Here is a 130,603-nt window from a genome sequence, read left to right as displayed (position 1 = left end):
TTGTAAATTTTTCATTACTGCAATGACATAATGTTTTTACTCATGTTGAACCCATCAAATAACTGGGTTTGAAAGCCCATATCAAATGCTATCAAAATGTTGTATTTACGAGTGCTGTAGTTAACCTATTTGGGGAAAAAAAAACACAGTCCTAATCTGTTACTAAGGAGAGTTTTTTGTGATTTTCAGTAATCCATGTTTCCTACCCCTTATTTATCTGTAGGACCAATTTTTTTTAAAAAGCTCAGCTTTTGTGATGTGAATGTTTTCCATAGTACATGTATTCTGAAAGAAGAAGATACCATTATTACTTTGATAAGCTGAAACAAACCCTACCTCTATGTGGTCATTGCAAAGATTTTCATTGCCATTGTTCAAGAGGGTGATGCTTCATAGTGAACTGCAAGCTTCTGATCCCAAGGAGACATGGAAGCCTACAGAACTATTTTTAGTTTCCCATTTAATTCAATCTACCTTGTAGATGGAGACAGATACTAGAACCAGCATCATTAAACATCTTGCCATTTCATTTTTGAAGGGTTTAGAGACAGATATTCCAGAAATTTTACCTCAGCATTAGTTCTCCAGGATTGGAAGCAAGTGTGGCAGATGGCAGTCGATGTTGATGTCTAACACCACATTGCCATTGGAAGTGGGGGTATGGTTTAATTTGAAGAGAACAATTTGGAGAGTTCCTTCTATTTCCCTTCAATGATCAAGCCACTTTGGAGTTGATGTCAAGAGATGAGAGTGCTTAATTTCCAAGTGATTTTCAAGAATGTCCATTTGAAGAAAGAAAATCTAGAATGCTGGAAAAAAATGGGTTATTTTTAAATGAGGTAACCTTTAACTCTTTTCCTTATCAATGCCCCACCCCCACCCTCCCTGTGCAAAGCAAATATTTTACTGAGAATATTGATATTGTTACATGAAGGAACCTCATCATTATGCAAGTACAAGTGTGCTTTACCCCATGTCTTATCTCTTTCTCCTTACCTCCCCCCCCCCCCCCCCCCCGAAGAGTTCTAAGATGAGTTTTACAATGAAAGCAGATGTTTCATTTGTGGAAACCTGCAATTCATCATTTCAAAGACAATAATCACCATGGGAATGTGAGACATGGCAAAGATTAGACCATGTCATTGCAAATCTCTGTCACTGACTTGTGTTTGTCATTTTCTGAATCAAGTAAAGAAAGATATATTTGCACCATCTTTTTAAGGGGGTTGGGGAGGAGGGGGTTTAAATAAATGTCATCATGGATCATACTTCTCTGGAGTATGCATGAAGCCATTTTCAATCATTACAATTGATTTCATTAATTGATCCAGTATTGTAACTTTTTAGGACAAATTGACCTTGATTAAGACACCATTGCCAATTATGATCTAATTACTGGCCGATCTGCAGACACAGATGTACTGGGGGAGGGCCTTTTAGCTGTTTAAGGCATGTCAACTTCTCTTGAGAGCTGTCGAGCCAGTCAAATCTCTGATGATTTATGTCTGGGACTATGGATGCCGGAAGTCAGTTATCAGAGGAGAGTGTTCAGATTGGGTTTGATGGAGGGATACAAATTTTTTATGAGCTAAGAAGCTGAGAGAGAACAAGGAACATGATATTGAATACAGGCAGAAATGTGTGCATACTGACTACCAGGTATTTGATTTCTTGGGATACTTGTAAAGTGATTCCTGTGATTATCCATGCCATTTTAATTGTACATGGAACGTTTTCTGGAGTGATGTATTTTCTGTTTAATTTAAGTATGGACTATACATTGTATTATATTTGGGTTTATGGACTGATTGACATTCTATGCATTTTCCCCCCTTTTACTTTAAAAATCCCAGTGTGTACATCAATACCAGCTAACCCAACCATGAGTGTCATAACACCTGCTGTAGCCCAGAAATTTATGCTATCTTTGTAGACAATGTATGTGCAATTTAGAAGCCATTGCAAACCAAATGCACGCCAAGGTGTAATTCATAGAAGATGTGCTTCTAGTAATGACATGGTATTTTTTATATTGTAAGCAAACAGCTATTTAAAGACATGTATTGGCCCAAAGTATTCCCTGATTATCTACTCTGCTTTACCCGTGTGTGAGTGTCAGACGTAGTCAGGATTATTGTATTTGCATAATGCACAAGGCTAACCTGACCTGTGTAATGCTAAAGTATGTCTTGCTTTTCATTTGTTTTGCTTTTTGTACTTCACTTGCCAAACTTATGTGTGTCTTTGTCTTCTTGTTGTCGTCAGTACTCTTTCTCTTGAGTAAATATTTAATGTGGACATTAATTACTGTTTCTTTTGAAAATTAGGATTATGCTTCCGTAGATATTTCTGGAACATTCACCATGTTTACAGCTCTACACATAACTTTTTAATGCCAAATTTGTCATTTTATTCATGCAAATACTTCTTCAAACTTGATTGGGATCTCCTTTGCAATCATGTGATGTGATGTGATGTGATGTGATGAATGTATGCTTGGAAAAAAAAAATGTGTACCCACGTTCCCATTTCATGCACAAATATACTGACGGGTGTAGTGTTGGCCTGTGACCCTCGTACTGTATGACCTCTGAAACACAACACACCTAGAAATGTATCATGTCAAGCACTGCTTTGCAGTTTTCATGTTGAACTCATAAAAGCTGAATGATATTATTATCTGTAGGACATTCTTACGTACTATGACATATGCTAAAGTTATGTATCCACTTTGATATATCATGGCACTAGAGAAGATGGTCTTGTAAGATATATACAACATAGCTTGATGTTATACTATTAATATATCTATTATCAGTGTATGAATCCATCATTTTAAAGACAGCAATACTTCACTACTATTATTTTATCTGTAATATATATGTCCTTTTTCCTGTTGAATTTGATTATTTCAAACTATTTCAAGAAAGAATGAAAAATGTGTGCAGTGGTTCAAATAAAGACAAATGTTACTAGAGAAGAGAAAAAAAAATCCTGAATGTTGTTACAAAGTCTTCATTTGTTACAGGCTGAAATGTGCAACTTTGTGTGTCTGTGTGTGTGTGGGGGGGGGGGGGGAGGGAATGGGGGGATGGGGGTAGGTCCTATGCATGATGTTGGTGAGAATGTATGCATGTCTTTGTGTGGTTTAAACCCATTTCCTGGAAGATTTTGAATCTTCACAGCCTTGCTCAGAACTCACAGGCAATGATCATAGTTTCAGTTGGAAGTGATGATTTTGTATGTAAAGTGTGTTAGCAGCAAATGTGCCTCCCCCAAGCAATAAAAAGAAATGAAAAGTAGAAACAACTAAATGATGTAATATAGCCATATTCACCTGAAGCTACATGACGTATTATGGTGAAGTCACCGATTCTAAAAATCTGATTATCTTGCTGATTTCATATTACTCTAAGAATAGCTAGAAAAGGAATGACAAAATATGACTGAAACTGTGACATTCGAAGACTGGCTACATCACATTGATGTGGTAGTTATGTTTTGATATCAAAATTAAGTAGGGGAAAATGAGCTATAATTCAAGAGCACGGGATAATTAAAAATTGTTAAAATCAGAGTCACATAATACTATTGAGAACAACCGATCCAATTAGCTACAGTAAATGAGAAACCTAAGATTTTCATGGCATCTGAATACAATGGAAGACGTGCCAGAAAATTGCGGGGAGAATCCGGAGGGATATCCTGTGGTAAATTAGCACAGGAGATTTAGGTCAGGATTATATCCAAGATTTACATAAATGGCAAAGTGAAGGTCATTGGAAGGTATTATGTGGGTGTCCCATCATGCGATATTCTTTACCCGAGACAAACACTGCTAGGACCGGTCAACATTGAGAAATATGTTGGGTATCTTTTTTTCTTCTTCTTCTTTTTCTTCTTCTTTTAGCCGTGAACTTTCACATAGATACGAACGTTTGCACACACGCCTACCTGCGTAATACATGTACTAAACATCTTGGCAATGATGTCAATTTTCTCTCCCTCCTTCGCTCTTTCTTTCTCTCTCTCTCACTCTCCTGTCCTCTCTCGCTCTTTCCCTGGCTCCCTTTCTTTTCAATCGGATGGGCTGACCTGTAATAAGTTGTATATGTAGAGAATAATAATATGCCAATCAAATCCGAATCACACAGAATCCATTTGTCGCATGACAAAGCGAAGTATTCACACGAGCAAAAAGAATTTGACAAACAAAGACTCTGCGGCGACTTCAAGGACGTCTCCGAATGAAGACGTGTCCAAAAAAGTGATAATTTCTTCTTCCAGAGTTGCGGAGACATCTCCAGGGGTTGTTTCATCAACGTTTGTCAGCGCTGACAATTTCAGCAAAATCCTTGGTTTTGATTGGCTGAGACTGACTGTTACTATGGTGATTCAAGTTGTCAGCACTGACAAACGTTGATGAAACACTCCCCAGGAGGTCGCCAATGGTCGGGTCTCCGCAAAGTCGCGGAGATGTCTTGGAGACTTCGCGAATAAAATTTGTCTCCGCGACGTAGCCGCGACTAGAAGGAGACGTCGCAGAGACGTCTCCGCGACCAGCCCGAAAAAAAAAACAGCCCGAAAAAACAAAACAAAACAAAACTGAATATGCATCCTCTCCCGACTCCGATGGAGATTCACGGCTACATTCCAGGAGACGTCGCGGAGACATCGCGGAGACGACTCCGTGACTAGGGAGAATCGTGTCGCCACCCCGGTCGCCACCAGGTTGCCAACTCGTCTCCAGCCCAATGAGATACCCACTTTTGTCTGTCTCGTCACTCAAGACTGAAAAGGGAAGGCCAGAAGGGTAAAGCAAGGAAGACCAGCCGAGAGGTGAAAATTGATGGCAAAAATGTAAAGGAGAGGAGAAGCAAGCATAAAAAGAATCAAATGGATCAATAAAATGACTTTACATTACACAGTGACAGAGATTGGAAAAGTTAGAATTGATCAAGCGAATTCAAGGTCATTACGGTTGATGGGGCGTTAAGGCAGCCCATACATGGTAACGTTCGATTTTTGAGAACAGAGGTTTGTGAAGAACATCACCTGTAGCCCCCCCCCCCCCCCCCCCCCCCCCAATCCAGTGGGGATGGGAGAGGAAAAGGGGACGGGTATGAAAGGCAACGTGATGAACGTTATAACTAGCTCTCCCTTATAATACCCCCACCATCATCAGCATCAAAAGCGATGTCTGTATAACTGCGTTATTGGCCGCGTGCACTGCCTCGCTCGGGCAGCCCGACTTGGGATTGTGTGTTTTTTTTTTCTTTTGCTTTGTTTTATGGCATTTTCAGTCATAAGTATACTTACATACCAGCTGCTTACCGGATCAAGCCACTGATTTATATTTAATATTATATTTATATTTAAATTTATGTAGAAATCAGTCATCGAATCAAGCGTACCGTGTCGGCATTTCCTCCGACGTAGGGGGCTCTCGGTAACTCTCGTCTTCTTACTCGGAATTGGCACCACATCCACAGTTTCCAATGTATGTATGATGATAATGACACTACAGCTCAGTCCCGCTGTCACTTCTACTTGTTACAATGTTGCATTTCTCACCGTACCCTGACTATCAGTGATGCATAATCATCATTTTCACAGCAAACATGCAGTTTAGCAGCCTACTACAAACAGTATATTGTAACTTTCCAGTGATAGTGGTGATCTCTCCTGCGAAAGGCTCAAAACGGCGGCACTATACCCAGGCAGGCTTAATGGTCTCACACACCTGTAAATAATCTCCCAAACAGATGTCGTTAGAAATAGATATCGATTTTTTTTCTTAATTTTTTGACACACTCACACACACACACACACTCAATTCTAGCTCTTCCTGGTCGGTTTTCAAGTAAATCAACGTGTTTCAATTCAGTCATCAGATTTCCAAAGGAGGTCTTATAAGGGGTCCTAAAAGCTAGACTATAATTACGTGATGTTTCACTCTTCCTAAGAGGTCTATTTAGTGCACCTAGGACTACGCATAAACAAAATGACTATAGTTTCTCTAACTTTCAAAGAGGGAATTCACCCCAAAAATGAATAAACTTCAAAAGAAAGAGAAAACATTCCCTACAGCACGACAAAATGACAAAAATCGGATAAGAAATAAGAAAGATATGAAATTTTGAAATTTCACATTTTTTTCGGAAAACACTTCTTAAACAGACGTTATAAATATTCAAATAAGCAAGTTGGCGATGTCATGCTCATACATTTTTTTGTTCATTACGTATACAGAAATGACCAAAAATATCATATTTCAGGTGTTTAGATATAAAAATTGCCTTAACCCCCCCCCAAAAAAAAAAAAAAACAAAACAAAACAAAAACAAAACAAAACCAGACGATAACCAGATGATGATAGCTGTAAACAACAATTTTTGCGAATTACATATGTAACTTATACATGAAAAAAAAAATCATCAGCTCACTCATTTGAATATTCCTAAGGACTGGTCAAGAAATGTTTTCCGAAAAAAATGTAAAATTTCAAAATGTCATATTTTCCTTATTTCTTTTCCGATTTTTTGTCATTTTGTATCGTTCTGTAGGAAATATTTTGTCTTTCTGTTGTAGCTTATCTGTTTTGGGGTGAATTTCAGACATTCATATTAGATGCATCCTGTATAGAAAAAAAAAATCTCCCTCATTAACCACAACTCAAAAGTTCATCAATGCAGGGAGATATGTTCGTTGTGTTGTGTTGTGTTGTGTTGTATTGTTTGTATTGTCTTGTCTTGGTTGTGTGTTCATTTATGCTCCATCGAGCATTGTACTTTCACAGGTATGATGTACTTTGTTTCATGGCAAATGTTAATAGTTTTCATATAAAAACAGAAATACCAAAAAAAAAAAAAAGTTCATCAGCCGCTACCCCTAAGTTTGCACATAGCTTATACGCCCCTTTTTTTAGTGAATTCACATCCTTTTACATTTGATCTTTGGTACGAATTTGTCAGAGCACCAGGGCAAGCCCTTTTTGATATTTACAGATGTGAGACCACGAGGACAGGCATACTAATGGTCTCCGCTGGGTTCATGTCTTCATTTCATTTGACAAATTTCTCTCACCTTAATGCCGTTGTTTGTTTGTTTGTTTGTTTGTTTGTTTGTTTGTTTGTTTGTTTTTTGTACCAACTCACAAGCAGGCACGCATTTCATTGCCATGATTATATGGTGTATTGCGTTAGTAAGATTTCTCTTTGATAATTATTTGTTTTCGAATTGACTTGATTTTATATCTGCATTATGCAAACACAATGAAAAAAAGCAATGCTTAGATATAATCCGATAGCAAACATCAATAAATTTGTGAAGCATTATAATTTCATTATCTTGGGAAAATGAGGGATTGGTATTTATGCAACTAAAAAAAAAAATGTAGGAGACCTCCGTCTTTAAGGTATAGTGCTTGATCTTGATGGAGACCTTTATAACATGAATGACACAGGTCACCCCAACGGCTTTACACAAATATTATGCTTTGATAGACAGGAGAAGAGAGGGGGAACACCAGAAAGCGATTCAAGAGGTAGCCTTTTGTCAAGGCCGTCTCGCTGTGTGGTGAAGAGAGCCCAGCCAAGTGGGGTTGCGCTCGGCTGGACTCGCTCACAGAACTCATCTGTGGACTCGCTTCGCCCGTTACAGAGAGAGGGCCTTGACAAAAGGCTACTCAAGAGGGCGAACGTGAGTGCAGTGCATGTTGGTATGTGAATATCGGTGAAACATGTGCAACACATGATGTCAATTGCATGTGAATGTGTGCTTGATTTGATGTGTCTGTGTGTGCGCATAACATTATGCGTGAGTGTACGAGTAGTTTGTGCAAGCATGCATCTGAGTGCTTTGCTTGCGAATGTGTGTATATGCGCTTTTGGAAATTGGTTCATATATGGATACATTTAAGAATCAGAAGGTGGTTTTTTTGTGGGGGGGGGGGGGGAGGGACAGAAGGGGGGGGGGGGGTGGGGGGCAAAGGAGGTGGGATGGCCTCCCCTTACCTCTTTTGAACAAGATTGACAAAATAATGATTTGTCCAGTGTTTGCACAATGGGCTAAGTTCAGTCAGTGAGTCAGCTGAAATCTGATGCCAGATATTTTCGAGCAAACGGCATGCAGGCTTTACATCTCGCTTTCAGGGATTGGCATTCTTTATTTTGTTGTACGAGGAACTTACAAAAGCTGTGACCTTGTCATGCTTTTTATCAGCATTCTTATTCAGATATTTCTTCCCGTTGTTACCCAACCATGCGCCAACTGCAATTTAGTCACATGTGTGACAATGCTCATTTCAACAGGAATCATGCACGCTCGGGGAATTAAGTCAAGCAGTGACAGGGAGAGAGATAGGAGTAAACTAGTTTCTATTCATTGCCAGTTTAAAGGCATATCTAGTCTGTTGCTTGTGTGTGTGTGTGTGTGTGTGTGTGTGTGTGTGTGTGTGTGTGTGTGTGTGTGTGTAGGTATAAGTTGGTAATGGATTTGTCTTTTGAATGGCATTTGTACCGTTTTTATGTTCATGTTACACCCAAAATGGGTTGATTTATGATTGATTTGAATGGAATCAATAAAATATCATTGAAAAAAAAAGTGTGTGTTTTGGCTGCTTCCATGAGGATTCAAATTCTAACTTTTTCTGAGTTTATTAGAATCCTCTTATATGAAATATCAAAGAGCATATAAAAACATTAAAGAGCTTACATCTATAGGAGGCATTATATGTTTACTTGATGAAAATCGGTTTTAGAATGGCTGAGATATCCAAAAACAAAGAGTTCCAAATAAAATGTGGAACCTACCGTTTACTAGGACTATGTACTTTGTTTTGTATTGTTTTTGGATATCTCAGCCATTTCAAAACCAATTTTCATCAAATGAACTTTTAATTCATCTTAGAATCTTATGTTCTTTGATATTTTATATAAGAGGTTTATAATTATCTCTCAAAAATGTAAATCCTGATTTCTCAACTCAACCAAACAATACTATCCCTTTAGCAGTGTCCAGATTTTGTGAAAGCGAAGTATGTACAACGCCGCCGGCCGGCTATGACTGTATGTCCAAACTATGAGCGTGTTATTAAACTTTTGTTATACTTAGTACAGATATACCAATTTAGATTACTGTTCTTACATTGTATTTGAAAGAAAATGAAGAAACAGGCCCTACCATTGAAGAAGAAGAAGAATTGTGTGCGTGTGTGTGTGTGTGTATGTATGTGTGTGCGTGTGTGTGTGTGTGTGTGTGTGTGTGTGTGTGTGTGTGTGTGTGGTTTTTACCACAACCAAAAGAGCAAACAAACTCACAATATGGCAACGAAGATGCTAATTCAACGTGGCCGACAAAACCTAAGCAAAGTAAATAAAATGCAATGTTCCCGGATGTCGTCAAATACTGTGTGAAGCCTTTTATTCCTTATAGAGAGTCAGTACCATTTTCATTTTGGGAGAAATTCAAGCAAAAATCCATTCTTTGCAGATTCTTATCCACCACCATATTATATTCGAGTTTAACACTGAATATATATAAATGTTTATGTATATATATATATATTTTTTTTTTTCCAGACAAGACAAAAATTGATGTCTGTTATTTCCTGACATCCAAACATTTCCAATGATCCCTTCCTTGCCTCCGGTGTCCTTTCTTTTATCGTCACTGCAGAAAGTACTTGATTCTTCAGTAAACTCTTTTCCGATCAGTTACCCCGAGGAAAAAATGATCCCGATATTTGTAATTTTCGTTTGTAATGTGTGCCGAAGTTCATCGGGTTACGTCCGCATGGCAATGAGCAGACCGCAATATAAACCTTCTTTCCCAACTAGCGTTGTTAAGAAAAATAATATTCTCATGGTTTAAAGGGAAACTTTAGATTCCATGTTCAAGTTGCAGCGTGGGGAGACAAAGTTGGCTCTGTTAAATCGATATTTCTTCGCTGCCACCGACGCTACAGGTTCTTTAACAAAAATAGTACTCATATTATCATTATAGTATCATTGGTAAATCTAACATCTATGAGTCTTTCTTTCAACTCACTATCGATTGATTATTACAAATTCACTAAATGTGATGGATACAATTTCTTGTTTTTGAAATCATTTGAAAATTAAAAAGCAAAAGTAGCTGAGATTTCTATGCAAGCTAATTACATTTTCAAAGCTCGAGTTCCGAACACACACTCCTTTAAAAAGATGAGACTTGCTCTTCACTTCCACGATTCCATTGTTCCTTGTTAACAATTAAAACTAGATTTAACCGGTCTTGTCCGTGTCTGAATCACGAGCTTTTTAGTTCCATGCTTTAACGCCCTCACCCTGACAGACCTGTCTGTCTATGTGTTCGATGTGCATGTGTGCCACAGTATATGCACTGTATGTGTGCGTATTGATATTACGATATATAGATAATAATATGTATAGTTTGATAGACAGACCCACTGATACATGTGTAACGAGAGATATAGATATAGATTAGAAAAACAAAACAAAACACGTAGTTCGTGGTTTCGTACGTCGGTTTCGTAAGGCTTATATCTATCGCGTCAGGGGAAGTGATGTATGTCGTGCCAAGTAGAGTATTACAGGTGATGTTTCCCGGAGCGAATGCTTTAACCTGTTTCGGTATTTAGGCATGTATTGTGGTCGACCAGTGATATTGAACGTTTGCAGGCAAGAGTAGCCCTTTTTATTGTGATCATTTCTAGCTTTTAGGTGTCAATTCCTTCTTGAGTAGTCCCTGGACACTTAAAAAAAAGTAGATTTCGGGAATACTTTGAATAAAAACTACAGAAAATACAATCGGGAGGACTTACAGGTATGGTTTATATGATGGCAGGAATCCATAACTAATAAGAAGCAAAGACACTTATTAAAAAGTTTCCAAATTCTTTATTTCCCAATTCTAATTCTGTCCGTTGATGTACAATGAGTTTTTCGACAAAATCACCACTCCATAAGCAAAATTAACTTGATAAAAAGTCAAAATTCATATACAAAAAAAGAATGGAAGAATTATGGACAAATTTGTCAGAGTAGTTGAAATGCACATGGGATTGTTTCACTCAACTTGTCAGTTTAATGCATGTAGTAAGACCACTCAAAAACTCAGTGAAAGTTTCAAGGAAATCATACTATCCGTACAAAAGTCATGCATTTTAAGATTTTTGATATTCAAAGTTCTGCCCTGTCTAGATGGGTATTCCAAAACAATATGTTTGGGATGTCAAAATCAGTAATAGAACAATGATATGAAGATCTAAAAAGAAATCGCAAAATCTTACCTCTCTAAAAAAATCGAGCGAAAATATTCACTCCTAAAAGGATGAATACAAAAAAGAGTGAATTTAGAGTGGAATTGGAGTGAATTTTGAGTGAAAATGTTCATTTTCACTCGTTTTAGAGTGACCTCAGGGATCACTCCAAAATCTTCGAGTGATCCCTGAGGTCACTCCAAAATGAGTGAAAATGAACATTTTCACTCAAAATTCACTCCAATTTCACTCTAAATTCACTCTTTTTTGTATTCACTCTTATAAGAGTGAATATTTTCACTCGACTTTTTTTAGAGAGCCTGAATTTTCATGATAAATACGTATGATACCTATAGTATCTTGGACTTATTACTGAGAGATGGAAGGCAAGCAATTTGCCACGCCTTTTGGGGAAACTATAGCTCCACTGCTCTTCCGAAGCCCAAGGAAAGTGTTTTCTTTTTCTTCTTGTGAAATGATTTCATGCCTAGCCCATGTATTGCTTCCCAGTTTATATTTTGTGTCAAACGTAAACTGTGTATAATTTTGTTATGTATCACTAATGATAATGATAATAATAACAATAATAATAATAATGCCTAAGGGTGAATTACCCCGCAAACGTTACTTCAAGTTATCCTTTACGTAGAGCAGAGAAAATGACCGGTGTGACGAAGTGTACTAATACTGCAAACGTGTGGTTAGACCAGGGAGGTGATCATTTTCACATACCAGTACTACTCAAGAGTATTATTTGTATACTATTTCAGTCAGGGTTGGTAAACGAAGAAGATTAGTGTCTCATGGCACGATTCAATATTTGATTTTGGTGATTGCGTGAATTCAACGCCTTTTGACTGGAGAATTTAGCGCATCACAGACGCAATCGCACCATGTAAATTATCAAGCACTGTACATAATACACCATTGCCATAATACACACATACAAACACAAACACACACAATGTATTTGCGTCAGACAAAAACAGGTGAAAGGTCACACCGAAAACTGTGTCAAAAATCACAAAATGAAATACACGTTTAGCGATTCATTTTCCTGTTCATATAGGTGGGTATGCACGGCTTTGTGGAGATTCGGACAAATATTATAGGGATCATTCATTATGATGAGAAATGATACAATATTTTATGATTATTTCAGGTCAAACATGAATTCATTATCAAAAGCATTCACTTTCTTTAATAACAGATAAGTAACGTTTGAAACGATCACTTTGATACTTGACGAGAGTTAATCTCACTACAAAGCTGATTATCGAGAGGCATATAGATCGGACAATGATAATTAAATAAACGTTTGCATGAGGAGCGCTAACGACTATAGCTTATGATGCCTTCGTGGGAGTATGTCAGCACTTCCATGGCCTAACTAAAGATGGAGAATTTATGCATCATTTGGATAACAAGAATTTGTCTTGACAGCCAGAAAGGTCTATACCCGAGCTAGGGAACAATCTTGTAACAGAAGGCTGCGCACAGAGCATTTTATCTACTTCAGTAAGAACAAATTAATGAGTGGAATAATTCCTTGCGCAACTGGCTACATGGTTGGAGTGGGGGTCATAAAACAAAATCGGCCTTTTGGGCCGTATACTTACTGGCTACCAGCTGGCTACCAGCAAAACTTGACCGACAAGCAGTGACAAGGGTGTCTGTTGCTGGATTATGATGAACGAATGCGTTGACATTTTTATGAAATACTCGTCGAGCCTCACAATATTCATGCTCTCCAGGACATTACATGACATTCTCGTTTTCAGCCCCATGGATCAGATCATAAGCCAATATATATGACAACTCAACATCACACAACTCTATTTTGATTCAAGGGCTGAACTGCAATAAAGAACCAAATTTATGTGGTGTCTAGTTCCCTCTAGAAATGTGGCTAAGATACAAGAATTTGATTTCGTTGTCTGTACCTCTCTTTTTTTTTTTGGTATACATTGCATTCATCTTCAAGTGACATCGATTGAATAGACATAATATGAATTAACCCGTCAAATTGTACTATGAAATTGTGTTGTAAATGATGTACTGTTATTTTATCATCAAAGCAGTAATAAAGATGCGTATAGTAATGATAATGGTGATGATGATAAAAATTGAGTTAGAGTTACTTCTACGACGATGCTCATTTTTCATTGTCGTTATTTCGGTATACTGTTGTCTTTGTCATAATCGTCATAGACATTAGTATCTGTAAGTTTATTTGCATAGAGGAACAGGGTATGGTGTATTTGAGCACCGCTCATCACCGAACCGAGAAATTGACATTGCCACTAGCCTCATTCCATTCAAAGTTCACCACGCACAATGCAGTTGACCTTCAAGGCAAAGCGACTTTGACTGCGCGCTGTGTGCGAAGTCTTTGACAGAGACCTTAGGAGACTGCCTGAACTATTTTTGCTCCAATCAGGGACCTACTCCAATCACAACCGGACATAATTGTCAAGATATTTCCTATCACCTGTTCTAGTCCATGTAACAGGCTGCTGTAGTGCTAGACATCTCCATGGAATGGTCCATCAATGCGCGGACATCCAGCACGTGTTTCTACATTTTTATTAGTCTATATTATTCAAGCAAATGCAGTATTCAAAGTGCATTAATATATCTAGAACACTAAAGTAATGCATATAAATTCAAACAAAAAGTAATATTTATAAACTTATTCATTAACTATTCTTTAGTTTTGTCCGCAGAGGTTTGCTCATCCGTACCCACATAGTGAAAAATCACATAAATGTTAGCAAAATAAGACTAGGCATTTCGGACCTCATGCCGCGCCCACAAAGCGCCATGGAGCTTTCAAGTCAATCAAACCCATCCAACGTGTGAGAGTTGTTAGTCTGATTTCCAGACCACTTGGTTGCACTATTTTGCTTACCAGAATATCAACCTTCCTCTAACTACAAAAGAGGCGGTCATAAGCTAGTTGATCTTTTAGTGGTCCCTTCGTCAAACGCTGCGACTTTGTCTAGAAATGTTTTAGGAGGGAGCTAAATTTGGAAAGGGGTCTGGAACCCAGCCTAGAGGGTTGTTTACATTGCCCATGACGCTACAACCACAGTACATAGGGTATCACTTCAGCATGGACCTGTACTTTTCTAGATCCATGTTTTCAGGCCCTACACATTATTTCTTTCGTTAATTGTTCTCTTTTTCACATTATAATTCAACATTGCAACGTGAGATCATAATCAACAATACGGTTGGTAAAATATGTATCATGATAATCTGTATAGCATTTGTCATGTCTCAGTAGAAATGCATCGAATCTGGCATAGTGAATGTGAGGAAGTTGGATAGAGGCGATCCTCTCCTCCCTGTAAATAAATGAATTAAAAGAAAATCGCTGACGCATCACGGCTTAGACGAACATCAGAGATAGTGCAGGAAATGGATTGAATACGATACATTGTTCACATACAGGTCTACTATATGTACAAGTGCACTGCACACTTCTGAATTCATTCATTAGTATTGCTTGTTCACGTGACAGGTCTAAAGACAGGGCAGGTTATAACTTTGTATGAATTGCCATGTGATATTACATGAATTTCAAAATCATTACAGTATGCAAAGGAAAGTACTGTATAAGATATGAGAATTGAGACTGGGAGATTAATGTTTTCCACTTCCCTGACTTGTGTGAAGGTTTAGAAACTTTGCAGCTGTATTAATTTCTATGAAGGTTATATAAAAAACAACAATACAACTACTAACAACAGTTTCCATCTAAGACGTATCGAATGACAATCAAGTAATATTGTGAATCCAACGTCTATAAATGGTACTAAATACATCGTGGAAGGTTGGGATTGCTTTTATCATTCTTTTATCCGTCGTCAGCAATAGTATTGTTGACCGTCATCAATATAATGGGCGGTGCCCTCGTCGAACAACCAAATAATTATCATCTCTTATTCCTGAGACGGTTTATACAGTAGATTGAGCTATTACGCGTCCAGTAGATAGAAGAAGTATACATCACCTCGAATTTTCAGTCTCATCTCCCTGGTATATCCAAGGAGGTGGAAGATACCGCTTCTCTGGAGGAGACCACCTCCCTGGTAGGCTGCTAGTATATAACTGCAGGTTATCACAATAGCAGTTTCCATAGTGACAGCTGGGGTATCATACTTATTTTTCAGTGGCTGCTGCTCAAGCTGCTAGCACGGAAACTACGTATAATCTTCGTCTGTTGCCTCGATAGTGAGAATAATAATGTTTATGATCGCATACGGTATAACCACTCCCTGGTACAGTATAATTATACCCTCTTCATAGTGTTGTATTTTAAGTGCTTTCATTATACGGACCCGGACATTTATAGTGATATAGTGACTTATGAGGAGGTTATCATAATGATACTGATCTCAACAAGGTATACCTCACTCGTGACGGTATGTGAAACAGACAGACAGTATATTGAGAACTAATTGAGAGGAATAACAAACCCGGCGGGGAAACGCAGGCACCAAACGTGAAAGAATTCGAACGGATTGAGAGTATGAGCAGAGACCAAGGATCTGAGCAAGGAGGTGGGAAGAGACCTCCCTGATGTATGGAGAGACTCTCACCTCCCTGGTATGTTTGGGCAGGGAGGTGGTCTCTTTAGGGAGGTGAGAGGAAACTCTCCCTCCCTGGTTTCTTCCACCTCTCTGGTTCATTGTGGCCCAGACCATCGGTTCCATTGATTCAAGGCTTAGACTTCTGATGGGCCAATTGAAAGTGACCACGGTACCAAGGGACAATCATGTAAAACGAAGTGAACATATACTTGAGGGAAATGAAACAATAAAGCCTATAGTTGTGGACGTGTACAGCGTCTCTAAATGAGAACTGTAGGCCGACAGGTTGTGATGTCATGATTACAGAAAGAGACAAAAAATATGAAAAGAACGGCGAAAAATCTTTATCTTGGACACCAAGAGAGCTCTTGATCTATCCCTTAAATCATCTCCTCCGAAAAGCACGGTGAATATTAGTAATTGTCTATTATAATAATATCCCTCAGCATTAGGCCAAGGTGAGTCTTGTAATAATAATTAAACAGTATTAGTAATTCTCTTTACTGTTCTCTCTTTTTACAAATTGCAGAGAAGGAGGCACATTGTACTATAACCAGGGCTCGATCGACATTAACGGTGCATGACCCGGTGGCCCGGGGCCACCAAAAAAGGTCGGATGTTTGCCTTTGGGCCACCAAAAATAAAAGTTAGTGTGGATCCTTGCTATAACCATAACTTACTTTAAAGTGTGTTTTAAACAAATTATTTGATCTCATCAAACATTTTCTCTGCGTTTCACTAATTTTCTTGCATTTTACTGTATCTACGATACAGTCGTGCAATCGAAACTGGTGTGACTCTTTGGGATACATGTGCATTTGTATTGTTCTGAAATACATTATAGGCCCACTGTGCAGAGAGATGCTGTTACGACACATCCCCACACCCATTATAACTTTGACAATCACACCTAGGAACTAGACTCAAGACAGTATTCAATAGATATTTTATCATAATATATGCTTGCTAAATGGCTATTGTTCAGTAGTCTTATTAATTGTCGGTTGTGATTTCTGACACGTTGCCAATGATACTGCCAACGAGACGTAGTTTGAGTCACTGTTTACCACAATCATTTCCTTTCTCTTCGCCAGTGACAGAAGACGTGCACCGGATAAAACTGGCTCTCAAACCGTCTCCAGCTGGTTCCCGGGAGCAAGTCCCTGGCGCGTGCGCGATGATTGTGACGTATCGCTGTTACTACGCAAGCGGATTCAGCTGATTGGCTGTGGCTGAGTAATTATGCGAGAGCGAGGGGACACTATGGACAATGAACATAAAAATTGTGCAGCAGTCGGGCTTATTAACATATACCGGGTAATTTGCATACCATCAGCTGTTTTGCACATGCATGCCTTACGCTTCTCTCTGCATCGATCCATGGGCCGCGAGTGTAAACAACATACAGCATACAGGAGAGGCCACAACTCTCGCTGGGGATGATAGCGAGTGGCTAGAATCACATCATTCAGTGATTATGATCAATTTGAACCAGGACTGTTCACGATTGAGAACGCATCTACTGAGGTCTTCGGATTTGAAGGCAGTTTAGTGTCTTCGGAAGTCCCATGAGTCGGCGCTCTACGAGTTCATGACATAATACTTCACACTTGCATCTCATCTAGCTTGTAGTGTGGCATACACCAAGGGGGTTCAAGGCAAGCTTGCATACATTACTCCCAAGTAAATACACACGAGGAAACACGAACTGCGTTTTCCTCCACACAGCCAGTGTGTGCTATCGTGACGTACTTGTGTCAGCCCACAATATTTGAGGACTTCTCGTCTGCATCTCTTCCAGTGTTCAAAAGTAAGTCAGTTCTCTGAATTAATAATAGGCATTTATAATAATTATATCGAAAATTAGATACAGTTGCCAATTATTCCCATCCTAGCTATGTCACAACGTTTTCATGTTCGATTGCTGACAGCATGTTTGGGAGAAAAGAAATGAAAAGAAATGAAAAAAAAAGTAGCCAAGTACCGGTACTCCTATAATATGTTAAAATGTCTTTATGTTGCTTTTTTTCAGTTGATTGTATTTGACCTACTCTAAATCAATCATGTGATTTAGATGCCTTTTTTTTTTTCGTCCGAGAGGGAGAGAGTGTAGAGGCGAGTGAGAGATGGAAACAGAAAGACTCAAAGAGAGAGAGAGAGAGGGAGAGACACACAGACAGACACACAGACACACAGAAGGAGACAGGGTATAAAATCATGCACTACGTACGGCCCTATATCAAATGATTGCCGTTCATGTGAATTTCGTGGCCAGAGTCACAAACATGAATCATGATTCAAAACGGCGTTTCAAATCACAGTCTCCGGGGAAGAGCATTCATGCGGGCTTTCGCAACGCTGATACTGGCTCAGCTCATCCTTTGCCATTGCGCAGCGCACTGCGCAGTTTGACCTTGTCTCTCCTGCAACTCGAGCCTGACCATCAACTGATCAGTCAGTTTATTGTATGCCTTTCCGTTTTTATTTCGGTGAATACCTTCTATTAAGGAAGCTGTGGCATTCAGGCTCTGCCCACAGATCGAGGAATGATCTTAATTTTTCGTCTCTCCAATTGTTTTCCTTGGCCACACACAGCTGCAGCCATTATCGACTCAATCGGAGAGTAATTGCATGTATTATTATAATAAACAGCTAGATACTATAGCATAGAATCGGTGTATGGCGTTGATGTAAACAAACTAGTGCAGGTATTGTACCGAAACACACGATTCATAAGACGTACACAAGCGCGCGAACAGAACCAGAAGCTGTATGTGGGATACCCGAGAGACACGCATGCGCACAGCGCACAATGACGTCCAGAATCATGACTGAAATCACGTTTGCGTTCATGCGGTTTCCTGCGATTGTGATTCTGGCAGAATCATGATTCAAAACGCCCCTTTTTCCGCGTTTCAGATCGGCGTTTTGAAAAATCGCATGAGCAAGTATACTATTCGGGTATTCGGGGCTCGTTTTCGAGGGCACGCGAATAGCTTGAATCGAACGATAGGATTTCCTAACACCGGTTCACATAAGAGGGCACTATTCGAAAGTACCGAATAGCAAAGAATATAGCATAGTGGGAATCGAGCTTGTTCGATTTTCTTGCAGCGTACACCGTCTCTCGTTTATGAAATAATGACAATTTTGGTCTGGATTTGCCCTTTAGCAAAAATAAGCATGTAGACTGACATTCTGATGCAGTTTATTAGAAATTGTTAATAAGATTTGCTGGGATGTAGGAGGAAGAAATCCTCACTGCGTGGGATGGTGAGTTGACGGTGCGGGTGATAGTGTACTGCGCGCTCGAACAGCGAATAGCGAATAGCGAATAGCGAATACCATATACTTCTATGTGAACGCAGCCTGAACGCAACGCAACTTATTAACACGTTTAGCGACTACCGGTAAACGCGCGTTTAGAAACGCAGTTCTGGTTCCGCATGAACGCAGCCAGAGGGGTTGGGGATGCGTGAGTATAGGCCACATTTTCAGTATAGGCCCATTGAACACTGAGGAAACGATCGAAGAGCCTTGGGAAGAGACAAAAGTGCGAATGTTTCAGCTCGGTGGATCATGGGACATAATTATAGATTTTGAAAACAAGTTATGTGTGCAATTGGTATGTATATAACTGTATGTATATAGCTGAAGATTCTGTATACCCCCTGTGGGCCACGTTTTATCCATGACTGCAAAACCATTCTTTTACCATAGCATTAGCAACTCTTTTTCCCGTCTTTCCCAATCGGTTGTGAAGTGATTGCTTCCGTGGGTTGTATACAGCTTCTGCGATCAATGCTCTTTATAGCGGGTTTCCAACAACCTTGTCCTGCCCGCCTGTGAAAGCTCACTCCCTGAACTCCATAATCCGACGTCGCATCAGCCCAACCGCGCATGAATTATCATACTGTGTGGGGGTGGGAGAGTTTTCTACCTCCATGGATCCTACCACAATAAGGGGAGAGGGCGTGAGGGAGAGAAATGAAAATAAAACCCAACAACCGCATGCATGCAGATATCAAGTCCAGTACCACTCCATCTTTAATTTGACTAAACTGTAACAAACTTCATTCTAGTCGGATAGACAAGGGCAAAAAAGAACAGTCGGGGTCTTTCACGAAACAAATATTGATATCGCGAACACGTGGACAACACGCTTTTGTTGAAATCCCCCAAGGTCGGATGCCATTTTGAGCGGTTTTCCGGCATTGCAATCTGCTCGAAAGCTTCGAATTATTGTGAAACATTTTATTTAACCGGATAATATCTCTAATGTCATTTCATAGTTTTTTATGTGAGAGTAAGAAAAGTGATCTAACTATACTGTTATATTGGAAAGACATATTTGATTTGAGTACTGATTTTGATTGGAATACTGTTTTGAAACAAACATTTCGGAAACTAAGGAACAACAAAGTTAAGCAATGCTACTTCAAGACATTACATCGTATTCTACCTTATAGATATAATCTTTTCAAATGGAAAATTGTAAGTGATAATTTGTGTATATTTTGCTCTGAAACAGAAACCTTTAGTCATGTTCTTTTGGAGTGTCCTAAAGTGTCTATGTTTTGGAAAAAGATTACTGATTTTATTCAGTTCGCTTTTAGAGAAACAATCTTATTAAACGAGAAATTATTGATTATTGGAGTGGAATCAAAGAGTCCAAATGTAACGAATATAAATAAGATATTGATATATGCGCAGTATGCAATTTATAAACAATACATGATGCATTTATTTCAAGGGCATTTATACAATAGTTTGAAAATATGGATTAGTTTTAGAAATGAAATATTGTTAGATAATGTATCTGAGATTGTTACAAACATGATGAAATCATTTACTTGATAACCAATGAAGAATCTGTACTTTTTGAGTATGTGCTCATTCATTGTTAAAAAAAAAAGAAGAAATCGTTTGATGTAAAGCTTTGGAAATGAATGAATAAAGTACCTCTGTAGAGGTTTAAAAAAAAAATCTCTAATGTCATTTTTAAACGACCTTCTGACCAGGTATAAATTTCCTCTATCCTGTTCGAATTGAGTTTACTCTTTGATATCCATCACAATCATGGCCGATCGGGCAGACTTGATTTTTCAATCATTGTCCGCTGATATTTCATTTCCGCACTACTTTTGTTGTTATGGATTGGTCGTGACGTCACAGTTCTCTTTTGCAGCTATTTTTAGGATGCTGAGACAAGTATTAGACCACGGTGGGACTTGTGCTCCCAAGGAGGTACAGTACCTCCTTGGTTCTCCTTGATACTCGATTACTACATTGTAATATGTCGCGAGTTTCCGGAATTTTTATCTGTAGATGTTAAGTCATACAGTAGAAAAAGGCATATATTCAGTGATTTCTGTCGTCTCACGGTCTGCAAACTAAAATGAGATAAGATGGAAACATTGCGTACTATCAATACTATCATCAATTGTGCGCTTAGTTTAGGAGAGATTGCGGTATATATTGACTTAAGTTTGAACTGAAACCAACTTTTGCCGGTTTGTATCCGGTATTGAGAAATTCTTTCAGGAAATTCGGCTGTACTAGTTATTACGACACACCAGAAAGTAGTGCCGGTACGCAGATGTGTCGCAGGGTGGATTCTCATCAAAGATAAATGAAATGCTAAAAACCAGCGTGCAGATATCAATTGGTTAATCCGATCGAGGAGTTATCCGACGCTTCTAAACTGCGTCGCTGCCAAGTCTCAGTCTGAAGTTCACCTACCGGCGAGGCCCCTCACAAAAATAGAAATTGTTCTTCCACATTCCTTCGAGTGGACATGTGCCCGAATCGGTCATTGGATTCCTGCCCGCCTTCTCCGTGCGTCATCGGGATTCTCACAGACGCCAAGTTTGAAACTCGCTCGTCTTCTCCTGATTGAAATATCATACAAACACATTCCGAGCAACTTGAATCTCCATTGCAGCTCTGACGTCGCGATGCTCTTGCATTCGTCCACAGACCCCACCCCACCCCAACCGCAACCCCCTTATCATATCTGGATTAACAGACACTTCGGCAGTATAATTGATTCTTAAAATGTTTCTCAATCCCTCTCTCATTCTAGTTTATGACTGCTGTCTCTGCTACAGAAAAAAAAAACCCTCTTGTCGCGCACCATTTTGGCGAAATAGTTAATGTGAATGATTTCGAATATTTTTCAAAGAAACATATGTAAGAAGATAATTTCTGTTGTTCCAGAACTAGAGAATTAAGACTGGAATTTCGTTTTAAAAACTATCTATACGCCTGTAGTTTGAGTTCACAGGAAATTTATCGCATCCAGTTATTATAAGCCTATGTGCAGGTGACAGAGTGTAGGCCTACATGTATGTATGTGTATGTGCGTGTGACAGAAAGAGAGGGAGAGAGAGAGAGAGAGAGAGAGAGAGAGTGTGTGTGTGTGTGTGTGTGTATCGATATCTTTGAAGAAGAGTAAAACGTCTTTGAAATAAACTATAGTAAATGTATATGTTACCATAATGTGTGGCTGGTAAATTGCTATATTTCTTCGATGGTTGTCTTTACGTCAGGCTTGTAAAACCTTATGGCGCCCTCTCCCAACGAAAACGCGCTCTATGAGTGCGCCCCCATTAGTGGTCAGCTGGAGTCGTGGAAGGAGGACGCCTCGTCAGCAGTCTTCCAGACTGCCTCAATTGACACACCCATGCCGTCTACCTCTGAAAACTTTCCCTCCAAATTCAACATGAAGGGCGGTCAGGGATCTACGAAAGTGACATCACTCCTGAAGAAATGCTGGAAGAATCCTAAGTACTTCCGGTGGGTCATGACCGTGGTTATCTCGACGCTGTTTGGCATCATCCTTGGCTTCTTCTGCAGCTTCGGGACACTGTACATGTGCCTGAGGAAGGACCTTGAGTCTACAGCTGTTGAAACTGGTATTGCCCTTTCCATAATGTTTTTGGATCTTTTTTATAGTTTGTTTAATCATGTAATATCAGCACAACTTCTCGCCTAGTAGACATTTAATTTTTTTTTTTTTTTTTTTTTTTGGCCAAAAACAGTGAAGATGCGATCTTTGCCTATGATATAAGCATGTCTCGATTGAATGAGTGTTGAATTCATGCGATGTGGACAGTGGTAATAATGATTTGAAGAAAAATATTTTCTTGTAATTTCTTTGTACAGGATGGGTTGCATCCCTTGGATGGGCCTTCGGGATTTGCTCGCCGATATTCAACGCCATATACCTACGCTTTGGTCCTCGCAAAGTAGTCATCGTGTCGTCGATTTTGTGTGCCGTTGGCATTCTGTCTTCGTCTTTCGTCCAGACGATTTGGCCGCTCTACATATCATTCAGTGTCATGTTTGGTATCGGCGCAGGCCTGCTCATAGCTGGTTCTATGAATCTGGTGGCGTCCTACTTTGACAGCGACGACTGTGCACTCCCTACCACCCTCCCTGGAGCTGGGTGTGCCATTGGTAAGTTTGACGTGTGGAAAACTCGACATTTCTTTCTTCGTAGCGTGATACTCGTTCTATAAATGTCTGTCTCAGAAAATTTCTTGTTTTTGCTATTTTTTGGAGATAGTAGTATTTTCCTCCTGTGCGTAGTTTTTGTCAATTTTGAAATGATGGATTTAAATGTTTGTTTCTTGAAACAGGAATGTTGATTTGCAGTCCACTGCTTGAGATGGCTTACGAGAGCTATGGCTGGAGGATGACTCTTCGTTGCTATGCAGCATTTATCCTCGTCTCTGGCCTCCTCTCCTCCATCTGGTTCAAGCTTCCTCCTTCCGCATCCCTAAAATCATCCGTGCCGGAGAGTAAATCCCTCGATGCGAACAGGAAGGAAGGGGAATCAGTGACCAATCCTGGTTGCAGCTCTTCATCTTCGGAGAAAAAGTGGGAGGAGGTTGAGAAGAAACGAGCCAAGGAAGAACTCGTTAGGGATCGACGACGCAAGTCCAAGGAAAACTACATTCGACTCCTGAAAGATCCGGCTCACTTTATGCTCTTCATGGGTACTTTGCTGTCCAACGTTGTCATGGTGTTCAACATCATCAACTTGGTGAGTCGGGTTTCTTGTGGTGATACCATCAAAACTTTGGTAAACAGCATGTTATGTTTCGCGAGAGCCTATAGATAACGCGATACAAATTTCATTTTGTAGTAGATAGAATTCTCGCGCGTTATTGTGAGAATACTTAACTGAAGTAGCATCCTGAGCTGACATAGTGACCCCCCATTCTTTCCCGTTTTCCCATAATAAATTTCTGTTTGAATTTCTTATAATCAGTGATGTACAAGCGTACCATACTAACCTAATTTTCCTCCTCGTAGTTAAGTAGAGGCAGTGAATGAGGACGCTTCGGATGACACCTGAACCTAAAGGGTGAAGGGGTCAGGCAACGTGTGGGCAAGACGTCCAGATAGCTGGTGAGCAAGATGCTACAGAGCATCATGCCGGTGGAAATTGAAATGATTGGTACCACTAGGATACCGCTTAGATATCAGGTATCTTATGTGATCGAATAAAGGAGGGTGTAGAGATATGTAGAAACATTCATAAATGGTAGTACCAAAAGCTTAAGATTCGATGATCTAATGATTATTTCATTTTCCCGAGGGCTGTACACCTGGCAAGCTTCTGAGGGTATCTGGTATACTGAGTAGGTAACGCTTCGCAAGGTACTGTCGGGTTGCACGAGGTAGTTTGCAGTGCGAAAGCACAATGTGCTCACCAAAGTATCTTCTTTGAGAAAGAAATTTGTAAGGGTAAGGTTTCTGCAAGCATGTTTTCCTTCCTTTTATCATTTTAGACAGATTCAAAGCAAGTGTTATCTTTCTCAAAATATGTATTCACTTTAGCCGGAATGAGCTTGCACAGTTGCCTCAGTCCAGCCAGTAGAGGTGAAACGGTGGTGCCCAGTGCTCTTGGATGGAGGACAACGAGAACTAGATGGAGAAGAAGAAAAGTTCCAGAAAAAGGAGTTCCAGAAAAAGAGTTCCAGAAAAAAAAAGTTCCAGAAATCGCCGATCCTGTCAACTCGTGCCGCAGGATGTCCGTGCTGTCAGGCAGATTTCGAGTCTTCTGGTTCTTTCGTCACCACTCCAGGCTTTTCACAGAAATGCGTTCCCTAGGTGCAGTTGCCGAGTTCCCGTAAGGCGATGAGACGCAGGTTCTGGAGGCATCCCCGACGGCAGCAGCGGTGAAGACTACGATGATGGCGAGGGAGGGACAAGGTCACCTTGGGCGATAAAAGGCTCTTCAACCCAAGCCAGAAAGTTTTCCTCAGTCCCACGGGGATAGGGCCAAGAAAAAAAGTTTCTCGGGTCTCCATGAGGGTCAGGTCTAGTCTGATAGAATCAGCTCCCCCTGAAAACGACAATCGAAATCTCTCTGCCCTCCTGGCTATCATGCCAAGAACATTTAGTAAGTTTCTCTTTTTAACTTACACCTCTGACTAGCTCTCTTTCTTTCTCTTTACATCGGACAGACAGGCCAGGATGCTCGATTTGTTTTCTTAATTCAGTAGTTTTTACCGACTGAAAAAAAACCCTCCAGCAATATACATTTACATGTCCAGCAATTGGCATATCACGCAGATGATAAAAATTTTATCATCATTAGAGCATCATACAAATTGTTATCCTTGCTGTGACTGACATTACCACCTCACTTGAAAAGAAAACAAGAAGCAAATTATAAAATGAGATGTCACAAAAAAAAAAATGCGTGAAAATGATATAAGATTTGTCGATAATTCTTGGTTTGTCTGGTCCCACCAAAGTTTTGGCACCAGACCATGCTCTTTTGTCTTGAGGTAAGTAAGGATTTCATCTGACCTATCTTTGCCATGGTTCCCCAAAGTGCTGGACTCCTATACAACAGCAACAAATTCTATCCAAATCAAGAAAAAAAAAAAAAAACCAAAAAAAAAAAAAAAAAAAAAAAACGTGGAATCACAGCACGTCTTATGACCAGGTAGTTGTCCGTCAGGTCATGCACGCAGCAAGAACTAACGCCACTGTCGATCTGAATTCCTCATTAAAATGCCAACAAACGAATCTGGTGTGCGTGTAAACATATCAGTTGCATATTAAACATATGCAGTATAGTTTGTCTTTGAACTAAGGACTGAAACTCGAAGCGGAAACCACAGGATTTCCACAAACATGACCAAATATTTCGGTCTTGCAAAGACAATTCCATCTGAACTCGAAATCCGATTATCTTTGAAGCTTAAAATTTAAATTTTGACATGCCTGTATGGGGATAATGGCGAAGAAGATCAGACTTCCGATAATAGTATTCCCGCTTTAATTTTTTGTATTTATTTTATATATTCAATAATTTATTAATTTATTTGTTTATTTATTTCTTTTATCAAGCAATTCGCAGCAGTCTTAAATTCCTTAAAAATAAAACGATTATTATATACTGCATGCTTTGTTGCGAGGGGCAACGCGAACGGTATTAGACTGATACAGTGAGTCCACTGTTACCGGCTTTCCAAAGATGCCACTGTAGATGCGTGATTGTTTCAGATGCGTTCCATAACTTTCTGTCATAGTCTCACACAAACTCGGAAGCTCAGTCCGTATTCATAATGCCAGCTGTTATTCACGTCCAGTATGGTCCAACACGAAGTTACGATTTGCTCTCCATGTGCATGCATTTCAGTCATGTGCAATCTACACATCAAATTAGTACCATTCGGACCGTACTGGTAGTACCAGTTTCAGAGAATGGGTAATGCACGTACTTTTACAGACTGCATGTGATAAAGTAGTCGATGATATGCTATGCTGGGTTGCAATTTGATGTGAATAACTTTTTCAAGATTCGAGAACGGGAATAAATTAGTGAAATCGGTCACATTCTTTCGATGAGCAACTTGCGTGTGATTATACTCTGGAAAGCAAACAATTTTGACGGCTATCCCCTTCTGCCCTTGCAAAATTACCAGTATGGCGTAGAGCACTTTATTTCTTGCATTGTCCTCACAGAAATATGAAGTGGGATGACATTCATTAACACTTTTCGAATGTAATGTATAGACGACATAATCTACTTCGAATCCCTACCTTGCGCTCAGCCGTGATCAGCACAAAACTATTTTTTTTCCAAGAGTAAGCAGCAAGTCACCATCTAACCAGAGTAAGCTCATAAAAGGGTGTCAAATTGCGTTACATTGTAATAGTTATTTTGCCTGAAAGGGTTGGATGTACAGGATAGAAGAAATATCTGACTAGATAGGGATAGATAATCAATCATTTAGACTGCCTGTGTTCATAATATAAGTAGGAATGCATGACGGCACACCATTCCCTATGATAATTTCCGAATGATAATATTACCCATATGACATGGACTTGTCATGTCTGGTAAACGAGCCAGTTAAACTGTAATTAGCAGTGAAGTTATGCGAACAACTATGCGGGCCGTCGTCGTTAGATGTCGATGTTCACGCTTCTACAAGTAAAGGTCACAATATTAAAGATCAGAGAGACCTCAAAAGACGTGGGCTGTACACTTCGCTTCAGTCTTCCGTTCGTGATGACAAGCGTAACCTTTTTTGCATTTTCTGTAACATTCATTCAGTACTAACTTCGTAAGATTATATTTTCTCCTCTTCTCTCCCGTAAGGTGCTTGATTATTAATTGTAGTCATTTATGACGGAGATGAATTTTATTTTGGAATAAAGAAACTTTTCATGATATCAGGATTGTGTTTCATTCACTTTATTGAACTTTATGACAGTGAAAGTGTGACTAGGACCCCCTTTTGTATTTTTCAGAGTGCATTTATTGATTACCTTGTTATTACCAATGATGTTGTTGTTAGACTGGCTTTAATGTCCAAGCTTGTGTCAAGTCGATTAGACCATAATGATTATTAAGTTTCAGAAGAGTCTTCTTTTTTTCTGGATCAGTTTTGTGGATAATTATATAATACAGCCAATCTAGCAGCTACTAAAAAGCTTGGAAACCTGTTTACATTGATTTGTACATAGCGCTTCACTTGTAAGCATTTTATTTTCGAAGAACCAAACATTATTTCCATCGTTAATCATATTTTACATGTATTTCATTTGCAGGAATTAAAAACAAATCTATTTTTTATTGGACCACCTTGAAAGTCAGCGTCTGTTGAAAGGGCTTCCAACTCACAAGAGAAAATACAATAAATTCACATTTTGATACATTGCATCGTAGTTTTTGTATTCTTGTATAATACTGACAGTAATGATAACAAAGGCAAGACATTTGTTTTTTTCATCCACCGTGTTCATTGAATTTGGCCTACATTTTTGGAGCCCAATAAATGAATGCTATCAAAGACATCAACAGTTTTTGACAGAATATTGCTGACGTCTGTAAAGGGGGAGACTTTTGACATCTTCATTGTTCGAATTAAACTCCCTAGTTTTACGTGACGTACAACAAGGTAGATGTGACGAAAAGTTCTTTATCAAATATATATTTTTAACAAAAATATATAATAATGAGAGCCAAAACGATGGGATTTCACTGAATTCAAGAAGTTAACAGAACTTCAGGAGTGTAAATTGAGCTTCGAGACCTCTGGAAGGGAAAAGATCCTTTTTGAAAAGAATACACTGCCAATTTTTGATGGCTTAAGAATTTCAAAATATATCGAGACCTGTGATAGTAAATTCAAAACCAGGATATCCATGAGAATGCGACAAGAAGTTATGGATGTTTTCTACTACATCCTCTTCTGACAAACTGAAATTTAGATCCTTGGTTAGGAGAGAAAATTGAACTTAATTAACTATGATTTATTAAAAAAAAGAATCTTTCGAGATAATTTACTCCTCCACCCTCGCATGGCGGTCGCGTCTTTTCCTACACCCTTTGTAACCTTTCTATCTTTTCCTCTGGTGTACTCTACCTCATTTTGGTATGTGTCCTACAGGTTGAGCTGATGTCCTCAGCCGGCTACAGCGCGCAGAAGTCGGCCATGTTCATGTCTATCCTAAGCTTCGTGGAGACGGGTTTTCGGTTGCTCACGGGGATCTTTGGAGACCGACTTCCCTGCTCGCGTATCCTCGTGATACCTGTTCTCTGTCTGATTTGTGGGTGTGCCACATTCTCTCTGACCATCAGTACGGCCTCAGCGGTCATCATATGCTACGTTGTTTGTAAGCCTCTTTTGAATATAGTATCAGTTAGTAGTTCATGGGCTATCCATATACTATGTGCATGTAGTGACAACACAGCAGTGTTGTGATACTTGAGTTTACCTATTCCATACATTTTTTTTTTACACAATGCCACAAAATGTACGTAATATGTGTAGTTACGTCGAATAGAACTTCCGAACACCAAGAGTCAACAAATTCCCAGCATAATTCGGTAACTTTGGCTTTCCGTCACAAAAACAGCAACAAGAATGATGAACGTGCAACTGTAAACTACATGTACACCGAAGCTAGCTACGATCGTGAGAAGAAGCGATGAAGAATGCAATGAACGAAGTTTATTCATGGCTGAACTCACATTCTTTGAAATTGAATACGGCTAAATCTGAGTTTTTAATGTTTGGTTCGAAGACACAATTGGGTAAAATTGGCATAAATTCCATCTCTTTTTCCGGCATGTCAATTAATGTGTCCCAAACCTGTCGCATCCTGGGTGTAATGTTACATTGTAATATGACTATGTATCATCAAATTTCTAGCATTTGTAGATCTGTAAGATACCAACTTCGTAATATCGGCTTCATTAGAAAATATTTGAACCGATCTTCTACCGAAAAATTAGTCCATGCTTTGATATCCTCTGGGCTTGATTTTGGAAACTCCGTCTTATTTAACTTACCACAAACTCAGCTCTCCATGCTACAGAGGCTTCAAAATGCGGCAGCACGCATCATTACACTGTCCAAGAAGCACACTCACATCACCCCTATTTTGAGATCACTTCATTGGTTACAAGTCAAAGATCGCATTACAAGGGGTGTATTTTTAGGATTTTGCTTCTGACTTTCCATTGCACTGCTCCTCGGTATACCATTGGCTTACTCCATAATTACATCCCTGTTAGATCTCTACTCTCATCCAACTCCGGTTCTCTTGTAATTCCAAGATTCACTACAATATGGGGCACACATGCCTTTGGCCATGCTGCTCCCACCTTATGGAATAACTTACCTTCAGCCATAAAGAATTGTTCTTCATCAGATTCCTTTAAAAGCAGTCTAAAAACTCACCTGTTTAAGGCCTCCTTTTGATTACTCATTATTTTGAATTTTGTATGTTCTTTCTATACCTCGTTCACTTTCTCTTCCTTCCGCGAGTAGAGCATTCTACAGAGTGGATTTGGCGCTATATGAATCACATCAATTATCATAATTATTAAGAACGCATTGTGCTACATTGTATTTTGTAAAGACCATGGCAGACCGTACATAATCTAGTCGTCCGGCCTATAATTGATTATATTTGTAACAATCAAATGGATGGCCTATATCATTAATTTTGCAAAAACAGAAATGCACTAATCAAAGTCAATATTTAGAATAAAAAGTCATATAGGTATTGGTCAGTTGCCTTTTTATTTGTATTTGTCAGTTGCCGGAATGGGTCGTGCAGTCAACTATTCTATCATATTTGCGGCTACCATCGAGACGTTCGGACATGCTGTTCATCAAGAGTCATTTTCGATCCTCCTCGTCGCCTACGGGATCGGCTGCCTCCTTGCTGCTGTCATTCCAGGTGAGACAAGCTATGTCCAACCTCCGTTAGGTCCAGTTGTGATGTTTGTAGAGTATGTGCCACATACAAGTGGGCATGTTCAGTGGTTGAAGGGTTGTGTTTGTATGCATGTTCAAGGCAATCAAACCGTCCCGATGTTGGCGCTAGCATAGACACCACGGAAGTTCGATATCAGCGATCATTGTTGCTCCATAGAAGACTCCGAAGTATTATCCTTTTTTTTAACAGCGTTAATTTTGAAATCTTTGCTAACTTTTTTGTGTGTATGAATATCACACCTCTGCTGATTGGCTGTTTTGAGCCACTCGTAAATAAGAGTTGTTTCCTCGTGTTTTGTAACACAACGAGGATGAGGGACACACGAATTTGAGACAAGAGTTAGTCACAACTGTGTGGGTGTCCCAAGCAGACTGCGTGATCCTCCCTGAGTGCATCCACAAAGTTGTACAGGTGTAATGGGTCGAGAAGACGACTTTATCTGAAGGCAGACATCCGTGGAGCAAAGTTAAAACATATCCATTCATATCCAAAAGAATTTTTTTATTATTGTATAATTCTCTAATTTTGCCTTATTTGAATTATTGTGTACAAATCTGGGCAAACTGTAGTGAACAAAATATGTCGAGGCTTTTAAAATTACAAGGAGAAAGCAATCAGAATTGTATCTCATAGCGATTACCGTGCTCATACAATGCCATTATTTGATCGCTTGAAAATTCTTAATATTCATAATATGTATATACACATGTATATCAAAGTGCAATATTTATGTTTTCATGTTCTCATAATATGCTTCCTGGAGTATTAACTAATTATTTTAAGCTCAATAGCCAGGTGCATACATGTGTAACAAGAAACTTTTTAAATCATCACTTGCCATTTGTAAGATTAAGCTCTTATCAAAAGTCAATATTTTATAATGGACCGAAAATATGGAATGAATTACCGGAGGAAATAAAGTCAAGTCAGACTTTTACGGTTTTTAAAACCCATCTTAAGCAGTATTTGAGTGACAGACAATCTTTAGAATAAATGTATCATAGAAAATATTCTTTATAAGATTATATACTTTTGTTTAATGTGTTTGTGTGTCTATGTTTTTGTTTGTTTGTTTGTTTGTTTTTTGTGCTGCTGTTTGTAACTTTGTAATTTATATGATATTCGTTTGGTACATGTTAAAGGACTTGGCTTCATATAAGGCACCGCCTTCCTGTCAAGTTCCTAATGCTTCATGATTCCTTATGTTGATGTTTATATTTTGTATCCGTTGCAGTCATATCAGTTACTTTATACACACTTGACGACATGAATTTGAATGTAATGTATTTGTACTTATAAATGTTGTGTATTTTCTCTGTTTGTTTGTATGGTTTTTATGGAGTATTGAATAAATAAATCCAAATCCAAAATCCAAAATAAAAATATCAATGAATCTTAAAGCCACCTTCAGAGCATAATACAGTAATACAATTCCCTTCCTTACGTAAGGATGTAGTAGATCTTCCTTTCACCTTTATCTTACGAAGGTCTCAGCTTTGATTTGACGGGTTCCTACGACTCTGCAAACTACTGCGGTGCGGCCATGTGGCTGATTTCCGCCGCGTTGTACATCGGCGTGTACCTCCTGAAAAATAGACAGAATCGCCTGCGCTACACCGCCATACACCAGGACGAAGAGGCGCGGCAAGCCCCGACAAAAGTCGATACGTGCCAACCAATTACCATTGTGCAGGAGTTGACGGCGAAGGGGGTAGATCTCGAAGGAGCGCTTGAAGCCCTAAATGCCGACGTCAATGATGTCGACAGGATTGCAGTGAAAGATTACTATGTCATTGTAGATAAAGTTTCAACAGTGTGATGGACTTCGTAGCAAACTGCTGGGAACCAGTGTTAACAGTGAGAGAGAGAATAATAACTACTGACGTAAATGAAAATCGTTATGCATATAAACGATTTGACGCACTTGTTCATGTGAAGTGGTGCTGTCTGTCAGGCACTATGTCAAGCTGTGTATTTCCGTAGACGCCAAAGCAAGACTGCACGCGCAATTTGGGTGTACTCGATTTATTCTTTTAGAGCTGATTCAACTCGTGCAGCGCTACACATAAAATTCCGATATACACATTTAGACCATTGTGAGAAAGGAGGGATGAAGTCCTACTGGAATACCTTGAAACAAGCAGCATTTCGTAAATTGGTGTCAGTCTCGCTTGGTGTTGGAAAAAAAAAACATACGCAAGCAAAACAATTGAAAGACATGAGAAACTGCATTATTCATATTTCATGTGAAAACTATATTTACAGTTTTGTGTAAGGAATTTCCACGACAATTGTCCCTTCAAACATCCTTTCAATTGTTGAGTGTGATTTTGGTCTGTAGCTAAGACGCAGCTTTGATGGAAGAATCGTGAATATTGTAATACAGTGCGTATTCGTCCAGAGCAATTCTGAGGGTGTGTTTTTTTTTCAAAGTGCGTCAAATTCAGTTTACTCACAACTGCTGCGCAGTGATGGTACATAGAGGGCTGTTTACACAACAGCCTCAGCTTGTTATGTGTGTGATGTCTGTCTACGATCTTGAAAAACAACATCGTATGTACCAGTGATATTTTAATAATAGTTTTTTTTTCAGTATTTATTCACATGGAGTGTGTACGTAGGTCCTATAAATGTGGATTAAACACGATCGTTTGAGTAAAGCCATCTATGACAGCTCAGATTTTGACTCTGCAGATATTTATTATGGCTTTGAACTCACGCTAAGGAGTGGTTGTGCGATTATAAATACTATTTTTTTTTTTTTTTTTTGTGGTGGTCATTGATTGCAAAAATCGACTTCACGCCTTGCCACTGCCCCACTAATGCTGACGTCTTTGTCTAGTTTTGTGTGATGTTTTCCCACTGCGGAACAATGCAATCATAGTCTTCTTGCTGCGCATACCTTCGGTAAGGAAGGTAATGCCGCAATAACGGAGTAATTCTGTGCTTTCTTGCACCTTGACTGTCTCTGCGTCGTTTATACTGATACGTGTTAGAGATGAGTGTGGAGTACAGACTTGTATGAGCAACCTGTGAGCAGATGTAATCAATCTAGCTTTTTTACATAATGAAACGTGTGTAAAGATGGTCAGTGCAAATGAAACAGTGGTTGTAACATTTCGAAAATTACCATGGTGATTTCACCCGTGTAGCTTTCTTATTCGTGTTTTCCCTGAAAAGAGAAGTGACACTTTCATATACTGTAGAGTACAATGTACACTGTATTCCATATAGTTCGACATGTCATGCAAGAATATGTGTTTGCAATTCTCGACTGTTTCACATGGTCATGTGAATTTTATTCGTATCTTGTCACTATGTGCTTAAGAAAATTTCAGATCCGTGCAGGGGTTATCACTTCGTGTTACCTGTGTTACCTTCGTGTTATCACTTCGTGTTACCTGGAAGGAAAATCCCAATTCAGCTGTGTATAAGGGGTATATGGACGATTCTTGTAAAACACGTTCAACTACCTAACATCATGGGTGTGTGTGTCCTTCTAGAGGGGCATTTTTTTTTTCCTGAACCAAATATCTCCGCATCATGGTCATAATGACATGCCCGTTATGAGGGTATTCTTGCCAGGACACTGATGTGGTGATGTATATCGTGCGTTCACTGTGTAAAACAACTCAAAAGCGCAATGTATAGTCTCGTAGAACAATTGCGTACAGTATTTGTAGGAGATTTTTGAAGAGCTGTTAATACAATGTATCTTATCATTTTTAGTCCGTGGAACTGCTGCAATTTAATGTGAGATCCCTATCCCACAAACTTTAAAGTACTGAGCTAAAGTACTGAATTGAGCTGTTGGATACAAACCGGGTTTTCAAATGATATGGAACATTGATTATTACAAGAATGACGGAATGCAAAACTATATCACAATACACTGTAGTGTAGTGACGTTACTTGAGCAGGCCCGACGTACAAGTCGTGTTTATTATTTCTACATGTATTTGTTGTTTTTTTTTTTAAGGAGCGGCCGTTTCTTTTTGTTTGTTTATTATGAGAAAACAGAGAAAGCAAAAGCCTTTGAGAAATCTTTTTATGACAGATTTCTGCTTTGAGCTTTTTAAGTTTGCGATTGTTCTGTTTGTCTGAATGCTATACATGTATCGACATGTTGTATGATGCTGTACGGTGTGTAGGCGATGTGTGTATTTATCAGTGCGTGATGTAATTATAACGTGCGTGTTGCGTGCTTGTTCTGCCATGAAAAACGGTTATAATGAAATGATCAAAAGAAGTGCTGCAACGCCGGCTTTTATGACGTGTTTTTAGAAATGAAATATTGTATTATTTCCTTACTTGTGCAGATGTAGAGTTCGTAGCGTCGGGTATACGACATCAGTCTCCAAAGATATTCATGTATGAAAGCGATGACGCAGTACCTACAGCTTTTCTTATGTGACGAATATTTCACGATTTCGTTCTGGAAAAAAAAATAAAACAGAACAGTAAAGACATCTGACTTGGTCGACTTGTTTTTGTTTGTTTGTTTGTTTGCTTGTTTGTTTGTTTTTGTGCTCGGGTATCAGTTCGCTGTATTTCGCATGTGAGACGACCACCATGGAGAGCATTAAGAACGCGTTTCACTTTTAATCTACCCTCTTCCAAAACGTTATGTTTTTGGAGGTTTATTGTTTGTGTGTTTGCTGGCAAATAAAGGGAAAAATTGCTGACGAATGTGGCGAATGTATACGGGGAAGATCAGACATGAATGGGCCAAAGAACAAACTTGTACTGTAATATGTTTCTAGTGGTGATTCGGATGACCGACCATCTGGATCAAGGACTTAAGAAAAGAGTGACCATTTTATTTAACCAGCCCCCCCCCCCCCCGGCCTATAATACAATACAATACAATACAATACAATACAATACAATAAGGTACAATACAATACAATACAATGAATGCTTCCCATGAGGCTCAGAGTGCTTTTATACAAAATAACAAATCAAATACATGTATCATCTAGGACAATCTGCCATAAAAATTATGAGTAACAAGCATTCCTGATGTAAGACCTATACATGTACAGTATCTCTTTAATCTGCTATTGTAACATAACTCGCCTCTGCCTCTCATATTCCTTATTTCTTTACTTGTCATGCACTTTATGCACATCGCTGTAAACGTCCTTCACATTTGATCTTTAACCCTATTTTAACTGGGCTATTTGAGACCAAGTTTTTACGGTTTTTACTGGGGGATCAATTTGACCCCCCACCCCCACCCCCACCCCTTTCAGATCTCGGCCGCCGATCGCGCGATCGCCGCAAATTTTTGCCTGAAGATAGAGTCGGATGTCAACTGCAAGATTACATGCTCATACAATAGAAAAATTTTGGCTTTCTATTTTTAATGAATTAATTATGCAAATTTCCATGCATGAAATCATATTTTCACCTATAACTCCATTAAAAAGACATGAAGGATTTTTGTGTCAGAGTTCCTCAAGACACATCAAACAACTTTGTTGTAAAAAACAGCACAATCAAAATCAGTTTCTTTTGTTTTTTATTGTTTTGTTAATTTCTTATGTATTTTACTGTTTTTTCGACCTTTTGTTTTCTATTGTTTTTTTTGCCAAAATTTGTTGCAGGCGCTTTTTCAAGCTCATCTACATTAGAATTAATTAATTTCAATGGCTAAAAGTTGAAATAATCTAATTTATATCAAATTAACCAAAAAACACAATTTGCATTGGATTTGCACACGATATCATGAAAATGAGCTGTTTTCGGGTTGACATGCATATGCAAAATACAAAATAACTTCAGAACGGTGTACCCAGACGTCGCAAATTTGGTCTCAAAATATTCGGGAGATTTCAATGAAAAAAGTCATGAAACGACGCGGCAAAATCTTTGCGCGTTGCGGAATCGTGGCGCGAAATGTCGATGAGGGGGGGGGGTCAATTTGACCCCCACCCCCCAGTTAAAACAGGGTTAACCTTTTACTTTTATTCTCTTGCCCCACTTGTCCATCCTTCCAGTTCCAGTCTTCATTTCACGATTCTGTCCCATGTCTTTGGGTCGATCTTAACCGCTGACATTCAATGTTTTTGCCCCCCGCCTCCCCCCACAACCACCATTTATATGACGAGTAACAAATAAAGTGAAACACGGCCCGTCCTTCATCAAAGAAAGGTACATATTAGTGATAAAGTTAAGGGAGATTTTAAAGATGTTGGATACACGGATGGCTGTGGTATACTATACGCAGAGTCAGAAGTTAAACACAAGTCAGACACATTCCACAGAACGTAACTTAAAAAGTGCTGGGTTTAATTTTGCTTGTGGATGGAAATGCCAGAGCGTATCGTGTCATTGTCATCGACTTCACAAAAGCAAAAAAGAGATGAATATTGCTCATCAAAAAATCTACTTTCTTTCGGACTCAAACAATGTATAAACACTAGTTTACAATGTAACAGTTATTAAACTAAAAAAGCTAAAACATTTGGGCTACTTCAATTATTCTAACGAGGAAGTAAGCAGTGTACATGAAGAAGACATAACTTTGAAAAGTATTTTACAATGTGTACATTCACTTAGAATTAGCTAAGTGGAGAAGGCACCTTAGTTTGCAATACACAGAAAAAATGAAACTAACATTACCAAAAGCAATAAATGATAAAGATAATAACAATTATTGAATATAGGCCCTATTGGTAATAATAATAACACCAGCAACAATAATAATAATAACAATAATAATAATAATAATGATAATAATGACAATAATTATAATAAATAACAATAATAAAGATAATCAGGGAAATAAAGGAAAAAACAAATTCAAATGAAAACACAATAGTGAAAGATATTGATGAGAATTTGATGAGAAACATGAACAAATGAGTTAAAGAAGACCTTTCTTGATAAGTTAATATCACGAAAAAACTTTCAATCTTTTTGTACAAAATACACGTATAAAGATTTAGCTCATAATTTTAGTGTCAAAGTAGGTATAGTTTAGAAAAACACGTATTCACAAAGTCATACTCTCACCTGAATTGCGCTCGTTATCATAATTAATTGGAGTTTTCTTGCTTCGCTTTCAAGCATACAGCGTCATTGAGCAATCTCTGACACGTGTACTAACTATGGATCGTAGAAATTGTACAAACCAGTCTTCTATGCGTGGCTACCCTATTTGGCTGAATCCATGATATACGTGCTATCACTGAGATTTTCCTACATATTGCAACTATCAGCATAGATGTCTTTTATGTGCAGTGACAGCTATTTACGTACAGAGAATTATTCACAGCTGACGAGTTGAAATCTGCGCATTTGCCAAAATCAATTTCCTATAATCCCCCTAGCTGTCGAAGAGTCCAGGAGGCAGTATTCATTCGTTGAAAACATCATCGGTAAGGCTCGGCTACAAAGAAGAATGACCAAGCAGTAGACACCAAGCGTTGTTCTGTCCCTTGTCATCTAGTGAAGTTTTCACAAGACCTTTAGTGCCATGGTTTGGCCTTGCTGTCATTGCTAAAAGTTAAACACCACTGGTTTCATGCGCTGATATTCCGGCAGCTTGTTCGTACATATTTGCTGGATCCCCAAAGATATCGTGGCTCCAGAACATGGTAGATGGTCGTGTTAGTGTCCCCATGATTTCTTCATCGCACAATTTCTTCTAATAAAACACACCACCTCGGAACTGTTTTACTCCTTTTTTATTGTTTATTGTTGTTTTAAATCACGGATCGAGACATTTTGAAAGGAATGCTAATGTGAGAGTTTTCCTCAGTTCGAAGGCGTGTACATTTTTCTCTTTAAAAATTTTTTCGTCAATATAGAAGACACTCTTTATACGAAGGACAAGAGATTTATCAAACAAGAGAAAAGATGTGTCTCTAGGGTACGTGTCGCGAAGGAATTCAGAAGAAATCTTCTTCCTCCTCCTCCTGTAAAATGTTTCCATCGGTCAGCTTGTAGATGGCCAGAAAGCCTTTCTTGTTTATGGTGTCATCCGAGCGAAATATGATCATCAGAGCGTCTCCGACTGAGACTATGTCGTCCGGTGCCTGTTGATATACGGAAATGAAAAAAGTCAGTATCATTTTAATACTACGTCCAATAACCAGGTAATCTCAGAGGACATCCTTCCTGTTCTTTATATCTATATGGCATCGTTAGTATTACATTGTCGACATATTGCCCTTTATCGACGTAAGTAAGAACCGATTATTCAATGTTTTAGTAGTAAATCTGACTGAAAAAGAAAAAGAAAAATCATGGGCATGCATACCCGGGTTAGACTCGACCTAACGATCTCCGATCTCGAGTCCAACGCGAATATGCATGCCAACGATTTTTAGCTCACCTGAGCCAATGGCTCAAGTGAGCTATTGCGATCGCCCTTCGTCCGGCGTCCGTCGTCGTGCGTCGTGCGTCGTCGTCGTCGTCGTGCGTCGTGCGTCGTGCGTTTCGTGCGTAAACTTTTTACATTTTCATCTTCTTCTTGAAAACCCCAAGACCGATTTTCATCAAACTTGGCAGGTAGCATCCCTAGGGAGTTAGGAACTCAATTTGTTAAAATGGGCACCATGCCCCACCCAGGGGGCCCCCAGGGGGGCCCAAACCCCCAAAATTAAGGAATCTGTAAAAATCTTCTTCTCTAGAACCAGAAGTGATAGAGCTAAGTTAATACTATGAGTTAGTACATTGATGACTGTAGTTTCAAGTTTGTTCATGGCAGAATCAGGGGTGCCCCCTTGGGACCCAGGGGAGGGGGTGGGGAGGGATTCTAATGGGGCCTAAATTGTACATTTTCATCTTCTTCTTGAGAACCCCATGACCCATTTTCACCAAACTTGGCAGGTAGCATCCCTAGGGGGTTGGGAACTCAATTTGTTAAAATGGGCACCATGCCCCACCCAGGGGGCCCCCAGGGGGCCCAAACCCCCCAAAATTAAGGAATCTGTAAATCTTCTCTAGAACCAGAAGTCATAGAGGTAAGTTAATACTATGAGTTAGTACATTGATGACTGTAGTTTCAAGTTTGTTCGTTCGTGGCAGAATCAGGGGTGCCCCCTTGGGACCCAGGGGAGGGGGTGGGGAGGGGTTCTAATGGGGTCTAAATTGTACATTTTTATATTCTTCTTGAGAACCCCATGACCCATTTTCACCAAACTTGGCAGGTAGCATCCCTAGGGGGTTAGGATCTCAATTTGTTAAAATGAGCACCATGCCCCACCCAGGGGGCCCCCAGGGGGGCCCAAACCCCCAAAATGAAGGAATCTTTAAACATCTTCTCTAGAATCAGAAGTAATAGAGCTAAGATAATACTATGAATGAGTACATTAATGACTGTAGTTTCAAGTTTGTTCATAGGAGATCCAGGGGTGCCCCTCTTGGGGGCAGGGGGGGGGGGAGGGGATTGGTTGGGAAGGTCCAAATGGGGGCCTTAATTGTACATTTTCATCTTCTTCCTGAAAACCTCATGATGGATTTTCGTCAAACTTGGCAGGTAGCATCCCCAGGGGGGTCAGGATCTCAATTTATCAAAATGGGCACCATGCCCCACCCAGAGGGCCCCATGGGGCCCCAATCCCCCAAAATTAAGGAATCTTCAAAAATTTGGGCCCTTATTGTACATTTTCATCTTCTACTTGAGAATGCGTGATCAAATTTGGGTAGAGCTGTGAATAATTTAGATTAGTGACTGCGTGAAAGGTGAACTTGCGATACTCAGGTGAGCGCTAGACCCGCGGGTCTGTTGTTTTGTTAAATCATGGCTTCTACAATTAAAGGCCTACTCGGCGCTTATTTACCTCGATGAAGAGCAATTGGTCAATCAGTTGGGGAAAAAATCGACGCAAGAATTCTTTCATTTTTGAAAAAAAAAATATGACAATGTCGTTTCTATGTGACGAGTTGGTCGAATTGATTCTTCAACTTCAATTCATAGAGAGAGAAAGAGATTACACCTTACTTTCTCTCCCCCCTCTCCTCCATAGAACAGGCAAGCACACAAATTGATCTCCTGGCAATGCTTCATTCCTTGAGACCACCAATACATATAGGTATGCACAGAGATCATTCTCTAATAATCTTTTTAGCTATCGAACAATCGCAACATGATCTCGTTTGTTAATCAAAATGTCATACAGTATGATTACGAAGGCTACTTGTATATATAAAGAATCCACGCCTTCATCAATGTCGCTGTTTACAAGTACAGCACTAAATGTATGGCACTATAACACATATAGGGCTTATCGTGCAAGTAATATTCTTGCCATCTTCCGTAGCAAGCTTTGCCAAATAGCATACACTTCTTTTCCGAATAGCCTAAAACACCACATAAGAGCTTACCCAAAGATAAACTATAGTAGGCGCCTACAGTGTACTTGTCGATAACTAAAACAACTACTTTTGTTTTTTCCTGCTAACCGCGGCCGCAACATTATACAAGTACCAGTATCGTATATAATTTTATCCTTCATCCGACGCTGAACGGAGTAGGCCTAAGACTATTCTTGCACCGGAAAAACAGCTCGAGATATAACACGTGGCTGCCGTCCATTACTGGTAGAGTTCAAACATGAGACTCAACTTGTACACACACTTTGCATGGGCAATCATTAGATTCTTTCCCCTCAACAGTGAACGGAATTTCAGTCTCGGCTGAATTTCACAGAGTTTTCTCACCTGTTAAAGGAGGAGAGAAGCACATCAAATTTTCATTAATTTCTTTTTCACATTTTGCTTTTAATCTAAACAACATTTGGCCGAGGGGATTCGCATCTTGACGTGTTCTTTGATTATTGTGTTTTTCCTTACCCGTTGCCCACAAAATCGTCCATATGACTCGGCCGCATAATTATCTCCGTCTAAGATTTCGACGTAATCGTAGTCGCATTCGGTTTCGTGCTCGATGTCGAATGATCTGAACCACAGATGGACGAGCTGGTTGTTGGGAGAAAGTATGGTCCACTCACAATCTTCCTGTAGCGGTCAGGAAAGACAAAACCAATTTAAAAATCGCTTTACCATACTAGATTCTTCACACGGGATTATAACAGCTTCAGGCAAATAAATGAATGTATAAATAAATACATTGTATACAAAAACTTAAAAGATCCTCCTTTCACACACTGAAAGAGAAACACCATGTGCCATACTCTCTATGCACACGTGTCAGAAACCTAACACGAGCAGAAATACAGAATAAATGTACAAACAAGACAAGTGATTAAAAAAACATGAACATGTTCATAGTGCCTCTTCAGTATGTGATACTCGATGAATAATCGTGGTTGACCTCACGGTTCATGAGCCATGCGTTTACAACATTCATCACCGAATACCATCAAGGGAACGGGCTTCTGAAAGGTTCAGTTTTAAGTGTAGGAGAGCAGAAGGCATTGTACTCTGTAATTCTTGCGAATATGGTGGTTCCAGCTTACATGGAGGGCCATATGTTTTACACTGTTCCAATTACAATGGCTATTCATAATTGTGTTGAACGCATTTTATCTACAATATACAATGTGTCTGACGTCCGCTTATTTTTTTTTTTGAATATGTAATGCATTTATCAAAATTTATTTATTTATTCATCTATTCATCTATTATACGGTATATATCTATCTATCTATCTATATATATATATATATATATATATATATATATATGTATATATATAAATATGGAGGATGGGCTTTGTTATACCGTTAGGGTATGCCCTAAGGCTATATCCTATAAGGCTATAATTTCTGATTTGTTGCGGTTGATACATAAACCTGAGAAAACTTTCAGTTTATCACTTATACGCACAATTCTGACCGAGAGTTACATCTATCCAATGGCTGCTTTGGCTAATCGATAGCTGACATCTTACCTGATTCCGATAGTTGGTATCGCCGTAGTCTGCATGCGAGTACAGCCGTTGCGAGGTGGTGCTTGCAATGAGACTCCCGCCACACTCTGTATCGAAATTATCATCGACATAGCGGTATTACTGTGTGGTACCCCACAGAGAGAGACTGAAGGACTGATGTCTTCAAGACGTGTTAAACACGTGTTATTTTATATACCCAGGACAAACGACTAGGAAAGTAATTCAAGTGAAAGTAGGAAGAAAATGTCCTCTGATATCAACATAGTGCACATGGGTAGGCTAACTCATGACGAAGTTGAGTTACCATAGCCAAGGGTCTTGAATATACCTGTAAAGAAGACAACACTTCATTTTAAACTCATGCCGTGTACCCAGCAATCGCCTGCTTTCATAATTTGGCTTGGTTTGAGCCATTCTCCCTTAGGCATTCACACTTTTATTATCATAGTCAGAAACAAATAGAGATTTATCATTGAAAGGGATCTAGAAGCAAAAGTTTCAAAAGTACCATTATTCCCTTATAACTCACGTGTGGAGTGAGAGGCGGAGAAACCCTTCCTGGAGACCGAGGCGTCCGAGTAGAAGCTGATAAACATGTGATTGCTGCTTGATATGACAGGGTCAGGAACCACGGCCCCACAGAACCGGCCAAGCACCTGCTCCTCGTCCGTCTCACCATCGTACACAACCAGGCGGTCGTAGGCGCACTCCTGGTGCTGTTCGAGGTCGAACTCAGAGAAGGTCTGCAAGGACACCGAGAAAACAGGGCACATCGGTATGAATCAGAGATTTTTCATTTCATTTCGATTTCATTCGTTGCTATACATTTCACTTGAATGTTCATAAAATTATAATTGTACAAAATACTGAAACAGTCATTTATCTCCTGTCACACAGTACACCTTCTCGTCACAGACAATTTATAAGATACAACTTCTCGTCATTAATTTGCTTCCCATACTGTTGCCTATGGCTACGCGATCTGAAAAAAAAAAAGTGATTTGTGGCCTTACCAGTACTATTTTGTGTCCAGGAGCTGCTGAGATATGCCACGTACATTCCTTCCTCTTGGGGTAATTGTCTGGGTAGTTCGGGCTCGTGATTATCCCACTGGTTGACTGAATTTCCCGTCGACAGCCAGCTAGTGATACAAGACAAAATACGCATTTAGCCACTTCTAACTTTGCTGAAATGGAATAGGAAACAGAATCACAAGTATGTCTGAATGACAAGTGATTGCAAATATTTGACACGTCGGCATTTCCTTTTTATATCTTTAATTGCTGATGAAGGGAAGAGAATTAGTATGAAGTATTACTCTTCTTTTTCTTTTGGTTAAGTCTGCCTCCTTCAATCGACTGAAGATTCTTGCAGACTCCTCCTACTTCAGTAAAACAGTTTGTTGAATGGATCTAACTATGTCTTCTATTGTCATCAGTGTTGTTTGCGCTCACACAACAAATTGAAATACCCTTCTTATAACTCAACGTATCCCCCTTATAAAAACAAAGAAAACCTAAAGAAAACCACCGAAGATGAGTGATTCTTTTGAATCAAGATGCTCCTACCTCATGTGAGCATCACAAATCAAACAAATAAATTGCATTTAGTGTGGCATTGAGAGGAATATACAAAACCAAATCAACTGGCAACCCCCCCCCCCCCAAAAAAAAAAAAAAAAAAAAAAAATCACAAATCACAAATCAAACAAATACATTGCATTTAGTGTGGCATTGAGAGGAATATACAAAACCAAATCAACTGGCAACCCCCCCCCAAAAAAAAAAAAAAAAAACTGAAATAAAAGAAGAACGTATCTCATAGAATCAGCCTCGACAATTCGATAGGCATAGATACACTTACACTCTTTGCAGTCGTGTTGGTTCTCGTGTAGCGTGAAGCCGTTCTGGCACGAACACGTGTAACTCCCTAACGTGTTCGTGCATATGTGCTGACAATTTCCGTTGCTGTCTTCGCATTCGTCTACGTCTGAAGAACACAATAAATGAACAGATAAAGGGATAACTAAACATATCATATATTGTGACTCATGACTCTACACAAGACTCCATTTGCTACTTCAAAAAATATCATCTTAACCCTAATTAGGCCGGGCTATTTAGGTAAATCATAGAGGGGGGGGGGGGGGGGGGCTCCAGATCTCGGCCGTTGACCGCGCGATCGCGATGAAAATTCGCACACACATTGCCTATGACGTAATCTAAAGTACCACGAAGTTAAATTTTTTTTTAAAATTATCATTTACGCTTAATTATGCTAATTTATGCATAATGATGCATGAAATCAAACAATTTGGTATAAATCACTAAATAAAGTTCAAAATGGGCACATTTTCTGTGTTAATATTCTTTTTAGTGTCCTGAGCAAATATACGAGAAAAAAAATTGTGCCATCTGAAAAAAATTTCTTAAGTATTTTATTGTTTTTTTAAATTTCTTTTGTATTTCTTTGCTTTTTTACTTTATGTTTTTCATTGTTTTTTCGATGAAATTTTCCGCGACATTGTTCAGAACAAGAAAATAATTATGTTATTAATTGATTTTAATCAATAAAACCCCCAAATAATCATGCTTTTATAAAATTTGTCTGTAAGCACAGTTTGCCTTGAAATTGTACACAAATTTACGTTTTTGAGCAATTTTTGGTCTGACATGCACGTACATATTTATACGCAACTTCGGAACCGCGTGCCCGGGCATCGCAAATTTGGTGTCAAAAGATGCGGAAGACTTGAAAGAAAAAAGTCGTGAAACGTCGCGGCGATAGCTTTTCGCGTTAGGGATACATCGCGCGAAACGTGGGGGGGGGGGGGGGCATCGGAGGCCCCCCGGCCTAGTTAGGGTTAAAGATGATGAGCCATGATACGCAATAAAAAAGAAACCACCAAATTTCATTTCAGGATGGACCTTGATCGACCTGCATGCAGTTATGATAGGGAGACGCAGTACGTGCCGGTGCCTGTTCACAATGCATAGATAGATAAATGATTTCAGAAGCAGCACTTTAGAATTAATACAGTACAAATACTAGAGAGGGGCCGTCAAAGGCGGCAGACCCACGCCTTGTACAAAGTCGGAGTAAACATAATGTGCATTCGGTCATCTACCAGAATTCGGTCACTTAATTGCCAGTGTGCTTTATCACCAGCCAGTGAGTTCTACCAAAGATCGTACACTGAAGTGTACGATCTTTGGGTCTACAGTCACATCACACGCAAATCACATCATTTCACATACGGTAACACTCATTCAGAACAGGAAAGTCCTTTAGTCTCCTCCAAAAATCCATCGAAAATCCCAAATACCACCGTCAAAAGTGCAGAATCAGAACTTTTCCCAGCGCGCGCGAATTAAGTCCAGTTTTAAGAGTATTGTCTACGCGACGGGTCGCCGAAAAAGCGCTAAAAATCGAGAAATACGCCGTTTTCTTGCGGGATATTTTGCTCATAGCAAGCCGAGAGTGTGATGATATCAAAGGTCGTATGAGTGTACGATCTTTGATGGTATCCACAAAAGTGCAAAAGAAAAACAAAATTTACGTACTCCCTAGGCAATTACCCCTATGATTAGTGTCTACGGAAATTATTCAATGCAAGGGTTGAATGCAAATGTCTACTGCACCAGTATTCGGTCACCAACGAGCGCCGCAACGTCTCCGATGCAATTTTGCACCAACAGTGTAGAGCGCGATGCATTTTCAGCGGCCTTGCACACGCATTGACATTGAGCGCGCATATCGTGCAGTGTGACTGACCGAGCAAATGCTCCTCCAACGAAAAAAACAATCAATGTTAATTTGAAAAATCATCAAAATACGGGCCAGTTTGTGACGACGGAGAACGAACTTTCATAAATCTAGAAGGACATAGTCCCTCAAATAGGCCTAAACGTAAATTTCGGAATTCTTACGAACATTTGAGCAGCGAAGTCGGATCGTTTGGGAGTTTATGTGCTCGTATGGTAGCGGAAAATCGCAAAGTGAGAAACGGGAAATTTTCGGAGTGGTCACTATACCATGGGGTCAAAACTTCAAGGTCACACAGAATTTGCAAGGGTCAACAGAATATCACCAAAATCTAATCGATTCTTTCCTGCCATTATCCAAACATCCCCTGAACATTTCGTGCAAATCCGTTTACCCGTTCTCTTGTTATCTTGTACACAAACAAACAAACAAACAAACAAACAAACAAACAAACAAAAACACAAACAAACAAACAAACATACGGAACCCTTTACATAAACCCCTGCCGATTTTCATCGGCGTGGGTAATAAGAACCAAGAAACAACTGTACCATAATGGCTAAGACAAAGACGTCTTATTGTCGTTGTTACGTGTTTTGACGTTTTTGATACACACATGTACATGTATATCGTTGGGAAATGAAAATAAACAAGGAATGAACGAAAAGAAGAGAGTTACCTGCAAAGAAGTTGGCAAAGAATCCGTCCTTGGCCACCGTATTGTCGGAACGGAACTCGATCCGAAGGTTATTGAAGCGAGACGTGATGGTTTCCGGAATTTCGTTGCCGCAGTACTTTCCATGAAGGAGGCCCTCTTCTGTCAGACTACTCCTAACTTCAACGTAGTCATATTTGCACACCTGTTTGGGGGGGGGGGGGGGGGGGGGAGGGGGGAGGGGGGATAAGCAATACATAAACACAATTTGCATCTCGATTCATTACAGCTGAATGTTTTTCTTTGTCCTTTAAAAAAATCGTAAAAACATTCATCTACATGTAAAGATTAGAATACAGTACAATAATAACAATAAATATCGAGGAGCTAGGGAACTTATCATTAATTTTTTTTTTTTTTTTGGGGGGGGGATGGGGTCAAGGACAGTGCTCGCGATATTTTCCCTCCTTTTGTTTTTGTTTTTGTTGTTGTTTTTTTCACCAAACGTGAGTGTGTGTGTGTGTGTGTGTGTGTGTGTGTGTGTGTGTGTGTGTGTGGGAGAGGGCATCCAGTCTCTAGACCCACTCCCCATTACCAGGCCCTTACATGTCTATGAATGTTTCAGGCATTCAAATACATATAGTCCTTTTTTTTTTCTTTTTCACACTAACCATTTTCTTGCAAAGTTTCATGATGTTTAGCATGTTTGCAAAAGTAAATCTGTTGTACCTCGTTGCCTTCAAGGTGAAAGGAGAAAAATTGCAGTGATATCCTGTAGTTGGATGGAGCCACGATTTGCCATACGCAGTTCTTGTCTTGAGGGTAGGGTTCGGGCCATGACGGGCTGGTTATGTTTCCCTGAAGGCTTGTAAACAAACCTCCGCACGCCACTTATGAAATATAAGAGAAAGAGAGGGAGAGACTTTAACACAAAGAAATAGAAAGAGTCACACAGATATTGGTTCAATACATTTGAATCCAATTAAGTATTACATTTGAGGAAATTACGGATATTATGTTTAAAATAGATTACATACGATTCAAAATTAACTATGAACATTACGATCATGCTAATTAAGTAATTCTCGTCCTGTCCTATTTATTCAGATCATAACATCACAAGACCAAGCCGCGCACACGGGAGACATCTTAACACTTATGATAATGCACAATATCTTCATAGTCCATTCAGCGTCTGTGACATTCAGATGTAGCCGCATAATACTATAATCGATTTTGAAAACAGAATTCGTTAAAGCTAGGCTGACACTTGCACATTCTTTTTCGTATTCTGCCTATACATATTTGTTACCTCTAATTTCTATATTTGATCCTTTTTCCTCTTTTTTAAGCAAACCGTCAGACTTTCTATATTTGCACTACTATTCTATTCATCTATATATCTATTCATCCCTGTAGCTTAATCTCTCTCTCTCTCTCCTTCTCTCTATCTCTCTATCTATCTATCTATATATCTATCTATCTATCTATCTATCTATCTATCTATAACAAGGCCAGTATCTAATAATATATCTGTCTGCCTGTCTGTCTGTCTATTTGTCTTGTCTGTTTGTCTATCTGACTATGAGCCAAAAAGTCCGCTTCTAGATTCCAGCCTCTACCAACCTTCACATCCTAGCCCATCTGAGCTGAGTTCAAAGCCCGGACTACAGTCACATCGGTAGCTGCCGATTGAGTTGATGCAGATATCCGCACAGCCGCCCTGATCTGGCTGGGCGCACTCATCGATCTCTGTTGGACAATGATTGAACAGGAAAGATGTTGGACAGAAATGAGAGGAGGAGGAAGGGGAAAAGGAAGGAAGGTTGCTGGGGTAACGATCGTTACTTGTAAATAACAGCAAAAGAATATCTTTGCTTCATAGTATGGTAATATAATTCTGACAAAATTATGATCATAAGATTTTACAGATAATTATCATTAGTATCACTGTAGACATACACCGTGATTTTTTTAAATATTTAACGGTCAAGTGAAAGACATAGTTGAGGACAATGATGGCTACTTACATTAAGAGTTTCATCATTCTCAGTACAATGAACCAGAGTTTTGCTTGGAAAGCTTTCCACCATGCCTGCATCAGTTTGCCCTTATTTGACTCGATGTGTAGCTACGCTGACAGATCTAATACAATTTCTGGCAACCTACGTTTCACTGTGGCTCTCTCACACAATCTGGTTCAGAGGTTCAGATTTCATTCATCGTACAGTATTCAGTGGCTTTGACATATAATTTCCAAGTGAAACAATAAGGCAATACCTTTGAAGAAGTCGGCAGAGAATCCTCCCTTGTTGACAGAACCGTCAGACACAAACTTTACCATCATCCTGTTACCCGTAGACTTGACGTCGTCTGGTAGGAAATAACCGCAGTATCGACCAATCAGAGGTGAGCTCTCCTCGTGACCATCGCGTACCTCTACATAGTCATAGATACAGGTCTCATGTCGCTCGATCTAGGAGGAACAGGCGTACAGCGATTGACATGAAATTATGCTCAAGAATGCAATGCTTCACCTTGACTGATTATAGTAGTGAAGCGAATGCAATAAATCAAGGACATTTTTCGCACGTAAAAAAAAAAATGATAGCGAGTTATGACTTCTCAAAAGTATTCCTACTAGGCAAGTCATAAAAACAGGGCCCTTCTGAGGCATAAGATATATGGTAGGTTACATAGAGGTTTATGACGTTGGTGGGTAAAAATTAGAACTTGTCCATTTGTGTGTGTCTTTTTTAATGAAACGTCATATATTTAAAATCAATTAAGATGAAACAACATTGAATTCTCCGGTGCAGAAAGATATACATCAAGATACAAAAACAATTATACATTTAATAACATTCTGCGTTTTGTACACAAGACAGGTGGAACTGTACTGAAGTATACTTCTATATGACCAGACCGCCCATACCTAGTATTCACGGGATTGCATATTCGGCTAATTACTATATCAAATCAGGTCAATTTGCCGACGTTTTTCAAAGCTTTAGTGAAGTTTTAATCACCTTCGATTCCATGAAATGAATTTGCTTGAATGAAAAACTTTTTCCTTTGCCAATGCTCTCTGCATAGTTCAAGCAATCCAATACATTAATTTGCGGTTATGTAATGACACTGTCACATGCCATAGATATATGGTAATGCTAACATGATATGATTGTCACATTGATGTGTTTCGTCTCCAGGTTGCTATACGATTCGTGAAAAGGTCAGTGATAAAATCGTTTTATATACCATGTAAGGTGTTCTATTTTCTATTTTCCGTGATAGCTTGATTATTTGGGGACATACTATAAGCCATTCTTAACTTGCAGCAATTTAACAATATCAAAGACTGTCAAAGTCTGTAGCACAAAGCGTAGGGAAAGTCTGAGAATATAAAAATAAGCATGAAATACAGATGTGATTGCCCGAGGTTCTCAGCCACTGGGGAATGACAACAAACAAGGTTGGTGTGACCCCCTCCCCCACCCCCCCCCCCCCTCCCAAAAAAAAAATGAAAAAAAATAAAAAAAATGAAAAAAAATGAAAAAAATGGGGAAAAAAATGAAAAAAAAATGAAAAAAATGAAAAAAAAAATAATAAAATTACAGGTATCGCTTTCGGCTTATGACGTCAATTTTGTTTTGCTACAATATGTTACAATCTTTGTTTGTTTCTTTCATGAGGGGAAAATGGTCTTGATTGGGACTTTGGAATACATGGCGAAACTCGAAAGATGTTGTCGTTGTTTTCCGTCGTTCATTAGGTTTTTGGAATGTTCGTGTTAGTCATCATGGGCAGGAGTCGAATATTGGGCCTGACAGGTCATCACCTCGAATGACTGAAAGCTGAGTCCCACGGTATAATTCTCAGGCATGGTGATATGCCAGATACACTCCTTGTTCGGATGGTAGTCGTCTGGGTAGTTCGAGCTCTGCAGAGTACCCGAAATCCGCTCGATGTGACCGCCACATATGGCTGTAGAGAACAAAATATTGATCTCACCACAGTCAATTTGACCATAGATTTCCTGTTGGTATCCCTGCACGGTAACACAAAGTATCTATGGTACTGACAATTGGCAAAGGAAATAAGTCTTAACTTCTTCCCAGCTTTACACGGACAAGTGTACAAAATATTCTTGTTTTTCCCCTCGACTAAATTTCATTCTAGTGTTTAATGCCTCTGTAAGCCAATTATTGTGACCATGAGGTTCAAATTTTGTAATACATGTATAAGGTGCTTGGTGAGTTGTCACTTTTTGGTTTTAATAGATTTACCAATTTTATTTCACAGGCATTCATCAAATCAATCTAAAACCGTAGACATAGAAATTCGATTTTGGTACTAAAAAAAAAAAAAAAAAAAAAATCACTTACAATTTGAGCAAGGGTGGCAAAATAGATCAATATCCAATCACACATATTGCATAATTCAGTCATATATTAGAGCTTCGGCGTGTTCTCTATTATACTAAGGTGGGGGGGGGGGGAGGAGGGAACAACTTAGAAACATAACCTTTTAGTATTGTCTCATCACAAAATATGTTATTTAAAAAAAATAATCCTGCAAATAGTATGCGATGCTACACAGTCGGTCGGTGATGCATTAACAAACGACATTCATCCCCAGTGACAATATAATTTAAACCGAAACAGCTCACACCATGAACTATAATTATGGGGACGCTTACCTTCGTAATGCGCTGAAAAGCCCCTGCTGTACCTGTGTGCTGAACTCTTCAGTTCGACCCATAATCGGCTATCGGACGAGAGTATCGGATCGGGTAGAGACGCCCCACAGAATCGACCTGGACACAACGTATACGAGTACATGTATATGATTTGAGGAAAGAGTGCTGTTGAATGTAATGTCAGTACACACATTCTGATTAGCAAATTTTCGAATTCCATACGCTTGACTTGCGATGTCAGGATGTTTGTTGAAAAGTGACTAGTGTACAGTTTTGTTACAGGATCCATGAGGCTTCATTAAATAATTATATTGTCGATTCACATTCATAATAACTTCGGTCATAATTTCTTTTCACACTCAGTAGCACTACACAAAAGCAATAATACTGGATTGATGAATACGAATTGTTTATCACAGTGATACTTTCATATCACGGAAACCTTAAAACTTTGACCTTTGAGAAGTGATTACCAAGCAGTGGCGAGTGTCTCCAGTGACCGTCCCGAACCTCTAGGTAATTATACCAACAGCCGTCGCTCCCCACCAGCTCGAAGCCTGTGAACCTAAGGCTGATCGTCTCTCCTGGTGTCACTGAGATCCGCCACACACACGTCTGGTCGCCGGCGTACCGCCCCGGCCACTCGGGAGAGCTGAAGTTACCCGACGACTCCAGCAGAGTACGACCACACTCTACACAGAGTATAAGACACAGGCGAGCCGGAGAAAGAAGTGTCCGGTTATCAAGTTTCTTAAATTGCTAGTGTGCTTGATTCCGTGTATTTTGTTTCTTGTTTACTAGTAGTTATCCTCCAATGTGTTATAAACAGCCTTGCCTTAGAACCAAGACATTGTCATAGTGAAATGCTATCCGTCGAAACATGCATACATGAAATTAAGTGATTTCAAACAATAATCACTTTGATAGAACCCAATAATGTAAGAGTCACATATCTGAATTTTGGAGTAGCCAAAAACAACAAATTAAAACAAATGTATTTAGGGTAGCATGTAAAATGTTCATCTTAATATTCATTAACGTGTACTGAAAAACGTGCATAAACATCGCGGTCACTCGACAAACGTGAGGCAAAAACACAATCATTACGGTCTATTAAACGTCAAACTGTTTTGTATACAGGAATATATAGCGTACACAGGTTTGTGAGCAAACTGCAGGAGACAACACGCTACTGTCTGCTCATGTGCTTTGTTCGTTGCCAGGAATTAGAATGGAGAGCAAACAGGAAGACAGCTACGCGTTTTCTCCGTAACCGACATCCTTGACCTCCTACACACGTAACGTATCAGTGTCATCGTGTCTGGGCGGCACAACGTCGAATGAAGGCGTCTAGTACATCAGTTGGCTACTAAATATCTAACAAGGGTGTACATAAGAACGGACAGGCTCGTAAGCTAGCTCTGCAATGAGTGGGGAACATTGTATTAAGCAATCCATCTTGGCTGATTCATGAAACTTGATGCTTGCGACATGAGCTCGCTTTCTTCTGGTATCGGATGAGTTGTTGTTTAGCCTGTAATTCAACACACACACACATACACACAGCTCATGTAGGAGGTGCGATGCAGTTTGCCAGAGTGCAGGACCAACAAAGTCAAAAGATTTCAGGAACTTATTTAGACTTTGACAAACAATGAGCAATATAAACAAACAAAAGAAAAGGAAACTGTTCTGGCAAAGCCTTTTGCCTTATCCCTACCAGATGTTGAAAATTCCATTAATGATTGCGAACCAACCATGCAAGCTCCCGCATATTTAAAAAAAGTGTACTCACTGGGGCATCTGTAGAGTTTATTGGCCTGAATGATGTCCCCTCTGCTCAGGTGCTTTCGTTGACCAATTTCAGGACGGACTCCGGAATCGGGATCCTTTCTAGGAAGAATAGTGTCCAGCCAAATCCCGCGGGAAAACGTGTTCCGGGCATAGTGCATGATGCTAGCAAAGTCGTAGGTCTCTCCAAGCGAGTTCACTTCGGCTGCGTCTAGCACTCGGAAGTTATATTCCTGACCTGGGTTTAAAAATGTTATGCATTAAAATTAAAAACAGACATGACATTCATTAAAGGTAAAACAACGTTCTCATATGCCTGCAGAGTGCAGAAACTGTCGATTTTTGCTCTGAAATAGACATAGGCATAAATAAAGAACATGTACCATCGCCGTTGCTCTCCGTATGTGGTTTATACTCGATTATTGATAACCGACAAATCGGGCCATTTATAGCAATATCGTCATAGTATAGTCATAGTAGTAGTATAGTATACAGTAGTATAGTTTCTGGAGGGTTTGGAGGGTTTGGGAAAGTTTATGTTCACTCTTGAGGGGAAACGCGCATACAAGAGAGCGTATCATTAGTGACGGGGGGGGGGGAGGGGATATCCCCTCCCACACGAAAGACCTTTGAGTATTTAGAATTGAATTTCAACGATCTATCACACACTTTGGATGGAATATTTCAAAATTTCTCAATTAAAACGTAGCACGATACTTCTTCAATTGTTGCTCGATTTTCTCATTTACTATTCAAATTATTTGAAATGTTTCTTCCCATGGGGCCTATTAGTATTGACGAATTTCCTTTTATCAGCCTGTACATTGCAATGGTCATGCGGTACTTATTCCGCGTGTTTGCACTCGTCGTTGCTATGTCGGGTGGGCCTGGGCGGGCTTTCGGACTGCCAAGAGCTATTTTTGTCTTATTTTCGATATGGAATTGAGTGTATGAATGTGAAGGCGGCCCGGGTCCATGGTTGGTAATTTCGAGTAAAGTGGACAAAGCTTAATACTTTTGTCATTCATTCTTACACTAAAGCAAGATTTCACTTATTGAATAACTATGAATAATTATGTTAATGAAAACATATTTTTGTGTGCACTACGGAGTTGGGCTGGTCATAATCTGCTGCTTTCGTAGGTCCCTGGCAAATCACTTTTGGTTGGGTGCAGCCATTTGTCTGCATTATTGTGTACCCTTGCACGCATGGTAGAAATAAAGATACTGTAGTTTTCGGCATGATATCCATCGGATAACAATATAGCATTTATAATGAGTTTATGTATTGTGCATTGATGGTAGAAAACATTATAATTATAGTATATCCCTTTATTGTATGTTTGCTAGTACGGAATTACTTGAATATTTGAAAAAAAAAACACAGATAAGTGTTTAAATTATCTGTACCAAAGAAATGGCTTTATATGGTGTTGAAGTAATAATTATGTATTTCATCCATCCTGTGTAGAATTATGTTGCTTTGAGAAATCAATGAATTCTATCATTTGAAAAAAAAATAAAATCTAGCATCCGAGTCTTATGAAAAGCCAATTTGGTATGAACATTTCTTGCGCCCCTCCCCTATGGTCATGGGGAGGGATCTAGTGACCTTCCATTGATTCTTTGTTTAATCATTTTTTCTCTCTCTCTCTTAAAAGGGGATTGAAGAGAAATTAGTCATGTTCTGTTTTGTTCTGTTCGCCGTCAATTTTATTGTCTTTCTTGAAGACTTCCTGGTTTGCATACCCTGACACCGATGACAGTGTAATATTCCCGGATGTCCGCAGACATTTTTCCCATCTTCGCGTCCCCGGCGGAACCTGACCAATGACGAAGCCCAGGACTCTCCCCGAGTCTGGAGCTACAAGGCCGATGATCTGATTGTCCAATTACTTCATGGAAAACTTCATAGAAAAACAGTCAACACGTGTTGTATGTTAACTGCAGCTGGTGTACCTGTCTGAGTTCTAGGAATCTAAAATAGCGGGTTCAGTTATCCATTTTCTAGAGATAAATCGCTTTCTTTCCTTCTTCCTCTCTTTTTTCCCCATCCTTTTGAGTATTCCTCGCTTTTTTCTGTATTTCTCTGTGTCCCCTATGTAATCCTGTCCTTTTATGTCTAGTGGAAATAAAACCTATATGACTTATCACCTGCACATCGATTGTCTGCATATAGATTACTTTAACTTCTCTACGTGTAATGAAGAGATGACTGTCAAAGTCATAGATCGGTAAATAAAATTCATCCGATGCACAAACAAAATGTAAATCAAAACAAAACAAAAGAAAACAAAAGAAAACTGATCATACCTGGTACGATGTTCTGATTGATGATGCCGACGAAGTCATTCCTGTCCGGTCTTGTGTGTTCGTGCCAAAATCCTACCACGTGACCAAGCTCGTGTACGACGACGCCAAATTTGTCGCAGTTCTTACCCACAGAGACCGCTTGTGCACCGTCGCCTTTCCGCCCGACAAAAGAACAACAGCTGCAGCACAAGGGAAAAAAAGGGGGGGGGGTGGTGAGCTTCAATCTAAAGCTCCTCATCTGCAGTGATATTCACGTACACATGAACACAGCCGAAACATTGCGACCTTATATCCCCTTTGCAGACTCGTTATAGATTATTTGATGTACAAATCTTTGGTTGACACTTTCAACTAAACTTTGCTCATCGCTACTAAATTGCAAATGTCTGACATATACTACTCAAAAGGAAAACACATAATGGTGCAATACAACAGGGCTTTTTTTTTTTTTTACTGCCTTACCACAATGTTTACTCATCCATGCAGTTCCATGTTTAAAGTTGTAGTAATTGTACATTATCGCAACCAAACAATTTCGGCAGCTAGGTTTTTGTACTACAGACACAAGAAAAGAGGAGAACGCACAGAGAGAATCAGTAAGACGTCTAAAAGGTGAAGGCTTTAACCCGTTAATCGTATACGGTCAGTACCCTCCACTGGGCAGCATGCCTTCAATTTTGTTTTTGCACTTCCGCCCCCTCTCGTCTTCCCTCGTCACTGTTCCGTTCTGTTTACCTACACGAATATTCGCGCTCACCATGTATGACTATACAGTCCTAAATAAGCAATGCTGGCACTAGGCCTAAATCAACGTGAAATCGTCCCCTTTTGCATTAGGTTCCGTAATTTCATATCATTCATTCTGTGCGGGAGGTGACGCTTGTTTAGAAAATGTCTTGGTGTATTAAGCGTTGCTTATGAAGCCTCCGCACGACTCATCGTGAGGTTGCTTATTTATACGCGAAAATAATATACTCACCCGCAGGCCTGGTAAGTGAAGACTATGTAGTTGTCATGGTTACTGTCCAGCGGGTTCCTCTCTACGAAGGTAATGCAGGTATAATTCTCCCAGTGCCTCATTGCTTGTTTAAACATAGCACGCTGAGAACCTGCGTGAGGTGTCGGTGGAGAAAGAGTAGATATGTGGAGAGATAACATAGAGAATATGAAGATGGGCCAGGAGTAGAGAAAAGTCTAACACAAAATATCAGAGGTGGCTTGTCGGTTGGGCAGATAGATGGAAAAGGAATTGGAAGTGCATCTAGAAACAGCTACATAATAATGTATTGTTACCAACAAGACGTCACAACGAGTTCTTTGGTGAATCCTAAAATGAAAAAAAAAAAAAGAGATAGAAAATCTGTCAATTTCACGTGGTCGTAATAGATAAATAAAAGAGAAGGGAGAGTTATGAGGAAAAGTACAAAATCATTCAGTGGTCACAAGATGGGATGTTCTTCACTGTGAGGCAACCTTGTCTGACTGCCAAAGCTTTTGTTATGGAAACTTCAGTTTCACATCGTTTCTACGTGAATTTGGTCGTTGAGAGAGAAAATTATCATGTACACTAATGTGCCTACGGCACATATTGTAGAGCAGGCCTGCCATCATTATTCATCCAAGAATATCTGATAGATTCCATATAGAGCAATCAGATACGGTACGCTATTTAAATGCATCTCGGTGGGCAAAAACAGTTCCCAAATCAGGGAAAAGGTTTATATTCTCTTATAAAGACTTGAAGAGATTATTGGAGTTGTCAGGAAGCCTTCTGTAGAATCAGAGAGACTTAGCAGCTGTGACATAGTGTGGAACTACATTCCATGACATGCTCTATGTCAACAGAACAGTCACGGGTGTGCGTATAGCCTGGGTAACCCCGTGCAACACTCTGGAGATATGCGACGACACCAGCTTGCCCATTTCTCACTTGTAAACTAACAACTGAGGTAGCATGTACTTGCAGGTCCGCCATGGGCATTTGGGAAAGCTTCGCAGAACGATTGAAGTAAAATGCAAGGACAGTGGACGCTTTCCTCTGGTCCGGAAGTAAAGACACAAACGTTCTGATTACGGTCGTATGCATACCCAGAAGACCACTGACGTTGCCGGTTTGTAGTAGCAACAAGCACCCCGAATCTCAGAAAATGCGCAGACTGTAAAGACGAGCGGAGGGTAGCAATCATATCGTCACAATAAACTCATTTGACACGACCGCTCTCCGTCTTTTATTTTCCTATATCTCTTCATGTGTCTTTTTTGTTTTCGTTTTACTTTATGTTTTGTTTTGCCTTGTCTTATTTCATTTTGTTGTTTCTTTGTTTATTTTGTTCTTTAGTTTTATTTTATTTTGTTTTGTTTTTGTTTTTGTTTTTTAGTGTGAAAGGGCTTGGCCGTTTGAGCATCATGCACTGGTCGGAATGTATCCTTGCAATGATGAAAGACACGAAGACGCAGTATAGAGGGTGGAGTGTCTCCCCGGACGAGGGAATAAGGGGAAGAAGGTCAGAGGTTTTCGACACAGCTCTCTACCAAATATCCTTTCATAGTTCACAAAGCCCTTACCAGGCAGAGAAACATTGTCTTCGTTTAACCTCCAGCAAGGGAAATCCAACGGTTGACTCCAAAAGTATCATTAAACATCCGATCACCCCAATGGAGGTGAAAATCTTGACTTAAACAATCTTTTAAAAAGTCTTTAATACTTCATGGCAAATGCCTTATTCGCAACTTGTCCTATATACTCGTTAGCTGACTTCAATTATCACACTGACTTTCAATACTGGTGAATTTATAGACTCAAAAGTGGTATTCAGTACAATTCCCAGGAGAGAGGTAATGTTGCATTACCTTTGCATAAAACGTAAATGGAAACGTATTTCTTTTATTGACATTCCTTGTTATTTTCGTGTTCTTTTTCACTGCAGACATTTGACAAACTAATACTCATCCAAGTGAAGGTGGAAGGCAAAATGACAAATTAGGCAACAGAAAGGTAAGGTTGGAGTAAGCTCATCCATGTCACAGCAGCACATATTTTGCATTATTTGTGCTAACTGAAATGATGATGATAATACTCATTCTTGCATACATTGCTGGTGTTGTTCCTAGAATTTCTTCCAACGTAAATATTAAAGGAAGAAATAGCATCCCAAGATGCTATGTCAGTAAAGATGACGCATCTGAAACTAAAGTTTAGTCTGTGTATCCACAAATCAAAAGGAGCCTTCGAGGAAATAATCATGGTAATGTTATTGCCTGGGTTGCGCCACAAAAAAGAAAAAGAAAAAAAAGAAGTACGAGCAAGGCACATTCGCAGAGCTCTTTGTCATCTATGGAGACACACAGCAAGAAATATTACCATGAAATGACGACTTCGTAAGCAACCCTCACAAAGTGATTGATTTGAATGCCGAGCTCTGTATTTATGCGCAGATAATACTTAGTTTATAGACATAACATTATCTAAAGCGTTTATAATTTTTATCTCTTTTCCACATTACTTTCATTGCACTTTACTAACATCTCATCTCTTCGAATGTACAAATATAACATACAAAATTCAAGAAAACAAATACACACGTAGAGCAGACGTGCATGAATTCCTAAGTTGGTTACTGAAAAAGATGGTGCTATGATGATAGATAGCTTGAGCTTCGTCTGTACGAGTAACCACGAGAAATACCGATTTGATCCAGGAAGTTCTTGGAGTTCCTATGAAATTGTGCCGATGAACTGGAGCCAAGCCCGGGACCAATCTGCTGTTTAGCACGTTTAACGATCCCCTTACTGATGGTGAAATCCTCGGAATATCAAACACACGGTGACTTCAGGGTATAGAATGTCAGTTTGGCATTGAAATCTCGTGGCAGGAACCCATTGTTATTTTCTATACACGAAAACAAGATCGCTGCGTAGATGAAAAATGGGTATTTGCATCTAATAACATCATTTTACAGAGATTGGTTAATGAAGAGCAGCATTTGGGGAGCAAAATTTGTGGAGAGTATAGAAACCATGACGCAGGTGGTACATCCTCTCTATTTCCGGTTCTTCTATATATCAATGTCACCTGTGCAGACAATAAGGATGAATATTTTGTTGTTTCTTTTTTGTTTCAATATTAAGTTGTTGTTGCTGTTGTTGCTGTTTGTCTCTTGCAACGTGAACGGTAATCTTTTTCACTAAATGGCTCAATTGAGGGTTAGCTTATTCGAGGGCATATTTGTTTATGTGTTGATAAACCTTCCACTTAAATGCAACGTTTTCATTCACACTTTGTGTCCACAAGGCAAAGTTTAATTACCGGCGAATTCTTCACTTTTCTTACAAAACTAACGTATGTATTTTTGCATGAATACAACTAAATCATGGACCTGTGTAAGCCTACTTCTGCCTTTATGTACACTGTAAAAAATGCGACATGCGACATGTTTATGAACTAAACACAGTGTTAAAAATCTAAACACTTTGTTTAACATCTAAACACCCGGTGTGTATAGCACGTGTAAAGTATTGAGAGTTAAAGTGTTTAGCTTGGAGTGTTTAGTTGGAGTGTTTATTCTGGCTATGTCCATATATATGAAGAAGTGTTGGAAATGGTGTGTAAATTGCAATTTCTAGTTTCCTTTTATCACGAGAAAGTGGAAACTGTTACGACATCAAGATGCACTATGAAATAATTCATGTTTTAGGCCTTTCATGGAAATGCCTAATCAATAAGGAAAAAGGATAACCTAAAAATATGTAATACAACTGTAATAAATTTATATTTTGGTTTCGCATGTACAGTTCTATATTCTAACTGCTAGAAAAAAATGGGAGTTGCCTTTGTTAATAATTTCGTTCATGGTTTAGGGCATTACCCAAATGTTTGTTGGTTAGGCCTAAACACTTCTACTGTCAGGGTAAACAGACGCGTTTACATTTAGAACGCCTCGTAAACACGTTCTAAACACCGCACATGTTTAACATAAACACTGTGCTACTCAGTACTCTACAAGTCAGCAGCGCATGTGACATGACGGCCGCGGCCACAACGCACGCAGTGGTGCCCTGTGCGTGCGCTTCTAGCGCACACTCGTGCTATGCATAATTATGACCATAATCAATGCACAATTGGCGGGAAAGGAGATGTGCGCGTACGTCCTGTACGGATGGATCTATCTGATTGGCTGGCTGACGCTGCCCTAGCAGCGTGATGTGCGTAGGCCTACAGTACGTGCGCATTCGTTCGAGGCTGGCTTGGTATCGTCCACTACACTGTCCTTACGACTCGATCGACTGCGCTGCTGCAGTGCACTGACTGACTGTACTGCCGTACGTACTAATACTGCACTAGAGTGGATCCAGCTAAGATGGCGTCGAAGCGATAAAGTTCTAGCCTGGTCGGCCTGCATGAAAGCGGTAAGTCTACTAAGTCTACTAAGTCGGTGAATAACAAGATTTATTGCAAAATTGCCCTCATTTAATGTAAAACTGTAGTAGGCGTAGAAATAGGCTACGCCCTGAAAGATTTTGCTCGTTTGTTTTAGTTTTCTATTTCTAAATCTAACGTTAGAACGGGGAACGCTCTAACTGTAACGTGTTAGTATTGTTAACGTTACAATATTCCTACACTCTACAGATTACCGGTACCGTAGTTATGGGTAAACTCGGCCTAGCGGGTAAACTCACTGTATCTTTAATTTTACGAAGTTATGAAGTATCTTTCATGTGAATGACGATGGGTTAGTGACTATATTTTGAGTGAAATTCAGTTTTATTCCCTGTAAATTCTTCATAACTCAACAGGTGGTGAAAATTGAATGTAAAGCCCATTAGGATGTCTTGGAAAGGGATGCCGATGGCACCAAAGTGGGTGACGATGATGTCCTGATGACTGTTTAAATTCTGCAAGACATTACCTCTGCTGGCAGAGAACGAGGAATGGTGCAGTCAGCAGAGTAAATCAACTGGGGATAGTACATCACTGTATACTACCCATGTGGAAAGTGGAAATCAAGTAAGTACATGTACTCAAAATTGCAGAGCCAAATCAATGAATAATATATACAATTGTACTTAAAGGACATGTAAATGAGTTTCTACAAAATGCAGATTTTAGATGCTTTAAGTTCTTCTGTTTGTTTGTTTGTTTGTTTTGCTTTGGTTTTTTTTTTTTTTTTTGGGGGGGGGGGGTGGGATTACCTACTCCAGACTCCCGAATCCAATCCATTAGCTAAAATGAATATGAAAAATTGATTTATTGCAAATATTGTTGAAAGTGTAAATTACAGATGTGAAAATCTTCACCCAAGAGACAAATGATACAGTAATGGTCGTAACTCTGCTTGATAATGATGATGAATAAGAAAGAAGCAACAACAACAGCAACAAAGACTTGAATTATTTCCAGAAAATTCATCAAAGTAAGTAAACACTGACGCGAGACACTATTAAAGTGCTAATGTGATGAAGGGATTCTGTCATTCCTTTTAATTTGAACTTGCTTATGGATTCAGTCAACTTCTTTGCTATCCATTCATTTTCAGAATCTATGGGAGCAGTTAAGTCCATTGTATTGGAAAGCCAACTGATTTGTTTTCCTTGTGTAATCATTTCTTTTTACCAGCACCAGTACGTCATGGAAGAATTGATCAGGGATCACGCCAAACCTGTCTGGATTAGAATGAAAGATGCATGCGCTTACTATACAACCCGTCTAAAAGTGCAAACATCTGAGGATTACAAGGACATCGCAAGATATACTGATATACAGTATATCTATAGGCCTACATGCCATATGAAGGAAATGAACCATGGATAATAATTTTGAATGTTACTAATTTTTTTCCCGCTAGCCATGTGATGTCTCACATCGTCATGATGCACTACAGACCTATTAGGAGGCATCCCACCTGTTAGAGCAACCTTTCTATGGCTTTTTTTTTTTTTTTTTTTTTTTGGTCTTCAATGACAGTGTGCATCTAAACCTGTATACTAGAATAAAGTAAATCATATGGGGGATGATAGGGTTTTGTATGCGATGGGGCTTCAGTTCTCCGTGTGTGTATTACATAATGACGAACCTCTAAAGAAATATGAAGGTAGGGGGCCTGGATATAATTCGAAGAGGAATTCAATGCTTATTTGATGAAAATTGGTTTTGAAATGGCAGGGATATCCAAAACAAAGCGATTCTATTGTCCTCTGTGCTTACGATAATGGTCACCTGCATTCTTATTGCTCATAGATATGTGTAATTGTCTTTTTTAACAGCTGGTACGTAAAATTATAATTTTATCTAACATGTAAAGACACTTGCTCGAAATCGTTTTGCACTATTAAGAAAAACAATTTTATTCACTTCATTTTATTCATCAACCAATGTCCTTGTAATTCACTGTTAAGGTATTACTCAAGAACTTTGTTCGATTGGCTTTCTGTTATATTCTAGTGCAAAAGGAATAAAAATCAAAACAAATCAAATCAAAATATCAGCCATTTCATTTTTTCCCCTCAAGTGCTTCCAATCAATCAGCAGATATTTGACGCAAATAAGAGGCCAGTAGTTACATTTGTTTGGAATTCTTTGCAATTTTCTTGTAGACCTGATAGGAAATGCAGTATTCGGTAGTTAATATTTTCTTTCTGAGATATTCTTGAAATCGGTCACATTGAGAGAGGTATTAGAAATGTATTACAACATGTATGGAGAATAGGGAGGAGTCTTGCAACTGACTGACAAATTGACAAGGGAGGAGTCTTGCTGATCACATCGCGTGTTCATGACAGCCTTGCATACCCTCCCGCCTCCAGTTGCAATGCATTATTTTTTCTTTGTTCATATCCTCTTGTCTTTACAAAAAAACTCTGCTGTGTCGAGATTGAAAGTAGCCCTCCATACCATGATTATGTGGAGTATGATGAGACTGATTAGATTCTAAGAGACTATTCATGTATACCCATTGAGTTTGACTTCTTTCTCCAAGGTTCTAGCAAGGTAGAAGTTTTTTCTCACTCACCCCTTGAAATCCACTAACATTCTGATATTTCTCTCAAAATAGCAAAAGTGAAAAATCCATACAGTACTGTTAGCCTACATGTACTTTCAGTGATCGTCGCAGTGAAAAGAACAATATCATGTATGTATTTAAGTTCCATTATTGGTACTGATCAGGGATTGCAGATGTTCACCACAGGCTAAATACAGTGAAAACATTTATTTATTTATTTATTTATTTATTTATTTATTTATTTATTTTTGGTCTCCTTATGATGGAGTGCATCATCTACACTCCCTGATCAGTACCAATACGACCATAGTGTTTTGCATGGTATAATTTGCCGTGAGTTAATCTGGTTCGGGTACACCCCAAAGCACTTTGCCAATAATTGATGCAATCTTCAAGGTCGGCATGGATTTGTTCACAGACTGCAGTTATGTTCCTGGAGGTGTTACATACATGTCAAGCTTCCGAAGTGTTGAGTTGCAATTCACAATCAACAAGTTTATTAGTTTGTTTTACAATACTATTAAGAATTAGTTCTGAATATAGTAGAAAGACGGCAATTCTTGAAAGTAGGCCAAGAATTACATGTGACTGAAAATCAATTGTTAAATGCAATATTTTTTTCCCTCCAAAATGAGTTGTGTGCCATTTCCTGCATATACAAACTTTACTGTGTGTAGGAGAGAATTTCATTTACGTCTTCGTGTACAGGCCAGTGACTCCCAGGTATCTTGCATTTAACTCAGTATTGTGTCGTATAGCAAAACATGGCAATATTTAAAGGGGAAATCCAGTCCAAATACAAGTTAGTCTGATAAGAAAGAGTAAAATATTAAGAGTTCATTGGTAAAATTTTAATTGAAATCGGATGTAAAATAAGGAAGTTATGACATTTTGAAGTTTCGCTAATTTTTGAAGAAACAGTTCTTGAATGGTTGATATGAATATGCAAATGGCAACGTTGGCATGTCATTCCCTCACAACTTACTTAAATTCAAGTTTTTCATTCAAACGCAATTATTCCCGAGGCTCAAGTCCTGATATATCTAACTGATTACTTTTCTGAAGTTATTCAACCAGCAATACCATAATATTTCACATTTCATTAACATAAACATTGCATTTCATCATTTTTTTGTACACGATCAACGGAAAATTGTGAGGTTATGGCATGGTCAACTCACTCATTTGCATATTCATATCCACTTTTAACTGCTTTGAAGAAATTAGCAAAACTTCAAAATTTTATAACTTCCTTATTTTTCGTCCAATTTCATTAAAATTTTTACTGTTAAACTTGTAAGATTTTGCTCTTTTTTATCAGACTATCTTATTTATTGGACTCGATTTCCCCTTTAAAGGATTTCAACTTATTATTCATCAGATATTGCCCAAGCTTTGACTGATGTTTTGATAACTTGCATTCAGAGGTAAATTCTGGGTAAATTTAATTCTATATAATGTTATGCGTTTATCTCATTCCATGCAAAAAAAAAAGTGGAAACAATCCACTTTACATTAATAAATACATGGGAATTAACATACATGATGATATGTCTCATTTAAACACGTAGAAATTAGCATGTATGAGTGTATGATGTGTAAACATGTCTCATATAAACACGTGGAAATTACCATGTATGATGCGTAAACATGTCTCATATAAACACTCAGCATGTATAAGGTGTAAACATGTCTCATATAAACACTGAGAAATTGCGATGTTTAATATGTAAACATGTCACATGTTTAGTGTATGCAATTTTGTGATCGATCTAAAAATCAGACATGTGTTCTGAGAATAAACACTAAAATGGCAAATAAACATGTCGCAGTGTTTTTAATCTGTCACAGCGAATAAACATGTCGCAGTGTTTACATTGTAAACAGTGCGTCATGTTTATTTTTTGTTTCAGTGTTTAGATCTTAAACATTGTGGGTGATTATGTGACTGTGCGGTGTTTAGTATTTAAACACTGTGAGTGATTATGGTGTAAACGTTTGGTGTTTAGGCTATAAACAGAGCAGGTGTTTAGTTTTTAAACATCAGAACCGTTTAAAACATAAACATGTGTGTGTGATAAACACCTCGGGTGTGCTGAAAATAAACACAGCATGTGTTTAGTTCCTAAACATGTTTAATAAATAAACGCGTCGCAGTGTTTTTAAACTGTCACAGAAAAGTGTTTAGTTAGGTGTTTAGAAACTAAACAAATTTTTTACAGTGTATGAACACATACATGTGCGAAAGTATTTGTATAACATTCTTTTTTTTTATAATCAATAAGTACACTTTCTACCTACGTGATGTTTATAAATCAGACAGAAAGTTCCGCAGGAAAAGGGATATTTACGTATGGTATTTCAAAAGATGATTCAAAGGCAAGAAATTAGTGATCAGTAGCTATAGCGCCTTGTGTAGCAATTCCATTTATGTCACTGAGTGCTGAACAGTGCTTTCTCGGCGCTTGTGGCGGACCAGACGGGAAATTTGCTGAGTGATGTCTTGCGGGTTTGCTGATTTCTGGCGAACACTACTGTGTATTATCAGCACACTCCCCGTTTTGTTTTGTTTTTTGAGATAATAATAATGATGATGATGATGATGATAGTAGTAGTAGTAGTAGTAGTAATAACAATAATAATAATAATAATGATAATAATAATAATAATAATGATAATAATGATAATGATAATAATAATAATGATAATAATAATAATAATAACAATAACAATAATAATAACAATAATGATATACAATTAATAATACAGGGTACTTGTAATACCCCTTACCATTCTGTCTGAGTGCTCAAAATTAACGAGAAATTCCTTACACACATAAACAGGAAAGAGAACATTTATAAAGAACTTATAGTTGGGATTTTTTCTTAAATTATACAACCATGTTGGGCAAAGATCCTGTAATGATAGGAACACTGTGGTAGAGTGGATGATTATCCGGTCTCGTAAACAGGAAATCCTGGGTTCGACTCCTAGCCAGCGCGCTTTTATCTATGGACAGGAAGTTTTGTCTCTTGTGCCACAGACTATAACAGAATACCTAGCAACGCTATAGGATAACGGCATGGTCCTGTATGAAAGAACAGTACGCACACTGAAGAGTCTACTCCGGGCAAATTCAAAGCCGTTTCATTAGTAATCAATCGGCTAATCTGCCAATCTGGTAGACCTAATCAATCTGCTAATAACAATTAATATCATGAGTATTGGATGACTGGTATCGTTATCATCATCATGACAACGATTCGTAGTGCTAGGAGTACAGTCAGACTACACAGTAGCATGCTAGCTCTGAGAGCGGGGTGAAAGAGAAAGGGGCGGGGTCAAAGTATCCGTAAAACACTGTGATTGACAAAGCAGATTCGTTGTTGAGCGTAAACCCACCTGTGAAGTTCCCATCTATCTCGTAAGGTATGACTGCATCTGTCCACTTTCGCTCCGCCCTTGCCGTCACTGCCCTTGTGTGTCGACGGTGAATTTCATCTATCGATCGCCTTTTTACTGGAAAGTAATCATTCGGAATATTGAAAAAAAAAAGAAAGAGAAATTATCAATCCGTCACATCTCAATGAACAGTCGGGATATACATGCAGTCAACTATAAAGCGTATATGACATGATATTAAGTTGTCAATAAAGGTGTCAATACGTGTCAAGTATAGACCTTTAGTCTATCACTTAATGTCAAACGCTATCGGTAGGAAGTTGTTGGAAGTGATGAGAAATGGGAGAATATCTTAAAGTGCAATTCCACTCATCAATACTCCAATTATTCATTTAGAAGGATACAAGCTAATCTCACTTATTTCTGCAAGTTTCGTGCAGGTCAAAGGAAGACTTTTGAGGCCAATGATATAATCATCATCTTCTTTGCAAAAATCGCTGCGACTAATATCCTCGTTGCTTGAAAACATCTCAGACTTTGAACTGCCAACAGCTTTTTTTTTTTAATCGAATGTGCCGATGAAACTTTGACCATTTCATTTGTTTTATTTCACTCTTTTATCAAACTAAAATATACAGTAGTACAAGGCAGTAAGAAACGTGCGTGTATTTCAGCTGACACATTGGCCCTTTCACCCATCGTATGGAGAAATGTCGTTCTGTAGTTCTATTGACGCTTGGAAGAACATTATAGAATAACCTTCTTGCGTTGGGGCTCTCGAAAACCGTATCTTACGGTGAAATGTAATTAGATGTGTAGTTGTTTTCAACAGTATTTATAATTGAAATAATCAATGTCTGGAAGACCTCTAAGTGACTAACATCATGTGATTATTCCTCTAAATATTGTCTAGTGATGTGCTGCTGTCATGGAACCGAGTAAATTTCTTGCAAGATTCTCCTCTAGGCAAATACTCCTTAAATAATATAAAATAAATGGAGTCATCCCACGAGCCCGACACCGACGAGTCATACGGCCCACGATCTCGCCACTAAAAAAAAAAAGGTCCATAAGTCATACAACCCATGAGCTCAACACTGCAGGCAAAAAGGCCCATGAGTCCGACAGTACGCAAACAAGGCACACGAGTCTCACACTAGGCATAAAAAGACACGTGAGTCCGACACTAGGCAGACAAGGCCCACGAGTACGACCCTAGGCACAAAAAAAAGGCCCACGAGACCGACATTGATAATCGAAGAAAAAAATTTACAGCTTGGAAAAAAAAAAACTCATTGAAAAGATGTAAATTCTGCACTATATAGAAAAGAAATGCATGTCTAAGCAAACATAAGAATTATGCAGTCATGCAGTAGGAAATCATTTCACATATTGAAACTATCATCCATAATTCATCAAGTTTGTGGGCAGAATCAGAGCAATTTGCCATTTATTTTTGTTCTCCACTGGCATCTTCTCTCTCCTGAAATTTTCGGGGAAGCGGCAAAAAGCAGCTGAGGGCTCTGCGTTGGTCTGAGTCGCCATGAAGGGTGTGACACATATGTTTAATTCGGCAATTCTCTGTGCGGCTCACCAGACACATGAAGAAATGGAGTGGTTGCTGAAATCACTTAGCTGTTCACCTGTCAAAACCGCCATTATCACCTCATTTTTGTTTTGAAGGGGCCCGCGTGAAAGGGACTCTTGAGTGTATTAACATTGTAGTGAGGACTCTACGAAAAGGCAGTAGTGGTACACAATGCTCCAAATACGAGTTACACGTCTGTTAGTTGCCTTATTATTTTAAAGGCTTTGAACCCTTTTCTCAGGGCATTCCCTAATGACCTAACTACTAATATTATGACGCTGTGACGATTGCAACCTTTGGCATGGAATGTTTTCCATCTCTCCTTTCATTTCAATGTCACGTTTAAAAATCTTGAAGTCAACTCATTCTCATGTCGCATCTCACATAGCTGAAGTTGTAGAAACGAGAGATTTTACCTATATCTCACATCATCACACAGCCACATCAACTATACGATAGCGGAAAAGATCAAGAGAAATCATCTTTCCTCCAGAGGTTGCATCTGGTTCCGATGTTTGGCAGAACGGGACATATCCAGAGTTCTGAAAACACCAGAAGGTTGTGCTTGACGAAAAAAGCCATCCCTACAATCCATATGGTGTAACAGACATTAGTTGACCAAAGTGTTCTGACACAAGTAGTTTTACATGCGCGAAGCGCATTAATTGTACCTGATTTCAATTAAGAAGGCATAAAGTCGAGGCGCTTTATGCCGCTCTAACGATGAGTTCTGCATTTGTCATTCAACGAAATAATTCCTTACTTATGCCGGTTGAATAGGTCTAATGATATGGCAGTAGATTTTCTCTTGCAAACGTCTAAATAATTTTCGAGAAACTGTCCTGCATTGTAAGACATCGTGAAACAATCACTTGGAGAGATGGGTATTCCTCGATTTTAAAGGAGTAGGCCCTATTTATCAATTTCGAAAGAGTAATTTATAGCGTATGCGCATAGCGAAAAAAAAAATGAGATAAAAATTGTGAATGGGGTACACTGTATATAAGAAAGTCGTGGTTATCCAAAACAAACAAACAAGAAAAAAACAAACAGCTGTCCGTAGGTCATTTAACATGTCATGGTCATTCAATGCGTATTCCTATGCTGTTGTCCTGGTCACGTATTGCTGAAGACATGGCACGATATTGCTTATAAAACGTTTGTGGCTGATTTATAATTCACTTCTTTATCTTCTTCTACAAGTATGTTTGTTTGAAGACTCTGCCGTTGTTATACCAGGGAGGTGCTAGAGAAGGAGAGACAACTACTGCTCTCCTTTGAAGTCACCGCCGAGAAGTTATGCGTTCAACTATACAGGTGTTACCCATGTGCTTTGACAAAAGAGAGCATCAATAATCGGGACTAGCGCTCTCACATCTAGAAATACTTGCCCCTACTGCAATTCGCTCTCTCTTTCAATGTGATGGCAACAATGAATTTGTGTGCCTTGAATCGGAGCAGCGAATCAAAATGCAGTGCAAAACGGACAATTTTAACAGCAAATAGTTTAAAAGCACGCTGGAACACGCTTTAGCGGAGTACTTTATTTGAAATATCAAAATATACCAGATTAAAAGATAGAAAACTAACATGCGGAAATGTGCGCATTATAGAAAAATATTAGGTTTTTAAGAGGGCCTAATTTTCATTTCATTTCGATTTGCGCTTTACGAAGAAACTAGAAATACATGTTAATAATATTGAATTCTTTCCTAAACTATTCTAAATCAATTCGAGTATTTCCTTTAAAATTTTACGGTGAAATAAAGCTTGTAATTCAACGAAAGGTGAAATGCGCTCTTCGTCTTCGAACTTCGTCTTGCAACTAGAGCGGTGCCGAGCATGTAAAAAGCGTAGTGGAATGCTAGACATCCCATTGTAACGCCTTGAACCCAAGCATGTGTTTGCATGAATTATAAAGAGTTGCCACTCCATCTCTGTAACACCTCCCTGGTTATACCAACGAAATTTTGTTCTCGGCCTACGTATAGGGGTAAGAGTACACACAGTTGTTAATATAATGTTATATCAATCTGATAATTTTGTGTCAAATATGATGATTTTTGTGCAAACGACGTCTCAATAAGTAACATGGACCTCCCAAGACACTGGCAACCATATACGAGGTTGAATAGGGACCTACTGACGTTCTGACGGTCGTATTATGCGACCTCGGCGTTCATTTTCTGCTCGTAAGCATTACTGTCCAAGATAGCTAACAGAAGTGGGGTCTGTTTCATGAAGTCATCACATAAGAGCCTTTACGTTTACAAATCTCAGAATGGCCAAAGACGCTCACATGTAGCTATGAGAGACTCTCGAATCCATTTCACGAAGTCTCTCATATTAGATTGTCTAATGAGCGTAAAGTCTCTCATAAGACTTTCATGAAACAAACAACTGGCCTGGCGGCTTACTCACTATATAATCGTTGCAGTATCATAAGATCGGTGAACGCACCCCTTGTGTTTCCAGCTATCACATTTTGATCCTGTGAACATACTCCACTTACGTGTCCTTGAGTTGACAGGAATGACAGACGAAAGAAGTATATGGCTCACCATGATGATTTGCTTCTCTATTTCTGTGCCGCTCCTGTAATATCCTCCTCTGTAAGTGTGCCCTCGATGTTCTAGCGTACATCATCTCTCGGGCGTAGTCCTCGTCCGTGAGTGCCGCATCACCGAGGAAACCAGCTGGAAAGGGAAGAAATCAAGGTGGGTCACTTCTCAACATAAAAGATGGTATATCTTTACAGATTTAAGTGAATCGTCGGCTCTAACAATGAAACGCTATCACAGCCTATACTAAGCATCAAGATTTGTAAGAAACTTTGTAAATCAGAAGTATTTGATAATTGTGGTGAGACGTTCTTCTTGGAGAGCAAATAGAAGCATACGTAACATGCATGTGCGCTCATCTCCAACATAGCGTTATACTTACGCAGCTTCCAAACCGTGGACTCACTTCCATTAAAAATCAGGAAATCCCCAACTGTAGCATTCTCTAAACTCACGCAACTGTTCATTACTGTTAATCATTAAATCAGAGGCTCTTGCAGCGCAGAGAACCTTAATCAGGCCTATATAGGTTTTGCGCTTTACAAATTGATAAATAACGGTATCATTATTGTGTTTATTAGCTTTATTATTATCATTGTCATTGAGTGATTGATATAAATTGTGGTCAAATATCTGTCATGGACATGAATTATTTGATTGTGGTCCATGTTCACGGGGTAAGCTTGCTATAAAGCAACTCACAGCCCCTAAATGAAGCCCGCATTCCATCTACGTAAATTTTCTCACAAAAATACCCATCTCATTCAGTGTTTCAAATACTGTATGATTCTGGTACAAAATTCTCATAACCTCTTCATCAGGAATCAGCATGTAGATCAAGTCTAGCAATATTCTTCCCTGCTCACTTCAGGAAAAAGCAATGATGTCACACCAATGTGCCAGAGAGCGACCCAGTCGATTTGTTTATATTCGAGCTGTCATATCCGTTTGATGACTTGCGACTATCAATAGTGAGCAGACGATATCGACATCTTGTTTTCGCACGACGTGTAAATTGGGAATTGAGAGTTCCCTAACTCATCGTATAGAGGGGAACTGCACTTAATAGGATCTTTCACATGTATCAGCAATGGAAGACTCCACATAGTCTACAGTATCAACATGTGCCAATTGAACAGACACGTGTGTGTGTGGGGGGGGGGGGGTAATCATCATGAGGTGCCGTTTTTCAATAACGAATTTCAGATGAGGTATCATTGACCTTGGTCTTCATCAGTCTTTCTGAAAAGTGTGTATTGTTTATTAATGGCTAATAATGGCGCAATGAGTTGTTGTACGCAAAATGTCTAACATTGTTGGAATTACTGAAATGTAATCACCGATTCGAAAGCTCATTTCCAGACTGATTGATTGATTTTTATGTAGCAGTTAGCAAAAAGTGACTCTCAGTGGAGCGTGATTACAGGAATTCGAAGAGATTTAAACCAAATTTTACCCTTAACCCATGACGAACAGATGTTTTAATGTGTTAACGCAGCAATATTCTTTTCTAGAGCAAGATGCAAACTTAAAGCATATTTTGCTCATCAACACGATACCGTGGAAGTTTATGGGATGTTGACATTATGACGGTATTCACTGGACAAGATGGTGAAATTCGATATTAAAGGCGGCTGAATGCAAAATAAGAAGGACTACGCACGTGCAGAGTGTATGCTGCCACAAATTCCAACCGCCGTCTAGGCCGGTGGGGTTCTGGGTCCGGCTCCTTGGCCGGCCCACTTGGGGGAGTACTTAAAGCCACACCAAGAGGTGGCGGCAGGGAAATTAGTCTCCTTTGGTTTGACAAATTGTCTCCATTGGGGCTGCTGGTAAAGCAGTGAAAGAGGTAGGAGGTCCGAGAAGTCCTAGGCGCGCTAGTAGGCCTATACGCTGACACTTCCTTGGTCGAACAGGGTCGTCTACTCAGGGGCGTCACCAGCTTTTTTTCAAGGGGGGTGCGTTTTGACACTAAATGTAGCGCGATTTTTTGGACAGACATTTGGAATATAGGAAGCTCTCAATCCCCAGACTTTTTTTTTTAGGGAAACCAAGCGGGGAAAGGGCACCGGCGTAGCTAGGATTTCATCTTGGGGGGGGGGGGGGGGGGGTGTTAGTATGCGAGGGAGCGAGCAAGGTGGGGGGGGGGGAGGGTGTGGAAGTCCCTGTTGTCTCCACTCCTCCCACGGTGAGAACTTTTTGCATTTTGATGTTGTAAATGGTGCAATTTGATGCAGTTTTTTTACGTGTTTTTATCGACTTGAAACAGTCCCACTTGTTTAAGGTAGCAGTACATTTTGATGGAAATTGTTGTTGAACAATGTGCCCATAAATCATATCATTTCAATAAACTTCTTGTATTGATTCTTACACTGATGTCATGAACGCGACCGAGCCCGAGCAAGCGGAGCGAGCGAGGGGGAAGATGTGGGAGGGATCCAACCCCCCTCCCACGGTTAGAACTGAAATTGCATTGTGATGTTGTAATTATGGTGCAATTTGATGCTTGTTTTTGCTTGTTTTATCGACTTGAACCAATCCCTCATGTTAAGGTAGAAGTATATTTTGATGTAGATTATTATTGAACAATTTGCCTATAGAATAGTATCATCCCAATAAACTTCCTGTTTTAATATTTACACTGAATTTCATGAACGCGGCCAAGCAAGAGCGAGCGGAGTGAGCGAGGGGGAGGATGTGGGAGGGAGTGCCCCCCTCCCACGGTGAGCACTTTTTGCATTTTGCTGTTGTAAAGTGTGCAATTTGATGCAGGTTTTTTTGCGTGTTTTATCGACTCGAAACAGTCCCACTTGTTGAAGGCATCAGTACATTTTGAAGTAAATTGTTATTGAACAATTTGCCTATAAACAGTATCATTTAAGTAAACTTCTAGTATTAATTCTTACACTAATGTCATGAACGCGACCGAGCCCGAGCAAGCGGAGCGAACAAGGGGGGAGGTTGTGGTCCCCCCTATCAATGGATTATGGAATGACGGTGTGAAATGAAAAATTACTGGCAGCAACATCAGGAAAATTGCATAGCAATTTAACGCGAGCGAGCGGAGTGAGCGAGCTTGAAAATTTTGACACTTTACAGTAAAAAAAAAATGCCGTTTGTAGCTATATTTTTTCGCTTTGGAATTTAAGGGGGAGGCGCACCGGGCACAACTGCTGGCAATTACTGGCAGCAACATCAGGTGAATGACATAGCGATTAGATGCGAGCAAGCGAAGAGAGCGAGCTTGAAAATGTTGACATTTTACAGTCCAAAAACTGCCCTATGTAGCTATATTTTCGCTTTGGAAATAAAGGAAGGGGGCGCACCAGACGCAACTGCCGGCAATTACTGGCACCAACATCAGGAGAATGGCATAGCGATTAAATGCGAGGGAGCGAAGAGAGCGAGCTTGAAATGTTTGACATTAACAGTCCAAAAACTGCCATTTGTAGCTATATTTTTTCGCTTTCGAAATAAAGGAGGGGGCGCACCGGGCGCAACTGCCGGCAATTACTGGCAGCAACATCAGGAGAATGGCATGTGACAATCAAATGCGAGCGAGCGGAGCGAGCGAGCTCGAAAATTTTGACACTTTACAGTCCAAAAGCTGCCGTTTGTAGCTATATATTTTTCGCTTTGGAGATTAGAGGAGGGGGGGGGGGGGGCATCGGGCGCACCGGGCGCAACTGCTGACAATTACTGGCAGTAACATCAGGAGAATTGCATAAAGATTAAATGCGAGCGAGCTTGAAAATTTTAACATTTTACAGTCCAAAAACCGCCGTTTGTAGCTATTTTTTTTTTTTTGCTTTCGAAATTAGGGGGGGGGGGGCATCGGGCGTAACTGCTGGCAATTACTGTCAGCTAATGACATAACAATTAAGCTTGAAAGTATTGACATTTTATTTACAGTCCCAAAACTGCCGTTTGTAGCTATATTTTTTCGCTTTGGAAATAAAGGGACGGGGCGCAACGGGCGCAACTGCTGGCAATTACTGGCAGCAACGTCAGGAAAATGGCATTACGACTAAATGCGAGCGAGCGGAGCGAGCGAGCTTGAAAATTTTGACATTTTACAGTCCAAAAACTGCCGTTTGTAACTATAATTTTTCGCATTGGAAATTAAGGGGGGGACGCCCGTTGCGTCCCCCCACTCCTCGATCCGCCACTGGTAGTCCAGGGTGTGGGTTTATGTTCATGACTGGGGGAGGTATGACCAGCGAGGTGGCATCGAAGTGACCAAGCAGGGGAAGGATGTCCAAAATCTGCACTTTAGAGCATCCCCTAAGTGTGAGTGTTTGTTTGTGTGTATGTATTATATACATGGAAAAGTTAGGAATTAGCCCAGGTCAAGTCTTTTTATTGGCAATGCAAGACATTTTTATATAGACTAGTATGTAAAGCAACACTGCAAAATCAATGATCTAGCTTTGATACAACAAAGCGTAAGGTTAAAGGTGTACATTCTACATCACATTGCGCAACATTTAATTGCACCGACTCTGTTTGCCGTTCGGATGTTCTGAGTACACTGCGCACATCCTGCTTTATGCAGAATGTCAACCAGGAATCACGCTGAATCACAATCTTTTGTCGGCTCCGGGCATTTTGAACAATGTTTCACACTATATACCTCTTGAATTATGGTTAAAAGAAATCATAGGAAAATATATTATTTCTTGATCACCATTTCATGTCGATTTCAAAAGCAGTTTACTAACCCTTGAATTACCTTTTTTTCTTCTTTTTTTTAAACCAGCGGATGGGGGAGGGGGGGGGTTCAAACCCCCTCCATAGCTACGCCACTGCTTTTGGGTGAAATAATTGGACATATTTCTAACAAAAAAGCAAGAATTTCTTTTCATCGCGGGAATTATGATTATGTGGGGTGGGGCAAATGGTGCGCTTGCCTTCCAATATTTTTATGGGGGCACCACTTTTTTTTTTCTTTCAAAAGCAAGAAAAATCTTCTCATTTACTAATTTTTAAATATTGATTATGGGGTGCAAAATTATAATATGCTTGCTCCTCCAATATTTTGATGGGGGCATTTTCTGTCCAAAAAAAAAAAAAAAAAAGGTAAGAAGGAATTCTTCTCGTCTCTGGAATTATGGAGGGAGGTGGGCATTTTTTTATTCTTTATTTTTAATGAGGCTAAGGCTCGCACTTGGGCTGGCAATATGGATTGGTCAGAAGTAACGTACATAGACCCTATACTAACTTGTAAGTAGCACACGTAACATGCAAACGTGTACGTGCTCCGTACCGTACGGATGTACAGTACGGTCGATAAATAGTAAACACTGTATAGTAGTAGATATGTATAAAATCAGTGCTGCCAGAGCCAGGGGTGCGAATTGTTTTTGCCCACGAATTTGTTGTCCCTGGTGCAAAAAAAAAAAATAAATAAATAAATAATTATTTAGCGTCCGGCGTTGATGTCGCTCTCAGACTGATTTTTTTTTTTTTTTTTTTTTTTTTAAGGGGCTGAAGGGGGGTGCGTTCGCACCCAACGCACCCCCCCTGGTGACGCCCATGCTACTCCGTACCACTGAGAGCCGTCAAATTCCACCAAATTCAGTGTGGTACACATTTAGTCCGTAATACGTCACATCACGTAAAATCAAGACCACCATTACCATCATCACCACCACCACAAAAGACAAAAACAAACAAGCAAACAAACAAACAACAACATGTTTTTACAGTTGACGTTCTATATATGGACTTACATCAGGTGCCACTGTACGGCTCTTCTAATTTTCCAAACAAAGTATTAATGACATGAATTTAACATGCCGTTTTTCAATAAGAATAATGACGTCAGCCCATATTTGAACTTCTTTTGTGTAGACTTCAACGGCGTTCATACAGTAAAAACATTTTCACACACAGCTATCATCTATAAGGCATCGTAATTTGGACTTTTTTGGACTAATTTTGGACTTACTTGCTAGTGACATAATGTTAAAGGTAATAATATTCTTCCTGTCTTCTGAATGACGTAAGTCAAGTTCTATTCTATTATGTTTAAAAAAAATCACTCGTGTGTTCAACAGCTCTTTCTGCACTCAGAGGATCCATTTATTATGTTCGGGGTAAATTCCACTCTTGAAAGAGTTTGAATAGTTCTCATTCATGTCTGTCTGGTCATGAATGATAACGATGATAAAGGAAGACGTGAATCATCAATCTTGCTTTCTCCTTTGTTCAAAATGCATTTCCAGTTTGAGTATACAAGGTAAAACTCAGAACAGTTCCGATGCTTTACCAGTGACAGTGAAAAATAGCGATTGTTTTCATTTCCTTTCTCCTCTCTGGAAAAGTTGTCGGGTGTGAATGTCAAAAACTTGTAAACCAAGTCGACCGGAAGCTACAGAATGTGGCTATATTCAACTGAATACTGAACCTTGCAGCATTTCTGGTGAGGCAGTATTTAACTTCTTGTCATTCTTTCAATAGGTTTTGGGGTTTGTTCTGTTTTCCATTTTGTCCACTATTATCGATTTTGTGATAATCATCAGAGATATAGCTACAGCATAAACTACCTGTACATTCTAATCAATTGCCTTTCCTGAAAATTCCACGTTTCCACCACCTACTCATCACAATAAAAGCAAACAACGTAAATCCACGACATTTTGACTACCGGTCGAGCAACTTGTTTTGATTAAAAACAACGTCATTGTGAGAAACTATATTTTCACTACACTTTACATTGCCCTTCTTTGCATATCTGCTTAAGCAGACTGACACGACTGTGCGTGACGTAACAGAATGGTTGTACGTCATGTGACTTAGAATAATAAGGTGACGCGCATCTGGTTCAAAAGTTCTATTGTCTCCAGCTCACTGTCAAAAAAGGGTGATAGTGTCCTTATCTACGGGACCATGGTTCAAGTTTTTGGTATACTAGTCATCTTAACAACATCAGGACTTAGCCATAATCCCTTTACTGTGTGTGAATATCCTCATTATTTCACATCAGTATTATCATCATCACATTGAAATATTTTGATGTTAAATTGGAAATCGATAGGCCCTAACTGATTTGTAAAAGAAAAACAAAATCTACGGCCGATTCCCACTTTGGGTGTGCACTAAGATAGTGAATCATGTGACTATCTGGGAATTCCCCTGAGCTAGTAGAAATCATTTGCATGACTATTTTGCTATACTTTTGTTTCTCTGTCAGTGAGTGATATTCTGAGCCCAATGACAGCTGTTTACGGAGGTTACCATAGGCGAAGTCTCTCTTTCCATCTTTCATGACATTAATAACACTTTAAAGAGGACCATCCTCCTATTGCCCTTTATGATAATCAAGTTGGCCAGTGATTGAACAGTACTAAAGTATCCAGCTTACAAAGTTCTGCTCATGATGTGCTCCTTGAAATATAGAGGTCTCCAATCAAAGACTAACGAACCGAGTATGAAAATTGTATCGAAGCTCCATCTGGTTTCTGGCAGTGTTTACGAACTTGACCTTTGACCTCAACATGACACCTGGGGCCATGGTTGCCATTCATGCAGAATCGTTCACTCGTGGGTTTCTATCTGCGTGAAATGAGAGCGGGACGCCGCTGGCTTGCCCGCCCCGTTCACCTGTACAACGGTTACCAGGAACAGCCGGGAGAGAGAGAGCGATGCTCAAGCTCTGAGATCGGGTCATGGCCCGCTGGAAGTCGTATGTCATCTCCAATCTGCCATCACATACTCTTCCTTATTTTCCTTAGCCAGTCGTCGTCCCAGAATGTGCCCGTGCGGAAGTGCAGCCCACCTGTACTTTGATGGCTGACCCCAATCGCTTTACAACATTTTGCTGATTAGACCCCATTTCCTCTGCTGTTGTCGACACCTGAAGTAACTTTCCATCAGCTATCACCCTGGTGTCCCAACGGAGACCCAGCACTCTGCACATGGTTCGTGCTCGTCACGCCGTAATGGCATCTCTAAAAAATTAATTGGGAGTTCATGTTTTCTTTGATCGCGGAAAGAAGCTCAGATAATCCTTTTTTTTTTCTCGAAAAATGATACAATGTATTGTCTTGTCTCGAGCTTCGCCCTCCCGCTTCTGTATTGGTTTGGTTTTGGTTTCCTCATTTCAGTCTATAGTGTACATAACGAGAAGCCGTCACATAACTAGAAGCCGTCAGGTTCAGATACCATAATATTGGCCAATCATAATGTGTGCGCATGTCCGTGCGTAGGATCGAGTGCATGGATATGGATATGGATTATGGATATGGATATGGATATGGATATGGATATGGATATGGATATGGATATGGATATGGATATGAATATGGACATGGATATGGATACGGATATTGACATGGATATTGACATGGATATGTAATGTATATTATGGATATGGATATGGATATGGATACGGATATGGAAATTGGACATGTCAAGAGTTTCATCGTTAGGATAAATATCGACGGGAGGGGGGGGGGGGGGAATAAAAAGTCATCACTGTTCAAATTCACCTCTGACACCACAATACCACTGGTACCAGAGCGGAGTGGCGAAAGGGTTTTAGCTTTCTATTCATCATAGGAACATCCTGTTGATAAAATCTTTCTATTTTAACATTAACTGCAATCAAACCAAACAGATCTGTCATGACAGATGTACCTCCCGATTCTTCCGAGTCAGATCTCCTAACGTTGATAGGAATAAAATCGAATGATACGAGCACGTCAGTTTCGTGGTTTGTCATTGTTCGTGGCTGGCGTTATCGCCGATCAAAAGTGCACAGGTACATTTGTAATCACTTATAGTCCGGGCACCACAGCTACAGGAATCCTTTCCTTTCGCACCTGATGTCATGAACCACAGAGATATAATTCTGAGGACAAATTACTGCACTAATGTTAGAATGAAGGGTTTTGTTTTTTGTTTTTCTTTTTTAATTCTTTTTTATTTATTTATTTATTTATCTTTTTTTTTTGGGGGGGGGTATTTCTAAAGAAACCAATGAAAAGGTAATACGCTGCTTCTCACTAAGTCTACATATAGGGAAACACAAGAGGGACGAAGGCCTCTAGAAAAGAGGAAGAGAGAGGCAATAGGCTAAAAACAAAGACAAAAACAACAATGACAGCCATATTTGAAGAATCAGCACCATCATTACCTCAACCACGCTAATGACTTATACATTTTCGAACCTTCCCACAATGCATTGACATATATAAATACGTATAAGTAAGGAGGAAAGCATGACAGTAAACGAACAAACACAATAAAACAGTAACAACAGGGACAATCACAGACAACAGTTTTAAATTATTGAAAACTGACGCTCTCATAATGTATCACTTTGAGAAAGCCACTAACGTTGTTACCCAGGTTTTTGTTTTCGTATTTTTCCCCTACAGTAAGAGTGCATAGTACATGTAGCTCCGCTACTGATGGAAAGATGACCGTGCTATGACATGTGAATGTTTATAATTCCTCAAAACAAAGTAATTATGTAATCAAATGTGGAAAAAGCCCAAGTTGCGTGTGTAGAAGAAGGTTCGTATGTTTGTTAAAGGTACTGTTTACCATTGGGAGCAATGATTTAAAAATGTTCGAGTTATCACATTAGATGCATATGTGTAGGTCAGTTGTATCACAAAACATTAAAACATATAAAAATTTTGAATTAAAGCCTAAAATATAAAGAGATATCACTATTTATCTCACTAAACCACAACTGTAGACGGTTTAGTCTAGACACAATTTCATTATAACTATTGTTCATAATACGTATTTTGTATATTTAACAATACTTAACATTGATTGTACATACTGATTAATTTTTCACACTGGTTGTTTCTATCCCAGCTCACTTACTAGAACTATTTTGAAGCACTACAGCTGGGTTTGTGTTTCATCTGTAAATGGTACATAAGCAATTCCCTTAAAGGATAGGGTCGGATGTGGGAGTTAGCATAATGTTTGTCTCACTGAATTACGTTCAATTTGTTCTTTACCGAGAAGTTTATTTCACTTCATTTATGCTATACCTTCATTTTCTTCGACTGGTAAGGGAGTAGATTACCATTTGAAACTCAAAAGAGAAATGAAACCCAAATAATATATACATAAATGTGGCGATAATAGTAGGCACACATAGATAAAGTTTGGAGGAAAATCGAACAATCCATTCAGAAGTTATGAATTAAAAAAAAAAGTGTCGGTGCCGTAATCACTGAATGACAACACTTCAACGGTTCGTGACATCATGCGTGTACAACAATTTAAAGAAAATATGCAGAATATTACATAAGATTTTATCTCTCATTGGAAGTGCACATTCCCTCCTCTTGACATACTGACATTTTATATAAAGGGTAATACAATTCCTCCCGTTTTCTGAGAGGTATGTGCTTTTTCATTCTGCTATAAAAATGAAAATAAATATTGAATGCTCTTTGCATTCTCTTTATACCGTTGTCTATGCTTACGAAAGTTTCATTCAATTTAGCGATGTTATTGCAGCACCGAAACTTTAAACGCTCGAAACTTTTGAACAGATGGTCCGATTTTCGTCAAACTTCACTGATGTGTTCTGCTAATAATGCTCTGTATTAATGATCAGTCTACATAATGTATATTTGAGTGTCATTCTCCTTTAAATAGTTTGTATACATACCCGCTTTACATGGATTTGCGATGTCATCTGAAAGAACGCGTGTTGTTTCTCCGATGTAAGTCACAAGACTGAGAATGAAGCCGAGAAGACATAGCGACACCATGGATAAAATATCCATATTAGAGCCTGTCGGGAGGAGTCTAGCTCACGTCCCTTCTCGTCGCTGTACTCGCCTACCTAGAAGATACATCAAGAGGATGAGGTAAGAGAGGAAAATGAAACGTCAAGACATTGTGTGTGTGTGTGACGTGTGTATATATATATATATGTGTGTGTGTGTGTGTGTGTGTGTGGATTCAGCGAATACTCTGCTGCAGAAGCTATTATAGGGCTCACACCCGTAAATACAATGGACTGTCCCAGACCCCTTCACAAATTCGTACCAAAGATACCAAAATAAATGAAGAAAAAAATTAATTAAAAATCAATGATGTAGTTTGGCAAAAAACCGAATAGCTGTAGATATTGAGTATGAATTCCTCTACAAATTGCATTTTGGTTGGAAGATGAAAGCTTTTCTGGTGGAATTTGAGGGGACTATATTTCATTGGGTACGTGTACGGAAAATGGGTGATTTTTTGAGTGACAAGAACTCGTAGTCTGGCTTTGCGGACCCCTGGACAGAATTTGGACTGAAGAATCCACCCTGAAAATTTGATGGATGAAAGGATATATCTCACTTATCCAGGTTAGTGAAGCTGAAACACCTCATTTCTCCCAGCTATTTTACAGAATTTTTTGAAATTTGATTTTTAACACATATCCCTATGGGGAAATATTTATGGGTGTGAGCCCTATAGATGCATTTGACGTGTAGACAACACACGGACATTTCCGGGTTTAGTTATTTTCTAGATTCATTTCTTTTTTCTTGCTGTCAGTATCTATCCATATTCGTCTCTCACTCTGTCTCTGTCTCTTGGCCCAAAACCTTCCTTAGATAATGAATTGCAGTAAAGCGCATATAAACACAAGGTTTAAAGGGATGGTATAGTACTGGTTGAGCTGATAATTCATCAGCTTTTAACTTTTTGAGAGATACTTAAAAATGGCTTCATGAAATATGAAAGAGCATGATGGAAATTCCAAGAGGCATTCAAAGTTTATTTGATGAAAATCGATTTTCAAATGGCTGAGATGTATAAAAAACAAAAACAAAGTCAAACAAGCTATCCTGATAAAAGGTGGGTCCCACTTTTTGTTAGGATCGCTTTGTTTTCGATATCTCGGCCATTTCAAAACCAATTTCCATGCCAAGAGGCATTCAAAGTTTATTTGATGAAAATCGATTTTCAAATGGCTGAGATGTATAAAAAACAAAAACAAAGTCAAACAAGCTATCCTGATAAAAGGTGGGTCCCACTTTTTGTTAGGATCGCTTTGTTTTCGATATCTCGGCCATTTCAAAACTAATTTCCATCAAATAAACTTTGAATTCTTTTAAGAATTATACGCTCTTTCATATTTCATATAAGAGGCTTCTCATTATCTAAAAAATCATTAAAAAAATGTTGGAAACCTGAAGTCCCATCTCATCCGAAACTGTGTACTATCCCTTTAAAGAAAGCATATATTCATTTACTAATTTCAGGCTTTTGATATGATGAAAATAAAGTAACTTCAGCATGAAATAGTGCAATTAATTTTTAGCCTATCAACCTGATTTGTGACCCTCGTACTTAGACATCCTGACCCAAAATTTCCATAGAGAATCAATGTCAGGCAATACAAAGATATGTATGATGTACTAAGTTTCATGAACATACCTCGAGCTATTTCAGAGATATGCCGGGGAAAAGAGAATTTTTAACATTTTTAGTACTTGACCATTGACCTTATAGCCCAAAACTTTCCTATGAGAATCTTAATCTGATATACATGTATACACAAGGTTTCATGGAAATATATTTCAGTATTGCAGATATATGGGGGAAATGATGAAATTTTAGCACTAAGCGTGTGGTCCAAAAATGGCACAGCTTCGTCCACTCATACATTCATTAATGCCAAGTTTCATTTGAATACCTCGAACGGTTAATTTACGTCGTCCACAAAATCGATTACGACAGACGAACAGACCTACGGACAACCTGACAACACTTCGTGGCAGATGTACTAATTTTTTTTTCTCATTTTCCATTATTTAGTGGTTAGATACAGAAAAAAAACGGTTCATTACATTGTATCGAAGAAAATCAAACAACCATTCATTCAAATCAACAATTCTTTAAACTAAATTGCAAGATTTTGAATACTTAATCATACATCTTATAATTCCTTTTCAAAGTACTTTAATGTAAAGTTATCCATCACCTATCCTACTTTCTTTACTGTACTTCTCGCTATCGCTTTATTCTTATATTTTTCCATGCCATTAAATACGATCTTCTTCTTTCGCTATTCCCCTCTCTTCCATATTGCATCCCGTAATCTCCCCACAGCATCACTCAACACTTGATCACCACAATATTGTGACAAAGAAATGCTCCACCGAACAAAAGACCTTTCAAGAGATCTCTCAGAAAAAAATTCAGTATCCACCCCTCAAAGTCCTTTTCAGTCACCAGCAAAAAGACGAGGGTAGTACTACAAAACGACAGATTTGTGGTCAACAATCCGATAACATCATCATCGCCCACTTATTGCAGTTAAGAACAGACGTTGCAGCTGCAAAGATTGGCAACGTTGTCTTCGTTGTATTTTTCCCCTTTCTCGGTTACAGACACTGATTCTGGCTCTGGGGAATATACCCCAAACATGTGGGTAGGTTCAGTGAATTTCGAAGTGAAGTTCGAAGGAACTTCACTTCGAAGAACTTCGAAGAAAATCGGACAGTATGTTCAAAAGTTTTGCATAAATAACCTCAGGATAGGGCTTCAACAATTAGTGATGTCACAGCAGTTGAACAATGCCAAGAAAATATAAAAAGAATTCCACAAATTGTATATTTTGGTGGAAAAGTACCTATTCCCTCGACTTCTTATTGACACTAAGTCAAGGGTAACACTATTCCTCATACCCTCTGAAGGAGGGACGTCAAGTGCTCTTTCATTGTGCTAAAAAATTGCATTTGATCAATTCTATTTTTATGTTCTTCGATTAGTGTGACATTACTGTCGTGAGCTGTAGCCAACTTAAGTCATATAGTGCAATAACCACACTTCATTGACAAAAACGCGCTTTCCGATATTTCTCAAACTTCACTGGTGTGTTCTATTGACAATAATGTGTCTAACTTCACAGACTCCACATGATATATTTGGAGGTTAATGAAATAAATAGAAACAGAGGTTTTCAACGATAAAGGTTCTTTCACTCAAAAGTGGAAAGATATGATCTGTGAGTGACTTTCTACATAGTTTCAAGACAGGCAAACGCTATGTTCCAACAAAGCTCTTCTCTATGCTTTTATTTTGGTTTAGTCTACACATTGGCCCTCTCGACCAGTTTTCAACATCATATCGGCCTTCCAGCTGGCCGGAGATTTTGATCGACACACCAGAACTCTGCCTCGGTGAACAATATGCATCTCTCAGTAATGACAACGGCCTGTGATTGAGATACAAGATGTCTATTTGTTCGACATTCAGGATCGCAAAGACAGCCACGAGTTCTACGTCATCCATCCCGTGCACTTCACTGAAAGCTGCAGAAAAATATCTTGGGGACATCTTCCCACATAACGTAACAGATCGTAGCATGACATCACGCATGCCCTATAACACCACTGCGGTGACCCAATATCTTAGCCTCATTAAACGTGACAATCATGTGACATAACAAACACATGACACTGAAATATGATAGTTGAATAAAATCAAAGTCATTAAAATTAGATTGAAGAAAACCAAAGACATTTCTCCTGAATCTCCAGGTGTATTTATTCAAGTAATGATGATTTTACCTTGGACTTCATTGATTAATTGCTCTACACGCAACGTAATTATGTCCAATCTCGGAATTGCCAAATGCTTCATAAGCAATGGCAGACATGATTATGTGCTTTTTGTCACGGTGATCATTATATCCTTTACGATTGTAACTGCTGAAATTATCTTTGAAGCACGGCTTGTCCATCAATCCTAGCAGATTTCATATGTACGGTGGTACAATACCAGCTCTTCATTGGAGTCGTCTTGGTCCTTAACTTGGGTGATTACAACCTCAGCTGGCAAAACAACATGAAATCTCTAACAAAGTAGAACCCTTCAAAGCCTCTTGTACCGTAGGACCTACTTCTTCGTATGGCCAAGGAGGTACTAGGCGAGCCTGCAGTATAGGCCTACCTCCTTGGTACGGCACAATGCGTTGGTTGATACTGTTTGCTGACTATTACTAAGGAGCTTCATGCTATTACTAGTCACCTGGGGTGAACCACCAGGGGTCGGCATCATTCCCGTTTTCTGGAATGGGTAGGCCTATGTCGGGAAGACAAACTTCACTGGAATTCGCAGGTACCCTGCTCTTTGCGAGCAGGAAGGTGAATACTCACATTCCTGTTGCAAGGAAGTCGGTATAGGACCTTATACACGAGTGAGTTGTGACTCCCTCGCACACCGGACCTTCATTTTGTGTTTTGGCCTCTTTACTACTCGAGGGAACAGTATGATTACACCATGGATCTGTGTTGCAGCTCCATGATTACTCACAACTTTGCTCAGCCGGAGTCAAGGGTACTTGAACCCGAGTCATTTGATTGCAAGGCAGACGCACTATACTAGTACCGACTGAGCCACCTCACTGGCCCAGCCCAAGGAAGTACGTACAGGTGCGAAATACATCCTTGCCAAGTTTAACGTAGAATCACTTGATTCCTTGTCTAGGTGTGAGGTGAGATTTGCCGTGGGATTAATTACTGCTTTAAAAGACGACTGCATGACGCATTGAACATTCTGGAATAAAAAGGTCAAGAATAATAATGGTTTCAAGATATTGTCGATATACGCTGAGACATCCGTTTGTTTGTTTGATCTTTCCATCTGAGAAGCTGATTGGATAGTCCATATTCAGCTGCCCTAGCTGATCTTCAGTGAAATCCCATTGCAGGCGGGATTACTTCACCTGGTTATGCACCCTGCTCTTTGCGATGAATGAATGAAGTGGGATCTTTTTCGAGCATGAGTTGTGACTCTCTCACACACGGGGCCTCCAGTTTATGTCCTATCCGAGGGACACCAAGGGGACGGTATGATAACGCTCAGTTTCAGACATGGGTATTTCGAACCCGGGTTCTTTGGATCTGGAGGCAGACGCGCTACCAACTGAGCCAAATCACCGGTTGTTTGAAGTGCAGTGAAATCTTGATACTAAATTTCATCTGTGTACCATAAATCTGGTAGACTCATGGGGAAGCTAACATATCAAAGGCTTACACATCTTTAACAAGGTGAGTCATATTTTCGTCATGTAACCAACCTCCACAATTTCAGGAGCAAGCTGCAAGCTCGGGCTGCAAGCGAATGACAAGGGCTAAAACACTGAACTAAATGAAACGTGAGACGTAAAGACAAGTAGGAGTGTTACTGTTAGCAGGAGTAAGAACAAGACAAGAGCATCACATAGCGCGTTGCTTGAAGGTTGGCGGAGGTTCATATCACCCGTATCCAATCGTTATGAATCCTGCTTCATGTAGGTACACTATATGGAGAAGGCAACTTGAAATAGCACAATGGTTGTACAACATGCTGCCATTTCGACTGCACTTCAATTTCTCAGCATCGCTATTCGCTACCGAGGCGAGGAATGCAAGAATAAACATGAATTGTTGTTTCGTCTGAGAAGAATAAACTGCCAGAGCAGCTGCCCCCAAAATCCTGCTCTTCAGAGGTCAATGCTGAAAGAATCCCGACTGAACGATCAGACAGTTTCGGGTCGCATGCATCTTCCTTTAAGTTAATATTCCCATGGAATTCAAAAAGGTGGACGTAGTCTGTTCAATCCCCTCCAACCATTGCTTTGATTTCACCGATAATCAACGTCATGCTCTAAAAGGGGAAACAGTGTCGGTCGAAATTCAATGGAAATAGTGAGCATTCGCGTCAAAACAAATAACAAACAAACAAACAAACAAATGTATGATCGTATTTAAGAGAGTGACAGGTGCTAGTCCTATTCAACATTCTATAATGTCCCATTCCGAATGAAAGAGCGTCCCGGAGCTCCAAGCTTTTGAATCAGTCTACTGTCTACTGGAGTAACTGGTCTGAAATTGCAAAACAAAAAAAATCTCAAAAAACTGCGTGACATTTCTGGTGTGGACACGGCGCAACTGGTGTAGGAACTATTTCACCCTCACATCAGCAGGGAGATTCAACGGAGGGCAATGACCAGTGTTTTCAGGTACTGTAACTGTTTTATGAGTGATTTCGAGCTCACGGGAAAGTTGGTGATCAAATCTCACAGCAGACAAAATGCGACAATCTCAAGAATCGCACATATCTAGAACTTTTTGACATGTTTCACTGGCATGACTGGAAACACATAGGGACGAATGAACATCAGCATAATAGGTTTCTCAATAAATCCGGTGTACCACACAAAAAGTATTGTTGCTCATCATACTGTGGACAGGTCAGAATATAAATTGAATATGAATTTTGAATATTAGCACAGTATTACAAAATGAAGAGGGGTTGATGTCACACCTTACTGTTCCCATTAGTTTGTTTAAAATCATATTTTGGTTGTGATAGTTTAGCAACTACACTCCTCCGCCTCAAGCTGGACACTAAAAAGAACTTAACAATTAACAGAATAAGATAATCTATTTTTTTTTTACAGTTCCACTCTTAAAACGACAGATCAGTAAGCTACTTGTGAGGAAAGGGCATTATGATCATGATCTACACTGACCTTTGTAATTTGCGAGTAACCGAAAACTCCATGTTTTTCTTAAACCTTACGTCTGAATTCAAGAAGACTTCATCTCTCTCTCTCCTGGTGATCTGATTTACTCAAATTTAACGAAGTCAAGTTGAGCATGGACTGGCATATCAAATCTATGCGAGCAGAGAGTGAGACTCACCTGGTACTGTACGAGTAAATGCACGACCTCTCTGTGCACGACAAGAGATCACATCGCTGTTCATGGGAGGCAGAATAAGACGAGGTATTCACTGCTTCGTCACTATGTCTCTCCCTTTTCTCTCTCCCTCCACCCTTCTACATGTAGGTGCCTCCTCCAATATCTTCCGATTCTTAGGTGATCAAAAGTTCTGGCTTGAGATCCGTTAATCTTCAACATTAGGTGGGATTATTTAATCTGTTAAAGGCTAGCGAAGTCAAGGTGGGATTATAAGCTTTTGTTTTGCTACGCAAAAGAGAATTAATACAAACTTTATGCAACAAGTTTAATACATTGTATGTTTCCTATTTTTTTTTTTTTTTTAAAGAAGCACATGTTACAAATTTGAATGTCCAATGTTGGTTCTGGCACGTTCGACTCCTTGCTAACTGCAACTAGCTCACACACAGTCATGTTACCCGATGTCTTTTTTCACGATCATGAGTGAAGGGTAGAGTTTCTCCCCCCCCCCCCCCCCTCTCTCTCTCTCTCTCTCTCTCTCTCTCTCTGGTTTCTTTTCGTCTTGATGGGTTCCTAAACTCACATTCGGGCTTTGACCTGGATTTTTATACCCCGGGCTGTTGTTGTTGTGTTTTTTTTTTTCTCTGGAATGCCGCTGGTAATAGTGATGGAGAGAGCTTATGAGAAAACCGCAACAGAAATCGCGATGGCTTTTCTGGTTATAGGGTTAAGTAGCTCATCGGAAGGGGTGTGCCAGGTTCTATCATATCGTACGTGCGATCACACTGTTGAGGTGACACTGGGGTAAGACGGACAAAGACAAGTTTAAGGTGAACAATTTATAAAATGTATTGGACGTTTGAATGCCCATTCACAAATAAAAGAAGAAGAAAAAAGCATCGGAACCATTGAGCTATATTATTGCTATCCTTCCTAAACATCTTCTTTTTTTTCACCTGTGGCGCGGTATCTCTCGATCTGTCTGTGTGTAATTTTTCTCATCTCATTGTACTGTGGAGGTGATGATACACAACTTTGGTCATAAAGTTTTTCTCCTACATGTACTTGTAAAAAAGATTAACTTTTGAAAGTGCTCTCCGTGAGAAGATCTTCATTAGGACATAACACGGTACCATTAACCAGCGAGAAACCCGACAAAAGGCAAGGGTACTACTATACGAAAAAGGTCCTGCGAAAGGAGATGAACAATGTAGGCCTAATATACTCTCACACAGGCTAAATGACTCTGCTAGAACGCTGTGGCATGTTGATCACATTCGTATGGTTTATTTGACCTTTGAATGTGTAATGACTTTGAGATTTACATACCCATTAAACTATCGTGTAGAAATGGTTTAACCTTTGCAAATTAAAGATCATTAAATTGCAAACATACTGAAAACTTTTTTTTTTAAGGTAACATATTTCATCAGTATGGAAGTGCCTACACCGCTCCCCATAACACTCAAATCCGAAAATATTTTGACAATTGCTTTCGATATTGCACTGTGATTTTTCACACACATTAGATCCTATTAGGTGAAAAACACGTTTCTTGCTTTGATCGTATACATTCAAACGTGAAGAGCATACCATCCACAGAGTGTTGTATGGTTTGGACTGCAGAACGAGGAAAAACAGAGCGGTTTATCCTGCCAAACATTTCCGTCTTTTCTATTTCACTCCGCTCCATCTGTGTCTCTTCTTGACTTTGTTGGCAATTAGAGGCCTTCCTGTATTACTTGCGGCTTTTCAGTCATGACCTTTTGTGGATAGGAAACATGGAGGACAGCGAAAGCCCAATAGCGAGGCAAATATTTGGGACAGAGCAAAAGTTGTAAACATTGACGAGGCAGACGTTTATTATTTGAGGAAAGGCTAACTTTTTGTGACATTGTCACTCCAGTCTACAGACTAAGATATTAATGTTCGCATCAAGTCACATAAACAGGATGTTCTTGTGAGTGTTAAAAACTTAGGAGACTACACACATAATTACAGGTGAATTCAACTCGATCATTTATGAATACAAGATAGTCCTGTATAGAGGTCCTATTAAACACGCAGCTTCACCTTTAATGGGAAGCATTACTAAATGACAAATAAGGTTGAAATCACACAAAAATGAATTTTCAGAAGTCGCATGCATTCATATTCAGTCACGGCGGTCAACATGTAGAAAGGCAACGAACTTAAAATGTAATAACACGTATACCACCCCTCACTTTATACCATTTCCAAAGCTATGCAAACAATCTAGAAAAATATGTATTGTTAACAATTCAGCAGATCTATACCACACGTCCTACAAAACAATCATTTTTTTTTTAGTCATTGTGACTCTACATTGTCAAGTTATTCATATCTCGATAATCATGACTTCTTTTCAGATTTGGTTAAATGAAGAGAGGTGGTAAAGATTTGTGCGCAGGTCAAGGAGTGACTAATGACGAAATAACATGATCTCATCATCAAACTGGTGTTGTGAGTATGACCGATATTAATGTTTGGTGGGGATGTTTGCTTTTGACAAATAGGGAAATGTGTTGATGCAACACTCTAATTTTTCTTCTTCCGATTTCATCAAAATTTGATTGTTCTTTTGATTAATTTAATATATCATGACAGTCAAATCAAACATAAATTATAATGGAACTTCCCTTTGAAGAAAAATGTGGATTGAGTTAAAGCAGCAACATTAGTAGAGCACATCAGTGAAAGTTTGAGGAAAATCGGACAATTGATGCAAAAGTTATGAATTTTAGAAGTTTTGGTGTTGGAACCACTAGCTAAGAAAACTACTTGAGTTTATGACATCATGTTGTGTGGACAATATAAAGAAAATATTTAAAAAAAATTCAACATACTTTCACTTTTCTAGCGTAATGAAAGGGCACTTCACTAATCGCTTTCAGAAAGCAGGGGGAATGATTGCTATCCTTAACATATTTTATGTCAATATCAAGTTGATGGAAGGTGTCATTTTCATGAAAAAATGAATTTTTTAAAAATTCTCTTTATATTCTCTTTATATTGTTGTCAAATCATTAACTTTTGCATCCATTGTCCGATTTTCCTCAAACTTTCACTGGTGTGTTCTACTAATGTTGCTGCCTTCATTCAATCCACATTGCTCTTTGGGTTTTGGCTTCCTTTGAAGTCCGCATGATCCGTGGATGCATTTAACACATTTCGATCAGTGAATGCCTTCAAAGTCTGCATGATCGCTGGGTACCTTTAAAGAAGAAATTCACTTCAAAACTTTATCAATTTCATAAGATAGAGAAAACAGTCATTGGAGAACAGTGCAAAAAATGATCGAAATCAGATAATAAATAAGAAAGTTATGGCATTCTGAAATTTCATTTTTTTTTTTTTTAGGGGGGGGGGGAAATGCTTCTTGACCAGTCATGAATATTCAAATCAGCGAGTTGATGATGTAATGCTCTAACAATTTCAAATACAGAAATGGGAAAAATCTCGTATTTCAGCTGTATAAATTTGAAACTTGCCTTCCAACCACCCAAAATACCTAAAACCTAAAATACCTAAAAACAAATTTATCTAGAATTCTATATATAACATACATGAAAAATCGTGAAGGTAGGACATCATTAACTCGTTCATTTGGGTACCTATTCATAAGGACCGGTCAAGAAGTGTTTTCTGAAAAAAATCTGAAATTTCAAAATATCATATCTTCACTATTTCTTATACGATTTTTGTCTTTTTTGTATCGTTCTGTAAGGAATTTTTTTCCTCTTTCTATTGCAGCTCATTATTTTTTGGGTGGATTTCCTCTTTCAGGAATGCATGATTAGTGGATGCTTTTAAAGTCTGCATAATGATCAGTGGATGGAGAAGGCGTAGTCGTGAAACCGGAGACACACCAACACCATGGCGGAAAGGAAAGGCAAGTCCTTGGTAGAAAAGAGGCTTGTCATACCAAGGAGGCCTAGTACCTCCTTGGTCATACTGTATTTATTTCAGTGCAAATTCGCTTACTAAGTACTACATTTACTTCCTTGGTCAGTCTAGAACGTTTCGCTCGTCATCATTTACAGGGCAATAAAACATCTTAAGACTGATCTCCCATATAGAGGCATTGAGCTTAAAGGACAAGTCCACCTTCATATACATAAGGATTTAGAGAATGCAGCAATATTAGTAGAACACATCAGTGAAAGTTTGAGGAAAATTGGACAATCCGTTCAAAAGTTACGAATATCTGCGCAGTCACTGCTGGAAGAGAAGACTACTACAGTGTATGATGTCACATGCGTACAACTATATAAGGAAAATAAAAAGAAAATTTCACAAAACTTGGCTTTTTGAATAAAGTGCACATTTCTTCGACTTGCTGCAGACGTATGTTAAGGGTAATATTATTCCCTCTGCCTTCTTAAAGAGAGAAGTCGAGTGTTCTTTTGTTATGCGAGAAAAATGGAAATATGTTGAATTTTCTTTATTCTTTCTTTATATCGTTGTACTCATGTGACATCACAAGCTATAGTACTCTTTTCATCCAGCCGTGACTGAGCAGAAACTTCAAAAATTCATAACTTTTTAACGGGTTGTCCGATTTTGCTCAAACTCTCACTGATGCGTTCTACTAATATTGCTGCATTCACTCAACCCACATGTCTATGAAGGTGAACTTGTCCTTTAAATCGTAATAAACGCGGTGTCATCAATGGTATTATTTGAGACTTCTATCCCATTTACCTCCCAAGAGATAACTCAGACAACATCAAATATCAATGATATATTGGGCGTAAGATTTAGATGATAAATAAAATGACACTTGGTATATTGCGGTAACATTTCTTTAGTCAATGTATTGGTATTGATTTCATTTCAATTTGTTTTAATTTCACTTCCATACTTGGTAGGGATAAAATCATAGTTCTGTATAGTGAGAGGAAAAAAAAAGAAGTTGATGTAGTTTTCCCTTCCGGTTCGATGACTTGCTCATCGAATGTGGGCTTCGAAAGATTGCATGAGCTGCCAAAACAACTATGGGGTCTTAGACATTATAGAGGGGTCATTGCAACCACGTCATGCAGCTTGTTATGTGGAGAAATCGGGATATCTAATTCATCATAAAAATTATGCGCAACAGCCACAAGCATGTCCTGATAAAGACGTAATATGGTAGTTTCTTTGAACGAATTTACGTCAATCCAAGCATTCGAACAAACAGAAGGATTAGTTTCATTAGACATTTGCTTTCAAGTAATATTGTAAGAAAAAAAAAAACCACACACACACACTTATGTGGGCCTGTCATGAAATTGTCAAGGAAGAGAGGGTGGCCAAGAACGATGTGAATTCATGAGCATTTTCGCACAAGTGGAATATGGACGCAGACTTTTATTTCACTATATTCTGTACGACGAGTATACAGTCCTATACAACGAGGTGGAACCCTCCCCCCCCCCCCCCACCTCCCTATCTGTGGGCGTTCACTGTTCTCCTCGGTGGTAGAGAGGTAAACATTGATCTCTGCATCCTTCAATGTCTGTGGGAAGAAGGGATCCGACATCGCTGTCATTATGATGTCCTGCATTTCCAAATACTTACATTTAGTGGAGCATCCTCCTGGCATGTCCACAGCACTATCAATATCCAACGGTTATTTTCAGAACGCTCACTTCTCTGAAAGCTTTAAAAGATATTGAATCACCGTAAGAGTTTTAGAGCCTAAAGGGATAGGAGAAAATTCTCGCATTTTGTACTCCTGTGTCTTTCCTCTTGTTTCTTTCTTTGATCTGTTTCCTTCCTCTCTCTCTCTCTCTCTCTCTCTCTATGTCTACACATATAGGCCCTCCTGCAACAGTACACTTTTGATAAACATGTAGGCCCTATATGCGCAGCAAAATGGTAGTAAAAAGGGGAATTAAATTCTTTATAGTTAGAGATTTTGCGGTCACAGTCATTGCTATTGTAGGAGGACAGTTAAGTTCTTTGATTAGCAAAAGAAACAGGGAGTCCCATTACCACAAGACAACTTCTCAATAAGCAAATGTTTTCCAATTAAGAGTGGACTTCAGAGCACAAGAACTAAAGATTTTATAACAAGTTGGAGGATGATGTAAAAAGAAGAATAAGAAGTAAAAGAACAAGGCGGTGAAAGGAAAACACATAAAAATAAGTGTTGAGCTATGAAATAACGAGGTCAAAACTCCTGAGATTTGTAATCGTGTATCCACCCGTAACAGCTCTTGCTATTGGTTCATGTTACCACCATCACAATGCAAACTGTGTTTCACACAAACCTGAAAGTGGTCTTGACGTCTTGGCTGCCTCCACAAGTGGATTTATCAAGACGAAAAACTCCAGCTCGTCAAAGGGCTGCGGACCACTGCATCTAACAAGGTCATTCAACGTTTGTTACTGGAATCTGTTAACATCATCAAATATGAGAAGGAAAATAAGTGGAACGAACGTCGACTTCAATGTTATTACTTCCTCGCATAAATCTGTGACTTCTGATCTAAGCAACGACAGACGGCCAGAAAATAACCCCGTAAGTTCCCCGGTGACGGCTGTGTGCAATCCCGCTATGACACACTAACTTCGTTTCTTCTCGTTCCTCTATGCATGCGATCACAAGCTTGGAAAAAGCTGAGCAGACACAAAAAAAGGCGATGGTTAGACCCTATTCCGTACAATCCCAGGAGCTTTGTCACTCGCTCCAAGACACTCAAGATGCAAGTGTATCCAGTCAGCTAGGGCCAATAGTGAGAGAAAGAGCTGCAGAAGAAAGAGGCTTTTCACACCTCCGCGATTGAGTTTCGATCTCTGTAACGAAAAGCCCCTCAATTGTTTCCAATCTCCGCGGCTGGAGGATCATCGGACAAAGGCAGCGGTGTGACGCAGGCACTTTTTTTATCGCGAACTTTGGGAGTGAAGTTATCAAGCCGCTTTTGTTCCTACCCACCCCTCTACAGCGTCAGATGGCTATCGCCCGTAATAACACCAGCACCGTGCGCTACCTTCCTGTGCGTAGCCTTTATTCCAGTCATGGTGTTTAACTTTTATAGAAACCACGGACCTACACAAAATGTTTCAGGAGAAATTATAAAACCATAAGTACAAATTGTAATTAATGATCTCTTCGCATTGCGTCATATTTGTTGTTCCGTGTCTAGATATTAACCTTGATTGTATCTTTCTCATATCTTTGCGGAAAATGGAGAAAATACAACTTGGCTTTGATTATTATCACAAATTTAGAAGCCAAATTGGAACACATACTTGACAGCAGCGACCAGACAACAGACTATTGGAACACCTGCCACGCAGTACAGCTGCATAAAGACATACGGCACCCAAAATTGAATCTCCCATTATAATAAGAAAGAAGAAGAAGAAAAAGAAAAAAAAAAAAGAAAACGTGAGAATATTTTGAACTCTGATTTTTGCCCTGTGTCAGGATGATACCATGTGGTTTCTCTCTCTTTCCTCTTCTCTCTTTCTCTCTCTCTCTCTCCTCTCTCTCTCTCTCCCTCTCTTCCCGATTTGTGTACGCTCCATCCATCGATTCGAGTCATCTATCCATTAATTTGTGATAATAATGACAATGCCGTGGCAACATTTTTCTTCGTTTTCTTCTTCTCCCTATTCTTTCTTTTTCCTTGTATCATTCTTCTCCTCTTCTTTTCCTTATTCGCCTGCCTTTTCTTTTCTAACTCCTCCCTCTTTTCTTCCATTCTCCGCTTTTTATCTCCCCTATACACTGTACATCTCTTCTTCTTCTTCATTTTTTTCATACTTCTTTTTTCTAGTATGTGTGGGATTTTCTCTGTCGTATCAGGGAGGTGGAATCAATTCCTGGTCGTATGACACTATCATTAGTATTAGTATTAGTGGCAGTGTTAAAGAAATGCACTTAAAGAGGAAATCAACACCCCCCCCCCCAAGAAAAAAACAAATGACATCCAAAAGAAAGAGAAAAAAATCCTTACAGAACGTTCCAAATATGACAAAAATTGGATAAGAGATAAGGAAGATAATGAGCAAGTTGATGATGTCATGCTCTCACAATTTTTCATGTATGTTTTATATGAAATTAACAATTATTTATATAGCTAATACAAGTAAAAACATATTCCCATACCAAAATATATCACAAGTAAAATTTTTTTTCTTTGGGTGGTTTTATGGCAAGTTATATATTACTTGTATACAGCTTAATTTTGAGATTTTTGTCCCTTCTGTATGTGAAATTAATAAGAAATTGTTAGAGCACAACATCATCAACTTGCTGACTTGAATATTCATAACGACAGGTCAAGAAGAGTTTTCCAAAAAAAAATTGAAATTTCAGAATGTCATAACTACTTTATTGCTTATCCCATTTTGATAATATTTGCACTGTTCTGCAAGGCATTTATTTCACCTTTCTTGTGAATTGATATGTTTTGGAGCAGTGGCAGTAGTGGTTTGATACCGCGTATTACATAAGTAGCAATGGTAGGTAGGTAGGTAGGTAGGTAGTAGATAGTAGTAGTAGTAGTAGTAGTAGCAGCAGCAGTTGTAGTAGTAGTGATAGTGATGGTGGTAATGGTAGAAGTAGTAGCAATTATACTGAAAGTACCAATAGTACTGTCGTCGTTCTCGTTGAAAGGACTGTTGTATTGCTTGATAGTTGCAGATTTGGCAGAAGTAATACAAATTGTGGTGGAAGTATTTGAAATTGTTTGTGCTCTAATTGCAGTATAGCAGCAGTATTTGTATCATCAGTAATGAGAAAATGATGATACTAAGTTATTAGAAACATGGTAAATAATCAAAATGTAAAAGCCTTTCTAGCTACAAATTATGTCACAATTAATACTGCTACTAATACATCAATGTATAATATCGTATAAATGAGAAACTTTGAGGATTTCATATGACTAAAATTCTTTAGAAAGATTGACCACTGGCTGTAGAAGTGATAAAAAGAAGTTAAAGAGGTAAAGGGTAAGACATTACCGTTTACTAGGGGGTGAGGTATCCTGTCAAAAACCAGTTTTACCATTGACAATATACGATAATGAATGTGGTTTCCACTGTCGCATTTTAGCATACCGGCCTAGCACCAGCTAGTAACTTGTAAATTTCCAAGATACATTGTATTAGTGTGGCTACTTCCATTATCTTATAACTTCCAAAATGTTTGTAAATCTTTTCATGAAATTGGACAGAGACGTGTTGAAATAGGTGCTCCGAGGATGAAGGTTTATTGCCATGGATACTCCCCACCATTAGAGGGCGGTAGAACTAATTTATGCCGGTACTCTGTTGCGAAGGAACAGTGAAAGAACTCGCTTATCTACATAAAGGTCAGTGGAAAAACGGGATCATCCCACGAGACCGACACTCACGAGTCATACGGCCCACGTGTTCGTCATAGTACAGCACACCATTGTTTGTAATAATGGTAATAATAATAATAATAATAATAATAATAATAATAATAATAATAAAATAATAATAATAACAATAATAATGATAATAATAATTGCATTTATATGGTGCTTCATACTGGTGTTTCTAAGCGCACTTGTGATATTCATACAAAAAGACTAGACAACACAATAGCATTAACAAAACCAGCATATGAACAGTAACAAAAGAAGAAGGAAAAAGAAGAAAAATACATATGATACGACAATACAATAATTAGTAACTGACTGTGTGCGCCTCCAGGGGAAAAAAATACAACTAATTAAACAGGTGACTTTTGAGAAGAATTTGAAATGCTTCAACATGCAGATGGGGCATTCTGAATATACAGAGGGAGTTTATTTCAAAGAGTGGGGGCAATGGAAGAGAAGGCTCGGTCACCATAACGGGTTTTTACGTGGGCCATGAAGTAATTGGAGAGAGGAAGATGAACGGAGGGGTCTGGCAGTTGAGGAGGAGCGAAGAGAGACTAGGTTTTGAAGATATGTGGGTGCAAGATTACGTGTGATTTTGTACGTCAGAAGTAGGATCTTGAAAGTAATTCGGGAATGGAATGAGCGGAGAACAGGAGATACATGGTCATGTCGCCTACAAAAGACTAATCTAGCGGCTGATTTTTGGATATGTTGGAGAGGGGATATGTGAGAAAGAGGGAGGCCGGCAAGGAGGGAGTTGCAGTAGTCCAGATAAGAGGAGACGAAGGCATGGACGAGCCGCTCAGCTGATGATTGATCAAGCAGACGCCTGATCTTCCCTATTTTGAAAATACCCCAAGATGCAGACTTACAGATGTTTGTGATATGGTGTTTAAGAGTTAAGTGTTTGTCCAAAGTAAAGCCAAGGCATCTAACACAGTCAGAGACCTTTATAACCCCATCCTGAGTAGTTAGATCTGATAGAGGAACTGTGCTCCTAAACTGTGATGAGAAATGGATGAGTTCAGACTTGTTTTCGTTCAGACGGAGTCTGTTGGCAGTGGACCAGGCTTTGATGTCGTTTAGACATTCTCTCAGTGAGTTAACAGCAGCAATCCTATCGCCAGGTGACATAGTTATGTAAATTTTAGTGTCGTCAGCGTACATACTAATAGCGTAGTTGACTCCATGATGACAATTGATGATTCTGGTGAGCGGACCTGTATAGAGGATAAAGAGAAGGGGGTCGGCAACGGATCCTTGTGGAACTCCGCAGCTGATAGAACTGGGACGTGAACAGGTCCCATTGATTATCACCCTCTGTTTGCGATCTTGAAGATATGACTTGATCCATTGGATGGCAGTGCCTGTAATGGAATAGTCATCGCTAAGTCGTTGCAGTAGCAACGTGTGGTCGAGCGTGTCAAACGCAGCCGAATAGTCAAGAAGAAGAAGAGCAGCCGATGCCCTTGTCGACAGCAAGAAGGAGATCGTCGAGCACTTTCAACAAGGCAGTTTCTGTTGAGTGGAGGTTGCGGTATGCTGACTGGTTTGTAGGAAGCAGATGATTACTGTCAACATAAGACATCAGCTGTGTAGACCCAATCCTTTCAAGGAGCTTACTCACAAATGGCAGATTGGCAATTGGTCGGTAATTGCTCAGGACATCGGGATGTAGGTTCTGTTTCTTCAATAGAGGGGAAACAAGAGATGTCTTGAATGGTATTGGAACTATACCCGATGACAATTATGTGTTAATGATGTTTTTAGAACCGGAAGCAGCTCATCAAGGCACTCTTTGAGCAGCCAAGTTGGAAGAGGGTCCAGACAGCAAGATTTTGGTGGAGATAGCATGATGAGACGTCGAAGCTGAGCATCAGTAACTGGCCTAAACTCGCTCAGTTACAGTTCAAAGAGTTCCCAGGATCCTGGACGGATAACTCCATATGGTTAACGTCAGATGCAAAGGAAGACACAATATCATCGATTTTCTTCATGAAGAATATACTGAACCTGTGCGCCAGTTCAGAATCGGATGAATGCTCAGGATAAATAGAAGACCCAGAAGGGGTGGACACTTTCTTCACGAAGTTGAATAGTCGTTTAGAGTCAGCATTGGCGATCTCTTTTCTCAGGTACTGGGACTTTGCATCAGTGATCAGACTGTAGTACAACTCACATTCTTGACGATACAGGTCCATGTCAATCTGCATGCCGAACTTCAACATGCGACGTTCAGCACGACGCCTACGCCTCCTGGCCTCCCTAATCTCATCAGAGAACCAAGGGACATTGGGTCTGATCGTAACAGTCACGGTTTTAACAGGGGCATGCTTGCCCATCAGATTACTCAGCATGTCATTATACATTGAAATTGCTTCTGTAGGACAAAATGTACACTGGGAAATCAACAAAGCCTGTTTAATATCATGGCGGAAAGAGTTGGTGTCAATATTGCGAAGCTTTCTAAAACTAACTTTCCTTCTAGGATTTGGTGGGCCTTTAAGATTAATGGCGGAAAGAATGGCAAAGTGATCAGATGGCAAAGATGGCAATACAGTAATATGGGAAATAATATCTTCAGATTTCCTACTGAAGACTAAATCAAGTGTGTGGCGTGCTTGGTGAGTGGCACCCTGAACATGTTGATGAAACCTAAAGGCTTCAACGGCATTGAGAAAAGACTGAGCGAAACTATCAGCAGAATCATCTACATGTATATTAAAGTCACCAAGAAGAATGGTTGGATGAACATCAACAGCAGCACTTTCAAGGAGAGTTAAAAACTCATCAAGAAAGCCGTTGCTGGTAAAGGTGTGACGAGAGGAATGGGGTGGGCGATAAATGCAATAAACCCGAAGAGTAGATGAAGAAGTGAGATGGATCGTGAGATCTAACATTTCGAAAGACAAAATTTTGTGAATGTCATTGACAACAGCACAGCAGACCTATACAGGACGCAGATACCACCTCCTTTAGATGTCTTTCTGGGATGATTGATAATATTGAAATTTGGAAGGGATAATTTCAATTCAGCAAGGGTAGGCTCATCCCTCTGGTCACCTGAAAGCCATGACTCAGTGATGACTAACATATCAATATCATTATCTATGATCAGAGTTGACACTGCATCAACTTTATTCGTCAAGGATCTTGCGTTCCATAAACCAAATTGAGACCCACTGGAAGTATCACAGAGGGATTGTGACCTTGGATCCTCCGCCTGCGGCGTCCCCTGTGAGTACGCCGCTGCTGCGCAATCCCAAGATCACATACCCTTCTCCGAACAGTCAAAGGAAGTAGATGACTGGGCTTCCCATTTGGAGGGCATGTACATCATATGTAATACGATTCGGTTGAAAACTACTGCAGTACTCATTAGCATGTTGCGTTACATCAACTTCAGTACATGTTTGAATGACACCGGACAGTAGGATGGCTAACTGAAAACATGCACATGTGTTGCTATAGTATGCAATAGGTTTAGCACAGTGTCTGACAAGCCTGTGAACAGGGGAAAGTAGACTGTGATTACAGTTACAAGCACCAATTGGCAGCATGAATACATGGTTCACGTTCAAGAGAGATACAATCAGAGGAATACAAAAGAAGAGATTCCAGAGACGCCAGATCTTAATCCCCTCCATTGCTGTGGAGGTGATGCTATTGACATACACATGTGAAGGGTGTGGCAACAAAAGGTGCCATTGAAAGTACAAAGCAAGTACACATACAAGATGCACGAAGCAAGTGTACAACACTGGACACTGAAAATGGCAATACGAAGTAGTCTACAGTATCAAGATACAAAATTCAACTGCTTAAATATACAGCTAACTTACCAACAAATTGACTGGAAATAGTCTAGCAAGACCCTTGACACAAACAGAATACGATATAAACAACCAGACTGCAAAAATCCAGCAAAAACCTGGTAAAAGAGAAAACATAATCAGAGCCCTAAATGAGTGGGATGTTTTTTGTTTGTTTATTCGTTTTTGTTTTGTTTTGTTTTTTGTTTGTTTTTTTAGCTCGACACTATAGGTAAATATAAGAAGGCCCATGAAACCCTGGCCATGAGTTCGACATTAGGCAAACAAGACACACGAGTTCAAAACTAGGCAAAGAATGCCCGGGTCCGAAACTTTAGATATAAAGCTAACGAGTCCGACACAACTTGCAAAAGGCCCATGAGACGATAGATAAGGCCCACACGTCCGACACGAGTAAAAAAAAAAAGGTCTACGAGTTCGACAGAACGAATAGCACCATCCATATGCCAACTACAAGGATGTATTGGTATAGGGTGTTGCATTAATGACATAAGAGGTGAAATGATAGGAGAGGGCAGTTCTGTCTCGCTACCGGTTCGTGAGAGATTGTTACAAATTATCATTCTTTCTTTTTTCATTACAACATTGTACCCTTCATGGACTCCCCCCTCCCCCCTCCCCCTCCAAAAAAATGTAAATAAATGAATAAGAAATAAATAAAGAAAGAAAAAATAATGAAAAAGACAAGACAATTGCTATTTTTAATGGGCTGGCTCCATTTCCAGCTTTTTCCCCTTTTCTCTCTCGTTTCACAAGTTGAATAACACTAGACTTTCCCTACTGTTGAAAAGTATTAGCGAACCAGTTTGTCACAATCTCTGTCACAACAATATATGAAATTAGATCAGTTGATGAAAACTTTTGATATCGCAGTGATCCATCCTCGATTTGTGGTTCTTGTTTGTAATGATTTTCTCAAAACGGTAATTTTTTTTCTAAGGAATTGGATAGCTGTTATACATGGTTGCATCGTCTTTTCCTGAATCATTACAAATACTTTGATAGAACTTGTTTTATTTGCTGTGAATTCATACTAAATCCACACCTTCGCTAGTGACTTCACTCCGTCCAGATTATGTAAAGCTGTTGTGCACTTCGACTTGGACCATGTTGTGAAACATTTCCTGCTCATTTCAGTTCCTAAGACATAATAGTACACATTGAAGACACGCACACGGATATATACCACAATTTAGCCATTCGTAATGTACTTGAATAATAATTTTTCTTATTTTTAATGAAAATTCGCAAAATATGTTCCCCAAAGAGTGCACCAGATTGTAGAATTTCAGTCTTAAAATGCAAAATCTGCCTTGTGTGCAAGGAGGGGTACCCCCCCCCCCCGCTTCGCTTCCTCGCTTGACGATCTCTCGTCCAATGTAACAATCATTCTTGCCCCTTTCATTGACCAAGTTATTCGATCCCGCTGCTTTTCCTGCATACGGCCATGTGTATGTGTGTATGTGTGTGTGTGTGTGTGTGTGTGTGTGTGTGTGTGTGTGTGTGTGTGTGTGTGTGTGTGTGTGTGTGTGTGAATTGTTGAACATACATTATGATTGGCTCCCGGTCGCAAATCATACATTTATCACTTGTCTGTGAACGAAAGTCATACAGCTATTCTCCTCACGGCCAAAATAATTGTAAGGAAAATGTAGATAATTTCGGGAGGTCCTCAAATTAACCTGTCGTAGTCAAATCGAGTGTTTAACATGTGCTGCACAATTAGCAATAAAACCGTGAACAGAAGCGAGAATTTTCAGCTGATGTGAAGGGATACGACAAAGGAGTTTTAATGCTGTCATGTAGAGGGATGATTATTCCCTCTGGATCACGTGTAAGCTGCAAAATTCCAAAGTGAAGTAGCAGCTGCCTTTCGGTGATGATTTATGTCATTATAATTATACTCTGCACAAATTAGTGGTCCTTATTTTAATACAGTCGTATCTAAAGTAATCAGTCATCGTGATCATAACACCAACACTAAGATGACATTAGACGTATTCATAGAAAGAGCAGGACCATTTATTGTTTCATCCTATGGAAGTAGCTCTTTGATGACTTCCGGAACGTCGTAACCAAAAATCTTCATGTCCGTCACAATACCGCCATCAACGACCAGTTTCTGCAGAAGATCGACAGGAAGCTGAGAGTAGTACTCATGGAGCTCTGCTGGTTTTGAGCTGTTTGTTTTCTTCTGTAGACGGGGCAGCTGCATTGAGACGTTTATCGATCTTAAGAAGTGTGTGGTTTCCTCTTCTGAGGTCTCAAACGCACCAATAAAGTCGTAGTGAAGCAAGCAAGGAGAGCATAGTTTATGCATTTCCCGCCAGTGTTCATCCTTTTCCTGGGAAGACAGATAAAATTTTACAAACTGTGTGAATGTGAAGTTTTTAAACTTCGCGTTGTAGGTAGCTGCAACGACAGGATCTGACTTTTGTAGCCACGCTAGTAGCAACCACCGCCAATGACAGTTATTGTCCATGGTGATCTTGTCACGATAGGCAGATAGCAGTCTAGAGAAAGGGTTCCGCGCAAACATGAAGCTGCGATGCGTCCTGAAGAGCGCCCTCACTCCTTCACTATCAAAAGTTGAGAGGCTCCGGAAAGCGGTCCTCACTGCTTTATGAGAATCCCCAGTTGCGTCCAGCCCTTCCATTTGGAGGAGAAGTGATTTCCAACTGGTGCAGCCCACTTTAGGCACATAGCAGTAGATGAGTTTGGATTTGGGTACTGCAAGCACAGTTTGTAGGCTGGAGAGCTGGCTTGGACTCAATAGGTCTCTTTTTGGAATGAATGTAGTGTTGAGTCCCATGGCTGCACAGGCCGCCAGAAGGTTTTCCTTTCGTCTTTTCTGAATTTCATCCAGGGAAGGGTTTGGACTATGAAACCTAGGTGACTGAAAGATAAAAATGTAAAGAAAAGTAATAATAAAGATATATATGTATTTTTTTTTTTGTAATAATACTTCAAGATGCTTTTATTACGCAGGCTCTATTTTCTACAAAAGATAAAAAGTAATTGTGTTATGCATATATTTTTTTTTTTTTTGTAGACGAGTGGATATACACGTCAATTGAACTTAAATTGAACTGAAAAAAAAAAATCTTCATGGGTTATCGAATGTAATAGTAGCTACCCACCTCATCTGAAAGGCACAGTTTGTTTCAATTTCATTCAACTTTTCACTTTAACAACTACATGCACGAGACTAAGTAAGTATACTTGGAAGACGTTGATGAAGGTAAAGTTGTCTATTAGAAGTGTGAAGTCAGGCAACGCAATGAACAGAACAATGATATGTCGCTGCGACTGGGTGGCGATCATGCGTACCAACAAGTAGTATGTGATTATTATTGCAATGGTGAGTGATGTGCGTGTGTATAAAAGCCATTATTTTGTGGAGAGTTGTGTAGTTTTGTAGTGTGTAGAAGTTCAGTTCAATTCAGTTTCATTCAAATTTATATCCATTTTCGAAAAATACATCAAATTTTCATTCTGACAGAAAAAAAAATATTCAAGACAATGTGGATTGAACAGAGTAAACAATAATCAAAACCTTATGGTAACGATACATTGTAATGAGTACTGAAGTAATAAACATGAAGTAAACAATAGGCCATTGCATCGTGCGAGAAATGGAGGAAGTCACTGAGAAGATAATGCTGGTATAATGTGGGCCCCTCTTGACAAAAGGATCAATAAAATAGGTTAAAAAGGGTTTAGAAGTCCACTAAAAGACAAGAGTAAGAAACAGACGCACAAACAAAGCAACAACAACTAAATCCAATGATTTCCATCAAAAAACTGTACTACAGGATACAAGGTGTACATCTTTTGTCAAATTATACTGTTAAAGATGTGAAAGATAGTAAACTACAAGTCATAAAATGTAATATGTATTGCTTCCTTAGTCAATTGTCAATGATCATTGGTGTAATATGTAAAGAGCTTGTACATGTATAGAATAAGGTGTTTCACTGGTTTAAAGGTAGGCCTAGCACCGTAACTTATTTTGAATTAGATTTCATACAGCCAATACTATCAACTCCAACGCACATTATAGCATATCATTTGCACAGGCTTATAATAACATAATGATTTTCTTGAGCAGGAGCTGGTCATGAACAATTCCTTGGCTATTTACTTACCCTAATTGTCGCTTGCCGCAGTAACTTCTCTTTCTGCGGTAGATCTGGAGAGAGGTCTATTAGAAATGATAAGTGTGTGAGCTTATGAGAATCCCACATTCTTATGAGTTGGGAATTATCAATAAACTCGTTAAGTAGAATTACACATAATGCTAGTCAAAGGGTTATGATCGATGACGTCACTGGTAATCGATTAACTGTTCTTTTATGAGTGAAGGGGGTGTTCCGGCTTCCGGGAAACATCAAGTGGTATCAATGTAAATACACAAATGTGACCATTGAAATGTTCATCTGGTTTCCAAATAAGGCAAAAACCCCATAGTTATCTCGATCATAAACAGTCATCTCGATCATAATAACAGTCAGATACAGAAATTCACATTTGAGTGGAGGAATCTCAAAGAGCACATAACAGGCTTCAATAGTGATTCTTGGACACTAGAAACAAAGGTTTCTAACAGCGTCGTCAATAAGAATTATGCGAAAAACATACAAAATACGAAGGATGAAAAGAAGACTTAATTTCATACACTATAAATCTCGTGATTTTCATCAAGTATTCGAGTTTATCAAATAATGATTTATATAGAATCTCTTGAAAGTCTGATTAAAAGTCTGTTATACGACAAATTAATTTTGATAATCATAGGATTTGTCTTGAATAGTATAGAAGGTGACACGTGCTGACACGAACTGTAGTACAGTGTATCTGCGGCTTTCTCATTCCGTCATGTACGTCAATCCACGTTATTCCTTAAATACACCTAAACTCCGTCTCCGAATAACGTAATTTCATGTTCCGTCTTGCTTCAGAATACATCTTCTCGAACGCAGACATACACTTGATAACATGCCCTCATCATGGCAACGCTAAGAATGAAAATGGCAATAAGAGTAGGATAAAAACGATAAGGAAGTGAATCTCCGAAAATGATTTTTATCGTATACTATAATGTATTAAATTTATATTTCCAAGCAAGGATTCTTTTGGTCTAGTTTGTAGCGTTTATCATGATAATTATTTCTTCTTTATTTTTTTTTTTTTGGGGGGGGGGGGGGTATTACAAAAATTGGTGGTCACACAGCACTCTGCACATCTCGATGTATCTAAATACCAGTTGTAGAATTATTTTATCATCAGATACTTAAACCCATTGGGCCACTCGAATCTTTACACCATCAAGAATACTCAGGCTTTACCTCGCAGTTATCAAATTATACTAGAACGCATCACTTACTTGTCAATATATACATGATACCTTTTTGAAATAAACGAAACACCTACCAGTCTTTGTAGAGAATATCCCCCGTGAGAGTGAAGCATATGCAACAAAGGCAGCGAGACCTATTCCTATAAGGAGAGCGAACACTCGTCTCACCATTTTGTTGTGGTATAATACGCAGGTTGATTCAGTAAAGCTTATACACACTGAATAGTCGTCGGTCGTGATTCGACCTGCTTCGTTTCTTAGCAGAAATGCGATGAGCATGTCAGGGAGATAAATAAAGATAAAGAGAGAAGCGGAGAGGGAGAGAGAGAGATGGAGAGAGAATAGGAGAGGGAGATCAAGAAAAAAAAGCATATCTGGCATGGAGAAAATGAACCCGACTTTGAATAATCATTGATTTTCTAGGCGAAAGTGGCGATGATGGATTGTGATGAAGAGCAAACAGGACCACATGGCTCCAGGTCGTGAACACCACAACTGTTTAAACATTGAAGCTGATTAATGCAAACTTCATAAACGCGAACACCACCTCCTGAACTCGACCCACTGACTATCCAACGAATTGACGCCATACTTAAGACTTTGTACAGGAATATTAAAGGAAGTGATTTAGTGTCAGCATGGCCTCATTTTATTTTTATTTCTTTAAATCAACAAGCTCCACATCCACTTTAATCATCAGTGTACAAACGTTATACTATACAGCCATAACAATAACCTCGTATTCATAACTAAAATAATCTCTTTGATAGGCTATGCTTGAATGCTACACACCGCACAAACAAACGGATGCGCGCTACGAATCCTACATCCACGACTTAGGGCCTGTTATAGAATCCTACGAGTCATACAGCCAACGATCTCGACACTAGACAAATAAAGCACACGAGTCCAACACTAGCCAAGCAGAGCCCACTAGTCTGACACTAGGCAAAAGGTCCATGAGTCCGACACTGGGCAAACGAGAACTACGAGTCCGACACTTCTTACAACATGGAGTTTAATGTATACGCTGTGTCAGTCTCGTGGACTTCTTTTTTTTTTCCTAGTGTCGGACTCGTGGGCCTTGTTTGCCTATAATGCCGAACCAGCGGGCCTTATTTGCCAAGTGTCGAGCTCATGCGCTGTGTGAATTGTGACTCATGGACCTTTTTTCAATGTCAAGCTCGCGGGCAGTGCATGTATCATACTCGTAGGAGGACCAGAATACATATACAGATACATTGCTTGATATTATTCCAAGTGATGCCATGTTGGCTACACCGAGTAATTCACTGAATGTAACTTCCCTGAAGAAAGGAGAAAGGAAACGAAAAAGGAGCAAACTTTCGCGAAATTATTGTTTACGTCCAACTTTTGGAACACATGGATTACAAAGAGCAACACGTGGCAAATCTCATTTCACTTCATCCAGTGCATGATAGATCAACATCTAATTTGGATTCCAGATGACGTCAAACTAAACAGGAGAAAGGAAGCCATTCGGACGAACGGACAAACAAAACTAAGAAACTGCATAAATTAAAGAAAAACACATTACAATTAAATGAGCATGTAGGACCTATCAAAGGCCCATCCAAGTTATGATTGATATCAGTAACTGTTACCTAGACAAAATAGAGAAGCACTCTGAGAGCGCAGACCTCCACCAAGCGTACAAATCATTTTCAACACTGATCTTGTTCTTCCAAAAGCCCTCTTGGCGAAAATTCGTTAAAACAACGTCTTTCACGGAGTTTCCTTAATTACTACTGTTGTGAACTATACACTGTACACACTCAACCAAAAAATAAATAAATAAATAAATAAGTTCCCCCAGCATTTTTGGATAGATCTCAAAAAGTAATTTACCGATTTTCATACTTCAAACGGGAATGGATAGGGATTTTATTGCTCATAACATGAATGGCATATCATTGCCACCAGATTCATTATTGGTGTGGAAAAATATGCATTTTATGTCAAAATGCACGAAAAAAAGTTGCACCTTAGTGATTTGCATTGACTTTTACACAAATAATCAAACAATCACTCATGATTATGAATTTTTAAGCATGGTTTATTGCACATTTTTCTATCTCTTTCTTTTTTTTACAGTAAAGTATTTAATAGTTTATATGTCCACCATCCGCTTCAATAACCAGCCGGCATCTCTTCCTCATACTGTTAACTAAAGTTTGTACTTGGCGCTGCTCAATGTTGGCCCATGCTCTCTGCAAGATGCACTGAAATTCTTGTAGTGAAGTGTCATCTTTCACCTTCTTGCTCGCTTTCCGCTTAATGATATCCCAAAGATTCTCTATTGGATTACAGTCAGGGGATCTTGCAGGCCACTTTGCCACTCCATACGTTCGATGCCATTTCCCTCAAGAAACTGATCTACAACTTGAGCGCGATGAGGTCTAGCATTATCATCCATGAAGATGAAATTGTCTCCCATAGCTGCTGCATACGAAATGACGTGCGGTTCCAAATAAGCACATGGCTTTGACCAAAATTTTCATATTGAAAAGACCTATTGTTTAAAAAGTATACATAGCATTTTGTTTAATAGGGAAGCACATTGTACCAGAAGAAATTCCTGAGAATTACATAACAATTTAAAAAGGTCATTTGCTAACTTGCATATAGGAAATGTACACAATATGCTTCATATAACCTTAAGTGCAACTTTTTTCCCCATGCATTCTGACATGAAATGCATTGTTTTTTTCACACCAATAATGATGTCTGGTGGCAATGATGCCAGTCATGCTATAAGAAATAAAATTCCCTATCCATTCCCGTGTGAATTATGAAAATCGGTAAAATATTTTTGAGTATTTATCCAAAAATGCTCGGGGGAACTTACTTTTTTGGTTGAGTGCATAAATGATTTTGGAAAACCGATAGCTTAATATTTGAAAAGCGATATTCTTGCTATACAATGCTATAGGCATAAATTGTATTTTTCCCGACTTTAGGGCGAAAAAGTATGAGATTATTGGATTGTTATGTTGGAGGTATCCATGCAGAGTGGATGTCATATTCATTTCCTTTATGGTGGCGTTTGCAATTGCAAGTCATCGCTATATATGTTTTATCAGTTTCCCTCGGAGCACTGTACAACCTTGTTTCATTCCTTCTTACTCGACGAATGTGACTGGTTCAGTGATGAAGTAACTCTTGAATGACACGTGGGACGTCATACCCAAAGAGGGCAAGATCTGTGACAATACCTGGATCTTGGATCAACGTTTGAAGAAGTTCTCTCGGCAGTCGAGAGTAGCTCTTGCGTAATGACTTCTCCTGCGAGCTATTGGTGACCCTTTGCTTGTGAAGCAGTCCCCCGGTAGAGGGGGCGGTTTCATTCAAAGCGTCTACGAGAAACGCTGCGTCTTCTCTCAACGTTTCAAATAAGCCAATGAAATCGTAGTGCATCAGGCAAGGCGAGCACATCTCGTTGATTTCTCGCCAATGGGCGTTCTTCTCGGAGGATGATGTGTAGAACTGAACAAACTCTGTGAATGAGAAATTCCGATACTTCAGTTTATCCTTCTCAGGAGACGATGGATCCTTACTTTTCAGCCAGGTTAAGAGCAGCAATCTCCATTTGTCTGTACCATCTCCCATGATTTTATCTCGATAAGCCGACAACAGTCTCGAGAACGGATTGCGCGCGAACATGAAACTCCTATATGTTGTAATGACTTCATGCGCTCTTTCAGAATCAAACTTAGACAGAGGCACGAAAGATCTGTCGGCAGTCGCGTGGACGCTTTTGTTGCTAACAATTTTCGACATTGACAAGAGCAAAGATTTCCAGCTGGTGCAACCCACTTTGGGCACAAAACAGTATAACAGGTGTAATTGGGGTATTACCAAAACGTTGTTTAATTTTCTGAGCTGCTCAAGTGACAGTAATTCAGTTCGGGGTCGAAGGTTATATCGAAGCCCATTGACTTGCATGCATTGTAAAGCGTTCGCCGTCGTGTTGTCTGAACGACACTCACAGTCGCATTCCTGTGTTTGAAACTGGATGGCTGTAAACCAAAAATATATTTGAAATATATTGGAAGGAAGAAGAATAAGATAAAGAATGAGTAAAATAAACAGAGAAGATGAGAATAACTTTTTGAAACTTTGGCCAACACGGGACTCGTAAATCCTAAGTAATTTTAAAGAAGAAACCGATGCATCGCGTAACCACTGACGTCGTACAAAATTTGTAATTGTAAAGTCTATACAAGGGAGCAAAGCAACCGGGGTGGGGGGGGGGGGGGGGGAGAAGGTGTGGGGGTATCTCATTTCAACGTGAGGGAGATTTATCATTTTAAGACCTGAAATTCAGCGATCTGGTGCACACTTTTGATGAAAATTTTGGATTTTTTTTTAATGAGAAGGGAAGAAAATATATTCACATAATTATGTGAATGACTAAATCGCGATATCTCAGCTCTTGTTCCTCATGTGCGTCAGTACTATAAGTGCAAAGAAGTTGACGGGAGGGGGTTGGGAAGGGTAGCAAAGGAGATTTTTTTTTTCAGAATTGGAATTCAACAATCTGGTGCACATGATATTTTTGCCCCCTCCCCATCTTTCATGGGGGGGGGGGGGGGACACCTACCCCTCCCCCGATGACGCCCTGTTCTGTTTGTAATTGATATATTTCCGAAGAACTCAATGGAAGAGTAGTGTGACATGATTAACGTATTGCACAACTCATCTTGAAACGACGTTCATGCTTTCACAATGTAGTGATGGATACTTTATTTGCAAATAAACAAGCAAACAAACCAAACCAAATAATTACGGCGTGTCAGCGGCTAATTAGTTGAATCAATTGAATCATTCTGTTGCTACACCTACTGATTTATCGTGATACGAAAACATCAAAATCCTGTTACGACGTGGAAATGAAATGAGGATTTCAGTTAACATCAACTATTCCTCCTCCAAAATATTCTTTCGTTTTGTTTCATCTGAAAAAAAAACAAGGCTTAGAAATAATGTTAGTGTGTAAAAATCAAATGTGTAGCTGATGTTGATACTCACTCGATCTATTGCATTTCGCAGTGCCCTCTCTTCGTACCCGAAAACTGCGTAAAACAATACATGACAAGAAAGACTGTGATCAGAGGACATTATTACAGACGTTTTCTTACACACCTACACAAATCAAATGGAACTTTTGAAAAAAAAAATCTTATCTGCTTATGCCGGGTAGAGAGTACCACCTCACTTCGACAGCTTTTGTTTGATTTGTAATGCTGGCACATTGGACGGTTTATCAGCAATACTTTGACAGTTTATTCGCAGTTGCTCATATTTTCGCAGATTTGCATTGTATGATTTTGATTTTCATTTTTTTTTTCATATCAGTGTCTGTATGACGGGGTAGAATGAACACCTTTCACTGTGAAGTCTTTCTTTCAAACAATGTCAAATGACATGCCAATGCTGTCCCACGATCAGAAACTGTTAGCAGAATTGATTTGATGTCACAAAAATGATCTGATCTTACAACTCACATTATTCTATGTAAGATCAATGTGAGCACTACCTTTGTCGTGGTTTAACCATAGGCATCTTCCCTAACAGTGCGTGACAATCTAATTATTTTCCTTCAAATATCCTGGTCAATCTGATTATTTGATTAAGGTCGTTGAAGCTCTCTCCCAAATACAGGGGTGGGCACATTCACCATTTGTCGAGATTCAAAATGGTGCACTATAGGAAAAGGTGTTCTTTGGACCCGTCCTCGATCAACGGGTTAAGCATTGATTTTATTACCACTTGAATGGAAAATTTGCCCAAATATATGCTAGTATATGTTTTTGTTTATTTGTTTGTTTGCTCACAAACTCATGAAAGATTACTGAAAGGCTTGTGAGACCTATGAGTGCATTCTTTGAAAGCCCCTCCCTCACAGATCACTAGCAGACTCTGGTGAATTAGTTAAACTTTAAATGGAGACCATGCCTACTATAGAATTTACTGATAGATTATTGAGAAATCATAGAAGACCAATGAGAGATCTAACAAAACAACGTATTAGAGTGCAAGGGAGTTTAAATTCATACAGAATATTCCAACCGTAGAAGGTTTGATATGCCATTGACGTAGTCCTGGTTGAAAATAGCCTAAAGTATTAAGTATGATAAACCACGAGGCCTGAAAGTTCGATGTTCCCGACAGCTAAAGTTCATCAAAATGATGGACGAGTCAACGTAATTTGAGGATGCACTGTACTTTATATCTTATGGTATTCCGTGGTGGCCGATTCGCAGCTGTCTTCGTGTCATTTGCCATTTGTTGGCACGAAAATCTCTCCGATGGGAGAACATGCCCAAAATGTTCTGCCCACGGAAGAACGTAACCGATGTGATCTAATATAATGTGAATTGCTTTATGCTTTGCCAGTATTTACACTATGTCCCGGACACTCTAAAAAAAACTGCGTCCTACCTGTTTTTCCTAGATTGGCACTGCTGACAAGACTTCGTTTCGCTTGACTGTAAACCACTATAGGCCTACTTACTATATACTCACAAGGGGATTGCATTCTCACAAAACTTTTTGGTAGTTCCCTCCATTTCAAACATCTTTACCTTGATATAATTCAGTCATGCATTTCCTTTAACTATGTCTTGATTTGCTGCAAAAAATGCAATAATTTCTCTTGAATATGCAAAAGTCACATTGTACTCTGTTTAAGTTTGTGTGTGCGTGTATGCAAATGTCATAATATTGTGTTTTTTACTTTTGTCGGAAATGAAATGCCTTTGTAACATGAAGTAAAACGAAGAGTGGACATATTCCCATAGGCATCACATGAGGTTTACGTTGAGAGGATAAGACAGTTCGTTTGAGACAGACAGACAAGCAGACTAACAAACACCTACTTACAAAATATACTCATGTACTCACATAATCAATGATCGCATAATTAAATTCGCCATCTGCATCTGAAAGCGTGATATGAATTCAGGTTCACCTTCAGACTATAGTTTCGGATCAAATCAGGCTGATTAATAAAACGTAACACACATGCATGAATACTGACCATTCGATGTGGTGTGTGTGAAGACATCGGTGAAACTGGATAAAGTGCAAAAAACACAGGTGATGACACTGCATGTTATCAGAATGAACCGAACACCCATGTTTCTTCAGGTTCGAATGTTTGTCAATTTTAAGCGAGATCGTTTCAGAATGACTTCAGTAGCTCTACTTCACTATTAAGAAAGCCTTCGAATCATCCAATATTAAGCATTAATGTGAAAAGCACTCGAAGTTATTTGTACGCACACAGATTAAACTTTCGAGTGCACCAAACACAAGGACTCGAATATCTCCCGCCGAACACAGAGCTATTTCCATATAGATCCTGCATTTTAATGATTTTCCTGCTTTCTCGATTAATCTATGACAACAACCAAGAGGGGAAAAAAAACAAGGGGGGGGGGGAGATCGTAAGAAAGATAGGACACAGACCTTCCAACAGATCAATACCCGAGCGACGAAACATATACGCCTAAACAGAATTACGACAGATGATATTGATTCGGGGGGGGGGGGGGGGGCAGATGGATGGGTCTGCTCAGAAACAATTAGCAGAAGTGTCAGTTGTAAGAGGTATATTTTAATGGATGAAAAGATCAATGCATTGGCGGCACCTTCCGCAAAGCACATAAATATCAGACTCTCCACTATGTTTTCATTGACGACTTAACTTAATACAAGGAGGTTTTCGTTTTAGCTCCCTGATTGATTAGGTACCATTCAATTTGCAAAGTAGTGGTAATGAAATGCTTAATCTGATTCGTCTCAAGAGCTGGTGATCACCTCACAAACTTTGTGCCAAAGTCATTATCGCATGAGTTTGTGAGGAAATCAGTTCTGAGTCAAACAATGAATACGTAGCTCCCCTTTCAGCTCTACAGTATAATTCCCGATTGAAAAGAAGATTGCGTGACTACTTACAACGTTCAAGGCAATAGCATCAGTCAAACGAAATTAATACTTTCCTCAGTCACATCAGTGAAAATGCTGCTAATCTTAGCAGAGTGGTATACAGAGATAACTGTTAAATCAAGAATGCCAATTACATTACGTGATGATCACATCCGCTTACAAATATCATGTCCTATGCATGGATATGTTCAAGATGTGTAATGATTTGGCGATTTGAGATTTCGTGCCTCCGCCCAGAATGGTAAGGGAGGCATTGTGATTTCGGGTTGACCCTTTCACTGTCCATCTCGTTTCCTGTTATCGCGATTTTAGATTTTTTTTTTTAATTTTAGAGAATCTCCTTGGCAGTAAGATTTCTGGCAGAATGCCCAAAGGTCAAAAAGTCACTCTGGAGACGATGTGACATGGTTGGCAGTGACGATCGCATTATTTCCATGAACATGGTTGTGATTATAGATTAAAGTTCATGATTTTTGCAAAGGAACTTGGGTTGAAAATGTCAGACTCGATCAGGGGTGAAGGTGAAAGGTAACCAACGTCAATTCCTTGCCATAAATATCATTATCTGCTTATGTAGCCCTTATGATAATTGAATCTCATTGTCATTTTGAATAATAGGTAAATGCCAATACTCACACGCACACTCATACGTACAATATAGTCACACCGTTATCCCTCTCATTAATACATTTGTTTCTCTTTCTATCTCTCACACACACACTCTATGTATGTGTATATCATATACATATACACATATGTATATATGTATATATATGTGTGTGTGTGTGTGTGTGTGTGTGTGTATACATATACACACACACATCAATATAGTCATATATAAACGTGCAACTCTTTCTACTACAAATTTGAGAAAATTTCTAGACCAAACTGTGAGTTAAGCAAACAGGCGATTTACTGTATCTCATCACCATCCCGACATTTTAATATCTAAATACAAGGCAAATGTGGAACGGCACATGTAAGGGACGGGTTCCTATGGCGTGTCTGCTTAGCCACATTTTGCGTGGAATTGGCAGACATTCTTGCTTTTATGGGAAAGAGGAAAATCGCGACAGAGCAAATATTTCTCGACATGACATAATTATTGTATATTCGAAGGCTATTTGAACTGTCTGAGTCAGGGGGAATGTCACAACGGACGTTAAAACGGACGTGTTTTTTTTTTTTTTTTTCGTCTTCATACATTCCACCCTGTGTTGTCCTTTTTGGTCAAATGACATTTGAAATACTTAAAAGATTTAAGTTATTTGTTCTACGTGTGTGTGTTCCGTTCCTGTAGTTAAAAGCTTGTTACAAGGTATATAAGATTATGTTCAGAGGCCGTTGTCCAAGTCAAGCGATTGCTTATTGATAACGGTCTCCCCCCACCTGTACACTTAAAGATCTGTAATGAAATTCATGTATTATTTCACTTGATTATATACTTGTTACGTGAAATCTTGTTCGTATTTTCATGACTTGTGAATAATATGTTTGATATCGTTATACTTATTTTCTGTTATGTACAAGTGGAGAAATAAAACTTATCGAAACTGAAACTGAAAACATGACATGGTGGAAAATGAGGTTCGTGCTGATACTTTTGACAAAGATTTGATAAGATTACAACTATAAATCTAAACAATGCTGAAACGTGTTTACTATTTGTTGGTTCATTTATGTTTCATTTTTCGTATTTCGATTTTCTGTTTGTTTTGCTTATAACCACCTAATGAAAATTGACATTGTAAGTAGATAAAATATTAAAAGTGCTTGAACACAATGGATATGAATACAAACCCTCAAACTGAGGCACTTTATTCTCATTCCGTACAGTTGTTCTGTGGTTGCTTACTCTTTACGCATTAAACCGTCTTCTTAGTGGTATGGAAACCTGATCCGCAGCAAAACTAAAAAAAAACTTAACCATTCGCCTTTGTGAAAACATTTTTCTATAACAACAACTATTCCCGGGCTTTAACATGTGAAACAAGGCCATGATACCCGTAAACTGTTTTATAATGAAAGTTATTATCTCGTCATTAAAGGCGGAAACTTTTCACATTGTCTTATTCAAATGCACTATAATTCATTGAGGAAACTAATCCCACGCAAAAATAGGAAGAATCTATGATCAACCTAATTTCCGTGACTACATTCCTTCATAACGTCAGTAATTGCCTATAGGCTGCCAGCAAAGGATAATGAAATGCAAATATAACATGGATTGAGTGAACGCAGCAATATTTGAAGAACACGTCAGTGAAGTTTGATTATAATCGATCAATGTGTTAAAAAACTTTCAGAATGTTTTCAAAGTTTCAGTGCGTCCATTGCTGGATGAGAGGACTTCTTTTCGTGACGTCCCGCATTTACCACAATATTAAGAAAATATAAAGAGAATTCGACATTCTTATGTTTCTGGTTCAATGAAAAAGCACTTGACTTACCTCTTTTAGAAAACAGGGAGAATTTCAGTAGCCTTGTAACGTATATCAATATAAAGAGGAGGAAATGTGTACTTTTCTTCCAACGATAAAGGCATTGAAATTAATTCATCCACGATGTATCTGTGCTTTAGGCCGAGATTGAAAGTTTGGGGTTCGGCTCCAGTTTGTCGTTTTGTACCCTCTGCCAAACAAGAAGCCGACCTTTAGATGTAAGTGCATACAGTTATATAAATAAGTCTAGATCAATTAACTTTTTCGTGTATAGTCGCCCAAACAATATATATCAATGACTCTTTAACACTATCAGTCTGCGTGTTACATCACATTAATTCCTGTCCATATAGATTTGTGGGTGAAATTAATCGTGCACATTTGACCCATTGGCATATGTGATAGGAAGGATTAATTAGCGTTAATGAATTCAGAATCAGTATAACTTAGTAGGTATGAAATTATATCACTGCGTAGGATTTCATACTGTCTTGCCCATGGAATCGTCTTTGAAAGTCCTGATTGACAAATTGCCCTACATCGACGTAAATAAGCACGAATTGATCAGTGTTTTAGTAATAGCCATGATAAAAAATCATGGGCGTACGTACTCAAGCAGGATTCGAACCTACGACAACCTAGCTGATCTCCGAACAGGCGTCATTTCCACTAGACCACCGAACGTCCGCCCGACAGCAAGTACTGGTTTTAATCCTTAATGATTATTATTTACGTCGATGCAGGGCAGTTTATCAATCAGTTGCATTAAAAACACCTCGACGGAAGAATTTTGAGAATTTGAATAATTACGCAGTACCCGCAGGATGCTATAATGATTGGAACCAACACTTGCTGTCGGGCGGAAGCTCGGTGGTCTAGTGGAGATGACGCCTGTCTGGATATACATCAAAAATACATAAAAAAGAAAAAAAAACAACAACGAAGCAACGGATACACACGGAAAAACTGCTCATTAAGGTATGTATACGAAGACATGGCTGTTCTTCCAGGGGGTCCTAGCACGATATTGATACACACTAAGAAATGAAAGACGGGTTCAAATTTAAACCCCCAAATTGTTGCTATACAACCACCCTATCGAGTGCAACCTTGCACCTCAATAAGCAATTTGCACCCTTAGGGGTGCAATACGCTGAATTTTGAACCTAAAGGGGTGCGAATTTGCACCCTCAGTTTTTTGCTAATCAAGGGTGCAAACATGCATCATAAACATTAATACATTGTGAATTGGAAATTTGGACGAGTACCAAGGTTTTACTCGTAAGATTATACTTACACTCTGATGGATATGTCTGCATCTTTGTAGGTACGAATACAAATATTAAGATATTTGATTTTCTATTTGCATAATAAAAGGTGCAAATGGGCACCCCCAGGGTGCTGCTACAGGGACAAATAGGGCGCAAATTTGAACCTTTATTCTTTAGTGTGTAGTGAAATAAAGAGTTTACTTTGACTGCAAGTGTAACCACGACCTCTAGTTTAATCGGTATGGTTAAGAAGCATCTTTATTGTATCTGGAATGTTATATCCAAAGAGTTCCAAGTCGATGGTAATTCCTGAGTGTCTGCAGAGTTTGCCAAGAAGTTCACTCGACAATTCGGAATAGTACTTATTCAATGAACTATTTGCGGAACTATCTGTCATGTGCCCAGCAACACTACTATTGTATTCTGCTTGGAAGAGTTCCTTCGCAATGTATTTCATCTCGTCTTTAAAGTTCTCGAAAAGGCCGATGAAGTCATAGTTGATCACACAGGGCATACACATCCGATAGTACTCTCTCCAGTGCGGATTCTTGTCTACGGGGGAGAGGTAGTATTTAATGAACTCGGCAAAGGATGGGCTCCTTCCTGAAACCATAATCTCAGAAGCACTGTTGAAGTCCGCGCGTAAAATCCACTCGAGAAACCCGTCCTTCCACACAGAATTCGGGTCTATCGTCAACTTGTCACGATATGCTGACAACACGCGGCTGTAAGGGTTACGAACGAAAATGAAGCTTCTGTAAGTTTTCAAAATGTCCAATGCTTCCGCAGGTGGAAAGCTGGATAGGGGTGGGAAGATTTTATGCGTTATCCCGTGGATGTGATACTTTAAACTACTCGTCTTGTCCATATGCTCCAAGATATCGGCGTTAGTGAGCTGCAGAATCCACCGCTTTAAAGTTGTACTGCAGACTTTCGGAATGTCACAATAAAACATTTTATATTGTGGAATTACTATGACATGGTTTAGGAAACGGAGGTACGGTAGGACGTCTTGGTGCAGATCGACTGTTGCGTTGACACCATGAGATTTGCAGGCGTGACGTAATGTCTCCTTCCGACGGAGTTGCATGATGGCGTGGTTGTAGTCATTCGTAGGCTCAACCCCTGTGTGTGCCTGGAGAATTGTGAGAGACTTAATTGGAGCGATAACTCGCAGAACCTCTATACGACATCAACGTAGAAGTTCGAGAAATCAACTTTCCTTGTTGGAGGTCACAGTATGTTTCTTATATTTAAATGCTCATTTAGGGTAAAGAATTGTCCTTGCATTATTCAATGTAATACTTATTCATACTTTGCCCAAAAGTGAATGACCTTAATTTGTAAACGGTATGTGTATGCTTACATTGGGGAAGCTCATAAATATGTTTGCTTACAGTAAGAGAAAGACCAATGCTATCTTTATGAAAACTACTGTATTCGAAGATGATTTTTTCCATTTTTTTTTTACAGTCAAACAGCACAGGGAGTAACTTCGAGTGGCAAGGATTGTACACATAATATACGCGAACATTCGAATTTGCTTTTGCTAATTTCAGAAGCCCTTCTATGAACCATTGTTATAGATATAGTGTGCCTATCTATAATCATATTTGAGGTTCGTGTATCAACATTTTTTTTTCCAAAATACTATCTGATGTCATTTGATATCTATATGATGAATGCGTTCCATGCCCGGGGTTCTATGTGAAAAATACATCGTGTTTTGCGCACACATACTGTATCAACTCACATTTATTATCATTTTTTTTTATGTGGCGTGTGATACCTTTTAGTCCTATTTCACACCTCTTCTCTACACCTTCTATATATATATGCGTTGCTTCTTAAGTTTCTTTTAAGTTTTATGTCTAATCCATATACCAGAGCTCTTGATTAGAGAACATTTAAAAACGATAAAGGAGAAATAGAATAAGATGAACTAATACAATATATTAATATGATATGATATAATGATACATGTAAAATAATATAATATAATATAATATAATATAATATAATATAATATAATATAATAGTTATGATATAGTATAACATAATATACAATCATATCATATCATATCATATCATATCATATCATATCATAATGAAATGCAAAGAGAGAGAGAGAGAGAGAGAGAGAGATAGATAATGCACAACCTTTAAGGGTAATAACCTATTTACCTAATCTGGAAATAGCAGATTCACCTCTGATAGAATCCTAATTATAGGTACTCACTACATGTCCATGACCTGTCACTGATCGGCTCTGCTGAGTGCTATACCCTGTAAACGCTCTTTGGGCGGATTTGTCTGTAGCGGAAAATATGTAAGATTCGTTAATATTCATTTCGTTTTCAAATGAAGAACAAAAACGATAGGCCCTCATCTTGACAGCTGCTCTTCATTGCTGTTGAATTAAACACTTTGATGGGCATCTACATTTTATAAAACATTGTATTCAATTCACAGTAATATTCTGAGTATAATCGTACGTTTTACGTCCTGTCCAAGGGACAGAGCATTCTTGGCCAACAGTCGCATTGGAATGGCATGATCACATGCAACATTGCTCAGCCGAACTCACTGCATGGGTCTCGAATCTAAGCCTGTGCTTGTAAGATACTCAAGTAGTCACCACTGAGTCAGCTTGCAGCTCAGCCTTTCAGAAATCATGCTCCAGAACCAATTTTACACGCACTCCGAAATAATGATCGAGACTACCTCATCATTCATCTTTTTAGTATTAGACACAGCACAACACGTTGTCACATCCAGAACACCCCTTGACGCAAGACATAAAGAGGAAATCCATCCCCCCCCCCTCCAAAAAAAAAAAAAATCCAAAAGAAAGAGGGGGAAAATCCTTACAGAACGTTCAAAAAAAATTACAAAAAACAAAATCAGATAACAGATATGAAAAATATGACATTTTTAAAGTTAAAATTTTCGAATATTCAACTGAGGATGTTGATGTTGTCATGCCCTCATGATATTTCATGTATGTTATATATGAAATTTGTAAAAAAAAAAAAAAAGCTAATACAGGTAAAAGCATATATTCCCATACCCAAATATATCAGATGTAACATTTGTTCTTTATTTCTAGGGTAGTTTTAAAGCAAGTTTTATATTCATACGGATGATATATTAAATTTTTGTCATTTCTGTATGTGAAAAGAATAAAAAGTGGTAATAACTTGACATCATCAAATTGCTGATTTGAATATCAATAACGACTGGTCAAGAAATGTGTCCCCCCCCCCCAAAAAAAAAAGAAGAAAAGAATGTCATAACTTCCTTATTTTTCATCTGATTTTGATCATTTTTGCACTATTCTGCAGGTCATTAATATTTTCTTTCTTTTTTGGATTGATAAAATTTTGGAGTGTATTTCTTCTTTAAAGGGAGGGGGCGCTATACTTCATTTCTCACAGTAAGACAGCACAGTTTGGATTGGATAAGGTAGTGCTGGGAGCACCTTCCATTTCCGTAATCAATCCCGTGAAAAAGCAATGGAAGGCTGGAAGTCGCGTCGTATTTGGAAAATGACAAGCTATTTATATCATTCGAATTTGTATTCATACACGGGGATGATGTAAAATAATTTTCTTCTTTCTTTTTTTCCCCCTATCATTGTGCATTATTATTGCCATTACCGTTGTTGTCATTATCGTTATTATCGTTATTGTGTTGGTCAAACAGGGAAGGTTCATAATAAATTATGTTGTTTTTTTTTTTGTTTTTTTTTTGTTGCCGTTGGATATAAGGAAAGATTTGAGATCGGTGACTTATCACTCAGTATGAACAATAAATCTCATAGTTGGGGAAAAAAATGTACGATTGATGTAGACATAAGAAAATGCACAAAAAAAACAAACAAACACCAAATTGCACTATACATGTAATTAAGTAAACTACAAAATCGCATAAATCAACAACGAGTTATATCAATAAACGTGCTGAAGAACTAACGGTTCTTACAAAATTCACTTTCAACATCTTTCGTTTTAACGAAGCAGTGATACTTTTCACAGCTAGCTATAAGTAGCAGAGAAAGGTATCTCATCGGCCTGCACTCCTACCGTCGTAAAAATCCTTGCTTGAAATGTAACAAACAAGCAGAACATTTTCATAGGGTCCTGATTAAAAAAGATATTGAACTAGCACAACAACGAATGCATCACACAAGTGATTCTACTATAGACTTACTTTTTTAACGAAAGATCACCTACAATTTCTTTTTTTTAAAATTTGACAATGACTCTCAGAACGAATGGATTATGGCTGCTAAGTTATCTACTAAGAATTAAGAATATGATATATGATATATATGATATATAGATAGATAGAGAGAGAGATTCGCATGAAATAATTTTGCCGATATCACTGCACATGCAAAAACATGAGGAACATTCAAATTCCAAGAACTTCTTCCTTCACAACAATGTCCGATTTTGAAGACTTTTCAACTCCCTATGTTTGTTTCATTTTACCCAATAAATCAAAAATTTTCTCGAAGTTAGAGATTCATACCGGTTAAAAAAAATCACAAGCTCCTTACCCCTGGTTACGAAATGATACCCGTCACGGAGTTTGAAGATGAAGAAGGCGCAGAAGATGAATCCGATGACGACTCCCTGTCGTCTCCTCTTGCTCAACATTGCTGTCGTTGTCTGCTTTTCCTCTTGTGCAAAAGTTCAGTAAACGAAATACTCTAAGTGCGATTCAATTCAATATCCATGGTTGACTCTGCTAGAGCAAAATCAAACGAAAAGATCCATTAACGTTTCCAAAAAAGTCAAACTTAATAAAAGAAAATCTTGGTATCTTAAAGTTTCCCACCATTAAAAAAAAAAAAAAACAGTGATAGTTGAAACAATTGTGTACAAACATAGAAGAGACCGTGATGTCATTATCCGACAACCCGGGGTCCGCACACTTGAAATCATCACCTAAAAGCCTTTACATAAATCTCAAAGTGGCCAAAGTCCCTGAGATGCAGCTGTGACAGACTTTCAAAGAGAAGTAAAATTCATTTCATGAAGTCTCTCATAAGTGTGTCCTACGCACGAAAAGTCTCCGAGACTTTCATGAAACGGACCCTCACTCCGTTGGTTTCTTCAACAAAATTTTGCGACACTTATGTGTTGGTCGAGTATTTGGAAATTACAACCAATTCCTCCAAAAATGTTATCTTCTTACCATGCTACAAGTAGAAATTTTCTGAGGCGAGGTGTACTGTGATGATGCTGATCTGCAGAAGTATACGTACTACGTATGTCAATGTGATACATGTCCCGCAGGCCTTTTCAGACTTTCCACACCTCATATAGAGTATATTTTCGTATACACTGACAGTAGGCCAGTTTTAAATATCATTCAAGAAAAATAGTGAAAATCGATGGCGAAGATTTACACAGATGTCGAACATCATGCTGGATGGTATGGCCAATAAACACCAGAGATTTTCTCTCGTTGACTTCCGTGAAAATTTGAAATTACCCTGGTTTGCTGAATTCCTCGTCTGAAAACAGGCATACATCAGGGTTATTTTCAGCAGATTTGTGTCATGCGTTAGCGGCAATCATACATATACGTCAGTGTATTATTCTGCTCTGTAAAAGAATAGTATGAATTATTGCCATGTCATAATACTATCTATAGCTCTATCTCAGTTATATACGCATAATCTTAAAACGGATCTCTGTTAGCAGGGTAACGAAAACGGGAGTATAGATCGGCAAGTTCAGCACGTGTAAGCGGTTGAACTTGATCACTTCCTATAACGTAGCTCCATCGGTTGATGTTCATGACGTACTATATCAAGAACAGAAAGAGGCAGTACTTACTCATTTCTTGTAGGAGAAGCCCCAAGAGCCTGTTAGAAGACTGGAAAATGCATCGATGGTCCAGGTGTCATACATCGCACCCAGCTCCATCACGTGTGTTTAATTTATCGAGTAAGGTGATAATCGATGAATCCACCGACACAGCCTCGATGATTAGCGCGTACGAATAAGGACATCAGCAGGCAGACTGAATAATAATTGAACAGTTCTTTGTACCTCGATGATGAAGGGAATGTACTTGTCATTAATGTAGCAGAAGGTGCGATTGTTGTGATTCTTCTGGCTTGCATGCAGCCACTTGCACAAATCCATAGGCGTTTTCACATCAGCAATTACGCAACAACTGAAAAACAGCAATAGGTTCGCTGTTTCGCCCCCCCCCCCATGCATTTTTCAAACAAATAAGGCTCCTTGGTTACAAATGATTGTGACCCAACAACTCAAGTGCAACATGAAAAACATAATTCTAATTTGTAATGTTTTATATTTGGTATAATAGTGTAATAAGATGCATGACCTTCCCTCCCGCCCCCGCCCCCCATTATGTTGGTCGTCCCTTCTTTCTCGATATACTTCTCTCCTCCCTGCCCTTTACTAGCAGTACGAAATACTATTACAGCATGCACTTCATAGTACTCCCATGACCCTGGGACAGGTAGTAAAGACCTGCTAAAGTCGCAATAATTCTATACTGAGTTTTCCATTTCAAGGAAGACTGAGACAATGTTCTCTTGATCCGTACTCCCATACCTGGGACCTGCTTCATAAAATGCTTAACCTGAGAAAAACTCTTTTGAAAATACACCCGAGTTTTTCTCCTGCAGGTAAAACGTTTTATGCAACAGGCTCGTGGTTCATAACATGAATGATATATTTTGTTACCTGTCGAGGTTGTTGTTGTTCCTATGAACTCTTGAGTGTTTACGTTTTTCTGGATTAAACAAAAGTAAATGATTGTGATCATAATCATGAATATAAGGAAAGACATCTGGAAACGAAAAGACTGAAAAACACCAGCATGATATCATATTTATTGTCGTATATATAGAGTCTTCTTTATGTCCTCTGACACGTCCGAGTGATTTCATACGAACCTATTACTCTTGTGTTGGCATATTGTATCAGGCCCAAAAATGCATTTGTCAAACTCTAGCTGAAATACCGCCTTTGATATGACCATTGTTTTTGTTTTTCTTTCCATATTAACATTTCATGTTATTTACTCGGAGCATTTTTCACCCACCTCAGCATAGATTGGGTTGAATTCTCTTCTCTAACGAGAAGACTTCAACCAAAGACTGAAAAAAGTGTTAACGCCTAATTCTCTCCGGTATGATTACCGAGTCTAACAGACACGAGAGTGGTGCATGTTTCTTGCCGAGACTTCGTTGTGTGCTGTCATCCATTCAAAAGATGGTTACATGTACTCCCATTCTCAGCACGGTCTGTCGTTAGCATAAGTTGAGTAAAGATCAGGTTCAATTGGTTCTTTGTTACGTAGCACATGACATTGCTAATTGCCGAGAAGCGCTGCACGTGCAGATGCTGCTGATAATTGTGCTCAGTTACCAGCCTGGTTACGTCATCCGTTTTACACACTGATATAAAAAAGTTGAGAACAGGATCAAAGCTATTTTTGTAGGGATTAAAATGAAAACTAAAAGAGCAACATTTGAATCAGTTTATTAGTTATCTAACCTAACAACATCTGGATTAAATGGGTAATATCGAACTTTGAACATTAATTCTTTGCTTTATACTAGGAATTCTAAATGCAGATAGAGGAATTCAGAATTGTGTAATGATTCCCTCTTCTCCCTCCATTATGCTTCTGTTCGCAAATAAGTAGACCATCCAAAGGGGTTTCAGATTTATTCGTTGTCATTTCTTGTCGTTTTCCCGCGTCATTAGTTTTGTGGAAATAAGTCAGCCCATCTATATGAGGAACATCTGGAGGTGTGTAAAGTGAAAGATCGATAAAGCAGCGCGGAGAAAACACAAATCTGGACTGTCAACACTTGATAAATGTACATGAAAATCGTAGATCGTGCTTAGAAGTGCAGATGGGCTTATAGCACATAGGAATCAATAACCGAGTCTATATGTATAGTGGAGCTTAATACATATAACTTGTATTTGTGATTGCCTTCGGTTCCTTAGTCTACTAATAATCCAGAGTGGATGGCAGCTTTCCTCCTGTGAGGTGCGATTCGCGTTGGTAGTTGACTATACGTTCTGGCACAACTTACGTGCTTATTCCAGTTAAAGGACAATTCCAGAACAGTGATAACTCTGAAAAAGTAAGAAGAAAACAGTGAAAATTTGATCCCATAAAAAATTTGGAAAGTTATGAAATTTGGGAGTTTTGTTAATTTCGACGCAAAACAGTTCCTGAGAATTAACTATGAATGTGCAAAATTGACAGCATCAACGCTTCGTAATTTGCAATATAAACCCCTCAAACAAGTCCTGCAATTCCAGTTTGATGTATCATAGCTCTCTTTGAACTACATCTTTTTATTCAAATGTGACACCACAGGAAAGCCTTATTAATTTCCTTTGCAATGACAACTCACTTGTTTACATTATGCATTCTTGAAATGCACAGGACATAAATAAGTATGAGGAAAGGTCAAATGTGAAATGTTGCAAAATGAGCAAAAGTGGTTTGTGTAATCCCATTTGTTTTGTCTTTTCAAGAAAGGCAGGTGTTTGGAAAGAACGCATTGTGAGATTATCATTACATTCCAGGTTTTATCCATGATTTTAAAAAATGCAGTTTGCAGATTGAAATTAAACATAAAAGTTGACCAAACAATAATTAAATGTTACAGAAATTGAAGTTTTTGAAAGTGTGTGCTATTCAGCATTGTTTATTCTGGTATATAGTGGTCCTTTCCATGGTAAACTGTACATCATCAATTGCGCATTCCAGAAACACCCAATCCTAGCAAGTGAGGTGTCATTTTAAGGATAATTAATCAGACTATAATCATATAGATTATGATATCAAATATATTTTACTGATTAATATATGATGATTACAATACCTATATAAGAGAAATATGATTATCAAACATTGATTTGCAGAAATTAGTTTGTGGGGTTTATTTGTTCATAAAATCTTGATTTCTATATTTGCTCAAATGCAATTGGCCCCTTTAGAAATGCTTATATATATATATATATATATATATATATATATATCGGACTGGTTACTACTTCGAAGTTAGCAACGAATAACCTGTTATTTCACACTTCTATTCAGCAAAATTTATTTTTTTTTTGTACATGATTAATAGAAAATTGTAATATGATAAAATTCGGTCAGGCATGTGGTCATTCATACCCTTGTATAATTACCAACTATTTGAGAACTGTTTAAAAAAAAAGAAAAAGAAACAACGAATCTTTAATTTGAATTTGCATTTGATTTCGATTTGACAAATATTTATTTTTCGTTTTCTTGCCAAATTCTGCACTTTATGGATAGTTGTATCTTCCCAGATAGTGGTTTTTCGTCTTCGCTTAGATATTGCAATTACGTGTATTAGATTGATTCTAAGTACAATATGAGACTGTGAAAATTGTGTTAAAGGGGAAGGCTAGTAACTGATCAGTGGGAATCAGTGGAAATGCTGGGAGATGATTGTTCCAATCCTTATGGGATTCATTCAAGAGTTCATTGTATATGTATTGTTGTGTGAAAATTATTTGCTTCAGAACGGTCTCATATTCAAGTAATGTGCAGATTAATGCTCCGTCACTGACCAGGGACGCTAACCTGGAAGCATTAAACTGCACATTACTTGAATATGAGACCATTCTGAAGCAAATCATTTTCACGCAACAATAGATATACAATGAACTCTTGAATGAATCCCATAAGGATTGGAACAATCATCTCCCAGCATTTCCACTGATTCCCACTGATCAGTTACTAGCCTTCCCCTTTAAATTTGCATCCCAATAGATCATATATATAAAAAGACGGAAAGACACAACTACCTATATAAAATGCTATACTTATAATGATATAAGACAGAATTTCACATTTCTCGTCTTTGTTTCTTATTGGTTCGACTTTGTTAAACATTTCTTGTTTGTCAATTTGGGCACTGTCAAACTGAATATCGCCATGGAGTGGCGTTTCTCTGTGAGATCGACCCCAAATCCCATACAGGCAGTATGTCTTCCATTACGAGTCTCGTCATCCGGCCTGACTAAAATGAATAAATTGAGTGTTAATAAGTGTGCATGAAATTTAATCTTCTCCTTCGCCTTCCAAATGCACAGCAGATCAAGTACATTTCAAACTTCCATCTATGTTATACTACATCAGAAAAGTAATTAACTAGTCAGTTTCCTTCAATGTCCTTGTCGGTGTTATCTTTTAAATGAGGCATAATTCATTAAATGGAGAAAGTGTAAAATGTAGTAATCATGGTTTTGTTTGATGAATCAAATGACCTGAGAAATCGCTGAATCAAGCAGCGAATCATTTCACCCGTATACATGTGCAAAAACGTTCATTTTATCACACCACGAGAGAGCAGACATGAAAACTATGCGGCAATCAGTGGATGAATCGATCAAGCCATTCAATTTATTTTATGCAAACAGTGACTTCATTTTTAAATCAAACTCAGGTATGCCCACGAACAACATAGTGTTTTATACTTTAAGAACAGTAAAATCGATCGCATTTTCGCCATATTTTGGTACACGATCAATGAAAAATAATGATCATGTGTATGAGTTATGATTCATTATTCTCAGATTTATCAATTCGATTTGTCGTTATACGCGAGCGTGAAATCGATGTCACTTGTTGAACGAAATGGGGGTGGGGTGAAGATTGTGTTCGCCTGCATTGTGATTTATTATTTCAAATGTTTGGATGTAACATCACATGTACCTGTGTGCTTTTTTTAATCGTCATGTTTAATGCTGGCATAGGCATTATAAGTACATTGGAAACACATATGCACATCGCATGGTATATATGCTCATTGTTGTCTATGCATGCAAACGCAATTGAAATGGAATTCAAACCTAATCAATATTACAATGAAATCCTTCTCTAATCTTTTGTTTAAATCTGTTCAGTACAACCAGCATCATATGACATGAACCTTGTAAGTGCTACTGTGTTTTCTTACAAGATATGAGACATGTTAACTTTACTTATGTAACTTACTCTGCTAGTAAGGCAATCAACCAATGTACAGATACAATGATTTGTCACTCTTTCTTTTTTCATATTGAGAAAGTCGCAGTTTGCTCTCCAATATTCTCAAAAGATGACAAAAATATTCATTTCAGCATGCCTTTCACGCTTTTAATTTTTCTGTTTATGTGGCTCAGCTTGCCAAGAACATGGATCAGAGATCGTCACACTGCGTAGCAGGCCTTCACATTCAAGGGACGTCACAATATACTGTCCTTCACCTATTCGTTACAGATGGTTATATGAATCTTCAGGCAGTTCTCGGCCGGGATACTTCTTTAATAAGCCTACAATGATGTACTCCCTTATTTCAAAAAGAGTGATATTAAGTCATGATTA

At 38.9% G+C, this 130,603-nt stretch overlaps 4 protein-coding genes across 4 annotated transcripts; 1 reads left to right on the top strand and 3 right to left on the bottom strand.

Moving 5' to 3' along the window:
* Positions 1–17,213: 17,213 nt before the first annotated feature.
* Positions 17,214–35,433, top strand: LOC139710867 (monocarboxylate transporter 13-like). The gene is made up of 7 exons (XM_071622789.1): positions 17,214–17,671; positions 22,413–22,778; positions 23,029–23,322; positions 23,505–23,911; positions 28,788–29,013; positions 30,445–30,588; positions 32,115–35,433. Exons 2-7 carry the CDS (start codon positions 22,427–22,429, stop codon positions 32,444–32,446), a joined length of 1,755 nt encoding a protein of 584 aa, XP_071478890.1. The 5' UTR covers positions 17,214–17,671; positions 22,413–22,426; the 3' UTR covers positions 32,447–35,433.
* A 2,083-nt stretch (positions 35,434–37,516) lies between these two features.
* On the bottom strand, positions 37,517–82,080 carry LOC139710868 (bone morphogenetic protein 1 homolog). Its single transcript, XM_071622790.1, has 19 exons — positions 81,910–82,080; positions 71,265–71,399; positions 67,116–67,232; positions 56,696–56,825; positions 55,717–55,895; positions 53,408–53,641; positions 52,086–52,304; positions 51,613–51,729; positions 50,752–50,897; positions 49,194–49,389; positions 48,540–48,665; positions 47,643–47,803; positions 46,938–47,118; positions 44,357–44,482; positions 43,507–43,634; positions 43,023–43,236; positions 42,494–42,579; positions 41,434–41,598; positions 37,517–38,672 (listed from the first exon to the last, which is right to left on the bottom strand). Exons 1-19 carry the CDS (start codon positions 82,025–82,027, stop codon positions 38,526–38,528), a joined length of 2,925 nt encoding a protein of 974 aa, XP_071478891.1. The 5' UTR covers positions 82,028–82,080; the 3' UTR covers positions 37,517–38,525.
* Positions 82,081–104,172: 22,092 nt separating this feature from the next.
* Positions 104,173–104,949, bottom strand: LOC139710872 (carbohydrate sulfotransferase 9-like). Its single transcript, XM_071622795.1, has one exon. It carries the CDS (start codon positions 104,947–104,949, stop codon positions 104,173–104,175), a length of 777 nt encoding a protein of 258 aa, XP_071478896.1.
* A 5,712-nt stretch (positions 104,950–110,661) lies between these two features.
* LOC139710871 (carbohydrate sulfotransferase 14-like) lies at positions 110,662–111,126 on the bottom strand. The gene has a single exon (XM_071622794.1). The coding sequence runs from the start codon at positions 111,124–111,126 to the stop codon at positions 110,662–110,664; it is 465 nt and encodes a 154-aa protein (XP_071478895.1).
* Positions 111,127–130,603: the final 19,477 nt, after the last annotated feature.

This window comes from Diadema antillarum, unplaced genomic scaffold (assembly GCF_040938485.1).
Source record: "Diadema antillarum isolate AM-2024a unplaced genomic scaffold, OU_Dant_1.0 seq00001581_RagTag, whole genome shotgun sequence".
NCBI lineage: Eukaryota > Metazoa > Echinodermata > Echinoidea > Diadematoida > Diadematidae > Diadema > Diadema antillarum.
The sequence above is the reverse complement of the archived record's forward strand: the minus strand, read 5'-3'. Positions and strand labels throughout refer to the sequence as shown.

Bases quoted from the DNA above. Each gene is read 5' to 3' on its own strand.
- LOC139710867 (XM_071622789.1), top strand. From the start codon at position 22,427: ATGGCGCCCTCTCCCAACGAAAACGCGCTCTATGAGTGCGCCCCCATT. The intron at 23,912-28,787 runs GTGAGTCGGGTT...TGTGTCCTACAG, and splicing joins TGTTCAACATCATCAACTTG to GTTGAGCTGATGTCCTCAGC. The intron at 29,014-30,444 runs GTAAGCCTCTTT...TGTATTTGTCAG, and splicing joins CATCATATGCTACGTTGTTT to TTGCCGGAATGGGTCGTGCA.
- LOC139710868 (XM_071622790.1), bottom strand. From the start codon at position 82,027: ATGGATATTTTATCCATGGTGTCGCTATGTCTTCTCGGCTTCATTCTC. The intron at 50,898-51,612 runs GTAAGCGTCCCC...TGTTCTCTACAG, and splicing joins CTTTTCAGCGCATTACGAAG to CCATATGTGGCGGTCACATC. The intron at 47,804-48,539 runs GTTGGTAGAGGC...ATATTTCATAAG, and splicing joins AGATGGGCTAGGATGTGAAG to TGGCGTGCGGAGGTTTGTTT.
- LOC139710872 (XM_071622795.1), bottom strand. From the start codon at position 104,949: ATGGGACTCAACACTACATTCATTCCAAAAAGAGACCTATTGAGTCCA.
- LOC139710871 (XM_071622794.1), bottom strand. From the start codon at position 111,126: ATGGGAGATGGTACAGACAAATGGAGATTGCTGCTCTTAACCTGGCTG.